Source organism: Hoplias malabaricus, chromosome 12 (genome assembly GCF_029633855.1).
Source record: "Hoplias malabaricus isolate fHopMal1 chromosome 12, fHopMal1.hap1, whole genome shotgun sequence".
Lineage (NCBI taxonomy): Eukaryota > Metazoa > Chordata > Actinopteri > Characiformes > Erythrinidae > Hoplias > Hoplias malabaricus.
This window is the reverse complement of record NC_089811.1, coordinates 27348766-27478514: the sequence shown is the minus strand read 5'-3', so window position 1 is coordinate 27478514 and position 129749 is coordinate 27348766. Positions and strand designations below refer to the sequence as shown.

The window sequence follows — 129749 nt, the reverse complement described above, 5'->3', positions numbered from 1 at the left end:
TAAACATAGGCCTACATTTGTAATATATGGCATGGCTGTTAACCACTGTTAACCGTGCAGTTTTTGAGAGGCAGGGGTAAATCAACTCTGAATTAGATCTGAAATCACTACAAGTGTATCTGTCTATTCTTTCATTAAGAGGAGATAATTTAGTACTGGGTCTGCAAGAATGTGTAGTGGTCAAAAGTGTTTTTTACATATAAACCCCATTCCCTAAAAAGCCCATGTTGTAAAATATAACACCATACTGATCATTAACAGTGTTTCGAATACAGACATCCATCTCTGATGTTTAAAAATGACTTCTGAGGTTTGATGTTTTGTGCCCATCTCAATCACTAATATATATTGTGCAGCCTTTAATTGGTTGCATTTTCTAGGAAAGGGCAAGCTAAGACTTTACTATGTATGTCTAAGTCATTCTTAATAAAGAGAACACTAACAATTTTGCTTTCCTTTTGGAACATATGCAGTATACACCAGTATTTAAAAAATGAACTGCCCAGTCATGTTACATTGGCAGCAGTTCAAAAAAGATGCAGTGACTGGCTTTACTGTCTCAGTGCTAGCATTCACCATACCAGGTTCATGTCACATGATTTGTGGACTCCTAGCTAAAAGATGGAAATTGCACTGACTACATTGCGGAGAAAACAGTAAATATTAAGCACAAAATAAGTAGCTACAAAATATAATGAATTCTTAACAAAAGTGAATACAGGATATATCAGCACACAGTCACTGACATGTTTTCTTTCTGTATAACCCCAGAACCAGAAAAGGTGTGGTCTGTTTATACCTGACTAGCTAAACACAATGCAACTTTTACATCATTTGCATAGTTGGAGTTGAACTCTGCTGAACCTTTTTTTATGGCACCACAGTCTATACCATACAGTGTGTGGAACCTCCCTATTCAAATAAATAAGATGCAGTCAGAAAATGTTTAAGTGGATGTGTACTGTAACAATATAAAACAGACTTGCATAGAATTCACCAGTCCAAGTAGAATATTTAAAGGTAACCTAACCCCTGTTAACACAGGGGTAACACAGTTTCCTGTGGTCTTAATGAAATGTCTGTGATGTACTTTGCTCAAATCTTTTATCCTGTTCAGGGTCCTGCTGAGTCTGGAGCCTAGCAAGGCACACACTCTGCCAGTTACACCTATGTCCTCATGGACCCACTGGTATAACTAGGTCTCAGTGGATTATGAATTGCTGAATTTAAGCCTCTTGTTTGTTACACAAACACTACAATGGGGTTTTAGGGCCACGACATTGAAAAAATAAATAATAAAGAATAAAGTCAGAATTCTGAAAAAAATCTCAGATTATTTTCAGAATTATGAATTTATTCTCAGAATCTTTTTTTTTCCCAATGCCCTGGCCCTAAAACTCCGTACAAACACACACACACACACACACACACACACACACAGTGAGAGAGAAATTGTGACTGATAGAGAGTGTTTTCAACTAAAGGTTTGTGGTCACTGGCTTGTATAAAGTAGAGCTGAGTTGCCTGGCAACATGCTGACTGTATGATGAGAAATCTCAGCTGCTCTACAGCGTTCTTTCTGTCCAGGACACAGTGGTCATAAAACCTGTAAATATCTGAATTACACTTAATCACACAATGCAGCTATAAAACTGTTATGAGCAAAGAAATGCAGTTGCACATAAACCTGTGTGGATTACATTTCTTAAGACATGTATATTCTGATACACTATATGTCCAAATGTTAATAGACACCCTTTACATTTAAAGTGAATTTGGTTACTTTGTGTCCACACTGTAAGCAGAGGCAATTAATTGAAAAGAAATTAACCAGCTGTACATACGCCTAAGATTACAATGACCAATACAAAATAAAGCTCAATAGTCAAACATGTGACCAATCACAAAGAAGAACAGCAAAAAAACTAAAAGTGATTAAACACAAAGTAAACTAATAACTAAATGTTAATGGCTAAATTGAAAATATCAATTACTTACTTGCAATTGATTAGAAGTTAAAATCATAATTTAAATATCATCTTATTTTAGCTATACAACCTTTATTAAATCAGACATTAGTCCACAAAGCAGTATGTGAAAGTTGACCCCTGGTCAAATAAAGTGAAAATAACTACACACTCTGTACAGAAAACAAACTTCAGGAAAGGCTGTAGACAGCCAATGGACCAGTGCTTCTTATGTATTTAAAGATATCAGTTTCTTCTACACTGGTAGTTATTCAATGGTGCTTGATGAGATCTAAACAGAACTATGTGTATGCTTAAATAGTTCTTTCCATGGTAAAACAGTTTTTCTGATTTATGGACATTGTGTTGTATTAAGAGTGTAGGAGCTGATTACATTCTGTGAATTATAGACTACGGAGGTCAGGCACTGATTTTGGATGACTAGTTCTAAATCACATATATCTCATCCCAGCAGAGGATGATCCATCATTAAAGGATTAAATCCCTAATTTAAGGGCCCAAGAGTCCAAAGTGTAGACAAAACAAAAGATTTTCATCATCATTCTCATCATCATCATCATCATCATCATCATCATCATCATCATCTTTTCCACTTGTCTGTTTCAAGGTCACGGTGGCACCAGGGCAAGCAAAGAAGCCTAGACGTCTCTGTCCCTCGCAACATCCACCAATTGCTCCTAGGGGATCCCCAGGGGTTCCCAGGCCAGCCAGGAGATATAATCCCTCCAGTGTGTCCTGGGTCTACCCTGGGGCCTCCTTCCAGTTAGACGTGCCTGGTATACCTCCAGTGGGAGGTGTCCAGGAGGCATCCTGATCAGATGCCCAAACCACCTCAACTGGCTTCTCTCAATGCGAAGGAGCAGTGACTCTACTCCGAGCTCCTCCCTAGCCACTGAGCTCCTCACCCAATCATGGAGAATACGCCCAGCAACCCGTCAGAGAAAGCTCATTTCAGCCGCTTGTATCCGCGTATATTCTGTGTAGTGAAAGTAGTGCTATGATTCTAGCAATTTCAAAGTCTCCCAAAAATGCTTTTATTAATATTGTAACAAAGTTGTTCAGCTATGACTTGATGTTCACATTTCTCATTAAGAGCCCATGCATCTCTCTCTCTCTCTCATACACACACACACACACACACACACACACACACACACACACAAACATACACACACACATCTAGTGTAGATCTTTCCCAGAAAATTAGAGGTTGTACCTGCAGCAATATCTGCTACCCATCAGCTCTAGAATGAAAGCCTCATATTGCGGTTTTAATATAAGGAAAGGATTTACAGTATATGAAGTGTTATATGAAAGGCTACACACCAGCCCTGACTCATATGATGCCCTGCCCCTCAAACACTGAACTCCATCTGAACTTATTGGGGAAAGACATTTCATCATACACTGTATTGCCAGAAGTTTGGGGGCACATCTCATCCAGCATTTCTCTTGAAATGAAAAGTATTAAAAGGTGGACCTCCCATATCCTTCACCTTTAGCTGCAGTTAATGTTCTGTATGGCTCTTCTATTGTAACAAGCTTGACACTGTAACAAAAAATAAGTTTTTTGGTGCCATATAGAACCCTTTTCTGAAAAATGTTTTAAAGAACCATCTATAGCATATACTCCATCAATCTGAAGAACCCCTTCACAATGCACAGAACCCTTTAATCAGGCAAAAGGTTCTTCAAATGTTGAAGTCCTTCACACTGTAAAAAAAAAAGACCTTTATGTCATGTTTTTGGCAATCATATATTGAACATTTAAGAGCTGTTTTGTTTACAGTACTTTTCTGTAAAAAAAAAAAAAAATATATATATATATATATATATAAATTTTTTTTTTTTTATAAATATATATATATATATCGTAAAAAAGCCATAGTATTTACATAAAAATAAGAAAGAAACATGGTTTAGCCAAGGGCAGCACGGTGGTGCAGCAGGTAGCGTCGCAGTCACACAGCTCCAGGGACCTGGAGGTTGTGGGTTTGATTCCCGCTCCTGACTGTCTGTGAGGAGTTGGTGTGTTCTCCCTGTGTCTGCGTAGGTTTCCTCCGGGTGCTCCAGTTTCCTCCCACAGTCCAAAAACACACGTTGGTAGGTGGATTGGCGACTCAAAATTGTCCATAGGTGTGAGTGTGTCTTGCCCTGTGAAGGACTGGCACCCCCTCCAGGGTGTATTCCTGCCTTGCTGGTTACAGATAATGAATGAATGAACGGTTTTGCCATAAGATTAACATGTAAATTGTGTGACAAATAAGAGAACGGAGACTGAGATATAGTCATATTTAGATGCAGCCAAACCACATCCTAAATTCAGCTCTAGAAAGGAGATATTGCCGAAAGGACCCAAGAAATGTGCGGTATCTGGGTGCCATACTCCAGCACTCGGAACACAGGCTGATGGTGAACTTTCCTGAGCAACATACATCTCGTCATAACATGCACAGAAACACACACAAAAAATACACAAAATAATTACCCCAATGCAACCCAAAATCAAAAAGACAAAAACAAAGAAACTCTGAAAATCATAGAAAATATGAAGAAGCAAGGCATGCTGGGAGCTACCTAATAAGTCTCAGCTCCTCCCAGAACTTGGACACTTGTACCGCCCCTAATGGTTTGTGTGTTTAACAGTGAAATAATGTATTTTTTACAGTAAAGAGATGTAAAAATTTGTGTTTTGGCTGATAAATGTATTTACAGTATTTCACTGTTACAGAAACTGTTTTCAACCTTTTTAGAGTTTACAGTCATTTACTGTCATGGTTTTGCAGTTTTCCACCGTAAAATTCATAGATATGTTTTACAGTGCACCGGACCCTGTGAATAAAGGTACAAGGGCCAGGTTAATATTCCCTTCCTATTCACCCACAAACTCCAAATATACTGTGGAATCAACAGCAAAGCTGCCCATGTATAATCTACTTTCATTCTAATCAATGTCGCAAAAAAAAAACACACATTTACACATTTTTTTTCTTAGCCAATAGCATTCTAAAGAAGATAAATTACAAGGTTTTTGTTACACACAGTAAAAACAGCCTGTTTATCTCAAAGGATAAAAAGTGGAGAATGTGATCTCTTTAATAAATCAGTGCAAGTGATCTTATTGTTGATAAAGAATATAATATTTTTATATTGTGATATTCCTGTTTACCAATATCACCAATGCAGATTAAAGGAGGGAAAATTATATATTGTGGCAAATTAAAATTAAACCAGGGAAGACAAATTCAAAAGTTCAACCTCACTTTATTAGCAGGATGTGTAACCAGCTTTTATGAAATTGCACACAGACGCTTTAATGTTTGAGGCAAAAGCAGTGAATACACACGTTTATTAAGAAGACGCATATTAAACAGAACACTGTATACAACATGGGACACTGGAATAAAAGAATATGAACATTGTTCCATCACTTAATATATGATATTACCAATAAAAAAAAAATAGTACTTTAAAAGTACTTTAATGTTCTTCTCCTTAACAAATTGATTGTGTTTGGTAATGGTGTTTGGTCTAGTTGTGGTGTTTGGTAGTGAGTATATTTTTGGAAGTGTAAGACTATAAGCATGCTCCATTTTTATAGTGCTTAGAAGGACCATCCATCACTGTTTCCGCTGACTCTGCCAAAGTCACTCCACCCCTCACAGCCAAGATCCTGGGACCCTCACAGGCAAATTTACAAAAGACTGGCACCAAATTTAATCAAGGGCAAGACACATTTAAAGCAGTCCAGCTTCCACCATGGGTGAGAGAGGTTAATTTTTTATGACAGCTCATGCATCACACAGAGACACTGGATCTGACCTCTCTTTTCTTTGGCCTTTAATGTGAGTCATCTTTTTTGAAAGAAATCCATTCAGAAATATTTTTACAATGCTCCAATGTTCAGTCTTAAATGTTGGTTGCATTTTCTGTTTCTCAAGACCCAAGTAATCCCCAACATATGCAGGGATGTCTGGGCTGAAAGCCAGTCCATTTGTTGAATCTACAAGTTTTCTTGGATTTTGTCTCAATAATTGTGGTCTTTGGGGTGATGTTGCAGCATTAATAGCTTTGGGGTGAGCTACAGTGGCATTTGTGATCCAGAATTAATCATCCAGGTATATGAATCAGTACCTCATTTTAGTATCACACTAATACCCTGTGGCTGACTGCAACTAAATACTAATATAAACATTACAGCATTGGATCTAAAGTTGTCTCTGAACATTTACTGCAGCAAAGAGGGACAAACTACAAGTAAAATGATTTATAAGCTCCCTGTACTCTGTAGAATGAATGTGCACGATGAAGACCTCAGTTGGCTGCCATGAAAAGGACCATTTCTGTATTCAATATTTTTTTCCTTTTCTCAATGAATGTATGAGAGGGTGTAAGTGGAAATTGGACTGTCTTTTCCAAACATTTAAAAGATTATCGTGTTCTAGCCATGTATTCTTGGATACATGATTTATCACAATGATATGACGCTCAACATGGTTTTTTATTTTTTTGTGCTGTTGTCGCAAACAGATATATTTCTTTGAAGGACATTTCATACATAGTTTTGGACATAGTCTTACATGAGCTCTTAAATGAGGGAGTCGACATAGCATAGACACCTCCTGAAACTTTATTTCAAAACACATACAATATATTGTTGCTGATGTGGTATTAGTGTGTGTTTGGTTGGTATGAGTTGATACAAGTTTTTAAAACACTAAACTTAATCATTGCCTACTGTACTGTACTGTACTAGTCTCAAGCCAGCTTTTACACTAAGCTGTTTAAAAACCCATGCAGCACTGCTGTGTCTCATCCACAACACACACCACCAACAACACCACTATAGTGTCAATGCAGTGCTGAGAACATGGTGGTCATGATTATTGGAAAAACAGATTGAAATGAGGCTGAAAATTTTTGCAGAGCAACAGATGGACCACAGCCTGTAATTGTAGAACTACAACATGCATATCTATGGTCAGTGGAGCAGGTCAAATGGACAACGAAGGAGGTCATGTGAGTCATTTGAACAAATCTGCAGTTTTTTACATTGTGTGAAAATTTCATGACGAATGGACCAATAGAAACGCTCCAAAATGACCTGAACCATTATATTTTTAGTAATATCTATTTAAATTAAAATGATAAATGTTTTTGCCTTCTCCTGAAAAAGTAGCTGAAGTGACTACAGTGTCTTTATTTCCTAAAACTGTACCAACAGAAATGGTTAAAACTCCTGAAGAACACATTGCTCCATTAACTTACATTCAAATTTAGAATGATTTATGGAAAGATAATATTTTGAAAACATGATTCTAGACATCTAGAATTCATCAAACAAGACCAAAGCTAAGTTTTCTTAGTGGGCAGTCTTGTCAGCGAACATAATGGATTTGGTTCAGAGTCCGGACATTACTATACACAATGACATCAGTAAAACATTATATAAATATGTAACAGACTATAAAAAGCAATCCATCTGTTGTGAACCAGTTGTTGGTGTTGTCTAATGTTCTTAGTCTATTCAGAGACAGGTTCATCCTGCCTCTCCTCTGTAAATCAAAATAACGTGAAATAAGCAGAACAAATATGTAGTGATGAGATTGTTTTTCATTCTTTAAATCAGAAATGCTCAATCCTAGTCATAAAGATCTAGCACCATGTGATCTTTGCAATTCATGTCACTTACGACAACACATGAACTCTAAAGGGGCTATCGGCTCATTTAAAGTTCAGAGAATGCGTCCCTAGAGAGTGACAATTGGTGACCCCTGGGGGACAGGTCATGGCATTGTGAGCAGAAAACCAAGCATAATCTGAAGAATACAAGTACAAAAAGCAACACAGCTGAAATTGTTAAAAAAAAACTTTTTTTTTTACACCAGGAATATTCCACTCAGAAATGAAACAATTTAACTACAATATTTTCATACAGACGCTCCAGCTATTTCTTGTCTCTCTTCCAGAGCTTCCATGCCATGATAAATGTAGTATATTTTAACCATGTGTGGATCAGTATAACAACAAATCTTATTCCCCATTGTGCTTTTTTGCAACTGTTTTAACTCAATATCATAAATATGCAGATAGCCATCAGCGCAACTATAAAAGGCTGGCTATCACAGATTCAATTGGAAGTGATCTGATCGCCCAAAGCACTCCCAGCTTAGACCTAGACTTCTAATATAGCATATATAGTGGTCATTTTAGGTCATACATCATTATTAGTGTGACAGATTAACTCAATCACCAATTTCAAAGCCCTGGAGTACCAGAGAAACACACGGCACCTCTGTGATTGAATCACACACAAATGTTTTTGACATCTGAGTGCCATGATCTGTGTCTTAGTCCTGTATTTTGTAGTGTGTCTCATGGTGCTTCTGTCACATGCTGCTTTGTTTGTTTATGTTCTTGTGCTTCGGTTCCCCCATGCACGCTCTGTCACCTTCTCTCACCTGTGAGCTAGTAGTTGGTCATGTGACAGAGCTCAGAGATGTTCCCTGTTGTCCCTGTGTGTAAAAGCTTGGTGCCATTGTCTTCAGGTTGGAGTTCTTTTTGAGTTTTTTCCTTAGATGTGTTCATGTCATGTCTAGTTACCACATGTATCTTGGTCCTTTTATGTATTTTACAATGTATTGTCTTTACTGGATTATATATTATAAACTTACACTTAGGCACATTTATCTTTCTCAGCTCTTTGCAGCTCCTATACACAGCTCCAGATTAACATAATGAATGCCCCATGCACGGATGCAGTGAGTTGGAGTAGCTGGCTCCAGTAAATCCCTGCTGGAGTGGCCAGACAAATTTGTATCACGTGACATCAGACTTGCCAAGCTGCCAGGGAAATTGCTTCACCCTCTGTCAGGTCCCACAACACAAGAGAGTTGCGGTCTAACAATGACATGGAAAATAATCGATCTTCTCACCACAGACACCAGCAAAATCCCTTTGGCGAGGTTTCCAATCGTACTGTGTGTTTTTCTACCATATATATATATATTAAACAACTTTTTAAGGATCTCATTAAATCATTCGGATTTAAAGGGTCCAGTGACATTTAAGCATCAAATTTAGAACCAGAATTGCTAAAGTAATCTGTTTAACTGTAATAAAGGTGTAGGAATATCAGCTGTTACAAATACATCGCAGGTGGTTACTACTTTACAAAATAATTATAATAATAATTATAATCCTAAAATACACAATTAAGGATTAATCCGAAAACAAAAAACATCATTTGTTAATTTGAGAAAATGAGCATCCTCTGATAACAGCATTGGATTCCACCTTACAAACTGCTCATGTGCGGAGAAAAAATAATCAATATCCTGTTTGTTTAATTATCTTAGATAATCAATAAGAATACAGCTCTTTGCTGCTTTGTGTAGATCAATATGTGTACACCAAACATGCAATAACTTTCAGACATCAATTATCCAGATTAGCCTGTGCCTAAAACACACATAAGGGTTAATGAGCAATGTAAGGACTGATATTTGATTGTGGTCACAGTTTTAAAGATGGATGTGTTTAGATTATGTGCCACCACACATTGTCAGTCACCAGTGAAGAAGCTCACCCTGTTGGTGTATTAAGATGAAGTGGTATTGATAGTTCTGGGACTGGGCTTTTGAGTCCAATACAGGGGGCAGAGGGTTTACGTTTACATTTACACTACTATGCAGACGCTCTTATTTGGAGTGACTGAGAATTTTATTCATATTAGTGATCTTACTGTAGGACTATTATTGGTGTATTGTTGTGTTCCTTCCTAAGGAATGAAACCCATCTAAAACCTCTGCTTTGCGGAAAGCACTGATGTTACCCAACACTACGCACTACACTATACCAACCACAATGAATTATAAATAATGTATTTAAAACAAAAAAAAGTGGGTTATCTGCTTTTAAAAGCATGTTCATTTATGAAGTATTTGCTAGAGCTTTGCTGGCACACACACACACATAGACACTTTTGAGTCACCAATCCACCTACCATTATAAGTTTTTGGACTGTGGGAGGAAACTGGAGCACCCGGAGGAAACCCACGTGGACACAGGGAGAACACACCAACTCCTCACATACAGTCACCTGGAGCGGGAATCAAACCCACAACTTCCAGGTCCCTATAGTACTGTATATTATGAAATTAAAGAATGTAAAGTGGTGCAGCAATCCAGGGACCTGGATGTAGTGGGTTCAAGTCCCGCTCCGGGTGACTGTCTGTGAGGGGTGTGGTGTGTTCTCCCTGTGTCTGCGTGGGTTTTCTTCGGGTGCTCCGGTTTCCTTCCACGGTTCAAAAACACAAGTTGGTAGGTGGATTGGTGACTCAAAACTGTCCATAGGTATAAATATGTGTGTGTGTGTGTTGCCCTTTGAAAGTCTGGCACTGAGATAACCTTCCAGAAGGGCAGCCAATTGAATCTCTCCATCAGTCAGACCTTAAATGCTACAATGGCTGGAGGGATGTCGTGTTCTTACTCAAGAGTAAGAACACGACATCCTGCCAAACGGTACATGAACACTCTGATTTTATCACATGAATAAGAAGTGTGTCTTGATCATTTGATCGATCTGAAAGTCACTACACAGTCACTCTTTTAATGAAGGTATCAAAAAGATTGGAGTAATACCATGACAGTGGGCGTCTGAGACTGTGTAAGGGCTTGTACACTGAAACACACTGAAACAAATAATTTTGGAAACAGATGTTCAGCTGTACACTTTATATAATCCTTAGGAAACACAATGGGATACTCCGGAGCAGCTGCACATGAGCATGACATCTGTGCCAAGATTGGGCCTGAAGAGGGAGTGAAATGTGAGCTGTGAACCAGTAGAGCTGTCTTCTCTATAGTGATGGAACTATATAAATTAACTCCACTACGATGAGTTGGAGTGCTGTGTGGGATCATGAAATAAGCATCCAATATTTGTACCAGACCTCAATGACGTTTTCATGGCAGAAGGCCATCAGATCCTTGCACAGATGTTTAATGACTTAACCAAACCAGAAGATGGGGAGTATGAGGAGGACAATCTCCCTATTAAGGCCTATGTTTGCAGAAGAAACATTGGATAATAGGCGGCATTGTGACGACTGAAGTTATTGTTGCAGCCAAACAGCTTCAAGGATCCTGGCTTTGCCTCAGATCACTGTCTGTGAGGGATGTTCTCCCTGTATCTGTGTGGGTTTTCTCCCACATTACAAAAACACATGATGGTAAGTTGATGGGTAGGTGAAACTGTCCAATGGTGTGGTGCAACTGAGTGTACCTCAGACCTACAGCGATCCTAATCAGATAACAGATGGGTCAATTGGTGAATACATGAAGGAATGAAAAAGCAAACAAAGGTTTCGATGAATGAATGAATGAATGAATAAATTAGCTGTTGTCTGCAGATTTCGGCAGCTGAGCAGGTGTTCAATGTTATGCACACATGAGTAAAATAAATTCAAGGCACATATGTGACGATCATTCAAATCATGGACATACAATGCGCTCGCGCTCGTCCTCCTCTGTGTCTCTCGACGTCATCAGGGGCTTTATATTCATTCCACTCCGTTTCTTCAGAGCGCAGATGAGCGCACGGCTGCTGCAGACCAGCGCACGTTTACTCTGTCCAGTTTCAGAGAAGAGCGCGCGCCAGAACCGCCAGAGACGCACAGGCACGCGACGAGTGGACCAATGGATCAATGGCCAAAGGGTCTGTAAACAACAAGGACGCTCTGTGTTTGACGGACTAATTTTTGCTTTCATAAAGCCTACTGTATTCAGATTCAGTAACAATATCCGATGCGCGGGACTGGTTTTCCGTCAGCGCGCGCCAAAGTTTATTGCGCTAGACCAGTGTTTACATGTGGTTCTAATCGTTCGGTATCAGTCACTCATTCACTCAGCAGCGACCGCCACTTCTTCATTTCTGTTGTTGAGGTTTTGCTGATCGCCAGGGATGTAGACAGCAGCAAAGGACTCGTCGCGCGCCTTCAACGAGCCTCACAGGCGCGCGACGCATGTAAACACTGGAATGAGTTCCAGTGACGGGCACGCGGTGAGCTAACAGTAGACCCCCAGCGGCACGATGTTCTCGCAGCTGCCCGACATGAACATGAGCGGGAACGCGACCCTGGATGAGGACTGGAGCGACGCCGCGGCGGAGAAGTTGTCGCGCGCGGGATTCACCGTGCTCTCCGTCTTCCTGGGGCTCATAATGACGTTCGGTTTCCTCAACAACCTGCTGGTGCTCGTGCTGTTCTGTAAGTTCAAGACACTGCGCACGCCCGTCAACATGCTGCTGCTCAACATCAGCGTCAGCGACTTGCTCGTGTGCGTGTGCGGCACCACGCTCAGCTTCGCCTCCAGCGTGCGCGGGCGCTGGCTGCTCGGGAGACAGGGCTGCATGTGGTACGGATTCATCAACTCCTGCTTCGGTGAGTCGCGAGCTCTGGGGCCCTCGAGGACTTCTTTTTTTCTTTCTTTCTTTTTCGAATGGCACTTATTTAGACGACATGAAATGATACAAAAAATACACAAACAAACACAAAATAGGCAAAATTTAAAGTTAAAGGACAATGAAACAAGTTTAACATATGACAATACCTAGATAGATAGATAAATAGATAACAATGGGGCAGTAACAACAAGCAAAAGTCAGGACTGTTAAATTTATATAATTTGTAATTCAAATTCTAGTTTGAAAGGAAGTGCTTTCACTTTTAATCAATTAATTAAACATTAATTAATTATATATTTATGTAATCTTTATTTAGTGTAATGTATTAATGGCATTTAGTTTGGCAATTGTTGTACACATTGGAAAATATAAATAAATATTATAAATTAATAATATAAAAAGATTAGGTGCCATAAGTGTTGCACAGACAAGATGCAAATAGACTCAGGTCAAATCTGGTGCCTAGAAATAAGGGAAAAACAAGACATAAGTGCCATACAAGACATTCCTTCAGTTCATACAAGTTCTTCAAGACCAGTGTTAAGACCCATCACATGAGCTGGGTCTTCGGTAAGAATTTTACAACAGTGATGGAGTCCATTCCACCACATAGCACTGTAAAAAAAAAAAAAAAAAAAAAAAAAAAAACATGTATTTTGACCCTTTAATAAAGTGGATTATATTTCAGCGTCATATTCTGAAGTTGGGCAGTTGTTGGCTCTGGTAGGATTTAATGCTCAGTGTGTGTTCACAGAAAGTCTGTGGACACTGACTCACTAGATTTCAGTTGTTCCCCCATTCTAGAACAGCCTCTGCTGTGTAGACTGTACACTAATGTGGGAACATTGCTGTGCTGCACTATTTGACGGAATTTAGCCTCAAGGCAATAGTAAAGTCCGATAGTTGGTTCTCAATTCCTGAATCTGAAGTTCTTGGTCCAAAAGCCAACCGAACACATCCCATAATGTTTGATTGTACTCTATCCCTCGGAGAGCATGTGCAACTGGAGACAACAAATTCTTATCTCATGGCTAAAAAAGTGTCCCTGGCTGTTTTTTTTTGTTTGTTTGTTTTTCTTTTGGTAAAGATTACACTTGGTGTGCACAAATATAACAGAGGAACACATGCATGTTAATGAAAGGGAATGAATGTATTTGAAGTTGTCAACAAACAAGAACTTGCAACAAAGAACCATGCATTGGAACACCTCTTCAGCCAATGGCATAGTTTGATACCCTCTATTTAAAATAAAGCAGTCACTAAAGCATATCTTCTGTTTATTAGGGTGTGTTTTATTTAAATGTATGTATGCGGATAAAAACTCTTTATCTCCACTCCTAGGACCCTAGTTATTTTGGATTTGGTAAATTCAGGTTTTTTTTTTTTGTTTTTTTTTTTCAGTTGAAATTAAACAGTAATTATGTGACATAGACATATTCAGTATGTTGTTTTCTTTTCTAACAACCCTTGGCTACTCAAATATGTGATTATGTGAGGCATGATTTCTAACTACAATTTGATATTTTCTTGAAATTTGACCAAAATTTTAACAAGTGCCTGTTTTTATTCTAACTTCGGATATCTTTGCAGAAATAGTTATTCTGGGATGTCTATTTTTGATGATAGTTTATAACTCGGCATATTACTGTGACAAAATTACTGAGTAGTATCAGACGCACCTATTTTTCTTGATGTTCTCAGCTCTAGGATCTATGACCGATACAACTCTGACAGTCACAGCAGGCCCAGCTTTAGAGCATTTTGTTCAGGGCCAATCTGGACAATATCCCAACTAATAAAAATCATTTTGGTACATTGGCGATTTGCTCAGCTGCTTATGATAGTAACAATTATTATTATTATAATAATATTTAAAAAGTATGTTGAAATAATGCTTGTTAATTTAGAATAAATACAATGAAAAAATTATTTAAGAGATTTAGTTTATATTCGGTGATATATTCCAATGTTATTTGATATGAAACCTTTTGAACTCTATAAATAAATAATAGTAGTAGAAATTTAAAAAATGGCATGTTTTTGCTGAATGTCTTTTTTATCATAAATAAATAAATAAACACAAATTATAAAGCAGAATAAAAAATGCATTTTGAAGGAGCGGCTATTTTTTTAGGTGCTTTTTCACACTGGATTACAACCCACAGGCTTCACCACAGCGCACTATTTTTAGAAAATGTAGGACCTGTGGTTTCTAATGATATGCGGAGCACACCGATGCCTTCAGGCATTCATGAGTTATAAAGCTGAGGAAACAAGGTGTGCATTTATCCCGCAAAATGCAGTATTCAAAAAGTGCTACTAAAAAGAAACTGATGACCAGTGTTTCTTCATATCGAAGGCTCAAATGACTGGACTTACAGAATATCTTTTAATGCTCTTATGCACTTCTTAAAGGTGTTTTATCACCTGGTGTGAGACATTTTTAGGCTCATTTATAGATGAGGCCAGTATGTGTCTCACTACTCATGGAATGTTAGAAATGTGTTTTACAATGTGCCACACACAGGTGAAATAACTCCACTGTTATTATTCCTTAAAGGGCACAAAAAGGTGATTAAGAACCTTCCAGTGATGGGTACATTGTCGTTAAATTAGTAGTTACATTCATTCTCCACCACACCCACTCATCAGCAGCATCAGCAGTGTTTAAGGAGGAAAGAAAACCCACCTTAACCCTTAGCTCAGGTGTGAAATGGTGGTTTGGAACATGGATGCCGAGTTTTGGATCTGATTTTTGTATGAAACATGTATGATTGTATGGTAATGAGGCATTTATTAATTTCAAATTATTCCACATTGGAACATCTCTATGAGTCATTTCACCTTGCAATTTGGGCACAGTGTGAATGGCTGTGCTTACATGAGGCAGGTGCTGTTCATCAAGATTACTAAGTATCTGGGGACAGCTGTGGATTAGTCTGTCTATTAATTAGGGTGGTTATTACAGAGTCTGTTGGTATTAAGTGTGGGATTACAATGAGGGAAAAGCTGACAAATTTTCTGAGCTGAAGGTTCTTTGAGGCTGAGCATAACTGTGCAAAAATATCCGTAGGGGTGAATGTGTGATGCCCTGTGATGGATTGGCACCATATCAATGGTGTGTTCATGCTTTGCGTCCAGGTAGGGATTTATCAATCATGACCCTGAATAAGATGAAGCAGTTACAGATGAATGAAGGCAAGAGTGAATTTAAGACAAAATTTGTTATTTACACTGTTTTCAAATGTTACAGCAGACCAATAAAAGCCCAAGATTAAAATTGCAAATATTTATCCTAAGAATTATATATAATATATAAAAATATAACTCTCTGTTACTACTACAAACCGTTTTCGGAGTGTGCTACCACCTGATAAACCTACCACATACACATATTTTTGCTGTTTGTTTGGTGTGTTTTAGTTAGTCATATAAAAATGTCAATTCAGTGTTCAGCAGTGTTAGCTTAGATACAGAAAACTTCATATTGTATCTCCCTATTTATTCATTCATTTTTTGTAACGGCTTGTAGTTCAGGGTCATGGTGGGTCTGGGGCCTACCCGGAATCACTGGGGGCAAGGTGGGAACGCCCCTGGACAGGACACCATTCAGAAATCATTTATTCATAATATGGTCATGACACAACTATAGAATGTCAACAATATGGGGAAGGATTTTGAGAATAACATATATTGTATGATTCCAGCTGAACAAGGAAATGTTCTTCAGTCACTGAATTGATGTCAGTGAAGGTCAGGTGTAGAAATAGCTGCAGCTGGTGAATGTTCCGACAGTTGGCTCTGATAAACAGAAAGATCTTGATGACAGAGGGCCACGCTGTAAAGAGCACCAGATGCTTCCTGTATAAAGTACTGTCTTTCTCTTACTATAATGAACCCATGTGTGTTATGACTGTCACATTTGACTGTTCCATGGATCTATTCTCTGGGTGTGATTATTCTTCTGTATTACTGAGGGGTGAATGTGACTGGACTAATTTAAGTGGTAATTGTTACAGTGCACTGTTTGGTTGCAAATTTGATCAATTTGTAAACACAACATTAGTTTTTTTTTTTTTTTTTGATAATCAGCTTGACTAAAATATGTCAAAATTTAACCTCACCATAACACAAATCATCTCTTTCTCTTGTAAAATCTCTTTGAGTTTGTTGATAATTTCTCACATGTGGCCTATGCTATGTGCACTGATGCAAAGAGTAGGGAATCCTTATCAAGACTTTAGATCAATGAGCTGACTTATTGGCAGGTTCCCCTAAACCTGCTGAGCGACATTTGTGTTTTATCAAAAGCTGCAGCTGTAGACTCTGATTCAGGCAGAGTACTGTACACACACATAAAGCAGTACATTTGTGAACATTTTCATATGTTTTAAATCAGATACTGATTCAGTTCACTTGGTTATATTGGCAAATAATAGCATTTCAAGTCATTTTAATGGGGCAATTTAATTTGACATACGAGCTAAAGGAGTTACAAGCTTGGTCAGAGAACAAATTAAACGTGTAAGTTAGGTATTACTGTGTGTATATAGGGCGGCACGGTGGCGCAGCAGGTAGTGTCGCAGTCACACGGCTCCAGGGACCTGGAGGTTGTGGGTTAGATTCCTGCTCCGGGTGACTGTCTGTGAGGAGTTGGTGTGTTCTCCCCGTGTCCGCGTGGGTGTGCTCCGGTTTCCTCTCACAGTCCAAAAACACACGTTGGTAAGTGGATTGGCGACTCAAAAGAGTGTGTGTGTGTGTGTGTGTTGCCCTGTGAAGGACTGGCGCCCCCTCCAGGGTGTATTCCCACCTTGCGCCCAATGATTCCAGGTAGGCTCTGGACCCACCGCGACCCCGAATTGGATAAGCGGTTACAGATAATGAATGAATGAATGTGTGTATATACAGGGTGGGCCATATATATGGATATGCCTTAATAAAATGGGAATGGTTGGTGATATTAATTTCCTGTTAGCGGCACAATAGTATGTGGGAGGTGGGGGGGGGGACTTTTCAAGATGGGTGGTGACCATGGTGGCCATTTTGAAGTCAGCCATTTTGGATCCCTGTTTTTTTTTTTTTTTTATGGGAAGAGGGTCATGTGACACATCAAATTTATTGGGAATTTCACAAGAAAAACAATGGTTTTAACATAATTTTATCCTTTCATGAGTTATTTACAAGTTTCTGACCACTTATAAAATGTGTTCAAAGTGCTGCCCATGGTGTTGGATTGTCAATGCAACCCTCTTCTCCCACTCTTAGAACTCCAGTACTTTCCCGTACTATAGTGGAGCAGAATGTGTTTATTAATGAATGCTCCACCTTTAATCAGTCGTAGAGGAGGTGTGATGAATGTTGCAGAATGTGTGTAATTTTGTACCCCCTTCTACCAGGATACCTCTAAGCTGCCAGCCTTCCTCTTGAGTTTGCACTGCTATTGCACCTCTCTTCTAATGCTGCCACCCCAGCTTACAGCTGTAAATTAGAGAGCACCTGCAACAAGAGACCAGTGTGTTTTTGAACGACTCCTTCCTGATGTCCATAACAGTTTCTTTAGTCTTGACCATGTTGAGGAGCAGATGTTTCCTCTTCCATCGTGCAACAAAGGTCCCTTGCTGATCAGGTCCCTTCAGTCTTTTTCCTGATTATTCAGAGTAGGTGAAGGTGAAAATGGCATCAATCCGACCTGTTTTGGGAATGTGTCTTGTACAGGGTGAACAGGAAGGTGGGGAAACACAGTTCCCTGGGGTGCTCTGGAGCTGCTCAGCTGGTGCTCTGAGAAGCAGGTTACCAGCAGCACAAACTTAGCCCTCTTCCACCAAAAGAACTCTGCGTCCTTGAACTGATTCCAACTGGATTCTTAAAACCTTGGTGTTCTCCTGCAAACAACATGCATTTCCACCATTTTTGATGGGAACCAAAGATACATCATCAGCAGGGGGCATTGTGGGGTTGCTCACTTTCAGAGTTGCTGTGGCTGAATTAACTGCAGTGGCACGGATAAGCGGACAGAGTCAGGTTCATAGTTTTTCCATTGCTTACTGCAGGTTCAGATCATATTCATACAGCGAATGAAATGAGCCAAAGTGCCTTGTATCACACTGAACACAGCCCCATGCAGAGAGAGAGAGCATTTTTCTGTTTTAATTTCTTTTAATTAACATAACATTTTGAAATTGACAGCATCCAGCTCCACTGTACAATAACACTTTATTTGAGGCGCTGTGCTCTTTCTTGAGCTTCTTTACCTTGACACACCCACAGGCATGGCCATAGTCCTTTGGTTCCAGCTGGGAGCCAACTTTTCTGGTCTGGGAATCAATTTACATGGGTGGAAATTCACTAAATGCTTCTAAGGTAGGTAAGTGAATGTTCCACTTTGGTGGGAAAGGGCTAGGAGTTTGCCATGTATTCTGTGGCACAGGAGGTCATGGACATATCCACATGTAATCTAACCATCTCCTCCCTCAACAGCAGAGGTTGGATTGTACTGAACTGATTCAATAAATGTATATTGTACTACTTCATAAATCTGACAACAAAACTTTGGCTTTGGCTTAGCTGAAGAGTGAAGGAAACTAATGAAAAAAAAAATGGCAAGTATTTCCAACTGAGTAAAAACAAGAACAAACTTTTATGGGTTTAAACAAAAGATTTGCAGAATTCAGAAGATGTATCTTAAAGCATTGATAAACCAGTCTAGAGGATCTGAAGTCCAATGTATCTGAAGACGTGAGTAGTGTTTATTTATTTACATGCTTCAAAGTAAAGCTGCATTCCGTGACAAGAATGCCCAGTCCATGCTCATCCATGAAATCAAGACTTCAAACACTGCAGAATGGGAGTGGTGTAGATACACACACACACACACACACACACAGTGTCCTGCTTCGAATGTTATTCAGTTATATTGGAGCAACATGAAAGCAACAGGATATCTAACTCAGTCAGCCACTCAAGAGAGCCTTGTTAGTGAGTTTCATGTTAATACTCCTCCTCTTTGCTCTCCCATTCCTTCATCTCAGCTCAGGTTTCCCATCACTCCAGCCACCTCCTGAGCCCCTCAGCATGATTGTGATTGATTTGAAGCCTGAGCAGAATTCTGGTGCCCATAAAGTAAGGGACCATTATCTTGAACCTCATTTCCAACAGGAAGGTATTTTTGCCACTGGGGTCTTTGGGTCTCCTTTGGTCTGACTTTGATTACACACATATATTACTCTTTACTCATGAACTAAATAGTGCCTAATTTCCCTAATGGCCAACTTTACTGAATCTATGTCATAGTAACCAGACACCAAGTTCTACATTGTCCTTTTGAAGACCCCTCAAGCGTGCACATCTATACGTCTGAAAGATGCCTGGTTTCAAGCTGACATTTAGATTAAAATATTTATGAGCAACATGACAGCACTTTGACTTCAGACATATTTAAGGACACCCTCCAGGGGGTATCAACTCCAACACGCATAATAATGAGAGCAACCAAGCATCTCCAGCTTCCTCTCTCTCTCTGTGATTGGGCACAGCTGGAGTTCATTTTTCCTTGCTGTGTTTATGCAATAGACTCTTCAGAACCACTTTTCTGCCCATGACCCAATCAATTAGAAATGTTCTTGAAGCACTAATTATTATTCTTAATTTCAATCAGGAACTCCCAGTGGTTCCTATATATTTATTTTTTGAGCTTGGATTATGCTATGCTTTTCTCTTAAATATTTGTATTACCCATCTCTAATTAGAATTACACTGATAATATTAGTAGTAATTGACAATTAGGAGCAGCCATGGTGAGTCTGGAAATGCAAGTTTCTATCCCAAGTGCCAGCAGGAAGAACAGTACATCCTGCTCCCTAGAATCATGGGTTTAAGTGCCCTTGAGCAAGGCACTTAGCCCCCAGCTGCTCCCTCTGAGGAAACGTTGGTTGCCTACCACTCCAGGTGTCTGAAAACAGATTACAACACCATTCTTTTAGTGCTTGTGTGAAGGCAGGCAAAAATCCATCAGCTTGCTCAGGGCAGTACGAGCACTTCAGTGGCATCGCTGAAGCCAAGGCAATGTAAACAATCCCAGAACAGTTTTCTTTTGCTTTTAAAGCATTTCTATCTTTATTGTTTATCGGAAAGCAGAAGCAGAATCTGTGTGAAATGATGAATTAGGGAGGTGTGATATCAAAGCAAAGGCTTTTTTGAGTGTTAAATATGAATATTTATGAGTTGTCATTGGGCTGGCATATTAATTTTAAAATGTATGTGTTTGGTTTTTTCCCTGCCCAAACATGTCTAACACAACTCATTGAATAACTGCTAGTTTAATTTTGTATACTAGAGCTACTGTGCTTTTAATTAATTTTTTAATTAATTTTTTTTTTTTGTGCAAAATTGTTATAGAAAAATAATAAAACACTAGTTGTGTGCAGTCATAGATAACATCACAGCTGTGATCAACTTTGGTGAGGGAATCACTCTCCTGCTTAAATATACATCCACTGGAATAATTATTCATCTGTCAACGGAACCACATGTTTACCTCTAATCACTACAAACACAGGGAGGACAGGAAAGGGACAAGAACAGATTGTTCAATATGGACCAATAACGGAATGAATTACTATCTCTCGTGCTTTTCTGAATGTCAGTGTATTGACACAGAAACAGATGAAAATACCTTGATGTCTCCCTGAAGACTAAAAGATGTATGAGCCCACGGTCTAGTGTACACATTTTCTTCACCCAACGCTTTGCCTATTCATTAATCACAGGCTTTGTCTGTTATAACTTCTACTGGGAAGGCATGGTGCATGAAGTACTTCTTGGAAAAGCTCCTAATACTAAGACCCTAATACAATTTTACAGCTTCCCAAAGACATACACCATGGTCCCAATTTTTCTCCTACACCTCATCTTACCTGACTTCTTTTCTCAAGAATAGGCCTGAAACATTTCTGCCAGGTGTTATTCTAATTACATGTCATAATAAAAGTCGGTTAATACTTGTATTATTTTATAGGTTCTAGATGAATACAAATCCAATCAAAAACACATATCTCACCACTGCATAAAAACATGTATTTTCAGTGTTCTATTTTATCATTTTTTAATGTTTCCTTTTTCTTAAAGCAGCTCCATGAAAAGATTAATTTCCATTCAGTCCCATAAGGTTGAGTTGTCTTTCATGGTGGAAGGGTGGACAGAAACACCTGGATTTGTTCAAGTCTAAAGAAATTCTCAAAAAGAGGACATTGTCAAAAAATTTAAACGTCATTCATCACTTTTTCATTTGACCTTCCCCTTCATGAAACAATTGGAATATTTTATCTAAATGCCTATGAAATATTTCAGTTGCTCCGTGTCCATTGCTGAGAGAGAGAGAGAGAGAGAGAGAGAGACTGAATAAGTTTTAGATGAAGCCCCACCTGAGAATGTCATACTAAAAAGGCTCTGGACTCACCACGACCCTGAATTGGATAAGCGGTTTCAGACAATGAATGAAGGCAGACTATAGACATTATCCTACTCACTAGAAGGGTGACCAGACGTCCTCTTTTCGCCGGACATGTCCTCTTTTCGGGACCTAAAAAATGCATTCGGCCGGGATTCCAAAACTGCCGGGGATTTTGCCGCCCACAGTCTTCCACCGTCCCAATTCGTACAACAACCCTAATCCCCTTCTTAAAGTGTGCACTTCAATGACGTATAATGACGTTGTTTTATGTGAGCAAAAGGCGCGCGCCGGGATCAAGTGTTCAAGGGGTCGGAGCTCAGAGCAGAAATGGGACACACTTCGCCGCGCGCACCTTCTTGTGTTTACCTCAATTTTAGCCGAGCTCCACATCACAAGTGTTTTACTGGAACCTCGAACAGAAATGTGCTGAATGTTGTTAAGGTAATTTATCAGAGTCTCTTCTTTGTATTTGGAAGCGTTTCTGTGTCACACGAGCCTTTCACTTTCTGCTCTATATTAAAAGAAAAAATGACAGTCGTCACTTCTGTCCCTATAACGACACAAATACACGGACACACCTGACTGTTACACCTGCTCAGTTTTCCTGTTTAACATTAACTTTAGAAGAAAACAGGCCAACTCATTAAATCCGGAACTGGGGACTGAATTAGAGCTATCACATACAACACGTTTTTCAGCCAGACCTTATAAAATATAAGTATTTTTACATAAATGTCTGGATCCTAGCGAAGCTCTGATCATTTATCAAGTCTAAATTACTTCTGGTTGATAAAATGTGGTGCTTGCTCACATTTTGTTCTGGTGTAAAGAAGTCGCTTTAATACAGGGCTTCAGTTTAGAAGCTTGGTGTGAACAGAAATAACAGGTTTCAATGATAATAAACTAAAGAAATGACAAAAATATTGTTTTATTATTTTTGCTTAGGGCCAAATGTTGAATGGAAAGGAATCTGTCCACACAGGCATTTGTTTTTTATCTTGTTAACGAGTATCTGTTTATGTATTACATTTCAGCAGCATAGTTGCATGGTCATGGAAACATTTGTGCTGCCAACCTGCTCCATGTGTCCTTTTTTTAGAAAACTCAAATATCCTCACCCTACTCACTAGGAATTAGCAACAAAGCTCAGCCGTGCAAGAAAATAGCACCTTTATTTTCCTGTCCCTTTAATTAAAGGAATACAGGTATGATTTACATTACTTTATAACATTTTAACAGTGTAAAATAATAAAAAACATTTTCCTTCTATGACCTGTGTTATACACTGATGGACTGGTCTGTGTACTAATGACAATAGGTGATAGCAGTGTTGTAAAATGATTTCTAACTTGTGAAAATACAAACTGGTAGGAAGTGACTGCGGGAAGTCAGGATAAAATGAACATATTTACCTCAGCACGAGTTCCATTTCTGAAATATAAAGAGCCTAGTCTGGTGTAAATTATCTCTCTGTGATGTGAGTGTTTTAGTGGCCAATCTGACACTTGTTTACATTGATTCTCTGCTGGAATCATACAGCTTTAATTGTCTATTGTTTGAGAAACAAAAACATAGATTTTTTGGCTTAGCCTTTTATTTTATCCATAAAATAAAAACATGTTTTGTTGTTCTCCTCACTGTTAGTTGTGCTGAATACTTAAAATTCTATTAATTCTCAAGCGCTTTGGACTTTTTTGTATTTGTAATTTGTATTTTTGGCATACTCAACCATTTACACATGACATACTATATACACAAAGTCTTAAACTAAAGGAACCTATATTTCTATCATCTATAGCATGGTTTTGAAGCACCAGCCTCGGGTATTGGAAGGCAGAGGCTATTGTAAGAATTGTGTTATTTCATGTATAAGAGTAAAGAGCATAGTTCTTCCTAACAGGTTCATTCATTCATTATCTGTAACTGCTTATTCAATTCAGGGTCGCGGTGGGTCCAGAGCCTACCTGGAATCATTGGGCGCAAGGCGGGAATACACCCTGGAGGGGGCGACAGTCCTTCACAGGGCAACACAGACACACACACACATTCACTCATACACACCTACGGACACTTTTGAGTCGCCAATCCACCTACCAACGTGTGTTGTTGTACTATGGGAGGAAACCGGAGCACCCGGTGGAACCCCACGCGGACACGGGGAGAACACACCAACTCCTCACAAACAGTCACCCGGAGCGGGAATCGAACCCACAACCTCCAGGCCCCTGGAGCTGTGTTTCCTGACAGGTTGTGTTTATCAAAATGATATAACAATGTAACTGTGATACCTTTGAATCCTTAGTGCATTTTACATTTTATATTATGTAGAAAAATAAACAGGGAATTTATAGATTTACCCAAATTGTCAGGGTGCCATGTGTATAATCAGAAAGCTGGATGCATGTGCAGAGTTGGCAAGAAATTCCTAGCGATTCCTTTGGCTAGGAATACTCAAACAAACACAAACACCACAAAGAGTATGTATAATAACTGACAAAATTACTGTAGGATTTGAAAACCTAAATACACAAGGGTAACAGGGAACTCCTGTGGAGAAATGAAGGAGGATCAAGATGGGTTGTGACAACACAAGGACGAATGGATGCACACAGCTGCTGAAAACAAAAACAAAGAAGCACATGGGGTACAAAAGGAACAGGAACAGACCACAGCAGAGATGGTGCAGAAGACAGGAAGGGAAGGTATGCAGATAATGACACAAATACATCAGTGGATATGTATGTTCATAAACAGGGATAATATTTACTGAAAGACATTAAAATCTTCAATAAAACTGATAATAAACGTTCATAACTAGGTAATTGTTATTACATGGAAATAATGCTTCCTAAATATTAGAAAACAAATGTCTGTCAATTTAGATTAAGGCTCTTTATGCCAGTACAATGTTAAGGATCAATACGCCACGACCCTGATCAGGATGTAGCAGTTACAGAAGATGTAGGAATTTTATATAAATATAACTGATTTCCAGTCTACTCAATTTTTGTGAATGTAGGTAGCCTTTAAAATAAAGTGTTATGGCAAAATATTGCCCTATTGGAAATGGTGATGTATTCTTAACAGTGGTGTTTCAGTGATTTCTCTTTTGCTTTTATCTGTTTCTTGCTGGGGATTACAGGTCTGTCCGCGATAACGCTTGTCCTCTATTGATTATTAGATGTGGAAAAGTTCAAATTAAACTACAGAGCATTTGATTCTTACCTCCTTCAGTTCCTTTATATTACAAAAAAGACAGTGACCTCCAATAACTATGTTCAATAGACAGTCTGTATCTGAGTGCTCTGCATCCACAGATTCACTAAACTCATATTGAAAGCCTCCGTATGAAAAAAAAAAATCCATATGAATGATGTTCAGGCTTTCTCTGTTGTAACCTTCTAACATTTTAAAGACTCTCCGTCTCTCCCCAGCATTTAATGTTTAAGCATTTTTCACCTCATGTCTTGTACATTTGCTATCATTTTTTCTGTACAATTTACTACTACTTTCATAGAATTTACACTGTATCAGACGTTGTGGTGCTTGGGTCAATTACATATTTTATAAAACACAAGCAAAATTGCATGATGCTAGCTCCAACACAGACAACACATCTCACCCTCCTCTCCATTTTAGCAGAGCAGAGGGGGAGCATGTTCATCACGCATGACCCACACATTGTGTTCAGATAAACAGTATGCATTCATTCATTATCTGTAACCGCTTATCCAATTCAGGGACGCGGTGGGTCCAGAGCCTACCTGGAATCATTGGGCGCAAGGCATGAATACACCATTGGGCGCCAGTCCTTCACAGGGCAACACAGACACACACATTCACGGACAATTTTGAGTCGCCAATCCACCTACCAACGTGTGTTTTTGGACTGTGGGAGGAAACCCACGCGGAGATGGGGAGAACACACCAACTCCTCACAGATAGTCACCCGGAGCGGGAAACGAACCCACAACCTCCAGGCCCCTGGAGCTGTGTGACTGCAACACTACCTGCTGCACCACCGTGCCGCCCCTAAACAGTGTGCAGATTTGTTTTAAATATTTGTGATTTGTGGTGCTCCGTTTGTGTTTTAAAAATCAGCTACAGTTTACTTCATACAGTGATTTAAATTAATGTTGTTTGAAGCATTACTGTCTGATGTCAGCGTTTCAGTTGAGCTTGCATTTAGTTTGTCATGAGGGTTAATTCTGTAGTCAATGTGACAAAAAATAGGAACTCAGAGCCAGTGAACTAACAGCTGAACTCAAACCCAAGCTATGAGCTAGAACAGACTACACAACTTGCAGCCAGGTAATACCAGGATAGCTTTACAAGCCAAAGCTCAACTTGAGCAATGCAAGCGGCAAACATTAAAAAAACACTTTTTTTTATCCCTTTAGTATAATTCTTTTTTTTTTTTTAGCAAATTTGGGGGTGTTTGTGGTTTCCCACCCTCCTTCAAAAGTTACACAGTGCAGTTTCTGCAGTGCTGAGTCCAGAGCTTGCAACAACAGAGATTCTGTTCTCCCTGTTACAAGTCAGTAAACATCATAGCAATTTTGAACCAGTAATTTAAAGGGAAAAAATTATAATCTACACTTCTAAAAATGATGGTTCTACACGGGTCCTTTAGTAAAGAATATTATTTAATATAGAACAATGAACACTTGAAGAACCCTTTGCAAGATTAAAGGGTTCTTTGCATCATGAAGAAGTTCTTCAGATTGATGAAGAATGTGGTATAGCTGGTTCTATACAGCAGCTTTTAGAAAAGTGTTCTACATGGCACCAAAAATGGTTCTTCTTTTTTGTACCAAGCTTGACATCACTGTAGTTAGGACTGAAAACACTGAGAATATTTAAGGCCTTACACAGATTAACGATTATGCTCCCGAATACTGAGATTTCTTCGTGGTGCCAAATACATGGACAGGGCAAAGCTCATTTCATTTGTTTAATATCAGTTTGTGGCTTAGAAAGATGATTTCTTAATAGACTATCATTTGGCTTTGTAGGAGGAAGATAACTTCCTCTAAGACCCTTCAGAGTCTCTAAAAGATACAGCATACCTAGCAACAGATTTTTAATTGGGACACACTGGTTAGCTAAGCATTCTGCTAAGCACTGGTTGCTAAGTAGCAGTTCATTTTATGCTGCTGCTATTTTTATTTATTTATTTATTTTTTTTGCTACTGCTTTTAACACTTCACTTTTCACACATACAGGAACTAAAAAGGCCAACTAGATAACTTTTATAAGACAATATTTCACCTGCAGCTAATTTGGTGACCATTTTTCAAATCTGGTTTGATATATATATTTTTTTCAGAGATAGAATGAAAAAGTGACAAAAATAGATTTCTGGTTTGCCAGCATTTTATCTGAAATTATATGTTTCACCCTAAACCCTATGGTGTTTTCCAACCTTAATGGTACAGCAGTTACATTCTGGCTCCTTCAGTCTATTGTAAATGTTGCAGCTGTTACATCCTGGTGTCTATCACTTCCTTTCATTTTCTAAATATTAAATAAAAAATATAGTCCTGTGTGACAGTTCTCATAGTTCAGAGTGTATTGATGGCAGTAATGAAACTGTATTCTTTAGAAATGGAAATGGTGACCAAGCTACTTGACAGTCCTTCACTTCCAAAGGGTTTAATTGTGCTCATTTCAAATCCTCAGAATTTAAGGCTTTTTAAAAACGGAATATTAGAGTGCCCTGTGAAGGACTGGCGTCCCCTCCAGGGTGTATTCCCGCCTTGCGCCCGATGATTCCAGGTAGGCTCTGGACCCCCCGCGACCCTAAATTGGATAAGCGGTTACAGATAATGGATGGATGGATGGATGGAATATTAGAGTATTAGCTGCCCTTTTTGCTGAATAGCTGCTCTGAGTGGGATTTTCTCAGCAGGTAATACGTTGTGGGTTCTTATATGGACTTGCAGTGTTTTGAGACACACAGCATGGTGTGTGTGCTGGGAAGAGTGTGTGGGTGTTGAGCGATGCATGCCTTTGCTGCTCTTATACAGCAACATTTAAGCTTGTGTTTGTAAGAGGTCTGCCTGGGGCTGGGGTGAGGCTGCCTGCTAAGCCACCCCCAGTCACTAGAGGGAGACAGAGACACTCTTAATTTGGGGCAATTGGTTCCGCCTGGGCTACTCCTACTTAAGGGAAGCCAACACACACACTTCAGTGCTCAGTCTTGGGTTTTTCTTTTCAGAGCACTGTGCAAGTCTGGCTGGTAATTTGGTGAAGGCTTTTGAGTTTTCTCCTGGGTCTCTATCTTCTTTTTCTCCACCAGAGCTTTCCCTCTGAGTTTATCTGAGGGTTTCTCTGGTTTTCTCTTGGGATTCAGTATTTTCTTTTCTTTACCATTTTTTGGTATAAATAATTAGAAATAAAATAATTTGTGTTCTATCTTTAATTTCTTTTGTCTTGTCTTGTCCTTCCATTTTGTTTTGGGAAACTCTCTTGCTTTTGTTGTCTTTTGCTCAATTTTGAGCTGATCAGTTTTCCCCTGATATCTTAAGTAGTCCTCTCTTGTGTTTCATGTTGTCTTGGTATTCTTAACATCCAGAGGGGATGTTTGTGTCTCTGCACTTGATGCCTATTTCTCTAGTGCTCTGTTGGTGGCTTGCCCTGTTCCAATCCACCCCTGTGTGAGCTGCCACATTAGTGTTAGTGTGTGTTTCTTTTACCTTGTCCTTTAGTCTCATCTATTGATATCTTTCTATTGAGGAGAGCAAAAGCCAACATCTGCCAAGGTCTGGAGGGGCAGCAGTGAACACAGCACGGGTGACATGCATGTGTGTTAAGGTACGAGTAATGTGGAGGCCAGTCATTAAAAATTGCAATTAATAAAGGTAAAGAAACACTGTGGTAAACTGCCTGTGTAACATCTTTTTTTCAAGCTTCAGTTTCTAATTTTGTTTACACTTCCAAATACAGTCAGTTTAGTCATCCCACATCTTTCTTCTTCCTTTGTCAGTGAAACAACGTCTCAAGGATTCACAAATAACATTTATTTTTTTTATTGCATTGCACACTTGTGCAGTCTAATTGCTTTTCTAAAGGACTAGAGGGTGTTATTGCAACAAAGGGATATTACAATGCTCTTTCAGAAGACACATCAGGTAAGTAGATGTCCGTAAATTTGGCCATGTAGTGAAGATTCAAACATTATTATTGTTAGAGAATAATTGACAAAGATAAGATATCAATCTTCCCCTCATTGATCTCCAGTAACTGACCTTAGAGGGGTTTTCTGAAACATTATAACACAAAACATCATAGTATGGTACTGTGAGTTTTATATTTACTTTCTCTTTCACTCATATGGCATTTTCCTTGTAATATTTCAGAAATCTAGGATCCATCTTAAAGGTATCCTGGGAATGTGAGGCCTTCATTTACAATGCCATATCCTACTGTGGGCAATGGAACATGGAACTTTCCTTGACCCTTTTGAGATTCTGAGAGTCCATTTAAAAGGTAAAAGACAAGCCAGACTTGTGGACTTTCAGTGGCCTTTTGAAGATATTGTGAGGCCATGTAATATAAGGGACCCAAGAGGTTTATGACAAAGCAAAAGCGCTAAAAGAGGTTACAGGAAGTGCATGGTCTGACAGACGGTGTATATTTTAGAGTATGCCCTTTCCATTTTTTTTAAAGAAATACCACTGCATTAAAAAAAACCCTTTGAAAATATGTAGTAATCTGTAGTACAAATTTTTAAGTTTTAGCATGTAACATTTTAGGGTTTCAACCCCTGGTTCCAAGTTCTGTTGGTGAGGGATCTGGGTGTTATTTCAATAACCACTTGTCTCCACGCCACTTCAAATCTAGTGGCCATACCCTCTCCTCAATAGTGGATCTCAGGGGGCAGAGAACACCCTCCCCTAAACTCCCCATGCCCAGTGGATGAAGTGTGTACTGTGGAAGTGTATTATCTATCTCAGAGCATCAAATCCTAACACTTGGGTGACTGTAACAGCTTGAACCATAAAAACAGTGATAATTTTGGATTCCAGGTTGGACCACATGATAGACAAACAAACCAGACTACTGCAAATCAATACAGAAGCATAAACACAATGATTACAATCGACCAGGCACTAGGAAACAAAGGAAAACTAGGCACATGAAAAGAAACTAACCTCTAAGCAAAGGCAATGTTCCACAAAGAGCTGAACTAAATGTCTCAGATTTAAGCCAAAGTGAAGCAAGGAACACCCGAGGATCAGAACAAAGGGGGAATGCTACTGAAGAGAAACAGGCAGAGTAAATAGCAAATAAGGAATTAGGGTAGAAACAAGAAAAAAAGAACTAGGCAAGCCTAGTTTTGCCAGACTGCTGTTAGCCATACAGCCATTGTCACAGAGGTGATTCTGGCATTTCAAAAACAAAAATACCAAGGCCAAAATACATACCCTTATCATTGGAAGGTCTGGAGAAGCTTTGTTGCTTCATATCAATGTCTTTGTTTATATGTGGTATTTATTTTGTGATTGTATTGTACAGAAAACATGGAGGGCAGGACATTTGTCCGACAAGCATTTGAGCTCAGAGGGAATTTGGACCCTAACCTATTGGTACTAGCTAGGATTCACATTCTGTCTGAATGCTTAGCACTTTTGTGAGTCACTCTGGATAAGAGCATCTGCTAAATACTGTAAATGTAATAAATGCAGAAATTAATAAAGGAGCACAGCATTTTGTGCATAATATATAACACCAGAATCAGTGTTTTTTCTTTATTTTATTTAAAAATACTGTATCTACCACAAGAACAAAGACAAATATTTTGTTGATTTTAAGAATTACAATTATTTATTTATTCAATGTAAAAAGTTAAAGCATGACGTTTAAGAAGGCTGTGTACAGTTTTATAAACACACTGCCACAATGTCTCCCCACCACTTTACAATATTTCAGGCAAAGACACACACATGAAATAAGACAAATTCAGCAGTCCTCTCTCTGTGAGGTATAATTCCTGTGTAAATGTTGCAGAGTTCCAAGTCGTCCTGCTGAGCTTGTGAACAGCGGAGTAACGTAACTAATGCAGAACCAAACACATCCCCAGAAACACACACAAACTGAATGTTCCTGTTTTATTTTCTATTTATTTATATGAAGCTTTGTACATGACCCCGTCCAGCTCCACGGGATGATTACGCTGTTTTTTAGACTCTGAGCTGTTTCATGAGGTACTTAACTACAACCAGTGGCGGATGCTGGTCTTTCAAGGAGGGGAAGCTCAATTTCGGCCTACATCATAAAATGTGTCGGTTTATTTATACGTAAATTCTACCCTCCGTTCCTTTCAAGAAAATGATCTGTGACCCTGTCGTACCAACAAGGCGTCTTTTCCAGGGACTTGACTAGTGTCCTCTCAATGGCCAGCAGAGCTAGGCTGCTTAAACGGCTTTGGCCCATGTGAAGTGTGTCCGCCTGTTAGTGCTTTGTGACGGTGGAGGGGCTCAGCAGCACCCGCTGGACAGAAACTGTGATAGAAGTCAGTCTCCAAACACAAGCAGCTACAAAAAACTCCACCAGAAATAGAAGCTCGATTTGTCGCTAGAAAATGCTGCTAAGAGGATTAAGAAAGTCTCCCGTTCAACTCAGAACAGAATAAAAATGTAATGCTCCCATGGATCTCTACACCAAAGGATCGCTGATTCGCTCATTTCCCTGTCAATCAAAAAGGGATTCAGCCTCAGATTCAGGGATGATCATCCAATCATCATGCAGAAGCTGAACGTCCGGGCCAGCCGAGGCCAGCCCACTGCCCCATAGACCCCCAGAGACGCCGAGCGCCCGATGGGCGGGACAAAGCACAGCATTTATCCAATGTCTCGTTTCGCTGCTTCGCTATTGAACTCTGTGGACGCTGTTTAAAGCACTGTGAACCCGCGGGAATGATTGAGAGGAAAGCCGCGTCTTTACCAGTGATAAGAAGCTGATTCTGAACAAAAGTTGAGTGCGATGTAGTGCATATTTATTCAATGACATGTACATACAAGAGTATATATTTGATCACTTATTTTTTGATTTTAGGGGAAGCTGAGCTTCCCTTGCAGTCTTAGAGCAATCGCCTCTGCCTTCAACACCCCCATCCGGTGGTCTGGCAAAAAAAAGGACATATTTTATCCAGTTTGAAAACTTAAACAAGTTGAAACCTTCTGCTTAACATCAAATAAAGACCTCTGTGCTTTGCTGCTGTAGGTACTCAGCCAACCAGAAATTATGGACTTTGACCAATGACAGTGTTACTGCCACTGTTTTCTTTATTGTCCATGGTTGAAAGGGGAAAAAAATTTAAATACAAATAACATGGTGAACACATATCTAGGAACTAAAACCAAGGCTAAGACAAAAACATGGACAGAAAAGACCGTTTTCAGGGACCATTTTCATTCTTTTGTTAAACCCAGAGACACATTTGAGTTGCCCGTCCACCTACCATGTTTTTGGACCGTGGAAAGAAACCAGAGCACCCGGAGGAAACCCATGCCAACACAGGGAGAACACACTGAATTCTTCACAGACAGTCACCCAGAGCGGGAGCTCGAACAATAGACAAAGATCCCACAACTCCAGGACCCTGGAGCTGTGTGACAGCGACACTACCTGTTGCACCCCACTTCGCTCACTGTTCCAAAATTACTTGAATACATTTTTTTTATATTGACAGACATCGAAGATTTAGAAGGTATTTTCCTTGTCCTGTAAATTACTGTTTTAGGAGACACACGTCTTTCATTGGTTGGAGAATATGTACAGATTTTATTGCAACAATTAAGTGTTTTAAAGATATCATTTTTAACATATTTTTAAAGTTCTGCTGCTATTTCCTTATGTGCTAGTTAGCATTTTTTTAATTTTTGCATCCTGGTACCCAATGACTCTCAGTTGCAGTCCTGGTTCTTAGCTCTGGTCTTGGGAAACTCTGCTGTAGTGGAGTAGCTAAGAAATTAATTTCATACACTAATGCAAAAAAATGTATAAATCATAACTTATGCCATTTCTTTCCCGTAATTGATGCATTGTTAATGTATTCTTCATTAGAAAAACAATAAACCCTATCAGCTCACCAGAGGTTTTTAATTTTTCAAAATGTTTTACTGGTCTGTAGTTGTTTCTTCAGATTTGAAACTTTACTGATTACTAATACTGACTCTCTCTTTCTTTCTCAGGTATCGTGTCTCTGATATCTCTGGTGATTCTGTCGTATGATCGTTACAGTACACTGACAATGTATAATAAACAGGGTCTCGACTACCGTAAACCTCTGCTGGCAGTGGGGGGTTCTTGGCTCTACTCTGTGATCTGGACAGTGCCCCCTCTGCTGGGCTGGAGTAGTTATGGTCTAGAGGGTGCAGGTACCAGCTGTTCTGTGTCCTGGACTGAACGCTCGCCCCAGTCCCATGCCTACATTATCTGTCTCTTCATATTCTGCCTGGGCCTCCCCGTGATTGTCATGGTCTACAGCTACGGACGGCTACTCTATGCCATCAAACAGGTAAGAGGTTATTACCCTTTTTCCCTTTAAACCAGCAAAGCAAGTCTCACTGAGTGGGAGCAGTCAAATGCAAGTACATTCCTAACGTCAAGGCCTATACTGAGAGCTTTGGAAAGATAATAAATGAGAGACAGTTGGAGTCTGTATAATGTTCAAGCAGCTGCCATGGAGCACACTCCATATATTGAGATGCTTATGATACCCTGTAACTCAGTGGACAATATGCAGAGAAGATGAAAAGCGGAGCAGGGACTCAAACCCACCTGCTGCGCCAATGTGCCACCCACGTAGTTATTCAAACGTACTTCATTTTTTAAAATGAACATTTCCTTTGTGGAACATAAAGTCAGCTGCTAACTCACCACTGGAAAAGTCAGAACACTTGGAGGAGAATATTAACTGCCAATTCAATTCCAACAGCTAACAGATTGGGAGGGGAAGTGCCATTGCTTTCAGTTAGAAACATGAGAAAGGCAAGTTGTGCTCACTTGACAATGATTCTACCTCTTGGAAGCACAAAGCAGATGCTTGTGATGGGTATTTAAACTTAAATTTGATATTTGAATTTATAATAATTATTTACAAAAGTAATACTTTTGTATTAGAATTAAACCCAGAGCCATATCTTTCTTTGGATTAAGAACATATGTTTTGTGCAAGGTGTAAAATACAGGCTCTGTACAGAAGCATATAGTTCATATATTGCAAGATTCTTAAATGATTTATGGCTTTGTGAATATTCAAATATGATGTCTATTCCCATGCACATTTTATTTCAGGATTAAAATACGATGAAGGCTGTCACACATCAACAGAACAAATATACGCTTTCAGACTATGCCCTGTCTCTCTGAACCTAGAAGCTCACTGAAGATGAATGAATGAATAAATATATATTTATCTCTAAATCCCTATATACTGCATCGTATACACACCCCACAACACAAGACAACCTGGGCAGCGTCAGAAACCAGAACAGCTATTGTGGGTGTGTGGAGAACAAACTGGCCTTGGAATTGTCCTGATTATCCCAGTGTGTGGGCTAGGCATAAGCCAGCAAGCTATTTGCAATCTACACAGTAAGGGGAACAGGAGAATATTTTAGACAGTAATGAGCTGTGTTTTTCACAGCAGTTAATGATGTTAAATGACAGGACAAGAACAGTCATACACAACACTCATCGTTATTGTTGAGCCGATTTTACTCATTCAGGATTCATAGTTGATCTGTTATAATTACCCTGTCACAATCCACACTGGGAAGATAATTATGATATTAATACGATGTATAGACTACTTTAAGAATGTTTAAGATCAGATCCTTTATGTTTTGTGTTGACATTAATTGCTTTCCCTAAGAGCACACAGCAGTGGAACACGGTTTAAAATGACAACATGACAACAAAGTTAAATATTTATTTCAGTGCTGATTTTTTTTTCTTATTGAACGGCAGCTTGATTTTTAAGGTCTGGGTTATAGAGGAAAGGGACTATTTTTATCTCTTAAAGAAGGCTGTTAAGTTGCATTTAATGGAATAGTTAATCAAAAGGACTCTTTGACTCTGATGCACTGGAAAGTAAAAGCAAGTCTCTTTTCATGTCTGAGCACAAAGTCTGCCTATTTTTAATGAGTCATGATAATATCACCCCATATCTTTTTTTGGATGGTTTCTGTCCACCAGCTCTGACCATACTGCCCATATCTGTCATTGCTGAAGGAACCAAACCTTATATCTCCAAACAAAATCAGGGTCCATATATGTATTTCAATATTTTTTGAGTATTTCAGACTCATGGGTAATGTTCTGTATTACAACAAATGGCATGAAATGTCACGTCTGTTATGCTTTTTGTCACACAGCTCCAGGGACCTGGAGGTTGTGAGTTCGAACCTCGCTCTGGGTGACTGACTGTACACAAGGGGTTTGGTTTGTTCTTCCCCTGTCGGCGTAGGTTTCCTCCCACTGTTCAAAAACACAAATTGATAGGTGGATTGGCTACTCGAAAGTGTCTATAAGTGTGAGGGTGTGAATGAGGGTATCAGGGTGTCCTGATTATCCCATAGCGAGGGCTGGCATGTTATCTAATCCACAAAGTAAGGAACATGGAGAAGCCTTTCTAATGAGCTGTAATTTTTTTCACAGCTGTTAATGTTGTTTAATGCCACGATAAAAAAGATATACTCCCATGATCATTAATATCGTCCCCCCTCGTTCACATCCCCAAGTTCCTCAACTGCTATTTCTGCTATTGCTTTTTCCTGGGGGGGACTTCTTTGACCAATTTCTTTACCTATTTATTATGACATTTTAGCACAGTGTGAGTGGCAGCCTGTATTTTCAAATTCTCTCAACAACTTAAACGTCAACAACTAAGACACAAGGTGTTGTTCTGACAGCACAAAGTTATTTTGACATACAAGACATTCCTTGTGCAAGACCGAATATGCAGTGTTTTATGGAACAGTAATTTGAGCATGGCTGCCCACATATAGGGAACTGGCTCTATGGAAAATAAAAGGAATATTATAATAATAATAAAAATCATTCCAGTGTTTTTCTCTTCTCCTGATGTCTCTGAACCATTGAAGACAATGATTGATGGCTCTGCTAGAGGTTAGCGCTCCTGCACTGGGAAGCTGCCAGTGAATAGATAGAACAGATCTTGTATCTGTGTAATGTTTGACAGTGATCGGTTTCACAGCATGAACGTGAATACACACCTGTCAGTTAGATATGACCAGGGCAATGCTCATTTCATCTCCAGACTGTGTTCAACACTGCATAGTTTATCATCCCTCTGTACAGAGAATGAGAATGGCTCGTCTTTAAAATGACAAAGTCAACAAGGTTTTACACATCACACAACCATGTAGAGAAGCCTGACTTGCAATAAACCTTTCACACTTAAAAAAAATAAAAATAAAATAAAGGTCTATATTAAAAATTATTTTAACAAACGCATAACACGTTTTGTGTTTTCAAAGAAATATACATATGTTGTTCCATAACAATCAACTTTAGTCTTAGAATTTGACCACATTTTCCACTTGCCATAATCCAAGTAATTCATGGACGTTGAGACCTGAACTCTGTGTGATTCACTCTTTTGAAAACGTCAGCAACTTGAGTGATTACGATTTTCTTTTTTGTATATAAATATAAACCTCTCAGGTGTCAGAAATGTACATCCATCAATAAGCAAATATGCTTTCTTCCTCTATTTTCCAGGTGGGGAAGATCCGGAAGTCAGCTGCACGGAGGAGAGAGTATCATGTGTTGTTTATGGTGATCACTACGGTGGTGTGTTACCTGCTGTGCTGGACGCCGTACAGTGTGGTGGCTATAATGGCCACGTTTGGTCAGCCAGGAATCATCACTCCTGTGGCCAGTGTGGTGCCCTCTCTACTGGCCAAGAGCAGCACAGTCATCAACCCGGTTATTTACATCCTCATGAACAAACATGTAAGTGCTTTCATTCGCAAAGAAACGCATGGTAACGTTTTCTTAAAATGGGTCACATTAGATTAACACGATCAAACCATGAGAGTAATGAGTGCCGTAACGTGTCAAACATCATGGCGTCTTTCACAGGTATCACAGGTAGTAACATGACCCCAACTGATTACTGAACAAAACCTTTCATTACAATTCACGACAACATTGGACACTTTCATAAACCTGTTTGTGTAGGGCCCAAAAATAGCTATTAATCAAATCTACTGTACATTAAAACACAAATCATTCCTCACAATGACTAATTCCACAAAATTAATGTGTGTTGTTGGAATGTGGATGACTCCTCAACTATTCCAAGTGTCAATATTCAAGTATTAATATCACAATTTGTTTATTCTGGTGCATTTCATCAGAACATTTTGTTGTACTTTATCTCAGTCTGAACATGCTGCTAAAGACATTGTGGGAGTTGTAAACATGTAAATATCATTACTGTGGTATGTGTTGGACGATTTAGGGTCAGCTTCACCTTTAGATCCAACAGGAAGTGTTATTTTTGGTGACCCCTAACTTTATTTTGAGACACTGAATTGATAAATAACTCACAAACAGCATGTACATTCATTTGTGTATTTTTATTTACATGTTAGAAAACCATTAACATAAAACACAATTTAAACCAGATTCAAGTCTAATCATGAAATTGGCATTAACAAAATTAAAGAAATGCCATCAAAAGCATCCCATGGCTTTTGAAAGCAAACTGGCTTTAAATCACTTCTGTCTACAGTCATTGTATCAGGCTTCAAATATTTTACACCAGGTCTAATGTTAAAAGGCTGTGTGGCAGGGAAGGAGTGTGAGAGAGTGAGGGCAAGAGAGAATGAGAGAGAGAGAAAGAAAGAGACCTGATTTCTTCATATTATTTAGAGGATAGTGAATTACAACTGACAGAAGAAACTGACCATGTTGTGCCGTTATGGCTCTGAACTCCAACACTGGATCTGAAAGCATAAGTGAGGTTGCAGGTCAAAGAAGGTCAACCGACACATCTGACTATAAAGAGAAAAGTAGAGTGTTCGTACCGCACATGAATTAACCACTTGGTCCAATTTGTAATGGTTTTTAAACAAAACCTCATTTGTTAAACCCAGTGGCATTTGGGCATCAGTGGCACTTATCACTACTCTGATCAGATAAAAGGCCTCAAAACATAGTGAACCTTCATGGCCTTCATGGCCAAGACACTGAATGCTCCTGAACAAGTAAGTTGTGTACCCAGTGAACTCTGTAGAGAATACGTTACCTTCAAATACAGCAGAAACTGAAAACTGCATTGTTATAAGTGCGGCTGAGAATCAGCAAAAAAAATCTGAGACCAAGTGTTCATGTGACTTTTTATAAGATGAATAACCTGTTCAATCATTGGAGACCCTTTGAAAACACGGCACACAGTGTCATTGATGTAAAAACAATTTGACTGCTAATGGCACCCCCTTGTGGAGAAGCTTTCTCCTGTTAAACGTGTGTACGGTCTTAATTTGGAAAAGTTCAGATCAGTGAGATGTACTGAATCTAAACAGGGCAGTGTTTTTTTGCAGTAGTTCATGTCCAACAGACGTACCCTGAAACTCACATAATACGTAAATCTGAACCTCAGTCATTTGTTTTCAAATCCAAATATAAAAATGTGAACAAAGCCAAAACAACAGAAATGGTGAAATTAAGTACTTGATATAGAGAGAGAGAGAGAGAGAGAGAGAGAAGGGGGGGGGGGGGGGCAGAGAGAAAGAATCAGCACAGATGCACAGCACCACAGTTCCAGCACCGTACGCTCACAGGCCTTGACCGTCCAACCACAAAACACCCAATGAATACCTTTTGGCTCAGAACTTCATGCCTTATGTTCTGCATCACAAACTCGTCCAATACTCATTACTAAAGAATCGTTATCTAAAATGATAACTTCAACACATTAAAAGAAGGAAGTTAATCACCTCCTTTGTTTACCAACTTAGTTGTTAACCTAGACTTAGAGACAACTAAGTATGTTTACCACAAAGAGCTTAGAAACCCTGCTACTAGCATGCGTTATCCACTTTGCATTGTACTAATTACACAGTTAGTTCTTCATTCAGAACTTAAGTAAAAGTAGTCATACAATCACTGGCACAACAGCTTGGGATTAAAACAATAAACAAAAAGACACCATTAAATTCCTAAAAGGACTCGGCTTTTCAGCAAACTGTCGCTATCCAAAAATGTATGTCCATTTCTTTTTTATCACTTGAAGAAAGGTTTTTTTTTTTTTTTGCATTGTGTGGAACGTTAACGATGAATGAACCAGTAGAAATGTTCCTAAAGGAGCTGGAATACTTTTTTTTTTTTTTTTTTTTTTTTTTTTGACAGCAATATTTTAAATACTTTGTCTATTGTAAAAGATTTTAGGAAGCATATTCCAGATCCATTTTACAAAACAAAAATAATTAATAAATAAATAAATAAAGAAGAGTAAGAGGCTTTTGTCTCTTGTAGATGATGGTGCCAGTCTTCTAGAGGTTAAAGGCTTACGAGTATAAGACATTCAGTGAGGAGTTAGTAAAAGATCAACAGAGCGTAAAGTACTGCCTTATCAAACACCCTGCAGAAACACTGAGAAAATCTTGCTTACTCACTGACCAGCAGCTTTGCCTCTTCTTCCATCACCTAACACCCCCCTCTAATGGAGAAGCAAACATATTTACTCAGTGTAGACTTGCTGAGAGCTGTTGAGTTTGATGGGCACAGAGTCAGTTAGTGTGGTGGCACGATTACAGAGATATTACTAAATAATTGTTTGCTTGTCTGACTGATCTCTACCAATCAGCCCTGATGTTTCTATTGAAATTCAAATAAAGTAATAATTACAGTGGTAAGACAATTAGTGGCAGGGAAAAATCCCAATATGCAGATGCTCGTTTGTTGTTTTTACTCAAGTGAAAACTGAAACGTAAGTTCAAAATGCCGTTCTTTTCATGTCCCATCCGCTCAATTCACTCCAACACGTGAAAGTTATCAACCACAGTAACAAACTAATCACACAGTTATAAACCCAAGTCTATAAGATGCAGTGTCATTTAAACTCTGCAGAGAGGCCTTGTTTCCTAGTCTAATGTACACCTGAGAGGAAACATCGACAGTTTTGCTATCTCACAACAGCTGTACAGATTTTAGTTCGCCTCCTCCTTAAATTCATACAAATATTAGCTTGTCTTTCCCACTCAAAAATAAACGTACCCAAATCGTAAGACAAAAATCTTATATTCCATCATCGTTACACAAACAAAAATCCCTATTTACATATTAAGATTAAACAATATGAAGGTGAAAATCCCCTGTTCAAAAAAAAAAAAAAACCCTTTAAAATTGAATGCATACAATGCATGGAAAACTTTTTTCATTCGCTTTTTGAATGCGACTCCATGGGGAGCGCATGAGGACCGCAGGACAAGTACAACAACCAGGCTACACTGGATTACACATTACACTGCACTGATTATATTGCCAAAGGCTTGAATCTGATAATGTTTGGGCAGTGATGTTGTGAATGCAGGGTGTGGGGGAGGCCAGCAAGCCCTTGTCCAGCCTTCCGCTGGAACGCCGCTGGCAATGAATGCCCTCCTAAAGTGCAGAATGGAGTGAAAAGGTGGTTTTCTCAACTGCTTGACAAAAAAACTAATAATGGAGACAGTCACTTTGAACTGTACTTTGATCATGCTATAAACACAACAGTGAAGAAAGTTCTGTAACTTGAGTAACCCAGAGATTATGTGGGACTCTTAAGAGAAAATACAGCACAGCTCAGACGGCAGAGCACAATGATCATTCTCAAAGATGTTGAAACAACATGAGCAGCCGAGAAAACTGCACTACAGCAGTAAATAAAACTCAGATTTCCATCCAGTAAAACCTGAAGTCAACTAGTGACAAGTATCAGGTAAAAACAGTGTTTTGAAAATGTGCATTCACTAAAAAAAGATGATTAAAAGCCTTCACACTTGTGAGAAGGTAAATCCACTGTTGCGTGTACATATTTAGACTTGGTGCAGAATGGACTGGTAACATTCAGTGTTGTTGACTGCTTTAAAGTGTTCCTCAGAAAATTTCCTCAAAGCTCCATCGCAGGCAGGACTTAAGACAAATACAAACACCCCACCCCATTTCCCCCTTCTGACTAGACCATCACAGACACACAAACACCTTCAAATGCCGTCACGTGATGGCCAGCAAAAGCTAAATCACCAAGAATCTAAAAAGACCTCTCCTAAGAGATATCCTATTGCTACCCATTGACCTCTAAAATCACACAAGGCTCAGAAAATGCAACTTTTACAAACTGTTCCTCAAGAGAACATTTTGGTCTCTGTGGACCATCATGGCCAGTTTTCTCAGTTTTCTCGGTGAAGGTTCTCTGCCAAACCCAGCACCCAGCTAAGGTCTTTTCCTCTGCTGAACGAGGACGATTATTGCACCCTTCTCCGAGTGGTCAAGCGTTCAGTGGTCACAGTGGATGGTGCTGAAGCCGGGGAGAGTGACCTTGCCTTTCCTCTTGAGGTCATTCTCAGAGCCGGAGTTGATGCGCTGGACCAGCATCTTCTCATAAAGCAGTGGGTGGTAAGCCCCCAGAGTGCAAGCGGCGTCATAGTAGCGCTCATGATAATGACACAAGTCTGTCTGTCTGAAAGAAGGAATGTACTCATAAACATGGACCTCTTCACACAGAGACATCATCAGCAGGATGCCTGAAACACACAAGAGTTAGCAAATCAAATGCTGGCACTTAGAGAAACAAACATGTGTACATAAGAAATAGTCTGGTGGGGGGCTCCTGAGTTTTTACCGAGTTTCAGAGTTCTCAGGTTGATTTACAGAAATAGATACACATCCTCACAGTGCACCAGGTAATATTCTAACTCATACCTTACAAACAGAGCTTTTATAACCATGCAGCAAAGCCTAGTATGTTCCTGATTTGTGGGAAGGGGAAAGGAAATTTTAATTGGGGGGTTGTGTTGTAAAGCAACACAGCTTTGGTTGGTGTCATTAGTGGTGGGGTTTGCCTGTGTTAAGAGAATTTTCCTGCACATCACAGAACTTTCAACTAAGCCAAAAGACCCACAGTGCTTCAGTCTCTCCTATCAAGCCCTCACAGAGTGTCAGGCTTTGGAATTAATGCCCTCATAGGCTCTAAGTTCTAATTCCCTGTCTCATTATTCTCTGACCTCCTAATTGCCTTTTACCCCTGTCTCCCTCTCTCTAGTTCTACAGATGTTTCCTTATCCTGTTCCACTGCAATGTGACATCTGTGGAGAATGGAAACTCATCCATGCCATCCAAGACCACAGTCATCCAGCTGAACCGCATCGTGCACAGCAATACTGTTGCTTGTACAGCTCAGATTTCCACTGGTCTGAAGGAGGAAGACTACAGTACCCCAAGAGAAGAGATAAGCACACCTCCTGAGGTTACATCTTAATGAGGAGGTCACTCTTTTGCATACACATTTGTGAATGTCTTCCCTGATGCGTGTGAGTGGATATTCTGACTTAGTGAAGTGATTCTCCTTTCAACCGAGCCCTGGATGTTCTTTGTACCACAGAGAATTGACTGTGTTTCAGAGGTGTACACCACCCCTAAGCAACCGTGTTGTTGTCCCACATCTTATTTTTGTCCAAACATCCATGACTTTGGCTTAAAAGCTCTATTCTAGCTTGAATACTTTTACTTTGGGAGGAAATACTATTAAAAGAAAGCCTAGAGCACCTAGACAGGCTTTGAAATATATATATCTGGTGTAGGTGTCTATGTGCTCTAGGATGTGCCCTAGTAGTACGACCAAAAGTATTTATATATCAATTTTCTTTACATTACTGTAATGTGTACATTTTTGTCCCAAAATGACACCCACCACCCCCCACAAAAAGGACAAAAACAAAAAAAAGAAACAAAACAAAAACCCCAAATGCATCAAAAATAAAATAAAAACATCTGCATATAAATCGGACAAATATCACTGAAGGCTAAAGAAAAGACAATTCAAAGGTAATGTTTTTTTGTATTGTCTGCTAACCATGGAAGCTCTGATGTGTCTGATGAAAATGAAAGTTTAAAATCATGTTCCACATTATTTTCTTTATTTTTGTATGTATGCCGTTATGTACACCAAAAAAAGTAGAATAAATAAATAAAATTATAATTCTAGCATCAATACAATTTCAGATTTTATATATATATATATATATATATATATATATATATATAAATAAATATTAAAACAGCTAACATGTATCTGGTATACACTAGTAAACTGGTATATGTTATTTGTTTTCAGTTACCCTCCCAAGCTTCACTTAAAATTATCATGCTGTTTCAGCTTTGACCAAAAGGGAGCAGCCCAACTCAACAGTCTACCCATGCTAGAAACACATTCAAACTGGCCATTATACTTCTACAGTATAGACGTTATTATACACACACACACATCATAAATAATTAAGAGCTATTTGTCTCTCCTGTGGCTTCATGGTGATTGCTTGTGCTGGCAGTCTATTGAGTTGAACTGCTCCTTTGCAGTCAAAGCTGGTACAGAACCTGAGAAATCCCTATAACCCCCCATTTTTCCCTCCATTCCAATGAAGACCTGAGGGCTAAATGAGGAAAGAAGGAAAAAAAATGTTTTTGATGGCTAAAAATGAGTGATTGTACAAGAGATTCTAGAATTTTAACAGTTGTTGGTGTGTATATTAAGCAGAAAAAAATAAATGTGGAACATTCTCAGGAACATGATTATATTATTTAATTTTGTATTTTTTATTTATTTATTTTTTTGCATTTAGTCACTGACATCTTTAACAAACAAAAGAAATTTCATCACTGATGCGTAATTTGTTTTGATGTATGTGGAGAAGAGCATTTCAAATCTGCTTGTGACCTGTTAATATAAGTTCTATATATAATTTTCCTCTGCAAATATCACAACTTGTACAGCTAAGGCACGAACAAAGTGAAATGACCATGAACATGACTTTTATTCCAAAGACAATTACCTGTATTAATGAGCAATGAATTAAACTGACTTTTCACACAAGGGAGCACAGGACATTCTCCTGCATTTGAAAGATATGAATGTAAATTTGAATGATGCAGTTATGTGTTTAATAGGGACTGGAAGAGTGAATGCTGACAATGCCATCCTAATATGAACCTGTATTTTCAAATGTCCTAAACCAAAATGTGTTTATACTTGTTTGTGTATAAAGTGTGTGAAGTCATCTAGCTATGAATAAATCCAATGCCTCACAACTGTGACCAGCAAAACAAACAACTCTGTGTATTTGTGTCCTTTAGGTTTGTCTGAGATGAGTAATGTGCAGTGCATGGACCAATATATTGTAGCAATCATAGAAAAGTCTTAGCTCTAGGAAATAGTAAGTTAACAAGAGGAAGAAAAATTATTTTACTGTTTGATTTAAAATAATAATAATAATAATAATAATAATAAATGATTCCATGTAATATTTCATCATTATTTTTGGACATTTGTCGCATAATGTTCATAGCATGCAATATATTGAAGGCTGCTGATCTTTTTTTTTTTTTTAAAATAACTAATTAAATCAAAATTTGCTGTGGTTTGTGATTAATTGTATATTTGCTCTCAACCCCAGAGGTATAACTTTGCATATAGTTTTACATTTTTATTTTGAATTAAAATGAAACTACAAATAGCTACTATTGTTGGCATAAAGCTATCCAGTGCCTGCTGAGAACCTTATGGTTTTTTTCTCATTATGTGCAGGGTTTCTATTTAATTAGAAGGCTTGGGTTCAGTTCCATGTGCAAGTACACAATACTATAACTTGGACTACATATGCTACATTCGCTTTCATGCATAACATGATTAAACCTGTGTGCTGTTCTTGATAGAAGTGCCTGTCACATATATAAAAAAAAAAAAAAACAAAAAAAAAAAAAAGCAACATCAGGCCTGGAACCAGCTAACTTTATATACTCACAACATGTAAAAGGATCCGCACACACAGCAAATAATCCTGACAGTGCCTGTACCGTACGGGTTTTACCATTGCATCTAAATCAATATGGAAAGTGGAAGGTTTCGTGTATGAGAGAGTGTGATAAGCTTCAGCTCTGATGCACAGAGGCTACAGAGCTCACCTCCAGAGGTACAGACAGTAGCAGGATAAATTTTTTCAGCAGGTTATGCTTCTCAGGAAATAAGAGCGGAACAAATTTGGCTGCTGGTTCATCACAGAACCTGTTCATGGCACAACACACTGGCACATTCTCAATTACTGCCTGCACAGCATGAAGCCCTGTTATAGATCTAAAAAAAATATGATTACAAATAAAGATCTGATCTGTGTGTCTTAACTCCATTCTGTGAGTGTGCAGTGGCATGTCTGTTTTTGTTCGTCCTGTCGATGTAGGATATGTATAAGCCTTTTCTTTGGATGTGGTCCTGCACACCTTTCGTGCTTCGCTAAAAGCTTCCAAATGCCATGTGTTGCTACCACTGTAGAATGGAAGCTGTCTTAGAAGTGCCCAGACACACAAATCATACAATCTCATTCCACTGGGATCAGGGGGACAACTCAATCTGCTCCCACTGTACATCAGTGCATAAAATAGTTTGTGTTCATTGGTTTTCATCTGGCTCCACATTAGGAAGTTATATTGTGTCACTAGAGCCTGAAATTCATGATGCTGCAAACAAACGTAGATGTAATTAATCTTTTTATAAAGAGGAGGATGAATAAATTACTTACAACTAGAAATGTTCCACTTTTACATCTGCCATTTTCCCTTGTGCTCCTACATCAGTTATAAAAGACAACCCTCCAAATGACCTCATGATTGGCCGGGTGGGAGTTCAATTACATCTATGCTTGTTTACTCTTCCTCAGCACACCATATGTTTCCAGATCTTAATTTTTATGACCTGATTTTTTCCCCTGTATTTTTGTACCTGAAATCACCCGCAGCTTCTTAAACAACATATTCAATTAAATATCAAATCACACATTTTTTTTCAGGAATCATGATTTCAGGTTCTAGTGACAGTGATTTAACTCCATACAGTTCTCTTTTTTCAGAAATTTCTTGCATTTCTGAAAACATAAAAATGGTACAAAATTAATGCCTAAGTTTTACAGCCTACAGGAAAATCATACTATTTTCTTAAAATCTGCAAAAAATCGGAAAAGACAACTTAATTTACCAATTATTTAAACATCTGAGTTGAAGCTATGCAACAGTTTTGGTGAACTTTGTAAAACCCATGTCTGTAGCAGGTTACGAATAAACCAGATGAGTGGTTTTTACAAGACACCTCAACTGGGTGCACGTTAAAAAACAGGAATGATTCCTAGAATAAAGCAATCCAGGACAAATTCTTAAAATATTTTCGTGTGTTAACCACAGAGGAATTAATCATAGGAATGCAAGTCTGGGAAGAGATAAAGAGTAAATAAACCTTACTTTAGGCTACATAAAACAATGCATTGTCTTCACACTGGCCTTGTGAAACATTGTTGCTTCCCCCAGTTCATTTATGCCAGATGTAAGAAAATAAATCTAGGGAGGAAGGTTGAAAATTGTAGATTTAAAAAAATAAAAAATAAAAAAATACATAGAAACATGATCAGACAACATGTGGGTGATGGGTCTTACCAATGAAGCCTGAAGAAGGTGGGTTGGGCTGAATATTCTCCATGGTGTTGCCCTGGATCAAGTCCCATAGCTGCCAGATAAATTTGGGGTGCAGAATGTAGAAAGGCTGAGTAGGAAACTGTTTCCTGTGCTCCATGTAGGGTGTAAACAGGTTGTAGTCTGGGCTTGTATACCACTTTAAAAAAATAAAAATAAATAAAAAGCAGGAACACTTTAGCAAACATCCTTCAGGAGACAATTTGTACTTTGCAAATGAACATCCATTCTTGCAAAAAGTCAGACATGACAAAAGAATCTTTTAATTTACCCTTCTCAAGGACCACACAGGGAGGTCTTTTTGCAAAGCCATTAAAAAGCCGAGATTCTACAGAATCCTTGTAAAATCCACCTTGAAAAGTAAATAACCACTAACAGAATAACCACTATCAGAACTTTCACAAGAATCTGAAATCTTCAAAATGGCATGTAAAATACAAACCTCAAAATATTTATATAATTCATTTAATTAAAAGGAATAAATGGTGTTTTCTTCTGTGTATAAAGAAATCTGGAATCAAATATCAAAAGTCTTACATAAGCTTAAAAAGGCAAGGTTTTTAACAAGCAATATTTCAATATTATCAGTAAAGATTTGATTTTTCAAATAGGAATCTCTCTGAAACAAGTAACACAGCTTCCCATTTTGCTAAAATATTTCTCTTCAATAAGACACTGTAGTCTCTTCTATTAAAACACTTGCTTATACTATTCTGATTAAATTTTAAAGTACTGATGTAATGTACAATATGAACAGGCCTCATACCAACAAGTGGACTCCTGCAGTGTAATAATAATAATAACAACAACCACCTTTGTTTACAGTTTTGGGGGTAACGTTACAAAAGAATGTGTTACAGTAAAATGATTACTTTTTTCTGTAATGTAACAAATCACTTTTAAATACGTTGTAATGACATTAGTTACTAACTTAATAAAGATCCTGATTCCAGTTTACAGTAAAATACTACAGTCTCTTGTTAGTTCTGCCTCTATCATCATCCTAGTAGTAACATGGCGCAGGTTTTGCCCAGAGTGGATTTAAAACCTCAGTCCAGGCAATGTAATGCTTTCACCTTTTTTTTTTAACACTAATGATGCCCAAATAAAAGTCTAGATTCCAACATCTTCTCATTATGTAAAAATATTACACCTCCATTACAACACACAAACAAAAAAACCCTCTAAAGCTGAATGAAATGTTGTCAAATACAAGAGGATTATTGCTATTAGAGGTGTCATTTTGTATGTAAATTCAATCATCTTTAAGCAAGACCAGTTCAATTCTAACGGACTGTGGGATGCCACAACTCTGAATTTACCCAGGAAACCAAATATGGTTTAAATAAGTTCATTAGTAAAGCTTTTTCAACAACCTTAGATGCAGTTGGTACAGTCTTACAGCTTTATTGCAAAACATTGCCTTAAGGCCCTGCATGGCAGCCTGAGATTGGCTTCTGATTTTAATTATTTTTTCCATGTTAAATGGAAACGCCTTGCCTAACTGCTACACCATTTATGGTGGGATTAATTACTACTCATAGGCGTGCTGTGTTGTGTTATTGCAGTTGCTGTTGATACATCATGTAAAGCTCGTATAGAACTGGCGGAACTGAGCATGAATTAACGGAGCCAGTGGGGCTTGGTACTGTCTTATTTACAAGAGATGCTAAAGTGAAATTATGGTTAAGAGGATTGCAAAGCTCGCTTGGAGGGAGGGTGGGTCTGGGACACCAGACTTCACTGTGGAGCCTTCTGGTGGTGTCATGGGCTTAATTCAGTGCAGCACAGACGCATGTGAAGACCCCTGTGAAGAGCTAGCAATGCTGAAGCTGAGTTGGGTACACAGACTGGGTCCAATGATTAACTTTCGGTGTTAGGTGTAGCTGGTTACTGATCAGATCATAGAACAGCCACAGATGGTCTGGTGTAGGAACAGAGTGGAATGGGCCCTATATGAAACTCTACTGGATATTGTACACCTTATCCTCTGCATTGTTAAGCTTTGCTTGTTTGTTAAATTCCAGTTTATTTCATGAAAAAATAAAATGAAATTGCCATGTTGGGCTTGGCCAATACATTTTAAATTGGGAATTTGTCAGTCATTATAAAAAACAAGCTTTACGTGGTTCCTTAAGCGTTGCTGTGTTTAGAGACATTATTGTTATTTGAAATTAATGATGTGGAATGTAATTATGAATTACATACTTTGTCAGAGTTGACAGTCAGGAAATAAACAGAATACTTGGAGTAGTCTTAAAGACCAAGCTTGATTTTTTGGGTCTCAAGTCTTTCATTATTTGTCGGAAATGATCACCATGTATAGAACAAAGAAGCATCAGTACTTACTTTGCGCAGATTTACGGCGTATGGGGCCGGGTCCCAAGCCACCAATGTCACATTCTTATACAGTGAGCTGGTGTTGAAATGGTAACTTGGGTTTGCCAAGATCTAGACAGGACAGAATAGCAGCACAGCATAGGTGTCATCACCCATGATGTTGCAAATCTCAAGACAAGCATCTGGTATAATCCATGGAATCAGGGAATTTCTGAATTTGAAAATGGCACATACTCATATAATCCAGGCACATTTAAACATGATCTGACCTGGGAGTTTATGATGCGTATGGTCGTTTTATTCCCAACGTCTCTTTCATAACCTTCAGTGGGAGCAGAGTTAAACCTCAATACAGCATCATGGGAATCTAGAAAAAGAGAATCAAATACATCAAGGCTGCTGTTAAAGACTTCAAACTACATGAATATTAAGCGGACAAAGGTATGCAAACAATCATAATTATTGTTTGTTGTATCCTTTTATTAACAGATGTGACGTCAAACCCTGTTTGGATGAGACATGTCACTTTCTGTATGGCACAGTCACATTGCACAGAGCTCAATAGTTTTATTGAGGAAAATATATAATTTAGAAGCTTGTAGCCATAGATAGACTTGATTGTTTGGTTAATCTAAAACATTTTGTCCAAACCGATTTTTGTTTCCTTTATTGAAAATTGATTGTTAGACCACCAATCTTTATTCATATTGCAATATTAAACACTGTTCCTTTAAATGGTATCTTGAGACAGGCTCTTCCAGCTTTACCTTTAAACAAATCCAGAATCCAAAGAGACAGAAAAAAGGCAAAAGAAGGATGATAAATGGGTGAGTTAGAGGGAGATGAGCATCATTTTGCCCTTCAAGAGATTGTCTAAACATTTTGTGATGAATGTGGCTCCAGCACACTAAGCACTGAGAGGCAGCTCAATCAAGCACCTAATGATGCAGACATATGGGAGACAGATCGAGTGGCTCAAACACAAAGTAAATACGTGTTGTTCCAGACAAAAATAACAGCAAAATCCAGATCTACAAACTGTTATCAATGTTTTAAACCAGTCTTCTGCATAACTGCCATCTGTACACTCTCTGTCCTGGTACTGCTTCTTTAGAAATGCTTTAGCAGAGTACTGACTGGAAGAATGAGAGGATCAAGCAGTTTGTCCTAATGTGAGCTCAATATACAATAGCGCCCTCTAGTGACCATAAATTGCAATTATTTGTGACTGCAAACACACTTAGTAATACACACACTTCAGTGTTCATTTACCCAAGTAAAATGTACTATGAGAATACAAACTGTGGTATACAGATAATAAAACACGTTCATTAGATATAACGTTTTAGTGTCAAAATAAGTACACACATCTCAATAATAGTAACTTCATAGAAAGATGAAAGCACTCAATATTTTATGTATGTTTATGTATAAAAGATAAAGGCACTATATTTTTAGACCATAATTTGTCTTAATATGTTCTTATAATACAAAAAATATATACTGTAGTCAGTTAATAAATAAGGTATTTTAAAAATAAAAACATTTCTTTGGCCTGCAGCAAAATGAAACCATATTTCAAATGAAAGAATGGGGAAAAGGTGAGTAAGAGGATGTATGTGTGGGGGGAGAGGGGGAGAGACTAAGAAAGTCAATCGAATACAAAACAGCCCTCATGTTTCCAGAGGGTTACCTTTGACTTCATTACTCAAAAAGTGGCCTACTTTAATTAGGAGGCACATAACTAGACACCCTACTCCCTGGAGACGGATATTTCTCTAATGGAGTACTAAATGTTGTTTTATTTTTGACCACTAGGCGGCAGAAGACGACTGAAGACCAACGGCTGCTGAGGTCTGAGGAAAGACTGAGACGAAACCTTAAAAATCGCGACACGAGTAATGCTCATGGTCATAAGAGGAATATGTGAATGTAATATGAAGCAGACGACAAGCATTGTCAGTGGCATACTCTTCAATGGTGATCAATTTATCAGCTTTTTGTATCTCTCTTTAATTCTGTCTTTCCCTAACTCTCTAATCATTGGGAGTATTCCCATGTCCACTTCTGGCTCTACCTTGTTTTCTGGCTCTCCTGCTTGTCCTTGAGTGCTTTTACATTCACGATGGGCCACCGAGTTGGCACCGGGCATGGGAAATGCTTGGAGAGAACGGATTCTGTGGGCAGGAATAATGGGCTTTGGGAAGGATGCGATCCAATTAGCACATCTGAATGTGAATATGGGGAATGGCTAATACCATCTGAGTATGTACTATAAATACACTGTGGTTAGAAAACACTAAGCAGCTGTAACTCCTTTGATACACAGACATTGCTGAAAGCAGCTGCACGTGTTGGGTGTTTTTTTTTCTGTCTTCTTTCTGTTGACATTATGACATTAATTCCACACTTGTCACATTTCTACAAGGCAGCCATGACTCATTACATTACAATATGTAAATTAGTAAATAGTGTACTAATTATAAAACACATGGAATAGTATTGTATATTAATGGATACAGAGCCCAAGGGACTCCTAAGAGAACCTCTGTAGGATCCTAATGGTGTTTGGTTTTCAGGATCCTACGATGTTAGAAATGACTATTTGGATGTTTGACAACAAAATGGCCCCCTCCTCCTCCCCATAGTATTGGAGATACATTAGACTCTCTCACTGTATAGGTCAGGTATTTAGGTCAATGTATCTTCATGAAATACATAACGTGTAGCCAATCCACATAACATGTATGGTTCACCAAAATGTAGATTGTTCAAATTTACCCTTAAAATGTAAATTATTTTAAAGCTTGGTGAATGGTATCAATACAAACATAGTGTGTGTGTTCAAAGGAAACTGTAAAACCCGTGACAGTTTTTCCATTTTTTTCTTGTGAATATATCACATCCTGCACCGACATTCACAGTCAACTGAGGAAGTGTTACTCCCTTTTCCATACATATAACAATAATGTATTGAAGGTTGCTGAATGTGTGATTTCAACCACAATTTAGGGTACTGTTTACAGATATCCTTCCCTTAGATCTAAATACAGATGTCCCATTAGACTGGTTTGTGTTTATACTGAAACACAAACGCTGAATTGTTTTTGTAACTGAAGTTCCGGCTTCAGTAAATGAAGGTCAGCAGTGCATGTTCAGTATTTTACATATCTCAGAGAGAAAGGCAGGATACAACATGTATGGAATCTGCATTGTGACATAATCCGTAAACATGCAGGTATCAACAATGTTTTAGGTAGTTTTGTCACTTTCAGAATTTTAGAACGTTTAATGATACTTTAATATATTGCTGAAATAGTTCATGTCAGCACGCATAATGATGCAGGGCTTAATGGAGATAGTAATTTTTAGGTCTTGTGACTATGCTACAATAATAATTATTTTTAATAGCGCTTCTATGGGAACATCAGTGCAAAGTTAGTTGTGGTGTATCAACATTCAAGTTAGTCGTAGATCTGTGTTAAACACAATGGCTCTAGATATTCTTCTCTCAACAAAATGCTATGATAAGAAAGACTGTACATTCTCCTGTTTGGCTTGGAATATGGAAAATGATACATCGAAATCTAAAGGATGCACTTCACTCCAAATCATAAAAAGGTGTGGCTGGTTAACCGATATTCTTAATGAATAGGAGATGAGCAAAGCACTTCAAAATGATTTTTCAATGAACTCCGCTCATTCGTCTTTCATATAATCTGCTCTTTAAAAATGAAGATGGCCTAATGTCAGCAAAGGATGATTCCTGAAACTGCATACTTGCTATTGTATGGAGGAACAAAAAGAGCTGGGACATCACCATGGAAACGCCTTCACTTCCACTGCCTATTGAAATGCCACTCTGCCAGAGTGGTTGCCAAAGCTGGCCAGATTTGGGCACGGTGTACCCAGAGACCCTGACAGTTACATAATAGCAAAGGGCATGAGGATCCCACACTCAGGCAGAGCAATGGGCATCACTATGGCAACCAAAGAGCCTACGGCAAGAGGATCTAGAAGAACAGCGCCAAAAACAAACCAGAACAAATGCAGGTAACACAGCTCCAGTGTTGGGTTTTCTCGCTGCTACTTGCCAGACAGAGGGAAAGGGAGATGTAAAATGTAGTGACAGCTGTTGGGGGAAGTGATGATCTATATGTTGCCAGCTGATGGGAGCAACTACAACTCTGACTATGACAGAAGATCTTTTCTCTCTGGCTTAGTAGAAGAGTAAACAAGCTCATTCCTCATTCTGCAATAGCTGGTATTCCACATATTTGTGAAGCATATGGGCATTTTATGCATTCATATGATTTCAGATCCTCTTAGCAAGAAGTTATTAGTCTTATGTAACTCTAAAATCAAGTATGCTGTCAGATCATTTCAGTCTGAAATAATCCCATATGTTAAAGGTCACAGTTATATGATTTGTGATGGGGGAGTCAAGCACTCCAACGGCTGGAGAAAATGCGGCTTTTGTTTCACTTCATGACAAGATTAAATAGAAAAAAAATCAAAATAATAAATAAATAAATCTTGTTTTCTTCACTCTGTAAACATGCAACCGCTTATACAGTTCAGGGTCATGGTGGGTCCAGAGCCTATCCGGAATCATTGGGCACAAGGCAGGAACACACACTGGAGGGCGTGTTAGTTCTTCACAGGGCGACACACATTCACTCACACCTATGGACACATTTGACTTGCCAATCTGCCTATGTGTGTTTTTGGACAATGGGAGGAAACAGGAGTATGTGGAGGAATCCCATGCAGACACAGGGAGAAGACACCACCTCCACTCCTCACTGATAGTCACCCAGAGTGGGACTCATACCCACAACCTCCAGGTCCCTGGAGCTGTGAGAGTGCGGCACTACCTACCTACCATCCCCACCCTAACATGCAACATGCAATAAGTAATTCCTATTAAATCCAAGAAGAACCTTAACATGGCTCGTTGACATAAGTGAAGGCTGCTTGTTCTGTGGAATTTTAATCAACATTGATAAAGTTTTGGGAGCTCAGTGTAGGCCAGTATGATCAACCAAATGTTATAGAGATCTGGTCTATGATCTAAATGCTACACTTGGGTAAATAAATTAATGAATAGATAAATAAACAAACCTTGATTCTTGTACTAGTCAAATTAATAAAAATCTTGCATGGATCAGGACATACTAGGAAGGTAATTCTGAGCACTCATACCATTGTAATAAATAAACACAAAAATAATACTGAAGTCCTTTTACATCTATAAATTGATTAAATAATCCTAGTTTTTCCTGAAAAAATATATGTTTTATAGTGATTTTTGTAATGCCCCGTTTATTGGGCTTCTTAAAACAACTATGTCCTCCAAACTCTTACTAAAAGAGCAGCACGAATCCTAACAAAAGAGCTTCTGTCACTGCCATTTTGAAAGGCCTGCACAGGCTGCTTGTATAGTTTAGGACAGATTAAGTACTCATACTTGTTTTTAAAACTCTAATTTGTCAAGCTCCTGTGAATCTCTCAAAACATTGAAAAATGTGCCATTTTTCGCTTAATGAGGAACATTGTTGTTAACACAACTCTGTCCTCCACGTACCTCATTTATTCTGTCACACAATCATGTTCATATGTTCAAGATTTTAAATTCAGAAAAAAAATAGAATGCTTTAAAATATTCCAAACTGTGTAGAGAACATTATCTTCACTTGGATCATCAATAAAATATCACTGACAAGGGAAAAGCGCCCACAGTTGTAGCAGTCAAATCAGTCTCAGTCCATTGCCTTTTCCTGTAGCAGAGGTGGGCAATCTTATCCGCAAAGGGTTGGTGTGGCTGCTAGTTTTTGTTCCAACCAACCAGGAGGTCACATGATCAGTTGTTTTACTGAGACCAGCTAATTAAAGGAGTGAAATCAGGTGTGATCTGGCCTGAATGTCCTAAAATCCAGCAACCACACTGGCCCTTTGTAGATAAGACTGCCCACCCCTGTTCTAATTTCATAAGAAAAGAACAATAATAGCTATGTCTGTTTTTGGAACATCAGACAACCCTTATTCCACCACTTTTTTCCAGTTAGTCCGTACTCACCAATTTCTTTGCCCAGTCCAGAGTGGAGGATGGCACCAGCTGAGGTGACCACAGCGCAGGAGTGGAAGCTTGAGCCGTAGAGCTGCTCTAGGGTGGATGAGGGGACAATCTTCCTCCAGCCCATTGACGAGAAAGGTAGCTCATCTCCGTCCAGCGTCCTGATCTTCCCTCTCTTTTTCATCTCACACAGAACCTGCTTGCTGCTCTGCTGGGGTCTCCTACGGCCCCTGTAGGCCACTCCGTGCTTGTTGGCACTCAGGTAGTCTTTCATAGCCCTCTGCAGACGAGGACTGAGCATGCCCACGGATACACTGCCCTTCCACAGCCGGTGAACAACAGACTTGGACTTGGAGAAATAATACTCCTCCAGGTCAGAGTCCTCCCACTGTCCCACCACTCTTTTAGACACAGTATTCCTCTCCTCATCGTTATCATCATCATCCTCTCCACCTCCCACCAAGCCTGAAAATAGAGAGAGGTGAGTGATAGCTGGGTGAAAAGGCCGAATAAAAATAATGTACAAAATTAAATGAAACATACTTAATTGCAACATTATACATTGAACCCTCAAATATTTAATAAACTAATTTAATACGCAACTATAGCAAATACAAACGACAAATATGGCAGGTTTGCTTGCTCTGGGTTTATACTCTGTTAACCCACTAAAAAAAAGTATAATGTCCCCAGTGTGTCCCCCATCACAACCATTTCATAAAGATATTGACATAACTTTATATTAAGATTACGTTTTTTTTTTTTTTTGATCAAATAAACACAAAGTTCCTCAAGAAATATCTGCGACTGGGGGAGGATATTCACAACACTGTCTTTGAGGTATTTTTCCTACCTCTCGCCAACCCTTCCTCCTCTTCTTCCTCATCAACCTGGGGTAAGACTCGTTGGTCCTCCTGCCTTTCCCGACTCCTGGTGACGGTACCCACATCCTGTGTGCCAAATGCTGACCATGCAGCCAGGTTCTGGGGGTCAGGGTAAGGGTCAGGATCGGTCTCCTGGCTCAGCGGACCTGCTTGGGGCTGGCTGCTGGGTCTCTGCTCCAAGCTGTTGTCTGGCTGGCTGCTGGAGGCAATTGGACCTAAGCCAGTTGGTGGGTCTAGGTGGGAGGCCATAATGGCGCGAGGGTTGCCCCTCACAGACCTGAAGTGGCGGATTTCAGCATGAGAGAGCGCCACACCTGAGCGAGACTCATCCACACGAGACTCCATGAAGTATGAGAAAAGGGCCAGAAACAGTAGGACCCAGGTCAGCATGAGACCCAGGGCCAGCTTCCGCCAACGCTTCAGACTAGTCTTCATCCCTGCGTCCCCTCTGTGGACCCCCGCACCGCACTCCACAGTCTACAGCAGAGATCAGCAGGAGGCCTGACAGAGAAAAATTCAAATTTCAAGGGGATGTTAGAATGCTGTGGAGAGTTTCAATTTACACTCTTCAAAATAAAAAACTAAGATTTCTTATCCTGTATCAACAGGATATTAAAAAAAAAAAAACTTCCATTGGATTCCAAATGTATTTTACAACATTTTACACTGAATCCAGAGTGTGTCTCAAAGCACTGTAACCTTAGGATAAGTCATGTACATGTTATTAGATGCTAAATCCATCATATGCTCCACTTACTGCTTTGTCACACACTTGAAAAGAGATAGCTGAGGTGAGAGAGACAGAAAAAGAACGAGAGAAGGTGTAAGGGATAGAGATGAGATTGTTTTGCTGAGGGATTTTATAGATTTATGGATTCAAGAACCAGGACATGTAAAATTAATTTGTATTCAATAGAAGCAGCACTGCTTATTTTGCCTTATTAGCACTTGTAAAAGCAAGATTAAAATATCTATTAAATTGAGATGCATTTGTCATGAACATAAGATATGTTTATCATTAAGCTTACGAAAAGGGAACAAGAACTCTGAGCACCCAAGGTGCACACACACAGGCATATTCCATAGAAGTTGAGAAGCTGAGCAAAATGTTAAAAATAATAATAATAAAATGTAACATTTGAATTTGATGGCAGCAATGCTACAAAAGACGAAAAAAAAGTAAAGACAGGAGCTGTGTTTACCTCTTCTAATTGTTTGGAAACTGAGGAGACCAGTTGCTGCAGTTTTGAAAGTGAAATATTTTTATTGTAATAGGATTTGAGATGCACAACAGCTCAGGGCCCCTATCACAGTGAATTTTGATTCACAATGCACATGTTTTTCAGTCAGGTCTGAACTAGTTTAGCTCCCTGACTAACTATGGAGCCATGTTGTTGTAGTCCCTACACAATATAGACTGTTCTTGTCTTACTGAAATAAGCAATTCTTTCTGAGAAAAAGGCATTGTCTGTATGGCAACATATTAGTGCTGGGCAATAAAACAATCTTGATTTTTTTTTTTGTGATTTTTTTGTAACTTTTGCTTGATAACTATAAGAAGATTTGGGTAGTAGAGCTCAATAAACCTTCATTTCTATTCCCAGTTAGCACAGCCAGCTGCACGCCATCAAGTGCGTATACTCATGCTATTATGGTAAATGGACAGGCGACTGCATGAACATGAGAAATAATATAATAAGCATATAATAGGTTTAATTCAAGTGCTTGCGTCTGTGTGTATGTGTGTGTGTTTATATATAATGGACAACTAATGAAAATCCCAAATTTAGTATCTCAGAAAATTAGAATATTGTAAAAAGGTTCAGTATTGAAGACACCTGGTGCCACACTCTAATCAGCTAATTAACTCAAAACACTTGCAAAGGCCTTTAAATTGTGTCTCAGTCAAGTTCTGTAGGCTACAATCATGGGTAGGACTGCTGACTTGACAGTTGTCCAAAAGACGACAAATGAAACCTTACACAAAAGGTCATTGCAAAGAGGCTGGTTGTTCACAGAGCTCTGTGTCCAAGCACATAAATAGAGAGATGAAGGGAAGGAAACGATGTGGTGGAAAAAAGTGTCCACGCAATAGGGATAACCACACCCTGGAGAGGATTGTGAAACAAAAACCATTCAAAATGTGGGGGAGATTCACAAAGACTGGATTGTAGCTGAAGTGAGTGCTTCAAGAACCACCACGCACAGACGTATGCAAGACATGGGTTTCAGCTGTCGCATTCCTTGTGTCAAGCCACTCTTGAACAAGAGTCAGCATCAGAAGCGTCTAGCTTCCAAAAAGGACTGGACTGCTGCTGAGTGGTCCAAAGTTATGTTTCTCTGATGTAAATTTTGCATTTTCTTTGGAAATCAAGGTCCCGGAGTCTGGAGGAAGAGAGGAGAGGCACAGAGTCCATGTTGCTTGAGGTCCAGTGTAAAGTTTCCACAGTCAGTGATGGTTTGGGGTGCCATGCCTGCTGCTGACCAACTTTATAGAGATACAGATTTCATTTTCCAGCAGGACATGGCACCTGCACACAGTTCAAAAGCTACCAGTGCCTGGTTTAAGGACCATCCCTGTTCTTAATTGGCCAGCAAACTCGCCTCACCTTAACGCTATAGAAAATCTATGGGGTATTGTGAAGAGCAACTATCAGAGCAACCTGGGCTCTCATAACACCTGAATGATTGACTTCATGCCACGCCACATTGCTACAGTAATTCAGGCAAAAGGAGCCCCAACTAAGTATTGCATGCTGTACACGTTCATACTTTTCAGTTGGCCAGCATTTCTAAAAATCTTTTTTTTTGTATAGGTCTTAAGTAATATTCTAATTTTCTGAGATACTGAATTTGGGGTTTTCATTAGTTTCATTAGTTCTAATCATCAAATTAAAAGAAATAAACACTTAAAATATATCAGTCTATTACTGAAATAAATCAACTTTTTAATGATATACTAATTTTATAAATATATATATATATATATATATATATATATATATATATATATATATATATATATATATATATATATATATATAAATAAAATAAAGTACAATACAGTCTCCTTTCCACTTCGTGTTTTGGGGTGTATTTTGTCTGGTACGGTGCCGCCCTGTCAGAACAGAAACTTTTCCTTGTGTGCAGGGAGAACACAAGAGCAGCGAGTTTTGTGCACTGAGTATTTTGAGTGTCCATGCACAAGGTGGAATTTTCTTCACTCAAAGTGTATTTTCCTCCCAGGCAATGTTGTCCCGTTTGCAAGAGCACTGTTCTTTGTCTGACATGGTTTTTCCTCAAACAAAATTATAATCTCTGTTTGAAAATTTTTAACTGAATCTAGTGCCATAGACCAGGCTGCTTCTCTTAAATAAATATGGCCAAAGAATAAATCCTCCCAAGTACAGAACTGAAAATGCTCTTGGTTTCCCACTGTTACGAGCCTTCTAGTGGGTTAAGTCCAATATGTTTACAATTCAGCACTTGAGAGTGTTTATTTATTTGATACAGTTGGGCTCACCTCGACACACAGTATGGGCTCTGGAACCAATCTCCTTGAGAGGGGCTGGATGCTCATTCACTCTGGAGTTGCCCAGGGTGAGAGGTATACATCGGGAGTGGGCTTACTCATAGTCCGCTCACAGCTGAGCTGTCAACTGATCACCACCTAGAGGTGAGTTGGATCAGATGACAGGGAATGATGATGGACAGACCTGGCAGGCCCAAATGTGTGTTGAGGGTTTGCTGGGAACGTTTGGCAGAGGAACCTGTCAGAAAGCTTTTCAATTCTCACTGGGAGACTGGTGACATTGAGTCCAAATAGGCCATGTTCCGGACCTCCATTGTTGAAGCGGCTAGTCAGAGCTGTGGCTGCAAAGTTGTCGGTGCCTGTCGTGGTGGCAATCCCTGCACTCTGTGGTAGACACCCCAGGTGAGGTTGGCTGTCAAGCTGAAGAAAGAGTCCTATTAAGCTTGCTTTGCTCAAGGGACTCCGGAGGCAGCTGACGGGTACCGAAGGGCAAAGCGGATTGTGGCTTCGGCTGTCGCTAAGGCCAAAACTCAGGTGTAGGAGGAGTTTGGTGAAGACATGAAAAACAACTTTCAGTCGGCTCAGAAGATTCTGGCAAACCATCAGGTGACTCAGGAGGGGAAAGCAGTTTTCCACCAACACTATACGTTGGGAGTGGAGAGCTGCTGACCTCGACTGGAGACGTCATTAGGCAGTGGAAGGAATCTTCTCAATCCCACCATCCCACCAGCATGTCTTCCACAGAGGAAGTAATGTTTGGGAATCCTGGGGAGGGCTCGTCTATCACTGAGGCTGAGGTAGCAGGAAAACCCCTTGGCGGTAGGGCCCCGGGGGTGGATGAGGTCTGCCCCGAGTTCCTCAAGGCTCTGGATGTTGTGGGGCTCTCCTGCCTGATATGTCTTTGCAAGATCAGGGGTAGTGGTTCCCCTGTTTAAGAATGGGGATCCGGGGGTGTGTTCCAACTATAGGGGGAATCACACTCCTCAGCCTCCCCGGTAAGGTCTATGCAGGGGCACTGGAGAAGAGAGTCCGACTGATAGTTGAACCTCTGATCCAGGAGGAACAATGTGGATTCCGTCCCGGTCGTGGAACACAGGACCAGCTCTTTACCCTCGCTAGGATCCTGAATGGTGCGTGGGAGTTTGCTCAACCAGTCTTCATGTGTTTTGTGGATCTGGAGAAGGCATTCGATTGTATCCCTCGGGTTATTCTGTGGGGGGTGCTCTGGGAGTATAGGGTACTGGGCTCTTTGCTACGAGCTATCCAGTCCCTATATAAACAGAGCAGGAGTTTGGTTCATGTGGCTTGCAGTAAGTCAGACTGGTTTCCAGTTGGAGTTGGATTCCGTCAGGGCTGCCCGTTGTCACTGGTTCTGTTCATAATTTATATGGACAGAATTTCTCGGTGTGGCCAAGTGGCGGAAGGTTTCCACTTTTGGGTAGTTTCCCGCAGGGCATTGGGACACTCCCTTAGAGATGGAGAGACTTGGAGTGGAGCCACTGCTCCTCCATGTTAAGAGGAGCCAGTTGAGCTGTTCTGGACATCTGGTCCAGATGCCTCCCGGACGCCTACCTGGTGAGGTGTTCCTGGTGAGGCATGTCCAATGGGGAGGAGGCCCCAAAACTCGCTGGGGAGAGGGAGGTCTGGTTTTTTTTACTCAGACAGCTTCCCCCGCAACCCGGATAAAGTGGTGGATAATGGATGGATGAATAGATGTTTATTTATTATTGTAAAAACTCTTCCTAATCTTTTTACTTTTTCTGCTTCTTTAAACGCTTGAGATGGTAAAGCTCTAAGAATGTTTTCATGACACAAGACATAGATATCACTACTTTGTGGTAAATAAACTTTATTGTTTCAATAAAATCTTTTTGTGAATTTGAGTTATTTGCATATTATTTATAGACTTCATCCTAGTCCATCTTAAATGAACTCAGGCCCACAGAAAGCTGCAGCATTTCTGGATCCTGTTTATTTATGGTTTCTTCTTTAAATGTGAAATTATTTACCTGTGATTGTGTATGCAGTGTTCAGACTGATTGTGTAACAGACTGTTCACAGACACACAGGTTTTGATTTTTAATCTGAGGGCCTGAAGACCACAGCCAGCTGTGCAAATGAACCTAATTAATTTATTTAAGCATTACACATCTTTAGCACTCTTTGGTTCCCCATTCCAACTTTTATGGTGCGTGTTGCTGAATCAAATTTTATAATCTACAGTCATTCTTTAATAATGTACAATAATGTCTAAAGGTGCTGAATGTGTTTGCTGATGGGCAAAACAGGGATGTCTAATATTTCTGGGGTTTTAAATCTATGCATGCCTAATATTAAAACGTGTGATTCTATGCAGCTCCAGTCACACACTAGAAACATAATTTAGGATAAAATTAATTCCAAAAAGCAAGGTTTCTCAGTTTAGGCAGAAAACGTAATAGAAAATGTCCTGAGTAAAGTTACTATTGGACAGTTATTTTTACTATGTGTGAATGTTAAGGAAAGAACAAGGAGAGCCATAGGTGTTTGCACACTACACATTATACCTTATTTTTATTTATTTCGATTTTTCAAAACTTGAAACGTGAAGTCGTCATTAAAGTTTGTGACAAAAAATGAGATAAGCACAGGAACTTGGATGCTCCAGTTTCCCTTTATGTTACCTGTAGTAGTCTGAGAAATGGAGACCTATTTCCAAGTATCGTACAGATTCAACTTGACGGAGTGTATACTCTGGAGACATGCTGCTGTATCCACACTCCATACACACTCACAGTGGTCCCTGAAAGGTTTTTATTCTGCTAAAACCAGGGAAACTTTGCTACATATCTTGCTTCACCATACTGCTGGTACACTTATACTGAGAAAAGGATTTCCCAAGACAGCAGGTCCTTTTCCAACTCAGTCAGTCCTCATCTCTGTGTCAGTATTATATACGCATTCTAAAGGTTGTGTTTATAGCTGTATAACATTATTTATATTAAAAAAAAAAAAAGCATCCACACTCTATATTCCTGGCTTATGTTTATAATACAGGTATGCCACACCATTTAAAAAACATAAGGAAATTGTCAGGGGAGCAGGGGGTAAGGAGAAAAGGATTTGTCTTACCTCAGCTGATTTCCTATTTGCTTAACTCCATTCTTACAGAATACCGTCAGGATCTGATAAACAAAACAGGGGCAGTTTAAAGGTAGGAAATATCAATACTCCACAAGAAAACATAGACTGTATTTTTATTACTTGTATTAAACAATGTTAATTCAGAAATTAGTGTGTGGGCAATCAGTAACACTTGTTTCATGCTTCTTTGCCACTTTTCCAAGTTCAAACACTGACAGTAGAGTAAAAGCTTTAGGTTGCAAAGAAACTAACTATTGCTGCCCCATGGCGTAAGAATGTACACTTAGTAAATTCTTATATAAAGCAAAGACAAAGGCAAAAACTTCAAAGTCTCAAATAAAAGTCTGGATTAATATCTTGGTTGGTTCTGCTTTAACGGTCTTTGTAAAAGCCTGGGAGAGTGAGCACACATTATCTGCACAGTGGGGGGGGGGAGGATGGAATGTGTTCTCAGACATCACATCTCTCATTATAACTATGACCCTGAGGGCCATATGTAGCGGCTGGAAGGAAGACTTCCTTAAGGGTTAGCACTCTAATCTTGGGTGGCCAGACCCATCCAGACCTCATGTCCAGCCACATATGGAGAGAGGGAGGGAGGGAGAGAAGGGGGGGGGGGAACTACATGTCTAAACATGTAACATGCTGAGAGACCCTATATGTTTCTCTCTCACACATACAATTGTACAAATAGATATACATACAAACACACATTTTATTACTTCTCTCTATCAATTTATTTCACTAACAGCCTTGTGAAAAGAATTCCTCACAATATTGAATATACTCGCAAGACAGTAAATGTCCAATAACTTCCAAAAACATTGCATCCTTCACCCTATCTATAGAACATTTAGCTTTAAGACCTTGAAATAGAAATTAGAAAGACAGATCATTTTAGAAATGTCATTCAATAAGCTTATTTTTGTGTGTGTGTGTGTGTGTGGCGTAAATGTAAACTAGCTTGTGTTGGTAATCACTTACTAAAACAAAAAATAAAAACATGAAATTACACAATAACTGGAGCTTTCATGTGGTCTGGGTTAGGGGTGGGCAATTATTCGAAAATTAATCGAAACCTACATTCAGAACTTCTAATCGACATAACAGAATAAATATAATCAATATAGACAAGGTTATGTCCCCACTGTACGCTCATGTACCGTCCCTTTAAAACCACGCTACCAAGCGACTTGAGCAGCTAGTATGAAAGAAAACACAGTGTCTGTGGATTGGAAAAACAACAGAGGAACAAGCTCCCAGGAACATTAGAAAAATATCCCATATTGTATAGGTATATTTACAGTACAAGCCTCGTTGTTGAACTATGAGGGTCAAAAATACATTCAATTAATACAAAAATCTTTCAATTAATCATAATCATTGTAAAATGTACAATTGATTTGCACTCATATCGCCCAGCACTAGGTCTGGGTGTGAATGACTCACATATTTAGCCACAATATCAGAGAATTCCATTAGAGGCTCAAGTGCCAAACATTTTACATTGGATCTCATTGAAAAGACCCTAATATGGATTAGACTCCATTCTTTACCACACTAATATAAGGTGAGATGTGCTCCTGTGCTTTTAAACTTGAGACCCTCTTCATAGCAGGGAGAGGAGATTTGTGTGACATAAATATATCAATTTTCACTTCTGTTTGTGTTAATAGTGAAACCACTCAGACAGAAAAGGGGTAGGGCGCTCCCCTGGTAAAGGGACAAGGGGAGGGCATATCACTTAAATAAAGGCGGGGATTCAGACGGACAGCCACGTCTCCAGCCTGTACTGTGCATGCTCTGGCTCCAATTTTCTCTACTGTGCAAGTGCAAACAAGATGTCAGCTTCCATTTCAGCCATATATTGGCTTGAAAACATCAAAATGGGAGTAATCAGGGAGGAACCATCCACTCTTCTCTACAGTCTATGGTTTTGAGTGGGTGTAGGATTTACACTTCACTGATGAGTAAAAAAAAAAAAAAAAAAAAACCCACACCTTCAGAAAATAATAAAAAAAACACCACCACACATTTAATTTGTAAAAAGTGTAAAAACAATTTAATCTATATAACGGCTAAATAAAGGCTTATTATATATACATTGTAAGAGTTGCATGTTAGCGTTTTATGCCAGTGAGGGGTTTTTGTTTATTTTAGATGTTTTTTATAGTACAAAGTGTTAATGCCTTCTATGCTTACATAACTTTTCTGACAAAATGAAACAAGTCTGTAAAACACTGCAATATCTGTAGTGAAAGGCAAACATAGTGACAAGTTTTCTGATGATAGATTCCAGTAGCTATAGTGATATTTTTAATTGTAGCTGTCCCAAAACAAATTTGACTCAAGAGCGACTTACAGTTTTATTCATGATATAGAGGTAGGTCACTCTCATGCTAGGATTTTTGCCCAAAAATTAATTGATTTAGCACAGTAATTATACAGCAGTTGAACCCCAGTCTGCTGTGTGGGAGCTAACAGTGTTATACACTATGCTTTGCCAACTACTGAAGCAGACTGGCAAAAGAAGGGAACTAGCCACAATTATTGTGGTGAAAACAGTGCATTGTGTCTTTGTCTTGACAAAACTTGAATATAACAAAAATCCACAGGAAAAAATAGTGTTCCATTATGGCACAATGGAATATACTTCTCATTCCATTAACTCCCATTCAAAATTAAAACATTTTTACCCTTCTCCTGTAAGGTTAAGAGTTGTGAGAGGTTTTGTCCTGACTGGAAACTCACCCACTCCCAACAGAAAAAACAAAATCTCGCTCGGATAATGGCTATGACCAAGTGTGCCAAGTTCTATCAGTGGTCACTTCCTCTCATAAAACTAACAGACCTTTTTAAATACACCCAATTTACACTCCCAAGTTCACACAAATGGGACTTAATATGATCTTTTAACACTGTTTCCTAGCCACTTTGATCATTGATCCTTGACTTCTCATGTTTAGACCCACATTTATTCTCTGCACTACGTCTAGTAACCAAAGGTAACCACAGATAAACCCCTGAGTACAGATAAGTCATTCAAGTAGAAAGGAAAGTGGAAAAACTGAGGAATATTGAACTGTGAGGCTGCAGTGAAAACAGAAGAGGAAAGGGAATGTGAGAGAGTCTTGCGCTGGCTACTTACAGCACATTCACTCCATTATTCATTAGATGAGTGAGAGCCATCACACAGCAGGGGGACTTTCTGCTGAGCTGTTTTAGATCGTTATGCAAGTCGTTCACACACTTCCTACAAACACACACACATCACATAGCCCAGCCCTGATACACATACATTTCTCATGACAGACATGAAAACACTGTATGCATACTATATTTTAAAGTGCACTGGAAATAATGATGCACCAATAAGAGATAAATGGACTTTAATGGCACTGATACTAAACTAATTAAAACAGGCTGTATCTTGGTGAAATGGGTCTGATCCACATTCAATGCACAACCACAAACATGTAATATTAGAAACCTTCTGGAACATAAAATTAAATAACCTTCACTATGGCACAACCAAATGTGCATTAAGAGAAGACCAGCTATTTTATCTGTACTCAGTAGAAAGCACAATTTTAATATATAGAACAATTCTATCAATTGCTAAGAAATATTACAAAAAAAGAATGAAAATTTCACCCACTGAAAACTGTCAAAATTGGCTTTTGATTTTGGTCAAAAGAGGGGGAAAAAGGGACGAGAAAAAAAAAAAAAAAAACTAAGACCATGCAAATCACATAAGAGCACCCTCTTGTGGTGAAGTACCAAAATGTGAATGAGTGTGTAATTGATGGAGTAAGTAGACAAGCTGTGAGACGACAATTAGGTGCATTAAATCTGACGACACTGTATTAAAGGTTTAGTTCACGATTGTAATGAAAAAAAAACACTTTTTATAAAATTCATAAAAACGTTTTTTCACTATTTGCTAGCTCTCCAGTCTGTTTGCGTGCAAACCCTTTAGATGCTAGCTTGGATTCGGATGCCACTACAGCAGACAACAGCTGCCAGAATGTCAGAAATGTAGTCTATAATATATGGAACACTTGCACACTATTCCTATGTGACGTGGTAACAAAAATTTGCTTTCTATGTAGCCAAAGTTCAACAAATGCTGAAGAGAATTTTCAAAATCTGCATAAAGGTCCTCCAGTGGTGAGCAGCAGGAAAACCCATGCTCCCCTTCTAGAGGCAAACATATAGATAAGACAGGGATGCATGGCGTTTCACAAAATACACTCATCAGGTAACAATATATTTATTCTTTTCTTAACTGGAACAGAAGGAATGCTGAATAAAGATTTCACTGTTCAGTGCAATTGAGGTTTACTGCACAAACGACAGGAAAACTCTTTAAACTTTAATACAGCTTGCCTCATGCCTCTTGAATTATTATATTTTTTTAAAACTGTGCTAAATTATAACACTTCCAGCAGTGCAAAACATTACAAAGCCATTCCAACACTGAGCAGACTTGACCTCTAATTACATTTCCAGCTTGAACTCACTGAACGGCTTTTACCTAAGTAAAAAGACATCCTACGCTCAAAGCTTGATAAACCATCCACTTTTTGTTAAGGAAGTTTTCCTGCATTTTATTTTTACACTCGTTGCTATTACTGGGGCACAGAAGGCCATTTGGCCAAAAGGCAAGCTGCTCTCATTGCCCATGAAGCTGTCCTTTCAGCTGGCAGCCAGTAAGGGGGAGGGGAGCAAAAAAGAAAAAGGGGGGCCCTTAAGAGATAAAAGACTCTCTTATCAGACAACCTTGAGACTGGCCACGGTCCAGTCCTTCTCATTGGCCCCATTTTCACATCCATACTCAGTTCCATTATGAATGACCGCCTAATGTCCTCTATTCCATTTCCCAGGATGAGGGGGTTGTGAGTATGTAGCGAAATAGTGTGATGGTTACAGTAATAGAGGTAGAAACGGGCATGATGTGCTATGATACTATGGTCACACAAACACAGCATCTCCTGAACCGATTACCTCTTTTAATAGCACTCAGTACACTGAGTAATGGAGCCAAGTGTGCAGAAAGGCTTAGAATTTCCATATGCTCCTTTCCACAGGCGCCTCAGTATCATTCTATCCATTCCTTAAATGGCTGTGTGTCAATGTTATACACAAAAATCTATGTGCTCAATACCAGGACAATGATCCATCCCGTCTTTGCTCAATAGTTGAATGTGTAATGAATGAAAGACTTTTTTATTCCATTTTACATGTTCGTAGATGACCAAGTCTGCTACAGTGACACTCAGTTCAATGAATAGCCTAGAGCTACTTTGATTCACAGTTTTTTTTATATAATTAATTAATATATAGGGCGGCACGGTGGAGCAGCAGGTAGTGTCGCAGTCACACAGCTCCAGGGACCTGGAGGTTGTGGGTTCGATTCCCGCTCTGGGTGACTGTGTGTGAGGAGTTGGTGTGTTCTCCCCGTGTCCGCGTGGGTTTCCTCCGGGTGCTCCGGTTTCCTCCCACAGTCCAAAAAACACACGTTGGTAGGTGGATTGGCGACTCGAAAGTGTCCGTAGGTGTGAGTGTGTGAGTGAATGTGTGTGTCTGTGTTGCCCTGTGAAGGACTGGCGCCCCCTCTAGGGTGTAATCCTGCCTTGCTCCCAATGATTCCAGGTAGGCTCTGGACCCACCGCGACCCTGAATTGGATAAGCGGTTACAGATAATGAATGAATTAATATATAAATGACTTATAAATGTCTACATTAACTGTAACTTGGTAAATAACAGTATGTATCATTAAAGCACCCCTATAGCTGAGATAGCCATTCAACTGGGTGCACAGTTCCTATCTTTGGGCTAGAGGGGTATATCAAGACTAAATGTTCTTAATTTCGTTAATTATTTTCCCTTCATTTAATAATTTAATCTGTTTCCCAGAATACCTTGAATTCTCTTAACATAGTGAATGGAATTTTGTCTTTTCCAGGCATCAGCATAGATTGTGGGTAGATCTGAACAGCCACAGATCATCTCTATAAAAAAAATATATTTTTTTATTAATTTATTTAAAAATATACATGTATTTTGTTTTTCTCTTGGCTTCTTTCTGCCCCCCCCAATAACAGAATGCTTCCTTCCTCCGATTTCTCAGGAAATTCTTTCTTTTGGGAGAAGAGAGGAACACCTCTTTGAGAAACATTTCCAATCATGCACCACTTAGCACTTAGTCCACTTAGCACATGGCACCAGAACAGACACGCCCCCATAGTACAAAACACACTCCCTCCATCCAACTGGAAAAATGTCTTAAATAAACCAACACAGATTTCTGCAGTGACCAGAAATAAAACCACCATCTGTACTGGCTGCTAGAGAGACTGAGAAGAAGAGAGAGGAGCAAAGACAAGAGTGAGGAAGCGGAAGAACAAAAAGTGTCATGCAGTGGTCCCATTTAATGTTGCTTATCGAGATGATGTCCTGGTGGCAATCAGCAGTGCTTTGGAAGACAGAAAATAAATGGACTGCGAAAGAAAGCAAAATCAAAGAAAAAAAATTAAATTGTTGGGATGGAGTGAATGTGGCTGTTTGGAGGGTGGGAAAGGAGCAGCTTGTGAAAGTTATCAGCTCCATGGCTGAATTCACACCTCCCTTAGCAACAAGCCCCATTTCAAGCACATCCATTATTCATCCCGCTCGGTCTGCCTTCTCTCCCAACGTTAAAAGGAATAATATATGGTAAACAGTGGCAGAATCCAAAACCCAGGCCCAAAGGGACAGGGGTGGGGGGGGGGAATCAAATCCCTCATCTTTGTTGATGGACTTTTCGCATGCGCTAAGTATCTTTGATTTAAGCCTCAAGAAATGGTAAGTAAGAGGTTGAACAATTTCAATTCGCCTGAGCCCAAGAGGCCGGTCGACTGCTTTGGAGGACATAAGCGGATATTAGTTTTCATCCATTTTGTCACAGGAGAAAAGGAGTGTGAAGCATCCATTTAAAAAGCTAATCTGTGAGCTCGCCGCTGTACAGCTTACTAAGCAGCTCAGAGATGGAATCTGCTCTGCAGATGGAGACCACTGCCAGCCACAGGCGTAAACATCCTATTAGCTTTTAAAAGGTAATTAGACAGCCCCCCCCCATGCAACTGCATGACAGCTACAACTGGTTAAGTCAGATTTCAAAAGAATAGTATGATATAGATCTAAATGCAATAGATCCCAATATTAAACACCACTGCACTGAAACAAATGAACTCCCCCAAAGGACAAGCTATTGTTTTCACAGCAATGACAATGGGAGTCCCAGAAACCAGCCTCCATTATTCTATTCCTCACTGATCTATACAGATGTATTTCTAATATATACAGTACTGTGAAAACATCCATCTAATCCCATCTCCAGTCAAATTAACCATTCAGTACAACATATTCATTAAAGTCATTGGGCATAAAAAAAAAAATAAAAAAAAATTATATAAGAGAAAATAATATTAGAGAAAAAATTATGAAAGACAGATATTTAGTTTGCCTACTTTTAATTCTACAAACACTTCCTTTATTTTAGGACATTCTAAATAAACAAACACATTCTTTCAGACCCATGATGTTGAGTTGTCTTCTTTTTCGTTTTTTTTGCCCCTAAATCTGAAGAAAGACTTGAGTTTGATTTTCCCTTGTCTCTCAAAGATGAAAACCACTGACACATTTTGGTACAGAGTTGTTAGGAGTCCCATTTCTCCCATTTCTCAGTGTTGCCAGGGTATAATTCTGCTTGGGTGGTATAGCAAACTGGGGGTCAAGGACAGAAAGCTATGAAGCCATGCTTATTAGAATATTAGGCAACTCTGAGTGACAAAAGAGAAAGGCTTACCTGATTGGGGATTCTGGGAGAATACAATGAGCTCTCTTATAAAACTCCTCCACTGAAGAGACCAGGAAGCGTTCATATTAAATCTTGTGGGTTATTTCTGTTTTTTATTGCAGGCACCATTCTGGTGCAGATCCAGCTGAGTGATGTCATCCAGCTGACCCTGGAACAGAGACAGGTCTATAATTACAAGGTGGTATACAAGGGAATTCATATAACAGCATATAAATACTTCATTTAGCTACAAAATGCAGGCAGTACTCAGAATACAGAAACGTCTCAAAAACAGACTCCTTATTAGTAAGATTATAACTGCACAGATATTGATCTTTTTAAAAATAAATATGAGATTACCATTTAGAATTCAAATAATTCTGAACTAGAACTAATATAATTTATTTTTTCCAAAATCAAAATCAACAGGTCTTTCCCAAGAATATTTAAGTGATTGTTGTATCCATTTGCTGTTTGACTATGGCCAGTCTGGCAGCAGTATAAAGCCTTTCAGGAGAGCAGAACTGCCTGGGGCAGTAGGGGGCTACGCTTTTTGCTCAAGGGCACAACCAAGATTATCCATTCACACCTGGGACTCGAACCCTGCCTTGTGGGTTGTTAGCTTACTTCACCTACAACTTCACTACTGGCCATATAAACCCGACCTTGCTCCCCAAGTCCAAATGAATCCTACACCATACGGTTCCAACTCCACCCAGCCAGGAATATCTTCACAATCCCTAGCCAATTCTTGAGCAATAAGCAATGTTACGGTGAAATTAAAATTTAGATATATTTATGCTTCTACTTGGAGAAAATATAAAAGAATGAAACAATGAAAACAATGTTTTATTAGCATTAGTAATATTGTATTAGTCTTAATAGCATACCTTAACTAATGAAAGTCTCTTTCCACCTTTTCCTATTCTTAGGAATAGGAACTCAGTAACTTAACTCAAAACATATATGCATAATATTATACAATTAAAGCATTATAGTAATATAATTACAGTAATTTCCTCCTGTAATAAAGTGGTGCGGCACATTATAGTAAAAATCACTGTGATCACATTACAGCTCTTAAATAAGGAGGGTTGTTGTTTTATTCATGTCTTGAATTAAAAATGAATATATGCAATGCATTTCAATTGTATATTTTCTGCAGTGATCATCTCTGTTTGAGCTTGTACATACAGTGTGTGTGTGTACATGTGTGAGAGAGAGCTACAAAAGCTGAATGTGTGACTTTGACTATGAATGTGAACAGCATAAGGCAAGGAAGCAGTGTAAAACCTCTGAACATTACTGCCAAAGCTTGTAACCATGCGAATACAAAAATGATAGATACACACTCTGTGCAGAAGAAGAGTGTCAACCTTACCCCAACAACTGAGACTCAATTTATACTCAGTAAGTAAGTTTCTTTTTTTCAGTAAGAAAGTTTTATAAAAAAAGAAAAAAAAACATTGAAGGTAGCTGTTTTTGCTCAAAAGCATGGAGAGTGACAGGCATTTTAAATTATATTTACCATGACTGGCACGTTTGTAATTGAAATAAAATGTCTACTGGATTTTCCTTTGTACAGCTGGTAGAGGCATGTTTGGATTTTTAGTAATAAGTAACATGATTATCTTTTCCAGACGACATCTGTAAAGTCAGACTACTCCAACAATGATTAACGATTAAAACATACTCAAATATGAAAAACAGAACGCCAGAATGAACCTTTCCATTTTTACAGTGAACAATGTTATAGTAAATGATAAACTAGTCTCAGGAAATCTCATTCTTCCTGTGTCAGAATTTAAGACTACACTGAAATACCACTGCTGCCTAAACACTAAACTACAAAAAAATTAAACAAAGACAAACCACCCACTTCAGACAAGCTGGTGATAAATGTACATAATCCAGTGTTTTTCAAAAGGAAGAGTTTGGCAGTTCTGTTGTTTAAATCACTACTGCTGCAATGCCAAAATGCAGACAGCACTAGTGTTGGGTATTACAATGGCAAAGAGTTAGGCTATATCTCGCTATTGGAAGACGTTGCTGGTATTTGAGAATGACAGCAATGTAACAAACTTATGTTCCATGTCTTTAGCAAAATAAAATTAAGGGCACAGCAAGAAAACAAAAACACTTCAACAAAATACCATCATTTTGGCTCACTGTAAGATAGGAAAGTTGCAAGACATAAGATCCAGTTTCACTGCATGCTGATGTTACGCCCAGATATGAAGTGTAGACAAAACAAAATTGTTTGCTAATGACTGCTATGTGACAGAATCTCACTCTGTCCCTTCCGCAAGATTAAACTACATACTACTGTAATTTTTGGAAAAGGTACAGTGGCACAATAAACATGATAATGCCCAACCTTCCCCAGCACTGTCGTATCTTTCCTGATCAGTATTTAACAGAAAAATGTATGACAGCAAATCCAACTCAAAAACAACACGACCAGTACTAATTGCAGTGTGGTACATCATATTAAATTTAAGCCTCAATCCAGAAAATGGACATGACATTAGTAGGTGTATATATTGTCCAGCTCCATTTGGTAAAGTGTTTTCATGCTCACACACTTTCCAAAAATTATCCACATAACACCACAAGCTAACCTGTTTGTACCACATGAAAAACTGAGTTTTTTTTTTTTTCATCATCATGAAATGCTGTGCGTTAACCCTTCCTAGGAACAAGCTGGAGGAAGAAATAGAGGAGATCTGGACCACTGGAGATTTGGAGCAGTGACAGGAGCTGGCAGACACCGATATGAATCACACCCTCGTAGCTGTGGGAGAGCTCAGACACACTTGAATTCACACCAGAATTTAGGGAAATTGGGCAAGTGAAGCGTGCATGTGTGAGACCAGGATGAAAGTCATTGGAAAAAGCTGGGAAGACAGAGCCCAAATTGTGAAGGCTACACAGATGGCAGCCTTTGGGTTTGATGCAAATTTTGACATATTCCAAAATGGAAACTGAAATAAAGTTCAGACAAAAATCCAATAAAGTTAATTTGTTATATTATTCAGTGTTGTGAAGAGAGGAGCTTATCAAACTGTCTTTTTGAGCAGACTATTGTTAAATGAGCGTCACTCAGTACTAGTGTCTAATCTCTAATGTGCAGTGCTTTCATTAGTGTGCTGTAATTCATAAGGCTTATCGACCCCACTGCAATTTACCATAAAGGAAACAGGAGCTGTTCCAAATTAGGAAGTTCAAATGAACAATTTCACAAAGCTGAACACACGATAAACCTCCTAGGTATATGTGAGAGAGAGAGAGAGAGAGAGAGAGAGAGAGAGAGAGAGATCTCAACAGCATGTAATACCAACCTTAGCTCTACAGAGGAAGAGTGAGACAAATAAAATAAAGACATTGTGTTGCAGAAAAATGCCTCATTGTGATAACTGTGCTCACATAGGCCTTATCAAAAACATCATAAACAAAAAGTCCCACTCATAATTACATAAACTTTCATTCAAGCAACCTCAAATTGGGAATGAATCATAGCCATGCAGCAATTCAAAACACTGCCAAAAAGAATGACAGATTGTATGGAAAAAACCTTTATTATGAAATAATGCATATCAACATATAAGCCAGAACACTGCTGTGAGGATTTGATGGCATTCACTCACACAATCCTCAGGGATGTCAGGTCCAACTGTTGTTGAATTAGTTCTTCACCATAAACTTGATATCACTCCAACTCTGCTCAAACTCCAGAGTTCAATGCAGAAAAGATTTATACCCCTGTAGCAGAATGGAAGCTCACTTGCAGTTTCAGCCAGAGTGAACCATTTTATGCTTTTATGGAGATCATGCAAACAATGCACGCACATCTGAAACACTGTGTCCACAATGAGTTCGCCTTAAAGTAGCTGAATTCAAAATAAGTATGGGCCTCTACAAGTTTTGCATAAAACAAACCCACAACTGTTTACAATAATTACCTGAAGGAGAAACTCAATTTTTAAGTGTTGAAGGGCACTGTTTGTCCTTTTCATGTGCCAACAGCTCAAGTGTACAAAGTTTACTTTTTTGAGTTCGGGAACACATTGATCTTTCTGTCATGTAGTTCTCAGTGATGATGTATACTGACGAGCACAGTCAGAAAAGGGCAAAGTGAGGATTTAGAAGTCAAGCTGCAGGGGGTTCTAGCTCTGGCATGCAGGCCTGGCTCTAGAGTGAAACGTAGGCATGGGTGTTTGCGAGCAAGTATTAAGGTCTTTTGGGGGACCTGAAATCAAACACGAAACTAAAAACTATGTTATCAGTGAATTGTCAAATCCAAAAAAACTTTCTAAAATTTAACAGAAATGAAAGTGAGTAAAACTGTTACAGATTTACATAATGTGTTTATCATAGAAAGAGTCTAGTAGCAATGTTTCTCTGTCTATATGATAACTGGGGGTCTGGCTTGGCAGTAAAGACTGTGGGAGAGTAGTTGATTCTAGTTATGGGCATTACAGCTGTCCTTAGAATCTGATCATAGTTTTTCTCACCAAGTACAGCCAAACCTAGTGCACAGCTAAGGTAAATATACACAGACAGTACTCTCAGTGGATTTTCAGCCCTCAGCTGAAGTGGTCAGCATCATCTGATACCAATACTTTAGGAATGCATTAATAAGGTAAATGTAGTTGGATGACTTGTGTATGTGTATAATATTAAATCCTCCTGCCTAATACTGTGTATATACATGCAAACAACATGTACAATTTTACTAATAATTTTAATACTAATGGAAATGAGAAACTGTGAGAGTTTAACGTGTAAACATTGAAGCAGCAGTAGATCAATGGCAGTTCACAGTTTGTTAGATGAACTATGCACAGTTCAGAGTGTCATGCCCATTACTTTATAACACATATCTTCCAAGAATCTTAGACCACAAATATAGAAGATGTAGAAAAGAATGTGTGAAATGATGACTAAAAACAGCACAGTTCATGTGAAAGTGCAAAATACAACTATAAGCTACTATCTTTTAAACAACTGCAACTCTGAAGTGGGCCAAGAAAAAAATATATAGATGAAAAAAATCTACGAACTACCGTATTTTCCGCACTATAAGGCGCACCTAAAAACTCAAATTATCTCAAAAGCCGACAGTGCGCCTTATAATCCGGTGCGCCTTATATATGGACCAATATTGAGCCAGGTCTCGCAACTACGGTAAGCAGCCGCCTACTTCATTTTCTTCCGCGCGCGGTGCATGCTGGATATATACCGGTATATATATTTCATTTCCATTGTTTTTTATGTAAAGACCCCAAAATGGCTCCTATTAAGAGACACGCATATGACGCAGAGTTTAAACTCAAGGCGATCAGTCACGCAGAAGAACACGGGAATAGAGGAATAACTTAGTAAAGTGAGCTTTACGTGTTTATTTTGTGTGTTGTGTGATTTTAACGTTTGAGCAACGTTGAGTTATTGATATATTGTTATCGCTTTGCACTATTTCGAGTGTTACTATATTGTGATTATTATTATTATTGAATCGAGGAGAAGTTCCCCCCCCACACACTATGTGGGGTATATTAACATTGCACTACATGTTTTACCTTAAACTACGCTGGGTTGTAATCTATTAATAAAGTTGAACTGACCTATCTGACTGTTTTGTTGACATTCCCTTTAGCGCAGCTCCATCTAATTGATGCATAACGTAACCCCCAGCCTCTACTGTAGCGTCTATTGTATGCGCCTTATAATCCGGTGCGCCTTATATATGGACAAAGTTTTAAAATAGGTCATTCAATGAAGGTGCGCCTTATAATCCGGTGCGCCTTATAGTGCGGAAAATACGGTAATCTGGAAAAGTAAAAGCATTAAATATTCCTTTTGTATTTACTGCATTTAAAACAATAAGTAGGGATTAGAAATACCCAACAAAATAGTACATGTGCATGTGTATTCACACATGGGTTGTCTTCATTTTTCTACACCTGCTGTATAATTTTTAACTTCTAGTAAAAAGTTGTTTCACTAACTATCAACTACTCAATATCACAAACAAGAACTGACAAAGACAAGACAAGAACTGGCTAAAAGTTCTTAACAAATAAGTAAGCATCAACTCACACAGAGCTCTGTAAAACATGTATGTCTGAGTGTATGCTTGGCAAGGTCATTTCATGATTGCTGGTGTCTGACAAAAGATTGTGCTAAACTCTACACAAAATTCCAGCACTCCTCAGTCACAGTAGGCCTGTGTTTTTCCACAGCACAAAAAAGGACAGTTTCTGGAGATGTTATTTGCAAAATGAGCTTAGTGGGTATTGACCACTCTCCCAAACAGCATATAGTCTTTGTCTATTTGCTACTGTCAATTTTTTAATAGGAAAGCACCAATATAGAATTTTTGGGGCTGATATAATAACCAACAATTAGCACCATGATGTAGCTGAAACTATATTAATAACCAATAATTTTATCTTTTCAGGTTCTGTTTTTTTTGTTAAATCAAAACAAATTTTCATCATGAGTTGTCATAGGACAATACTTTTCTTGAGTATTTGTATATTTCTTTACTTTTTAAAGTTTATTAGATTTAGTTCATTTATAATTTACCAAATATTTCTTAATGGTTCAGCATGAATGATTTCTAGATGTTTCTAATTAGTGCAGCACTGGTTTTTATGCACAAGCATAAAAAGGCACCAAGTTATCAGTTGTATTATTGGCTAAAAGTTCAATATCAGACCAATAAGAGTAACTGGATAGATGGAGATATATATATATATATATATATATATATATATATATATATATATATATATATATATATATATAGGTTGAGGATATATCGTGCATCACAAAATTACTTGGAATAAAAACTTTTAACATTCACTTAAAAAATAAATAAATAAATAAATAAAATGAAAAAAAAGAATAAATATATATTTTTTCTTCTTCTTGTAAAGTTTTTTTGGAAGATCCGGGTTTTAAATGAACAGCGACAATATACAAACATATAGGGGCATATCTCCTATTCATTGAATGCACATGCACATGTCTATACACTCAAGTGTCCAACCATACTGTCTAAATACTGTTCAAATATTTGTGAAAGAATGTGTTATTCTAAAGAGCTCACCAAATTCAAGTGTGGTACTGTAAACCTCTGTTGCAACAAGTTAGTTTTAGGAACCACAGCAACTCAGCCATGAAGTGTCAGAAACTCCAATGCCAAGAGTCAAATGGAGTGTGGTAAAGCACACTACCAATGGACTCTCTGAAGTAGTGGAAACGTTCTGTGAAATGACAAATTATACTTCTCTGCCTACCAGTCTGATGGGTCTGGGTTTGAAAAATGGCAAGAGAATGCTATCTGCTGGTTGCTTTGTGCCAACTGTAAAGTTTCGCTTAAGAAGGATAATGCTATGGGGTTGATTTTCAGGGTTTGGCCTAGGCCTCTTAGTTCCAGTAAAGGAAAAGCTTAATTCTTCCACAGATCAAGACATTTTGGACAACTGAGTTCTTGCACTTTTATGCCAACAAGTCACTTTTCTTTTCCAGCAGTCCTGTGCTATGGACAAAGCAAGGCCCATAAAAGCATGGTTGGGTGAGTTTGGTATGTGTGGTCCTACACAGGGCCCTGTCATAAACCACATTAAACACCTATGGGATGAGCTCAAATGGAGACTGTGAACCAGAACAACATTGTCCCTCACACATGCTCATCTGGATGAATCAGCATAAGTTCCCACAGACACACTCCAAAATGTCATCGAAAGTCTTCCCAGAGGAGAAGAAACTGTTACAGCTACAAATGGGAACCAGCTCCATATTAATCTCCATGGATTTAGAACTGAATCTCCTGCAGGTATCCCAGTTCTTTTGTCCATATAGTGCAACAGGGTCACTAGACCCGTGTCACTGTTGTGAAGCCTATAGGCCATGCCTGAACACTTTTCAGAATACACTTTAAATTTTTGGAATTAACCCATATACCTACATGGCAGGAAGTGTTTCTCAGGATGTGCACTCGCCTTCGTCAGCAGTTGCAAACACTAGTCATTGTCCATGTGATGAGATACTGCTAGAGTAGAAATGCTGACTCAGAGGAAATGAGCTGTAAATCTGAGGATTATGCCATCAGTGTGTGAGATACAAGCTACGCACATACTACAGTGCAAATAATTCCATATTTACCAGAGTGAGAAAAATACCTGTTACTGCTTGCAGAAATTGTTGACAAGTACACACATAGCTTAAATGTATATTTACTTAGGACGGTATGACTGAGTGAATATACAGTACTGAACTATGCACTAATTCAGACTCTCAATGTATGCTTGCTAAGGTTTTATAGCACATTTGAATGAATGAAGAATGTCAATTCCATAAAAATGTAACAGGAAAACAAAACTTTAAAAGAAAACTTATCATTTTTAAAAGTAATACTTAAAGGCATAGCTCAGTTGTAATTAAAAAACACTTTATAAAACGTAGATATTTCCTTAGCATTCACTAGCTTATGTATCTGTGTGTGCTCAAGACAGGTCTAATGTATTTACAAAGTCCCTGTGCTAGATTTTCCTCACTCTCTGGAGCTGTTGAAAATCATGAACTGAAATGAGATTTGCTCTATTCCTGCTCCATAGGTGGGTAATATTGACTTATTTCTACTGTTTTGGATCACTTAAGGTGGAAATGTATTTAAATTCAGGAGACGGCTAGCTGCATTACTTAAAGTGCTGCAAAACTAAACAAGTGACATTACAAGTGAGTTTCTGTAGAAATATTTTCAGGCAAGTTCAATTTCAGCCAGGTACAAACAGTTGTTATTTTCCCCTCAAACAAACCATTCCAACGTAAAAGACATTGAACTTAGAACTGTGATTCTACACAACTGCAAACATTTCCTTTAAGTAAAGTTAAACAAGACCGTTTGTTATTTAAATCTATTTTGTTTTGGTGGTTGCCTTTAGTATTAGAAACCACTGGATTTACCACAATAATGACTGAATGGTGTGCCAGAGAATGCAGATCCAAAGCCAAATGCTGGGGGCTTTATAAACCCCTCTAGCCTTTTCTTGGCATTGAGAACTCTTCATGTGACACAGCTGCAATTCAACTTGCAATGCTTTTTCTATGAACACTGTACAAATTCCTCCCAGACAACTGGAATGCAGGTGGCAGTGGAAAGCTTACATTATAATACATTTGGGTAAACATCTGAAGAATAAATGAAATGTGCTGCAGCATATGAAATAAGCCTGGACCACATCCTTAAAGGAAATCATCTACTCAACAGTAAACCAGGTGATGGCTTTAGGCAGATTGCACCACTCAAACATTTCCAGATCCCAAGACCAGTAAAATCCCAAATATGACTCCCATACAATTGTGCATGCAGTGTGTTTATAGTAAATTTTACTAGTGAATATACATGACACACATGATCCTGTCCTCTCTGAAGAAGGGCTCAGGTCACTCTGTCTTAAGCTGCACAGAGCACAGGACTTGTCGCAAGCCTGACTCAATCATGAAGGCTTTTTCTTTCCCCGTTTCTCTAGGGAGACTACCCAAGTGTTACTTTAGTCTGTTGTTATTTTAAAGCTTATATATTGCCACTCACTCCTAGCTGATCTTCCTATTCTGGCCATCAGGCCCTCGCAACTGATCAACAATGTGGCAGCCTGATTTGGTCATAATTCAGACAATTCAAAGTCCATGCTTGAAATGCTAACCTTGAAACTGCACAGAAGGCGAGCATCAAGACTTCTCTATTTTGGCATCCAGATGGTGGAACAATCTTCAAATGTCTGTCTGATTAGTGTTTCTTGCCATTTATTATACAAGGACTCAAAACCCATCCATTGGTGCAGCATTTACATAAATATGAATCCAGCATTTACTGCCTCTGCTCTGGTATTTTCTTCTTCTAGTAATGTGTTTCTCTCTTTCTCCATTTCTCTGTATCAGCACTGACTTGTTTCTAGATGATGTCAGTTCAAGGATATTTTAGACTAATTTAAAGTAGCTGCAATGCATTCGCTTCATAGACAACAAAGGACATTTCTATGTCTGCTGAAGAGAGTAAATATGAATGCTAATGATTGACTCTTCTTGGAAATGTAAGCTTGGTACAAGCCATTATTTCAATGAGGGAACTGTCTCTCTTTCCTCCTCTGCTGTCTGTGGTAAAAGCAAACAGGGAGCAAGAACCTTTAACTTTACTGTTCTAAGGTGAATAAAAACACACTGTACCTTCCGCCCACACCTGCTCTCATGTCAACGTCCATCTGTTTCACAGGAAACACAAGTAAACCCTGACCCTAGACTGGACACTGACATTTCCGCTGTGTACCTGCGCACAGGATGATGTCTAGTGTCCGGTGAAGAGGAGGCTGTGTCCCAACTGCTCCTATAAACAGAAGCCAGATTCATGCACTGCCCGAAACAGGCCCTGTCGTATAAACACAGACAGAGCCTCAAACAGCCACTGCCTTTCAAACGACATACACAACCCCTGTCACCCTGTCATACAATATACACACACGTGCGCACACACAAACACGCAACGAGTGAAAGTGTAGGCTTATTATAGAAGCCACCTGGCTGCAGGAGACCCAGCTGAGCACTGCCTTCAAGCTCTGCTGCCCACCACTGAAACACACACAGAAACATGCCTATAATTACTATGAACATAGACAGGCTGCATTTATATCCCTCCCAGCCAGAACCCAGAGCTGCATCCTACCCCAGATTGAGCTTTTCTTACCCAGCCCACTAATACCACCACTCCCTCTATTCTGGAGCAATGAGCCAAGTCTGTGACTCACAGAAACACACACAAACAAATTACCCACTGCTACATATCAGCACCATAGTTCAACAGTGCAGGTTAAAGCAGAGGACACTGTGTTAAAACCAGGATGTAATGGCAGATTTAACCTAGACTGGTTAAGAAAACTGTGCACAAGGCATTTGAAATTTGTCAGACAAAGAAAGAGAAAGACAGAACAAAAGAAAAACTGACAGTAGGAATGAGTCAAATCAAGAGAGAAGGAAAGAGAGATAACAAAAACAATAGAAACAAATACAGAAAGAGACACTTCAGAAACAAAGATAGAACAGACAGAAAAAGACAGCAAGACAAAAAAAGCAAATGTGCAAAAGAAAGAAACAACTGACATTGTGAATGAAGGAGACAAAGACCACAGAACACAGGCTGACAGAAAGAAAAAAAGAAATTAAAATTAAAAGAGAAAGTAAAACTGAAAGATGCAACTAGAGATGGGGAAAAAGAAAGGAAAGACAGAAAGGGTAAGAAAGAAATATAGAAAGGTAGACAAAAAGCCAGGAATCAGATACAAGGGGACAAAATGATATGCTTCCTCTGACATTCAATTGACAAGCAGTTGGTAACTGCGTACACACCACGGCGACTGGAAGTCATTCATTTTCAACGAGAGTCAGTGACATTGGCCGACGTTGAGAGTCAGCCATCTTGGGCATCGCAAACTGGGCAAATTCAGCGACACAAAATGGCAGAATTCAGCGATGCAATATATTTCAGCTACGCCCAACTCTATGCAAATAGGCATTGACACAGCAGCATGCCTTTATGCTCCTTCGGAATTGCTGCTCTCACTTTGGTTCCTCCTGAAGATTTGTTCCTTTCTCAAAACGAAAGATAACCATATATACTGTAATGTACTCAAATTGTAAATATTATTTGCTTTGATTGTTTAAGTAGACGGCGGCACGGTGGCGCAGTGTCGCAGTCACACAGCTCCAGGGACCTGGACCGGGTGACTGTCTGTGAGGAGTTGATGTGTTCTCATGTCCGCCTGGGATTTCCGGGTGCTCTGGTTTCTGGTTTCTCCCACAGTCAAAAAAACATTGGTAGGTGAATTGGTGACTCAAAAGTGTCCATAGAGGGGTGTGTGTGTGTTGCCCTGTGAAGGACTGGCGCCCCCTCCAGGGTGTGTTCCCGCCTTGCGCCTAATGATTCCAGGTAGGCTCTGGACCCACCGCGACCCTGAACTGGATAAGCGGTTAAAGATAATGAATGAATGAATGTTTAAGTAGAGCTACATTTTTTGATAAATTGCATTATGCCCAAATTACAGTTGACATTTGAGGTGGCCAAAAATAATGTTCAGTGATTTTTACATAAACAATATAGCTGTAGGTTTGCAATTTCAGTTTTTTGTTTATTATTTTAAAAAAAGGTTCTGACAAAAGATATTTATAAAACGTCATGTCAGGGTCGTGATCCTTTTGTTAATAAATAAAGCCTGCTCTTACACTGGTTGCTGTTCTTTTTATAAAGTGGTTTGCTTGGGGATGCAGCCCAGTCCAGCTGAGTTGACCTTAGGGGGAATCCCTGACACAATGTTGAGTTATCCTATTAATTAAGCATCCGAAATGGGGCACTTCAGACCCATGATTGGTTAAAGAGTGTTTCCAATATTTATTAAATAAAAATAAATTAATTAACAATATTTAAGTGAATAAAAATAAGAGCAAAGGAACTTGGCAAGCCTAGTTTTGCCAGACCGCCATTAGCCATTGTCACAGAGGTGTTTCTGGCATTTCAAAAACAGGAAAGCTCAAAATACATACCCTTGTCATTGGAAAGTTTGGAGAAGCTTTGGTGCTTCATATCAATCTTTCAATTCAAATCAATCAAAAAAGTCTGTTTACATGTGGTTTTTATTGTAATAAAAAATGCTAAAAATGCAGAATTGAAAAAAGGAGCACAAAGTTTTGTGCATAATATATAACACAGGCATCAGTGTTTCTTGTTTATTTTATTTAAAGATAAATACTAGATCATCTACCACCAAAGAACACCAAGAACATTTTGTTGATTTTAAGAATTACAATTATTTACTTATTTATTCAAATGTAACACGTTAGAGTAAAGCATGTGAAGTTTAAGGAGGCTGTGCACAGCTCAGTTTTATAAACATGCCAATGCCACAAAATGTCTCCCCACCACTTTCCTTTACAATATTTCAAAGACACACACTGATGTGAAATAAGACAATTGCAGCAGTCCTCTTCTCTCAGTGAGATATGATACGTGTGTAAACGTTGAAGAGTTCTGAGCCACGCTGCTGAGCTTGTGAACTAACCAAGGGTGAGCAGAGGCTTTGGCTAGCGTGCATGGTGTTGCACCAAACACAGCCCCAGGAATACTCACAAACAGAGTGTGTTCCTCTCTTATTTCCTATTATTCACAGTTCCTAGGTTCCAGCTGGGAAAAAAAATTCTGGTTGGAGAACCAGTTTATGTCAGGGGAAATCTGACGAATGGTTCCAAATTCAATTCACAATATGGAATATGAAATATGTCTGAACTAACAACAGATGGTGTAGTGGAGCCACCTCTGTGTGTAAGTTCTCTCTGTGAAATAAGTCACACATGCACGTTTCAACATTAGGAGTCAGTCAATCAGTAAGCAAAAAGGCCTCTTCTAGTCCAGCCCAGTAGGCAGTCCAGCAATAATAAATGTTTTCACTCCCTTTGTGCATTTATGCTCTGAAGTGTTCAAGTTTAATATTAAAACTGGGAGTGAGCGGGGACTGTTCTGACTCCATGATTCTGATATCCTTTCCTCAGCAAATAACCTTGAAGTTTTGCTTCTTTATCTGGGAACGCAGACAGAAACAATTTGTGCTTGTTGAGTCAACAATGAGAACCCAAAACCTCACACAGAATAATCATGTGGGCAACTCACAGTAAATACAAGATACCAATGCAGCAAAATCAGGATGTGAACAGAATCTTCCAGCATTGTTGATCCAGTGTAGTAATCTCAAATATAGTGATTAATATATTACTGTATTAGAACGAGTACCAATAAAGAATGGGTGTTATTCCACATTTATCATAGCATCATCCCATCTGAAAACATTAACACAGTTCACAGTTTTACCAGGAGAGGGTGGTTATGGGGGGTACACCCTCAGGCTGCGCAGGGGCTCATGCCTATGAGCACAAGGTACAGTGAAGGATCTTCTGCAAAGAGGAATTTTTATGCTCTTGTGAAAGCAAAGAACGCATCACATGTGCTAGCAAGCTAACCCACCATGATGGCCGAGAAGCTACGAAAGCTAGCATCGTTACTGAAATAAAGGCTGTGCGTACTGACGTGAGAAAAGAAGTCAGAGAAGCCACAGGACAAATAAATAAAACTTTCAGACTGCAGAGAGGAGATTAATCAGATGCTCAATGTTATTAACGCTGACTTAAAAGAAACAGGTAACAAGATTGAGAAGGGAGAACAGCGTGTGTCAGAAATGGAGAAATTCAGTGCCGATGTGAAAGAAGTGCTCTCTCATACACTTGAACTACAGAAGCACATCCAAACACAACTTACAGACTTGGAGGCACGCTAACAAAGGAACAGATTCAGATATACTTTATTGATCCTAGAGAGAAATTGCTGTTATTACAGTTGCAACCATTTATGTAAAGAATAAACACTCTTAATAATAATAATTTTTAAAAAATTAAAAAATTCCAAACAAAAGAAATTTGCAATATTTACACACATACATTCTTAAAAATACAGTAAAGTGGCATTGGCTGTGATAAATATAAAATGTTGTATAGATTATTGCACCTCTGAATTGCACACATTAAGAAAAAACATTATTTTTGTACATATGAACAGTATAATGTGGTATTGAGTATTGCACGGATGAACCATGGTGTCACACATTGTGGGAGGAGTTATAGAGTTTGATGGACAAAGGTAGGAAAGACCGCCTGTGTCGCTCTGTAGTGTATTTCGGTGGAATGTGTCTTGCACTGAATGTGCTCCTGTGTTTCATCACTGTGTTTGTAGAGTGGGTGGAAGCCATTGTCCGTAATGGCCTGTAGCTTAGATAGCATCCTCCTCTCCAACACTGCCAGCAGCGAGTCCAGCTCCACACCCACAACATCACCGGCCTTACCCATCAGTTTGTTAAGTCTGTTGGCGTCTGTTGCCCCAGTATGCTATGGCATATAGGATAGCACTCGCCACCACAGACTCATAGAAGAGCTTGAGCATAGTCCAACAGATGTTGAAGGACCTCAGGCGCCTCCAAAAATAAAAGACGACTTTGGCCCTTCCTGTAGAGGGCATCAGTGTTCTTAGCCCAGTCCAGTTTATTGTCAATATGCACTCCCAAGTATTTGTAGTCCTCCACAGTGTCCACACTAACACCCCCTGATGGACAGAGGGGACACTGGTGCCTTGTCCCTCCTCAGGTCCACCACCAGTTCCTTTGTCTTTGTTGCACGGTGCAAGCTGAACCATCTGCAGCTCAATGTGATAAAGTCTTTCACCATTGTCCTGTACTCATCCTCATCACCCCTGCATATACATCCAACTATTGCAGAGTCATCAGAAAACTTCTGAAGGTGGCAGGTCTCTGTGGAGTAGCTAAGAATATTTGCATTCACAGTATATTGGAGGGAGCAGAAAGGAATAACATCAGGGACTTCACTGAAAGATTTATAAAAACAGAATGGGCTCCCCTGACACTCTCCTGGGTATTCACCAGCGCCACCACTCACTTGGTCCCAAGCCTCCACAAGTCTCCAAACCTAGATCGGTAGTAATGTGTTTTCTTGAATTCAAGACAAAAAAAATCCGCCTGGAACAAAAAGGACATCAAGTACAAAGGGAGACGCGTCTTTTTTTGACCATGATTACACAAGCGACACACTGGCAAAGAGAAAAGCTTATGCTCCTGTTAGAAGAGTGCCATAAGAAAAAGACATTTGTTTCCAGACACTTCACCCAGTGTGGCTCTGTTGCCACCTTAGCACCGGCCCAGTAACCTACAAAGATGCACAGGAGGCTGCGGCAGACCCAGACAGAACACGCCCTAGTTCTCACAGATCAGTTTTCCTTGTTGCACGTTTAGCTTTAACTGAAGATTTTCATTGGTCATTGTCTCAAGAAGAGTTTAAACCTCTTAAAACACCTTGCGGTAAACAAGCTGCCATGGCGAATCAGATAAAAATAAATCTGAAAGCTGCTGTAACTTCAAAGATTTTCCAAGCACTGAATTCACTAGTGATTGACAGTTCTCTTTGACCAATCAGTGCTCTGTAGGGTTTACACGTCACAATTTACCTACTTCACTCTGTTGGAACCATAAGCAAGCAGGGACTGAAAATGTACCTAGTTCCAGTGCCATTTGTCAGACGCAGAACAGAAATTTGACACACCACGTCATAATTTTGAAATACCACTCTCATGTCCACATTTTTTTAATACACCATGGTGTAGAGTATTACCATTATACCGCCCAACCATAGTACAAAAAGAAAGTCTCATTATATAGAATCACTGCTACAGATATGGATCTCGATTCCTTTCACTCACACACACACACACACACACACATATACACAATTTAAAGATCTCCTGTTACAGAACACTCATTACTGCACCTGTATACATAGCCAGAATGAACTTGGCCTCAACAATGATGCATCAGTGGATGCATTTGTTTACTGTCAGAATACAACATTATCTCTCCCTCCCGCCAAATGCATTGATCTATAGGCATTTGCTGTCCAATAAACATGCTAATATTTTTGCACTTGCTTGTCTCCATGTATACCGACCCTGTAACAAACAAATTTCACAAGCTGATAGAATATGCTTAATTTTTCCAACTTCTGTACATAATCTTCAGCTAGGTCTTCGCCTATCAATGGTCCAAGATTTTGGGTTGGAAGGATGTCGCAAGTTGCTCTGAAAAACTTAATACGACTTGACACCATTCCCCACAAGAGATCCTCGGCTTCTCTAGATTCTCCAAAGGACATCACTGGCCTTGTTTTGTCTTTGATGCTGCTGTTGCATACCATGCATCCTCTTCCTGCTCATGAATAAAACTTCATCATTTGCCTTCTTCTGGCGATTTGTCCTTACCAAATGCTTTCCATGATTCACTTGACCAAAAGCTTGCTATTCCGTATTGCACTAGGCCCGTCACATTCCTTAGATCTAACAAGATCCTATCTACCTGCAATGCCACTCGAAGATTTCACTTCCTGACAAAATCTTGCTACTCACCTTGGTACGTTTAAAACTCGTGGTCCCAGTACCCCTCTACCACACCATGCCACACTATTAAAACCTTATAGCCTTGATCACGACTCTTTCCATCCTCTGTTTCTGTAATTGGAAAATCATATACTGTCAGCGGCCAGATTTTGTGAGGTAGTAAGCTAAACTGCACACACCACTGATTCAGCTTTTCTGGCAAACATGATCCAACAATGCTATTATTAGCCCTCATATTGCACAACTTGCTCTGTATCATTTGGTGCTACACTGTACCATCTAACTAAACTCTTCACTGGTCTCTTCAGTACAGCAGGGATCAGCTCTACTTCCATCACACAATTTTCCAGCAAAAGTTTTCCTTTAAATATTGATACATGTCTAGACTTGCTCAAATTAACTTTCAGCCGAGTAAACCTAAAGTTTTCATTTAACTTCCCCAGCAACCACCATGTGCAAGACACAGTAGCCGTCAAGGTTATCATGTCATCCATGCATGCCTTCACTGGGGGAGCCGAGAACTTATGGAGTCAAAAAGATTTTGAGCTTGCAAAACAATACTCACAGATGTAATGGAATTTGTATCTGCGTTTCAAAATCCACATACAAATTCAAATCCACAAATGTATTGGAATGCTCAAATTTTAAATAAAACAACAACAACAATAATTAAAATTCACAAAAGTGGGAAAAATATTTGTAATGTATAGAATTTTTTTTTAAATGTGTAGAAAAGATTTGCATTTGTAAATCAAATGTTGTGAATGTGTGAATCAGTACCTCTCAAATGGTTTAAAAATTTTAAGCCAGAGCAAACATTTGAGGTTCAAAATGTGACCGTGGGAGTTTTTCAACGTGGTGGAAAAAAAAAATTCAGCTTCTCTGCTGCTTGTGTGAATCTCTTTTTGCAGTTGCAGATTTTTGACCCAGTTTTGACAAATAATTGATGGACCAATAGGGAAGCTTTAGCTGGACCAATCAAATATCTAGGAATCAGAAAACTGATTTGTTGCTGTCCCTCAACTTTTGCATGCTGTTGGTAAATGCTTCCAATATGTCATGGTACTTCCAGCCAGAGATACAATGGAGAGTCTAAGACAATGATAGTTCATATTTCTTTTTTTACCATCTCTGATAGTGCTTTTCCACCAACAAGGAACCAGAACGGTTCCAGGTCGCGATCTAAATGTGGACCTGTTCAGCACGTGTCCACCGACCTAAACTGGTTTGTGAACCAGAAAAGCTTGTTCCCAGCTGGAACCAAAGAAGCGTTGGTTTTTCAGAGTGAACTGTGTCTTCCGTGGGCATGTCAAGGTTCAGTAAATCAAAAAAGAGCTCAGAGCTTCAAATACAGTATTATTACCCAGTGGAGCATGACGGAGTCATTTACAATTTTTCATATAAATAAATAAATGATAGGAAAGAAAACAGGAACACGCCCCGTTTTTGTGTTTCTGGTGCTGTTAGGCTTAATGCCATGCGCATTGTTCAGAGCTATAGCTCTTGGATACATTCCTCCGCTGCTCACAAGCTTAGCAGGACGGCTCTAAACTCAGCAACATTTATTGTATATATAGTATTGTATCTCACTATGTTCTGACTCCACTGTAAACAAAGAATAAATAATGACCCTTTCATGACTCTAACAGTTTATCTTTGGCGCCAACTCTGTATTCAGCGACAGCAACGCCCCACACCCACCCCCTGCTGATGACGTATTCCTGGTTCCCCTCTAAACATGTAGAAACAAAGTTCAAAGAATCAGAAACATAACCGGTTCATGAGCCAGTTAAAGAGGCTGAAAGACACTTTTTTGGTTTTGTTGTTAAATAACAATAATCATGGTGTTGTCAACTTCTATCTACTATCCCTATACACAAGAATAAATGGTGTAAACACTGCCATAACATAGCCTTAGCAGAATAACAGCAAAAGTATTGCACCTCTCTTTCCTCATACAAAGTTTTCATAGACAGAGACACCCACAAAAGCACTGACCTAATTAAGCAAAGCTTATGCTGAACCAAGCGGCTAACGGTGCAAACAGATTGCATCAGATAGCTTAACATGGAATAAGAAAGACAGACTGTGTACAAGTCTGTACTTTCCTTCTGGCATAAGATGAGGGAAAAATAAAGTGAAGTCCCTTTAGCTTAGATCACTGGCATTATTTAGTTCCCAGATCAGATGTTTTCAACATTTTCAAAACCTGCTGCAATTTCTCATCATTCCTCCCAGAACTCTCTTCCCATCCCAATGCAGCAAATCCATTTACAGGACATCCAGAGGGCATATTTTGTAAGCATCATATGACTGACACTTAAGTGATGCACTAATATGAATATATCCTGAAATTCAGAACGCGTAGGGGATGAATTCCAAAATAAGAAACTGATGACACAAAAAAAGCTTAAAAATATTACCCAATTGACAAATGTGTTAATTTAATCCAGTGTCCTTAACATCTGAAATTTTGGTCATCCAAGAAAACTAATTTCATTATTTATTTTGTGCACTGCCATTTTTCATTTTCTGTAAAACTCTAGTAAGATTTTCATTTACCTTCTCCACATAAGCACCTGAGGGTAGAGATATTTCTGGGAGAAAACCGGAGCACCCGGAGGAAACCCACGCGGACACATGGAGAACACACCAAACTCCTCACAGACAGTCACCCGGAGCGGGGCTTGAACCCACAATCTCCAGGTCCCTAGAGCTGTGTGACTATGACACTACCTGTTGCACCACCGTGTCAAACCTCAGTCAAACCTTTTTTTTTTTTGTTTGTTTTTTACTTTTTTCAGAACCTTTCAGGTTTCCATGTCCATAGAATGAATAGAATAGCACTGTAAGAGTGCCTACATTTAAACTCAGAAATGCGTTTTGTTTTGAGCAAATGGGAAAGAAAGAAAAAAAAGTGAAATATTCTTTGGAGTAAGAAAAACAAAAACAAACACCCAAGAGTCACTTTAAACCCAAGTATGAACCTTATTCTGTTGAAAAGTTAAATCCCTCACCTCAGAACCAAATGTCATAGATTCAGGTTTAATATAAGTATCACAAACACAAAAAGCTTAGTTATGCTTTTAACTTGACATGGATAAAAACTGTTAATCCATGTATGGTATTTTAATTAAATTTTAGTAGAATTGCTACTATTTTTTTTATACAGTGTACAAAAAAGACCCTAAGAGACCATCAGTTGATAGCATTCAAGAGACCACCCAGCCACATCTGTAGCCCTCCGCTGTGAACAAAATATAAAGCTAGTAAAAGCAATGATATGACCACACCAACATCTTAGTTTCTCTTTTCCCTCTACACTGGCCAGTTTCTATGACTAGACCTTTGTTTCCAGACAAAAGCTCTTAACTGAAGTAGCCTTTCATCTAAGCCTTAAAGACTGTGATTTGGTTCCCTATAACAAGAGGGATGTTCCACAAATGGAGGCCATAAGAAGAAATATTTCAGACCTGCTACAATTATTTATAATTGTAGGTATGGATAAAGACCCAGCACATAGTAATCAAAGCAGGTGTGGCAGAAAGTAATAAATGAGGGCTTTGCTGTATGGTAATCCATTTTATAATTTTATGAATCAAAGGCTTCTGCAAAGTTTCAATGTCACATTGAAAAATTGAAACAATATCCAAGAGAGCTGAGTGCAGGCTCTGAACAATGTATTCATCACACCATTTCTGGATGAGGACTGCTCATTTAAAACCTGGTCATAGGGACAAACATCCATTCATTCATTTTCTGTAAGTGCTTCATCCTGTTAAGGGTCATACTAGAGCCTACCGGGAATCATTGCGCACAAAGCAGAACACACCATGGACAAGACATTAGTCCAGTGTTTAACACACTCTCACTCACACTTTTTAGAATCAGCAAGTGTTCTTGGACTGAGGGAGAAAACTGGAGCACCCAAAGAAACACACCATCCTCCTCACAGACCATAACCCAAGGCGAGGAATGAAAACCCAACCCGAGGGGCTGTACAACACCACTGTGCCACCTTGATTTATTATGTTCTATGTTCTTATGTTCTATGTCTTTTGCACATTAATGTGTGTGCACTGTTTTATTGCACTAGCTGCACTTTAATGTTGTGTATTGTCTTATGTAGCACCTTGGTCCTGGAGGAACGCTATTTCGTTTCACTGTGTACTGTAAACACTGTATACTGCTGAAATGACAAACTTCTTGAACTTGAGCCTTGATTTGAGGAAGAATGATATTCACGGCCGCTTCTCAATGGCTTCTCAGGGGCTGCATCCTTTGAAAGATTACGACAGCGGCGCGAGTAGACTGTCTAATTTTGGAGGCTGCTTCATATGCGGCTGACAAAAGTGTCCTTTTCCTGAGAAACAAACAATGCAACAGGACTATCCTTAATCAGCCGGGGTCTCCCCCCCCGTCTTGTGCACCATTTTAAAAAAATAACTAAAAATTTTTAAATGCAACAATTCTACAAAAATATACTTCAAATACTAAACACGGATTAACAGTTTTTATTAACATCAAGCTAGAAGCATAACTATGCACAATTCATAACTGATTTTTATACAAACACGATTGTTATAGCGTTTGCTTTCTGTGTTTGTGATACTTATATTGAACCTGAAAATACGACGATTAGTTCTGAGGTGAGGGATTTAACTTTTCAACAGGATTAGGTTCATTGCATGCCAGGGGATTTCAGAACATTGCAACATCAGCAGAGGAGCGACAAGGGTTTTAAACGTACTGTACTCAACATCACATCATTAATGATACAAATATTAAGAAGGAAAATATACTTGAAGGTTTCCTTTGTTTAAGGAGCAATAAGAAGTTTAATAAACTTTAGGAAACTTTAGTGTTTATCTAAAAAAAGAACCCTTTCATCTCTCATTTATCTCCCGCGGTGTTAAATGACACTGGTGTGAGGGAAATACACAGCGAATGAAGCTGAAGCAGAACAAAGTGATTATTGCATACACTTCACTGTTGATCAATTTATCAGATTTTTGTATCTCTCTCTAATTCTGTCTTTCTCCAACTCTCTAATCATTGGGAGTATTCCCATGTCCACTGCAAAGTACTGTTTATAGGTGTGCTATTGATGTCTGTGCACTTCAGAAAGCCAATATAGCCTTTCCATTTTCCACAATCACTGACATGAATGATTGCTGCTTATTTTAAAGATTACAGCTGTGTTTTGTGTGTTACAATTACTGTGAGGAGAGCATGCTGGAGAAAAGAGAAAGACGAGGAGCAAAGAGAGAATTTTTGTTTGTTTAATTAACGAAGTTCAATAAATGACTAATATCTACTGTAGTCATTGGATTTTCATGGAAAAATTAAATGAAAGGGTGAACTGATTATTATCACAAATTACCAAATACAAGCATACAGAGCCACAAATGTGTTAAAACAAACACAGTAGGAGAACTGTACATGTTCCAATTATAATATCTTTTCTGTAAAATACACTGACGAAACACTTATCTCCAGGTGTAATAAATTGAAAAAACAATTAAGTGAACTTTTCTGGATTCGTCTTTAAGCGCAGGAGCCCTCAGCAGCAGTGTTTAGTGACTGTAAAAGCAGTCAAACGGGAAATCTGCCGTAGATTCTTAAATTTTGGTTTAGCCTTCGAAGAACACTCAACAGCCTTCGAAGGACAGACCTCCATAGACCACGTCCTTCAAAGGATGCAGCCCCTGAATTTTTAGAGAAAAATAGCTGCACAAGTTCACTTTCTGGAGGCATTTTCCACCTCTTTCACAAGGGATCTATCCTCTTATGATAAAAGGAGGTAGGCACCACCACCTGACCAAAGTAAATTAAGCCTTGTTGAGTGAGTTGTTAGCTGAGACTACAGGTTGCTAAGCTTACCACTCTGGGAAGACAGCTTACTGAGTCAAAATGTAAAAAAGGTGGTTTAAATTACAAGGAGCAGCAAGAGATTATATATGAAATATGAACAGCCTTTCCCTGACATAAGGGGTGGCCTACTGAAAAATATCCATAAAGGAAAACTGCAATAATTCGTGAAAAGGGTTTAACAGGTGGATCCCTGTGTTTTCCACGATTCACAGAACACAAAAAGGATTGTGGAACTGAAACATCAAAGCAAATTAGGTATACACAAAGACATGAGGTCAAACTCAAAAATTTAAAAGAAAAATTTCAAAGACATTTCTCTGTATGCTGTATTTTTGTAACTGTTACACTTTGTCTTACAAAACTTGTCTTAAAAAATAAAATGATATAAATATTTGCAAATGGGAGTAAAAGTTTATTAGATCTCAGAGGGTCCTATGTGTGTACATTAACAGTGGAAACTCATCAAGCTTTGCCCAATATTGCCTGTGTATGCGTTTTTTGTTGGCCTTGCAGTTTGGAATGGTCTTGATTTGAGTTGTGACTTACTTCTACAGAGTAAACATGTCTCAATGATCCAATACAGATAAGCATGTTATCTACAATACAAATCAATGTTTTAACTTTTAAAAGGACATATATCAAGTATTTTATATGTAAATTAGACAAATGACTAGAGGGATTTGTGGGTGCTCTAGACTCAATATTTTAAGTTGAAATCTTTTCTGTTTGTGATGCAAGAAGTAAAGAAAACTGAAAATGTGCTTCCAAGTGTTTGCTGGGGAAAGATTTGATATGTATCAGTACATTCTACTCACACCTAGAGCAAAGGTTTACAAGCTTGTAGTTAGACTCCATTACCCTTCCTTTGTATCCCTTTAATTGAGGTTCATTCAGTGTCAGAAACGTCTGAAACCTTTAGCTTTCAACGGCCAGGTATTAGTTTACGCTCGTGCCCATGGGCTCACGGCTCTGGCTCTGATGTGTAGCCATCATCTCAAATAACACTCTCCCTTTCTCCAGAGCCTGGTCTGCCCAGTGCTATAAACTGGCCCTTCTGGACACCTGACAGACTACTAGACAGCAACACAGAAAGCAGCACAGAGCAGAGTTTGATGGGACACCCGAGGCTGTATATGAAGTGTCCATCCTTCAGCAGTAATGACAGAGGTATTTGGAGCTCCGCATTCCACAAAACACAGGAAGAAGAGGGCCTTTAACATACCTGTTCTCTGCAAACCTATGAAGTAGCATGGGATTTTTATTATCTCCGGATTACTGATATGACGGTACCATGGGCTGAAAATGTATCAGTTTAATACTCAAATTACAAATAGCAATACACAAGAGCATTTTGTTTTTACATTTTCTGTATGTTTTCATTCATTATCTGTAACCACTTATCCAATCAAGGGTCAAGGTGGGTCCGGAGCCTACCCGGAGCCAGTCCTTCACAGGGCGACACACTCACACCTACAAACACTTTTGAGTCACCAATCCACCTACCAACGTGTGTTTTTGGACTGTGGAAGGAAACCGGAGCACCCGAAGAAAACCCACGCGGACACAGGAAGAACACACCAAACTCTCCACAGTCACCTGGAGCAGGAATTGAACCCACAATCTTAAGGTCCCTGGAGCTGTGTGACTGTGACACTACCTGCTTCTAGAGTACCTGAAGCAATCAGAAGCAACACAACAAAACATTTAATAACAGCGAACTGGAAGGCTGTTACAACATGAAGAATAGATTAGAATTAATCTAACAAAATTCAATATCAATATTGTTTAGTTATAACTGCACACTACATACTTTTGAAATTTTATCAATACTGAAACTTGAAACTACTTCCAATATTGATTCAATATTTCCTATTTAAGGAGCTTAAATCACTAAAAGCTAAATTTAACTTCACACTTCATACAGCCCACAAATGGAGAACAGCAGCACAAACTGCTATTACGCTACACAATAACTGCAGCTTTCTGCATTGCTTTTCACCTTGAATTGCATGATTTGAAAGATAGGGGTCAGAACTCACTCACTCAAGCAAAAAAATAAAAATAAAAAATGGCTTTTACAAACAACCATTTCAAAGCCTTTTAGGTTTTCACTTCCATAGAGAATTTTGCAAAACCCTTTTGATTTCCTTACACAATTTGAGTTCAGCTACTTGAAAATAAGTTTTGTATTGATGAATAGCACTAAGAGTCACAACCTACATTTAAATTTTACTTAACTCATACAGAAGTGGGTTTTGTTTTGTCCCCCCCACCCACCCCCTCTCAAGATGGCGGCAGATTAACAGGCAGTGGTCACATCAGGACAACACATTGCACACACTGCCTACTACAGCAGCTCTTTTCTGCTTCCTATTTTTTCTTTATATACATGGGAGTGGATCCTGCTACGGTTGAGGAATAGCTAAAAACAAGCTCTGAGGTTCTGCAGAAGCCTCTGGACACTCTGGAGCTGACTGTGTGCAGGCCTGCTGGAGCTTCTTATAAATATTTCGCCCACTTTCTGGGGATACACATTATCCCCTCAGAGGAAGGAAGACCAGATGACTGGTGTTCGGCATTGGTGGAGCGATATGTTTCACCCAGTGCAGGAGCCACTGCAGAAGCTACTGGGACCGCAGCACCTTCTGACTGTTTTCCTCATCTGGCTCGCTCGCCATGATGGCCAAGCATACAATCCTGCTTATATCTGCTAATAATGGAGAAACACTGAGGGTCAAGTGTCTGAACTGTACAATGTTTAGTATCCTCTACTGCATGTGCCTTGCAGTTATTAGAACTTTGGACATTTAGCCTTAAATATATCTTCTTGCTGTCCTTTTACTGCTGTAACACTGCACTATGGTCCTGTGCACTTGGATGGTTGAAATAAAAAATGGTCCAAATATTTTCTAGTTTGGTTTGGTAAATTGGAATCTAGCTAGAAAGTATTCTGTTGAATTTATTAAAGAAAATAAACGACTTGTGTCATCTCTCTTGCTGTACAGATTTTAAGAAAATGATTTGCCAACATTTTGCTAGCCCCTTTAATTCACCTACATTGTGCTGTAGGTTAAATTAATTACCTGAAACTTTGACTCCTAAACTGAGCTAACTTCCAAAAACCAGACTAGTACTTAAAGGAGACCTTCACAATTGTAATAAAAAAAACACTAATTTTTTAAAATTCAGAATATGTTTCTCCACCATTTGCTAGCTCTTCAGTTTATTTCTGTGCTCAAAACTGGTCTAATGTGTTTTTGCGAAGACCCAGTGTCTGTAAGTGGGTTAAAAAAAATAAATAAAAACTTGCCTTGTCCGGTATGCTAGGCTTTCTCTCTGGCTCTGTTAACAGCAGAGCAAAGGCATTTGGGATTTATAGACAGTGGAGAGAACTTCAAATGTTGAAAATGACAAACCGAGGTGTGGATGTTGCTCTATTCCCGCTCCATAAGTGGATGATTTTTACTTATTTTTGCTCTTTCGTATTACTTAAGGTGGAATGTCTCCAAATTTGGTAGAACACTAACTGCATCACTGAAAGTGCTACAAAACTGAAGACTCGTTTTTCCCCTCAAACATACCATTCCACCTTAAAAGATGCAGAGCTTCTGAATGTAATCAAACCAAAGAGAGAACAGAATTTCCCCACAAATATAGACATCCCCTTTAAACCCAAAGCTTGCACTGGCCATAAAAACAGCACACCATGAGGCTCACAGCAGTACCTTCCAATTACTGGCTGTGAGCGGGGGAAGAGAAAAAAAAAAAGAAAAAAAAGAAAAAAAAAAAAAAAAAAAAAGGAAGAACCATATGATGAAGGAATTTTATTTAATTTTATTGGCTGTCAATGAGCCACACTTTGTGTAAAAAGCTATTAACATAATTTTGTATTTACTGCTGCAAGGCTGGACATGTTTTACAGCACACAGGCCAAAAAAGGTAGTTCAAATCCTACATTACCTGTGCACTAGTAATCCTGTTAGATTTATCTTGCATTTGCTTGAAAGACCATTGCCTAAGAGCAAGCAGTTGTTTTTGTGATATAGTTCTTTGCATGCTTTACAGCTACAACATGCATTTCTGAATGAATAGTTCACAAATATCACAGAAATCTTAGTAACAAAGTCTTAGGATTTAAAATTTATACCTCTACTTGCATACAAACCTCTTAAAAAGATATTAGAAAATTAATGACTTACTGAAGCTATTCTGAAACAAACTAAGCTTTGGAACGATCTGTTCATCGTCCCATATACTGATTAAAATAATAATAAAAAAAATCTCTCTTAAAAATTCTGAAATTCTGGGCACTTCTATCTAACCATCTGATACGAAACTCAGGCAGGCATAGGCCCCATTTGGCCATTCTGAATACAGACAGACAATGCTTCCCTCAGCTCACAGCACAAATACACTTCTGGCAGTAATTAGACCCAAGTACACAAGGGCAGAATAAAACAAATAGCCCACCATTTGCCCTCAGACTGTTCCTTTCCTGTCCCTCCCTCGATAGAACGTTCTCTAGAGAAAGATCTAGACATCAAAGGCGAGTATGGAGGAACTTTTCACTTTGTGAGAAAAGCTGTGTGCCTCAGCAGCAGGGTTCACCTTGTAAACTTGTTTGAACTTGTCCCCAATAGTGAATATGCTGTGATGCAGCATGAAGAGTGAGACATTTAGTGCATGTGTAGCCTTTTGTTTCTACATGAACAGAGCTTTAGCATTTTGATGAGACAGAATTAGGCCATGCCAACGTTCCATATGGAATATAATGTTGGCAAAATTTAAGTGAGTGTAGAACAAGGAATCTCACACAGACCAGCAGAGATAAGTCAGATATAACCGTGAATGAATATCAGCATGACAAATTGTTCTGTGATAATGTAAAGACTGTTACTGTATGACCTGCCAGCTACTGATAAATAGTATATTTCTGGTGTGTAATGCTTAGCTTGCATCATCTTTCTAAAGCATGACACACTGCCTCCCTGAATGATTATCTTTTTAGACATATTTTAAAGAGCCTATTTGGTACATTTAAGTCATATTTTCCATAAAAAGGACAGACTACACTGATGAAGCCTATTTGCCAAAACCCATTCGCATTATTATGTGAGATAAACAATCAGAAATATGAGTGCTGTCTGTATTTATTAGTTATTTATTTGGATTCAGCATGTTTTATATAGTTTGTTTACACCACAAAGGAAGCAGTAGTCTTTTCATTAAAATGTAGTGCACTGAATGTTCCCCCACAGTCCACTTATGCCATTTGCAGGGTTTTATGTACTGAAAACAGGAATCATTGCTTTACATATGCCCACGTATTAGTCTCTGGTACGGTTCATAATTTAATGACATTTGTTCAGATTGGGCCACTTTATAGATGCATTATCCAAAAACACTCCAAGTTAAAAATACTGTTAAAACACCAGCATGAATGTGTGGGGGTTATATTGCTACCAGCTACTAAATTTACAAAAATGAAAAATACAAACAAATAAATAATCCGTAATACAACTTGGGTTAACATATTTACGCGTTTTGTTAAAAGTGAGGAAATTCTGCAGATGCGTGAGAGGCCTTTTCATCAGAAAACCATTTCAAAAACACGTTAAAGCCCATGAGTACTTCAGAGGTAAACGGATTTGAGTCGTTTAATGAAGTGTACAACAATTTAGAATAGCTTTTTTGCTCTAATAAAAGACACACAAGTAATTATCTAAACAAATACCAGACAACTTCTACACACTAAACAATGAGGAGGCGGCTCAGAAGCTTGTCCCAAACAGTAGAAAACTGCAGCACGCCATGTGGAGTGACTCGCTGTCTCCAAGAATGAGTTCCAGAGGAACAACTTGAAGTGGTCTGCATCAGCTTACTATCCCAATCAGTCGTGCACATAAACCAGGCTTCAGGAGTGTAACGGAGCGGAGCTAACGTATCTGAATCCTGCTGTTCGTTTTATAAATGTAGTACAAAGCCAGGTCATTCTTTTGAAGTCCAATGCCATGAGCTATGGCTCCTGTGTTCGGAAGCGACAGGCTGCATTGTTTAAAGCCAATCCAAACCGAATCAATGCAGGGCTGTGATTATGGGAAAACGCGAAACAATGCTCGTTGCCAAATGCGCTGCCATTGAAAATTCAACACAGAAAGAAGACAGACACCTTATTTCCCTACATTCAGAAAAGCTACCGACTTGCATTTACAAGGCGTCTGTAGTTCACAATCACACAGCAGTCGCTCGGCCAACCTACAACATTAATTCTCAACGAAAACAGAAATGGAAGCCGACGGTTTTTTACCTGAGAAAGGAGCCGGCGTTCACCGCTCGCAAAGCCACACGAGCCTCCTCGCTATTGTTTACCGCTTACTGCAAGCATGCCGCTTGAAGCTCCGAGATGATGCTTCTTCTAAAGGTAGCGGTCCTGTGCTCTCTCTCCGCCTTTCACTCTTTCGTCGCCGTTTCCGAGCTCTGGGCTCTGTGTAGGAAAGACGCTACCGGCCAGCAGCGGGCGCTGAGAAGTCAGCCGTTATCCGTTTATCGCCTCTTCAGGCTTAGGCTAAAGGAAATAGCATTACAGTCCGCTCAGTACAACTCACGTGACGGTGTTTCTGGGATCCACTTATAAACTCTGAATATTCATTCAAGAAAGTTATAAATGTTATTAATTTTGTACCTAAATACATTCCTCGATGAAAATCAAGCGATTTACCTGGTTAAATGTGTTTATAAGAAGGCCTAATTGCAAAACAGATCTGAGCATAGAATTGAGGCTAGGTTTAGAAGTACATATACGCCACTTTATGGCGTTAAAGGTGACATTTATGATTATAATAAAAGAACTGGTTTAATTGGTTTACAACGCCACTTCCGGTATTCTGGGCGTTCTCTCCTTTTCTGTCCTCATAGCAGTTCGTGGTTTTCAACATTTGGAGTTCTCTCAGTTGTCTAAAAACCTCCAAATCTGTATCAATGTGGGTTATTATTATTATTATTATTTTTAGACAACTAAAAGGTGTCTAGACGGCTAATTGTATAACCAAAAGTGCTACAAAACCAACAGCTCAAATTACAATTGAGTTTCTATGGTAATTCAAACAGTGAACAGTGAAAATAAACAACAGTCTGTATTGGAATTCCATCAAACATACTGTTCCACATTAAAAGACATAGTGCTGCAACCAAGACTGCATACTAGCATACTACACAATCTGTCAAAATCTGTAAATTACAATGAGTCTCAAATGGCATAATGCATAACACCGGATATAATTAATGTTATGCATACTTTGTAAACCAGCCTCAGCCACTTTCAAAGCAATGGTACATAAAAGTGATTTGGATGGCTGCTCTTGTATTTTTATCTTCAAAGTCTCTGTCCTCCTGCTTTATTACTTAGTACACTCACTTCCTTTTACTGTGTTCAGTGTAGTGTCATTCACAATGTGATATGTTGACATTTTCATGTGATATACAATAAAAGATTCTGAACAATAGCATAATCACCACAAACTTAAAGTAGATAACCCCCTGAATTAATTTAGTGCCATCTGAAGTAGTGCGTAATGGAAAGCAATATAGCAGGTCATTTTTAAAGCTCAATTCATTTCAGAATTACTGTCATTCCTCTTCAATTCATGCCATTTACTTCTGTATCTAATTATTCACATTAAACATCGCAACTAATTAATTTTCCAATTAATTTATGTAAGGTTAAGCTTTTACGCACCTTTTTTTGCTAGTCTTCAATCAAAGTCATCATTCCACCTGATAACTAGCTAGGACTCCCCTAAGCACAAGCAATGTCAATAACGTGTATATTCTTTGACTACAGCACCACATGAGAGCCCAGTGTAAGTAACTCTAAGTAAGTAAGTCTGCTGCACAGTTATCTTAAGTTTTCAGAAACCACATGGGCAAGTCAACAGGAAATGCCTTCATTCTAAAGCAACAGTATGGGTGAATAGAAGCCTAGAGCATGATTGTTATCATGGATGACAAATGTACAGGTACATTCCACTTATCGTTTCTTTGCAGAATAGTCTCCTCATATCATTCTCTAATCAACTGTGAGATATCATCATGTGCATACCTTCACTGTAAAAAAACATTACCATTCTTCCAGCCTATTGCTAAACTTCAATCAAAGGAAGGCAAACACAGTTTTCTGTAAATACATTTTTGCTCTTAGATAGAGTTAGTAGTTTTGCATGCTATCTGCTTTAAAAACATGGCTCGTTCTACCACTCTGATATACAATGCTACCATTCATTGTCTGAAACCACATACCAGTTCAGGGTCACGGTGGGTACGGAGCCTACCTGGAATTACTGAGCACAAGGCGGGAACACACCCTGGAGATGGCGCCAGTCTCTCGCAGGGTACACACCCACACGTTCACTTTTTTGTGATTTTGGACTGTGAGAGGAAACCCACGCGTACACGGGAAGAACACACCAAACTAAAATTCTACCAATGCTCTATTAAAAATACAGTGAACCCTTGACTTACGAGTGAATCAACTTACGAATTTTCAGAGATACGAGCTTTTGCTCGGTTGATTTTTTTGCTTCATGATGCGAGCCGATATCTGAGAAACGAGCAAGCGAGCGTTCAGTTCACTTAGTTATCTTGTTGCATGGACATCATTAGAGTGAGGAGGGAGTGAGGAGCAGATTCTGCACAGCCCCTAAACAGAGAACACGATTTTCATTGGTAGTCACATTTATTTAGCCAATCAGCAGCCAGAGTTATCTGTCCATCATTCAGTGTGCAGCCAATGGTGTCAAACTCCCACCTACAGCAGTTTGTTTTGCGGCGGTGCTGAGAGCAGCAGGTCAGAGTTGAAACACGGAGAACTACAGCTCTCTGTTTTCTTAGATCCTTGTGGATTTGCTTAATCTGAACTTCATCAAAGAAATTTGCTGCTGAGGCAATTACCCAAGACACCCCTGTTTAAAGCTTATAGCTCACTTATCAAAAATCTCAGTTGTATTGCTGTTTTTTTATAGCATTGTAGCATTAACAATGTAGCGAGTAAACTAAGCGATAGAGCATGAAAGGAAAGACTCCTCCAACCTCCTCCGCCACTCTCCTCCACCTCTGCCATCATCTTTGTTTGATCTTCAAGGTAAATACACTTAATAAAACCAGTTTATTTATTTACATTCTCTTAATTATGTATTATTATTTTGTATGAATTTTTTGTTATTTATATATATACATTATACATTTTCTTATTTAAAAACAGGTAAAAAAATTGGTGTGGTTTTGGGGGGGCTGGAACGGATTAATAGCATTTTAATGCGGAATTTAAATTTGATATATGAGCAAATTGAATTACGAGCTCAGTCACAGAATGAATTAAACTCGTAAAGCAAGGTATTACAGTAAACAATTGTTCTCATTATTCACTGGACACAAACATTATTTACAAAATGGAAACATTATCTTCTAAAGTAAACTGTAAAATACTGCTCACGTGTTTGAAAGGTTAAACAAAGGAATATTGAAAACAAGCAACAATATTTTTTCGTGTCTTTGTATTGATGAACAAACCTCTAAAACCTCCATCCAGCCAATCTCCTGTCGGCTTATCAGGGGCATCTACATTTTCGGTCCAGTCCCTGCTTCTGCAGGCCATGAGCAGAATGAATGTAAAAATTTCAGACTGCTAATCCTTTTTGCACAACTGCTTCTTCAAAGGCATCCTTCTCTCTTTCATGCCCCTCCCCTCCTGTAATGAACTGCTCCTTCATTAGTCATAACTTTCCTGTTCCCTCAAAGGGCTCAGGACGGAGGCAGCCAGCTTCAGTTCAGCAGTAGAACAAAGTTAGGGCTTCTCCTGCTGTATTTTCCACCTCATTACCTTCTAAATCTATTGAGATGCTGCATCTGGTATCTCTGAGTTATTACTGCCCCGGCCATTTTCTCAGCCAACGCTCACATCAAAGCCTTTTTGGAGTTTCAGCACTTTCAGCCTGTACATACATAAAGCATTTTTTTACAGGCAATGTTCAGTCTATATATCAGCTCTACCATCTCATTCTCACATAAAATGAGGTTTTCTCTATAGAGAGAACCTGCTTTATACTGTTGCTGATAGCCTTTCTCAGCCCTCATCAATATTGCTATGGTGTACAGAGCTCTACTTAGACACCAGTCTGGGATTCATTATGTTACCAAACAGTACAGGCAGACTTCTGTCTGTTTCATTGGCATATGCTCAGTCTGACTTATCATCAGTCTTTTCATTATCTTCATATTTTATTCTCCTTGCCCACTCTCTCTCTCTCTCTCTCTCTCTCTCTCCAACACATTACATACAACTCACCCAACTCAGATATTAATAACAATTTATTACATTACCCCTTTGCAAACTCCACAGGCTTCTGAAGTTATGTCATCAATCTATACATCATACATCACCATACATCCCACACAAACCATTCTAATATATTGTGAGTCTTTTCTAAAGGGAATCTATGAAACCTTTGCCTGTGTGTTTAAGAGATATTGGCAGTTTTAGACTGCACTTTGAGTTGCTGGTTGGTGTATAACAGTGTTGTGTATGGGGGAACAATTCAGGATCTAGTTTTAAGCTGCTAATACATACAAATGAAGATGTTTACTTATCAGTGGGCAAGATATCAGCAGTATTCAATTACTGAATTCACTTTCCACATAGAGACCTGGAGATCCTAATGGAGAACTCCATCGACATGACAATGAACACTGAATGATGCATAATATTCATTCATTCATTATCTGTAACCATTCATCCAGTTCAGGGTCGCGGTGGGTTCAGAGTCTACCTGGAATCATTGGGTGCAAGGTGAAAATACACCCTAGAGGGGGCACCAGTCCTTCACAGGGTCACACACATACACTTTTTGAGTCGCCAATCCACCTACCAACGTGTGTTTTTGGACTGTGGGAGGAAACCGGAGCACCCTGCGGAAACCCATGCGGACACAGGGAGAACACACCCGGAGCGGGACTCGAACCCACAACCTCCACGCCCCTGGAGCTGTGTGACTGTGACACTACCTGCTGCACCACTGTGCTGCCCTGATCCATAACATCAGTTCTATATCATGAGCCTTTTCATATCTTCTGCAATGACAGCACATTTCATCCATCCATCCATCCATTATCTGTAACCGCTTATCCAATTTAGGGTCGCGGGGGGTCCAGAGCCTACCTGGAATCATCGGGCGCAAGGCGGGAATACACCCTGGAGGGGGCGCCAGTCCTTCACAGGGCAACACAGACACACACACTTTCACTCACACCTACGGACACTTTCGAGTCGCCAATCCACCTACCAACGTGTGTTTTTGGACTGTGGGAGGAAACCGGAGCACCCTGCGGAAACCCATGCGGACACAGGGAGAACACACCCGGAGCGGGACTCGAACCCACAACCTCCACGCCCCTGGAGCTGTGTGACTGTGACACTACCTGCTGCACCACTGTGCTGCCCTGATCCATAACATCAGTTCTATATCATGAGCCTTTTCATATCTTCTGCAATGACAGCACATTTCAGTTAGCAACAAAACATGATGCATGTTTAAGACCACTGATAATGTTCCATCATCATCTTCATTATCATCAACCTCCTAATGATGTGCAAGCCCAAGTGCATCTGCCAGTTCTTCCTTAAGTCTCCATAGTGAGAAGAGTGGCAGAGGAAATTCACTGCAGCAGAAACACTCCCCTAACATCTGCCCACTGCTCTGATTTATTCTTGTTTGTTGTTACTCAAGTATAATAATTAGGGCAGTTAAAGCACCAAATCAGCATGACAGTAACCATAGGGACAGAGCAATTCTATCACTCCGAAAGGTTTAGAATGGATGTAGAGAGAAACAGCGAAGAGAGATTTCAGTCTTTCACACTCTGATTAGTGTCCCCTGATTGAATTTCACATGCACCAGATCTTTTCAAAACACTGTTTTCAAACAAACTGTAACCTCTTTTTAACCCCTTACATGCACCCTGCTGAATGATGGACATGTGTACTATTACCCCTGGCAGGAGTTTTGAAGCATACACAGTTTTTTGGACAGTGATGATAAACTTTTTGGTTGAGTACAAAATACACTCTCCTAAATGTACTCATTAAGAAATTCAGTGTAGTTCTTCAGCTGTTCCTACAATGTCCTGCAATAACAATACTTCAGTAAAATATTTTTTTAAATACAGTATATACCACAAACAGAATGTTGCAGATTAGTCCATACAATACTAGTAGCTCTAAGATTTACCATTAATCACATGTTGTTCCATTAGTCATGTCAAAGACATGGCAGACATGCATCTGTTAACAAAGAGTCCAGCACAGCAACAATGTCCTGATTGTACAACAACAATCGCCAGTTTGCCCCATACCACATATCACTGTAGAGTTCATTCATTCCTCAGAAGAGCACAGTATCTGGGTCATTTTTCCTATGTAGTCAGAAAAGATGTCCTAAACATTTCACAGGCTAAATATAAGAATAAAGCACAGAATTGTATGGCAGTGTATTCCTTGTAGTATTTTCAGTAATCCAAATTATATATTTATTATATGTACATTTTTTGTTTAGCAAAAACTTTATTTTCATGTAAAAAGTCAATGCTTGCTTTCAGGTTAAATTATAAATATACAATAATAATCTAATAAATAATAAACCAGGCCTCAAGATAAAATAACCAGAAATTAAATTCTGAAACTTAATTCATTAATTGCCTGTAACCGCTTCTCCAGTTCAGGGTTGTGGTGGGTCCAGAGCCTACCCAGAATCATTGGGCGCAAGGCGGGAATACACCCTGGAGGGCACCAGCCCTTTGCAGGGCAACACACACTCACACACTCCCTCGTATGGACACTTTTGAGTCGACAATCCACCTACCAACATGTGTTTTTGGACTGTGGGAGGAGCATGCGGAGGACACACACACAGACATGGGGAGAACACACCAAACTCCTCACAGACAGTTGAACCCACAACCTTCAGGTCCCTGAAACTGTGCGACTGTGGCATTACCAGCTGCACCACTGTGCCGCCCAAATGAGAGTACTAGTTTATGGTATTCAAGATGGATTCTCCTGAAAATATGTAAAGTACCTGAATTTTATCTGTAGTGAAATCACAGCCGTCTGTGGCCAGAAATCCAAGAGAATATAATTATCCTCACTCTCTCTGGGTTGTTAGAATGGCTCTCTCATCCATTACTTATATAAAACAGGATTGGCTGTTAGTGTCTCCTCCAAGCTTGCAAACCTCTCCAGTGAATTTACCAGCATTTTGGAAAAATGTAAGTGACAAGGGATCCCAGGGGTGGCAGGATGAGGCAGCAATGCTCTCAGTTATTTGTCTCTTCAAAGCATGCTGCACTGTCCAGTAACACTATATTAGCATCAATTTCAATAGACAAAAATATGCCTGGTCTCACATTCCATGTTAGTGTGAAGTTTGATGCCTCATGTATCTGTGTGCTGTGCACTGGAGCTTCTAAAACTGACACAAAAGCAACCAAATGGAAGTTGTGTTGATGTGCATTGTGCTTCCACAGTTCTCATACAGTTATAGGGAACTCCAGCTGAGCTCATCCAGCCTCCTTAATCTCCTGCTGCGCTGCAAGCCATCTCCACCTGCAGTTTGGAAATGAAGTTATGGGATGCAGTCGACGTGATCTCCCTCCCTCTGTATGCAGGACACTCAGAAGAGCTTTGGAAGGACAAACACAAGTTATGTTACAATTCTGTTGCAATATATAATAGTGCATTTCAATTTTTACCTTCAAAAGAAAATAAAATGCTGCATTTAAAATGATAAAATAAGAGACAAGGATTCAAGGTCAACATGCTCTCTTCTCCAGTTATCACTGTTAAAAATAACACTTGTATTGCATTTGATTTTTGTATTTAACAGAGACGTCGAATGCTTGGAATTTGACTATATTCAACCCAATAGGTCTTATCCAGTAAGAGCTCTTATCATGGACAATGTTCTTTCTTCTTTCAAGCATTTGATGCAGAATATAAACACTTTCAAGTTTTAAAATGTACTATTAACAATGTGGTCCATTATCAAAATTTACTTTTATTTATTTATTTTTTTAATTATTATTATTATTTTTTGTTATGTCATAAAAAATCTATACATTTACATATATACACCTGTTCCATCTTCAGCTGTTTAGCCCAGCCCCAATTAAAAGAAAAGTTTTTGCCCAGGTTTACATCTAAGCAAGCCAAAATATAGGGCAACTAGTAATAACAGGACAAATTTACATGTATTATTTTCAAAGGAATTATAACAAGCAGCAACATTTGTAATGCTAAAGAATAGAGAGAAGTTGGAAAAGGGTAATGTAAAAAAGACATGACAGAACTAATATAAATGTATTATTATCATCAAAGGAATTATAACAAAGAACATCATGCATAATTCTAAAGAATAAACAGTAGGGTCATGTAAAAAAGATTTATGACTAGGAATAGTACAAAGTTCATAAAGGGACCTGGGGAAAACTAATACTAAATTCTGATAATAAGGTGCCTAGAATGGCGGTAGTGGTGTTACTAAAACACATGCTTCATTTTTGTTAATACATGAGGACATTTAGGACAAAGCATAGCAGACTCAGGGTAAAATTTTTCTGCATGTAAATTCAATACTACAGTACATTTATCTAAAGTGAAAAATTAATAAAATTAATACAATCTATGCAGCTTAAAAAATATTAAAACAGAAATGTATAAAGTAAGGATAACTGTAGTAAATGAGAGGGCTTTTGTCAACACTTATTTTGAAACACAGTCTTAACAGTGTCTGCACTTGCCCCATCACAGAGGATTAGTGGGAGATTACCACTGCGCTGCTCAGACACAGTCTTCCATGTTTTGCTGGCAGGTAGTAGGTTTTTCCACTACCACATAACCTCCTCCACACTGTTCTTATGTAGCATCATCACTTTTGTTGTGTAACCTAATTACGGTGCTATTAGCAGCAGGCATGTTGGTGTGGTTTCTTTGTATTCCACAAAAAAAAAAGAAAAAGAAAAAAAAAAAGAAACTACCCCTAGTTGATTTTATTTCCACACTCATTAAATAGCAGCTATTACTTTTTCAGAAGATATAATTAAGGAAATTATATTTAAAATTTAAAACCTACTTGTAAAAAGAAGGTGAACATCAAAGACAACAAATGAATAAACAACTGAAAAAAAATCCACTGCTCTTTCTTTTCATCCTTCCATGAGAAGACAATTCAGTGTAGTGGGTCTGAAAGAATGAGTGGCTGTCAAGAAACTGCCAATGCCTCTGTTACTGAGAGAATGAAAAGTATATGCTTGAACATTGAAATTCTGAGATGTGGAGTAATGCTTCATAGTAGGGTTGGGCAGTATTAACGATAATACTGTAAACCGCGGTATCTCAAAATGAGGGAGGTATTTATGGCATGTGTCTAATTTCTGTTCTGCGTCTTTAAAAACTAAAAATGTTCATGTGCATTTAAGAGAGTCACAGGGAAAGGCTGTGGGAGCTCATTGACTGCTGTTGTAATGGTCTAAAAATGGGTGGAGAAAAACACAAACCCCGTAGACCACTGCAGTTGTAAATTTAGCGCTGAGTTTGGGTTAAAAGATAAGAAGAAAGTCAAAATTCTCAAAAAATTCTTCACTTGACTTTGTGCTCATAGGTATATGGCTTTATTCTTGAAATATGTGTGTTTTGGGCCTCAGTTTGCTGAAAAATCTGCTGTGGTGTGCTAAAGCACAAGTGCTTATTAGCACCACCTGTGCTTCTAAACAGTCTAGAACCTTCTTATTTCGCTTATTTTCGAACTTTTCTGTTCCTTCAGCACCAGTCACTGAAAATCACTCTCTCTCAGAAACGGTGTTTTATTGTCAACACGTGTGTCGGTGTGTCAACACGTGTGTCGGTGTGTCGACACACGTGTTTAGCTAAATTCACTCGACTTTGTGCTCACAGACAATGAAGTCTGACAGAGCACCACCTCCCCACGGTAATACCATATACCATGATAATATTTTGAGACAGTATGAAGGTACCGTGCAGCAACATTAGAGCTTCTGTACTTTAACATTTAAATTTAGGGCATCATGCTTTACGCAATAATATATTAATACCAACTCTTAAGTCATCGTGATATGAACCTGAATTCAGCTGCTTATTCTGCACCTTTTAGTAGGTCATTTAGCATTTACTCATTAATATACTCATGCTACACATGTTAACACTCCTGCACATGGACAACATATTGCATGGTGTGTGATTTAATTTCACTATTATATATAAATACTAGTTATTCAAACTGTTGGCTACATATGCTAAATCATATTAAACATCACATATGATAAATTTTGCTGATCTGTTTGTGGTATTTCAGTGCATAGCAATGTTATCTTGCAGATAGCAATATTCATATATTGGCCTCTTAATGACCCCATAAATCAAAGATACTTCAGTGGTGCTCTGCTGCTGGTCTGCAGCAATATTAGAGCTTCTAAACATTAACATAGTTATATTTAGGGCATCATGTTTTCAAAAGCTTTCCACAATCATATATTAATACCCACTACTAACTCATAGATTTAAAGGAGGAAAATACAGGCATTTGTGTCTTTATTTGGCTGCTTGCACAGCCATCTTGTTTGAAGTGTGCCCCTGAAAAATCTCAGCTTCAAGGGTTATATAGCCCTCCCTCTCAGCCCTATCCCTTTTTCATTCATTCATTATCTTTAACCACTTATCCAGTTCAGGGTTGCAGTGGGTCCAGAGCCTACCTGGAATCACTGGGCGCAAGGCAGGAATACACCCTGGAGGGGGCGCCAGTCCTTCATAGGGCAACACACACACACACACACACACTCACATATTCACTCACTTACACACTCACAGATGTGTTTTTGGACTGTGGGAGGAAACCGGAGCACCCGGAGGAAACCCACGCTGACACGGGGAGAACACACCAACTCCTCACAGACAGTCACCCGGAGCGGGAATCGAACCAACAACCTCCAGACATCCCTACCTTTAGCCTAAATGGAGTCAAATGGGAGTCACGCTCAATCGGTCACTGAGATATCTGGATTGTGAAAACCTGAAAATGACCTCTAACATTGAACATCTTTGAAAAAATTAAACCTTTGGAAAAAGTAGAAAGTATTCCCTTCTTTCTTGCTCTTGGTAGCCAGCAGAGCGGCGCACCAGCACTCATAATGTGCATTAAAAGACTTGATAAAACATTCAGACAGAGCCATTGAACAGTAAGTGGAGATACAGTATATGATGCAGTTTGATCTGAATGTCTTGGAGTAAATGTCTTATCATATTAGGTCAACATAATCATGATGATGCTCAGTTCCCTCATGATCGTGCACTGCCCGCTGATGTCCAATATGCCAGATTGGCCCTCATTTACTGATCAGTGTAATTCAGGTTAATGTGGTCATTATCATATCAGTCCTGCCAAATCAAGTGGAGCTAATTAATGTGCTCAGAACAAGAGTGTTTGTGCCTAATGTCATTCTGCCAATGCTGTCTTCCTTCATTAAGAATCTCTTTTAAGCAAAGTTTTTCAGTGTAGTTCAGTGGAAGGCATATTCCCAGTCTCTTGGTTCTGCTTTGGAGCACATAAATCACTGAGCTACTATATGTCAGTTCCTAGGAGCTTTGTATGCACTGTAGCCAGTGTAGTTAAGGGAAATCATTTGTTTATGGACAGCTTTCAAATCTATGTACTTGAGTGGCTTAGCTGTATCGTTTTAAATAACAAGGAGGCCAGAATTATTTTTATGAACTCCCCTCAGCTCCTCTGTGCTTTGACTTGGTTTAGTCCTTCGTGGTTTAGAAGAAGCAGCCCTTAACCACTAGGAAATAGGTTGTTTCCATGGTGACGGAGGCTGTGACGGACACCAGTGTGTGTGTGTGTGTGTGCGTGCGTGCGTGCGTGTGTGTGCGTGTGTGTGTGTGTGTGTAGTACGCTGGTCCAACATGAGAGGTGCCTAGACTAGAATCCCAATGAGCCATCCCTGTGGAGAGGTAATCACTGAGAAGCACAGGCATACATTCCTCTGTCCTGTTTGTGTGTGTGGGTTTGTGTGCGCACAAGAGCGTAAAAGTGCTGTCAGGTGTGACAAATAATTTCTATGTACATCTATACCATGTCCTGTACCACAGAAGCCGTTTGCACTTTCATTGTTTTGTCACAGTGCACAAGTCTTTGGGATTTAAAATACCACAATGGTAATGTTGGTCAAAGTGCTGAGTTTAGCTAAACCACATGATGATTATACAAATGCCATTTCAAACATCAGTTGTTTTAAATCTTCTAGCATACTTGGCACAGTAGTCACAAAAAGCTATGAAGCTGCAGAAAACAAAACATCACAGGCCTCACTTCATCCACAGCGCAGGTCCACAACATTGGCACTGTGCCAAACCCATACTGTGTCTGCTCTAAAACACATCCATTTCAATCATTATAGTAAAGTGATCATTGTTAATTAAATGTATATGTCGTTCTGTAGTCTGAATCGTGCCTATAACTGGAAATCCCAAGCTAAGCAGATTCACTATGAGGAAAAAAAGAATGGCAACAATGATCTTAACCCAGTACAGTTTGCCCTATGTGCGTATTCCCCACACCTCACTGGATCGTCTGAATTAGTAGGTCATTTAGCAGACAAATAATGCTAATATACTCATGCTACTTTACTGAGTACTTGATGAGTACTTTAATGTGTACTCTACTGTCCCTTTGCTGCTGTAACATTGTGCATTTCCCCACTGAGGAACATTAATTATCTTATTTTATGCTAACACTCCTGCACATGGACCGCATATTGCATGGTGTGTGTGGCTACATCTGCTGAACCATTTTAAACATCACACATGATAAAGCTTGATGATATTTTTGTGGTATTTCAATGCATAGAAATGTTAGTTGCAGATAGCAATATTCATATTTTGGCCTCTAAATGACCCCATAAAGACATTCAGACACAATTTTCATATATTACACAGCATGCTAGCAGTGATTTTCAAAATCAATAATTTCTCTCAGAGAAAAGAGAGAATGAGCTGATTAGATGAATCAGAAGTTGGACACAAGTCTCACTTAATAACTGATAAATAAGAAATATTTGACATGATTGATAATTACACATATTGTAATAGATGCCAGATTTAATGGCTCCCCTTTTCTGTAATTTGTGGTTATTTTTAGGGTTTGTAGGCAGAGGCGTTCTGGTGTTTGTGTGTGTGGCTACTGATGTCAGCAGAACAGAATCTATCATTTGTACATGGCTCTGCAAGAGACTAATTCTTTCTTCAATTCTTTATTCTTCTACAGCCCACTCTCCCCTCCTTCACAGCACATCTGCTGTAAGTGATTAGTGTGTAGTAATTGCTACATGGAGTAGGCTGTGATGGTAGTACATACAAATGTTTGCCTGAATTTATCCCTTTTCTCCCACACCTCTGCATTTCTTGTCTTCATTGCTGCAAATAAAACATGTTACATTTTCATAAATATAGTTACTAATATTTTCTGAGTTTGTTATAATGTTTCTTTAATTGGTATGTATTCACTCTGAGACTGTAATATTAGCCCTGTCAATTAGTGTGGTTTCATTTTAGGGATAAAATTGCAAGCTGGGACAACATGTGCAGTTGCTGCCACACAGCTCCAGGGTCTTGAGGTTGAGGGTCACTGCCTTTGAGGAGTTTGTTGTGTTCTCCATGTGTCCGCATGGGTTTCCTCCAGATTTTTTTCCCCCTCACAATCCAAAATTACATGTTGGTAAGTGCTGTTTCATAGTGTGTATATTATTAGCAACATTCAAGTGTGTCTTATATTGTGTGAGTGACTGAGTGAGTGTGATGGAATGGTGCCCCATGTGTTCCTGCCTTGTGCTTCAAGATACCAGATGGGCTCTAGAACTACAACCACCCTGAACTGAATGAAATGTTTCCAGAAAATTAATAAATGAATAAACTTACTTTGTGTTTGACAGTGAAGAGAAATTATACTTTACTAAACTCACACTCCAGTTCCAGGGTCACAGCTCAACCATGAAACAAAACCATTTTCTTTTTTGACATCAGCCATTTTCACACTTAGGACATTTTGTATTTTAATGTATTTAAATTTTAGTGCTTTTATCAGTGCAAACATGTAGTGTAAACTGCAGAAAAAAAAGATTTAGAATCCCCAAATCCTAAATAATAAGAATAATAATCATAATAATATGTATTAATTTAAAAATATATTTCCTAATCAGGATGCTTTTAGTATATATTTTTGTTTCCAGGCATTGTGTAAAGATAACTAAGCTTATAGTTAGTTATAGTTTAGTATAGTATAGTTAGCTAGTTATAGTTTCTGTACCACAGCATGAAATAAAATAAAATAAAATAAAATAATACAAGTAAAACTAATGAAAATATAATGAATGAAACTGGGCAGCATATGATGTACCAACTTGCTACTACTAGGCCCATTGCTACTTCTCTTGCTAGTATAAATGTCAGACAGTATGTTAGATTTTAAGGTACCAATGCCGCAGTAGAAAACTTTGAGCCCCTCAAGCGCACACTTTTCATCTTTGTAAAAAATAACTTGACCACAAGAACCACCACTGTTTGAATAGTATGATTTAAATGACCACTCTGTAATTTCTGTTTTTGCTTTGGCCATTTAAATAGCTTAGGTGCCTTTTGCCTGAAACCACTCAACCTGCTGTCTGGTCATAATGAGTAAGACACTGTGGTGTAGTGAGACTAAAATAGCAGACTGACATCACAACAATCAAAGAAGCACACACAATTAAAGAGAGTAAAAAGAACTAGTAGCTTATACATGGAATCACATATAAAGATGTTCCATACTGTAGACTCTTAGAAACCTGTCACTGGGGTGGTACTCCAAGGTTATGTCTTTGATGCCTTTTTTAAGAAACCTACTTGGACCACATTCTGTTGCAGTTATTGAATGTTACAAGCACGGACTGTTTACATTTTGACCTCACTCCATGTTTTATTTTTATAATTTTACATTTACAAGTACAATATTATTATATCTTGTCCAGAGTATCTTGCACTTCTAATCATATTAAAGATATAGGAAAGAAAACTTACCTGAGCAGAGAACTGAATTCTAGTCTTCTATGTAGAAGACAACCGTACACATTACTATGGCTACTTTCCTACACCAATCACCTGTGTACCTTTCTCCTTAAAAGTGATTGTAATATACCTATACCTATATATTTATTTACTTAACACAGTATACCTGTAGAATATCTGTTTGTTCTGACAGTACACCGGGTTTATTTTCCCACTAGGTAAGCTCTTTACAGATATGCAAAGCTGAACCTGTTTTGGTCTGAGTCTGTATCTGTCTTCCGACTCGTGTGTGAATTCATCAACACTTATAATGAATGCTAAGTATGAAAGAAAGTATGGCTCAGCTCTGCCTCTGAGCAAGATTTCCATGGCCATGAAACACGCAGGCACTAACCATTAATCCCACCATTCTCTGGTGTTTGCAGCTAGTGGGTGAGCTAAACCCAAATGTTCTTTCTGCTCTCCATTCACTAATCACAAACACACACACACACACACACACACACATACATAAAGACAAAATCAAAGACAAGTCACCTATCACTGCATGAATTAATCCTATGTATAACATCACAGCCCAGATTATTACAAGGAGTAAAATGCTTTAATCCCAATGTTCATTTCATACTATTAAATAAAAAGGTAAAATTTAGACAAATACAGTAGACTACATCTATAAAGAACCATCTACTTAAAGATGATTCAGAAATCAAGTGTTTCTTCTATGCCACTACTACAAACAACCCTTTTAGCACCAATATTTAAGAATCATAAGTTCCACCACGAAGATTCCAAATTCATTTTTATTTTTCTTAGGATTATGTTCAACATTAACATGGACACAGTGGGAGCAGTTATATGCAGATGAATAATATGATCATCATCAGATTATTCAGTTATATCATTATTTAAGTGATCATTGAAAGCATAGTCCCATTTCTTAGAATGGATTAGAGCCATTATTGGATTTCAAGAAACTAGATTTTAGCTCATTAATCTGTTATTTCAGCTTTAATTTGATTCTGATTTCTTTCATTTTATACATTAGCACATGCGCAGACACAACCATACAATTCTGAAAAAATGACCCAATTTAGTGCACTTTGGTTTCATGTAATGTCAGGATCGTGGAGGGCGGACTGACTGAGGCGGACGCACACGCTTATATTTATTTAAACAAAAGGCAACACACAGGGAGCTAACAGAGACAGACAAAGGGAGCTAAAATACAAAGAGCTAGACAGACCCAAACATGGAGAACTAAAACAAATGGGACAGACAGACAGACTAAAGACCTAAACAACATGACATGGGAAATGAAACAACAAGAGAGCACACTGAAGCGAGGGACAAACAAACTAAGGAGTGAAACAACAATGAAAAACTGCAGACACAGACAGACTAGACTGAGTAACTTGACAAAGGAAACGAATAATAGCAAAGACGGACTAGACTTGGAAACATGACGCGGGAAACAATGACCAGCAAACCAGGAAGTGACACATGAGGACATAAATACCTGACACAGACACCGGACACCTGGAACAGATAACGAAGGGGCAGGATAACAAATAACACTGACGAGGAGGAGGAACAAAGGCGGGACAAGGCCGGAGACATGGACAACAACAAACAGAGCCATGTGCTAAATGAGCACATGGCGGGGAAAACAGACATGACAGGACAAGGGCATGACACTTAAAGTCTGAAATAAATCTTTACCAGTAAATGTACTCTGTACTATACCAATAAGAACACTAAGAATTTAGATTTTATTGACATGCATTAAGCTGTAATATAATTATTGAATGTTGAGCAACGGTAAAGCTACATATGGCATATTTTGTAACACATACAGCTTATGGGGAGACTCATGGTTCTCTCATGATCAGATTACTGAAGTACTTGTAAATGTATTGAGTGGTTTACTATATTATCTTGAGCATGTACACACTCACAAAACCTCTGTGGTTTCTGTGGTGGTATAAATTATAGACTGCATATACTGCACTTTTAATTAGGAAATGGTACCATATTCTATAATAATTGTAGATTTTAAAGTTGTGCTGATTTCACCTCCAGGACATGTATTATGTTATTTTATTTAACTCAGTTCTATAATGGAAACTTGGAAAGCGGTGGCTTGTTCGCCTGCTGGCCACATTTGTGGATCAGGCTGCATTTGTATTTGGATCAGGTGAAATGCGAGAGGAAAGTCTCAAAATCCAGAGGAAATGAACAAATGCACATCACGGAAAACACGTGTGACTTGATCCACAAACGCAGATTCAACAATTTACAAATACATTTTACATTCAAGACTTTTGACTTTACAAATATTTTCAATGTGAATTTAAACAAATGTATATGATATATCTATGAAAAACAAAAACACGTGTTTATGAATGTAACTGTATTTGTATAAATTGCAGACCGTGAGACACAGATTGGGATGTATTCATTTGTGAACAGTGAAACATGTTTGTAACTTGTGTTTAATTTGTGGATTAACATTTACGCATTTGTAAAATATTTTGAGACTAATCTCTCTCCATATAGCAAGCTCTGTATAAAACACTAATGAGACAGTGTTCTAGTTCAAGTCACGTTTTAATCACTGGCTGATACTTACACCTAAAACTGTACATTTTCTTATGAATAATGTATGACCTAATTTGAATAAATTTTGTATTTATTAGTTGTAGAACTGTTTAATTTAAATCATTATGTGCATTTTGCTATAAATGTTTGGTAACTCCATAAGCAAAAGCTGCTGGAGTCTGCAGCTTCTGTAAGTTGGCAGACAATCTGGGTAATCCTTCTACAGCTTAGATGAATGAGATCATTAGACAGTCCTGCAGCCCTGTGGACATCTTCCATAACATGCATGTTAAGTCTGTGTCTGCACAGTTTAAAAGCACAAGGGATTTGCAAATCTCCCCTGTTTGTTTACAAGTGGTGTTAGCAAGAGCTTTTTAAACATTTGTAACAGCCCTTGCCTCTACACAAACAAGGACGTGGGATATTTATCTGAAACACACCCAGCACAGGTCTCACAAAGAAATTGTAGGCTGTACTCTTTCTTCACTTCTAGAGACTCATTCAAAACACATGTAAATGTGTAGTGTATACAGTTATAAATCTCACTGCTAATTTATGATCACATTACTCTAAACTTAATTTAAAGCAATGTGCGAACAGGACCAACAGCTTTTATTATACATGAGTTTTCTGTTCTAGGCACAGATAACAAAGGCTACACATTATTCTTATGGTCCAGTATAGATTATTTACAGACATTTGTATTCTGTTGTTTAGTGATGTTTAGCTGATCACCATTAAAGATAAGTTTTAGGCTTAAGAATAGGTTCTGTATATATATATATATACATTAAGTTTAGAGTTAGCTTTAGAAATTCTTTCACACTTTAGGCTGCATTTAGGACATATTTATTCATTCATTCACTATCTGTAACCGCTTATCCAGTTCAGGGTCACGGTGGGTCTGCAGCCTACCCAGAAACGTTGGGTGCAAGCCAGGAACACACCCTGGAGGGGGTACCAAGTCTTCACAGGGCAACACACACACACACACATCTATGGAGACTTTTGAGTAGCTAATCCTCCTACCAACGTGTTTTTGGACTGTGGGAGGAAACAGAAGCACCTGGAGGAAACCCACGCAGACACAGGGAGAACACACCAAACTCCTCACAGTCACCCAGAGTGGGATTTGAACCCACAACCTTCAGGTCCCTGGTGACTGCGAAGCTACCTGCTGCGCCACCGTGCCACACGGTACATATTTAGGTAAATTTTATTTAGAAACAATTAAACACATATACAATATCTACAATGGACTATTAAAATAGTGTTCTCAATAAAGACGTGTTCTAAAAGCATCCATTGTTCTAAAAGTTTTTGAAATTGAACCGTTTTGAGTTTGCTGTCTGATCATGTCCAGCCTGGGTGCAGCATGGTTGGGTGATTTCTGGTACTGATTACTGGTACTGCACTGTTGCTACTGTTCACTTCTTTGCATAAGAGTGGCTTGTCTATGCATCACTACAAAGCCATTGACATTAAAAAGAAATGTGCATTGTCATCCCTTAGATAAGAAACTTCTGTGTCTAAGAAAATGTTCTTGTTCCTCATAAACATTCCTCTGAAACATATTTGCCATTTCACTATGAAACGGCATGTAGACAATTACGTTTCTTAGACTGCAAAATATGAACTTTGAAACACTGAAAGTCTTGGACTATAATATAAATATGTGGCACACTGTGCACAATATAACATAGAAGAATCCAGTAAATCTGAAAAGAAACTGAGCATCAGTATTTATCTCTAAACACTTGATTTGCATTGGATTATATTTGAACTGAAATGAACTGAGGTTCAGATTCAGACATCTATTAGAAGTCAAGTCTGATAATCCCTTTGTGACATGTCACATCGTTGTCTGCGTGTGTCTGCCTCTGCGCATTTGTCCTGGTTAGGACCCATAACTACCTGAAAATTTGCATTTAACAATCAGCATTTGAGTGTACAATTTCAACATATAATCATTTGACCATGAGAGGAGTTAATTATAGCAAATAAGTTCAGACACACATATATATAAACACATGCTCAGTAGTATGACAGTCGCAATAAAGCATTATCCTCGGGGAAACTTTAGAGACAAAGGAATATGTGGCTTTTCTCTGCACTCTCTTACAAAGTAAAACAAAACACGAGTGAAATAAGTCGATTACTGACGCTTGTATATGATCTGTATGAATAACTCACTCAGATTCAGAAAGAAGAGCAGAGTTTTGATGGTTTTTGTCCTCATTATACTACACAGTGTGATCCTTTACCCGCTGACCCTGAGAGTAGGTTGGGTTAACTGCTTGTTGGTGTTGTAAAACCCACAGATCCATTTTTCCCATTGGTTTACATTAGTGCTGTATTCTAAAACCAGAAAATCAGCCTAAATATGGCTTCCATACGCCAAGTGTTTAAGGGGTCGGACCATTAAGAACAGAAAGGGACACGCTTTTCAGGTGTTTACATCACTATAGGTTAAATGCAAAATGCAGTGGGTAAATGCCACATAAAAATGTTTAAAACGGTTGAGACAAATTATTATAATATCGTATGGATAATTGGAAGCTATAACTCACAAGCTTTTACCTTTCTGCTCTTCTACTAAACAAAATCATCACATCTGTTCCTAATCCTCACTAATAAACTGGACATTTTGAAAATTTACACGTAATATCCAGATTATTACATCCAAAATACCAGAGAGGCTTGGTTGCTCAGTATGTTTATTAAACAAGTCTCTTAACTAAAACTCTAAATATTTCATCCAATAATTTCTTTCAGACAGAAGAAATTATTGAATGGCTTAACTGACATTCTACTTCCCTGCCCAAAATCCATGCCCTCACACCGAACCTGCAGGAGTATTAGTTTAAGCATGCGTGGCTACACACACACACACACACACACACACACACACACACACACACACATTCATTCATTCTATTCATTCATTCATTCACTCATTATCTTTAACTGCTTATCCAGTTCAGGGTTGCGATCATATATATGTAAAAGTAAGTGGCAGAGATGTTATTCAATAAAAAGTAATAAAGCCAGAGGACGAACCAGAGTAAATATTACCACTTTCCAACGGTGGAGGACTCTAAAGAAAAAGCATGGCAAGTGATGTAGGTAGCTGTTTTTCTACTAGACAGGTAATTATATCATTTATCATCAATTTATCATTTAGTGTATGTGGGATTTGTGTGTGTGTGTGTGTGTGTGTGTAAATGATAATTGTTGCGGTTATGTAGCCAGAATAGCTGCTTCTTTATAATACTTTCAGCTAACTATCTGGCTGTGTTTACCTTATTTGTATTCTGCACTGTATACACACGCACACTTTAAACAGGACATGAATTGAGGTGGTGTAGCTCACTGGCTTATTTATGTTTATTTATAGGCAGAGCCGGTCCAGAGTTTCCTGGGGCCTTAAGCAAAAATTTTAAGGGGCCCTCCTACCTGGCCTCTGTGAGCCATTCTGTGATAGCTGCAGCACTTCAGGTGGAATAGAAAAGAAGAAGCAAACATAGCTGTTTATTCTCCAGCTTGCAGCTTTGTGTCACCGTAAATTATTCAGTAGTTAAATTATGCCAGTGTTAGTGTGATAGTGTGAATATCGCGGCAGCGTTTAAAGTGGAACTGAAACTTTGAAGAACTCATTTTTAACGTGGAATGGAATAATAAAGTGCACTTGTGAGTTTGGGGACATTTAAATGAGTCATAGACAGTATAGAAACTGTTAATAGCTATGACAAAGATTATTCTCTCTGCAATGCTCTCTCTGTGTTTAGTAATATCTGTGTATACATTCATGTGTAAATTGGGGGAGTAGCTTTGGAAGGAGGGCTGAAAGAATGGGGTGGGACCTTTTAGTAGGACTTATTTCCAACCCCACCCACACTGACAGGTTTCTACAAAATCACTTACCCTAGCTTTAAATTCAGCATTTTTTTAAAACATGGCCAAACCCACACATGTGTTAATAAAGATTGTAGTTACACGTAAAGAATGAATGTCTTGGTTTCTGCAAGGAAGATCACAGGCCAGCAGTAAAAGAAGTAATTCCCTTCTTGAAAATGTCCTCTGCCATATACTTACAGGAGGTGGGTAATAGTGGGTGCTCATGAGCACCTTTGTTGAGGTAAATAAAAGAATTGGGACACTCCAATGCCTTGAACACTCAGGGTATAGATATACTTGATGTTTGGTCATGCATTCACACAAACAGCCTTCTGCAACATGAAAGTAAGTGTTCACATACTTGCCTATGTGCTACACTTGTAACTGGATGCTTTCAATAAAAGAGGTAGACCAGAGACGAATGTAGGTAATTGCAGACTTGGCTCTGACACAGCGTTCTTCAAACTTTTCTGCCATTGTTTTTTTTTTTTTTTGCCTTCATTGCACCCTACTGTTTACACATGTACTGCACCTTGCGTATGTGTAGCATTTATTTTCTTAGGACATGCATAACCAACGCAAAAAAAACAGACGCAGGATATACAAGGCAGCCATGATGCATATGCGAACACATAGTTAACAACAAGCTCTACCCTTAGGAAGGTACACACAATGGGGTGCATGTGGACATAGGTGCAAGTACTGGGAGGGAGCTGAGACAGACATTGCACATGACAGAGGCTTTCTGCTTGTTGGACCAATAAGTAATAACTTCTTTGCACTTTCTTGATTTTGGTAATAAGTCCTTTTCTGTAGTTTCTATGTGGCTGGAATGACCAGAGTTACATTTGTGTCAGTGAAACCCAAGCTTTGTTGATGACAGTGTTATAATCAGGTTTTTGAGAGTTACTGATGAATGAGGGACAGTGGTAGTACCTGCTAACTTTAGCTGGATTAGCACACTTTTTGGGTTGGACAACGGCAATAAGTGCTTTACATTTGTATTGTTGAAATGACCAATTTACCATTAAAGTTACACTTTATGCTTTTATTTACACAGTCCAGTGCATATTATTTGATTGCACACATTCCCCGGGCTTAACATTAAGGGAGTGTGTGACTGTGTTTATCACAAGCAACCTCAAGTGTGTTTATCACTAGAAGCCCAGAGAGCCGGTCATTTCCTTTGGCTCAGAAACTGTTTGTTTTGTGTGTGAAAGTGAGAGTAAGAGGGGTTTGAGCGTGTTTGTCCGTGAAAGAGAGAGAGCATTTTTACCAGCAGAGAGTTGGTGTGTTCTCCCCGTGTCTGCGTGGGTTTCCTCCGGGTGCTCCGGTTTCCTCCCACAGTCCCGAAACACACGTTGCAGGTGGATTGGGGACTCAAAAGTGTCCGTAGGTGTGAGTGAATGTGTGTGTGTGTCTGTGTTGCCCTGTGAAGGACTGGTGCCCCCTCCAGGGTGTATTCCTGCCTTGCGTCCAGTGATTCCAAGTAGGCTCTGGACCCACCGCGACCCTGAATTGGATAAGAGGTTACAGATAATGAATGAATGAATGAATGTTGAGTTTTGACTATCAGCAGTTGAGTTAAAGAAGTAAGAAACTGACCTTAACATTGCTGTATAATCTTATGCTAATAACAACAATAGTGCTTCTCTCCCGTCACACATTTAAAAATCAAAACCCTATGTTTGATCAAATCCAACATTAAAACAATTTTTTTTCTTTTGCATATCTGCCTCTGTCCAGAAAGTTATTTCCTGCTGTTTTTAAAGATCCATTTGTGGGATTTTTGCTGTAAATTGTTACACAAATGTGATTCAGAAGTTGCTTAGTCCAATAAACCAGCAGTGGACCCAGCGTAGCAACCACAGAGGCTCTATTCGCCCTGTTACTGCTCTGTGGAACATCACTAACATTTAGAAGCTGTAGTTTTAATGTAGATAGACTACATAGTGTTCCTTTAATATACATGTACATTTGATAGATTTGATTGATATTACTTGTTCAGTCTAAATATATTCTGTGATTTTGGTCCTTGAAAAACACAACACAAGTGGAATGTTTAGAGATAAGTGTGACTAGTTTTGCAACACATCCATTATAGTTCTCTAATATACACAGAAGACAATCTCTATAATGCCAATACAACATCTAAGAACAGAAATAGATACAAGTCTGTTTTGTTAAATAATATACCAAACACTGATCTGACCTGATACTATTTTGTTACCAAACACCTTTCCATTATCATTCATTGCTTTTTCCATCAAACAAAAAGGCTAAAGTATCAGCAATGCTCAGAAAACAATTTCATGGATTGCAGTTTTAATTACTAAAAGGAATGATTCATGGTTTTTGAACATAATATTGGGATCAGATTGGATTTTATAGAGAGAGACCGAAAAAATGTGGGATGGGAAAATGAAGGAATTTCTGTTTCTCCCTTGCTCTCTCTTCAGTAATTAATACAGGGTTTTCGGCAAATGAGTGAATCCTAATCTAACATGTTTTAGCTTGTCTGCTAATCATCCTTTCTGGTTTGTTCTTTTATCACTACATATCATCTAATTCTAATTGTAATTTGCTTTCAGAAGGGTGTGGGTGCCAGGGGATTTTGCAAGAAGATGTATGAATGAAGGCAATCTGCAGGAATAGTAAGAATAAGCCTGGGAATCAGAGGATGCATAAATGATCATTCAGCAACCCACGCTAGTGGGTGAGTAAATGGGGGCAATGTGAGCACTGCCCTCCATGTCCCTCGATACAGCAGCTCTTATTTATCTATCATCCACTTGACTGACTTCTAGCAAAGGATTTCCCCATGGGCAACATCACAAAAGTGTGTGTGTGTGTAGGGGGGAGTGAGTGTTCTTCCGTGTGTGTGTGTGTGTGTGTGTATGGGGGGGGGTTGGGGCGGGTTCTGGCCTCTGCGTCATCGACTGTTCCAAGGAAGGTGCATAGCCATAAAAGACTGGCAGTCCTTGAGATAACATTTACCCATGCCTAATGGCTTTATTGAGCAGAGCACAGAAGAGACTGCCTGAGAAGAAGCCCACCAGAGTGCACACTCAGAGGGGATTTAGAGAGATATGGAGAAGGAGATATGAGAAACATAGTAACTTCCATTAAATTACTGTCTTTACAACTTTGGATGTGTGGATGTGTTGGAGGGGCATTTGTAATCAAATCCAACCATTCAATGTTGGTAGACTGAATGCAAAAACAAAAATTAAATCCCGGAACAGAAATGTTCCAGGGCAAATATTGCTAGAAGTGTAGAGGGAGTTACTGCAGCAAATGAGGAACGAGTACCCTATTAATGACTGAGCTACAGGCTTTGGCTGATGTGGTTTACAAGAGAACTAAAACAACATCCAATAATGAATTGCCATTATATGCATCAATGTTAGTCAAGTAGTTAAGACTATAATGGTAACAAGAACATAGATCCTAAATTATTAAGTAAAAATCTTTTATTCTACAAAACAAAAAGGAAGATTGCCAAAGTAAACAAACAAACGATATGCGCAGACATATGCAGGTATTTGCCAAAGTAAACAAACTAAATGCAGGTTTTAAAATCATTACAGAATGAGTATACACTTCATGCTGTGTACAGTGTATGCTACACATTTCATAGTCTGACTATAATGGGAACTTAATTGACATTTAAAATATGTAGCTAGGATTAATTTTCATTGTCATGTCAAAAAACTGTTATGATATTTCTAACCATTTATTTGGAATTTGGAGTAAACCTACCTAGAAGAGGCTGTTACTGCAACAGAATGACTCCTATAAATAACCTTCATTTCAGAAGAAACACTGAGCAGCATTTGCTCATAAATTGAGCAATATATAATTGAGCAAAATAAAATAAACCATTATGCATTTATCTGACTTCTTTCAGAAGCCATTGAGGTTTTTTGATTCATTTAACTTTCCAATGTCATTTCAGTTGATGCTGTTGGAAATGTATGTAGAATTACTTCATAAGGACAATTTTTTATGGCAGGAAGAAGAAAACTGGTCTTGCTCTGAGATGATGAAATCATCTTAAAATATGTACATACCTTTTTTTCTTGCCATCAGGAGAATAGCAGAAGGGATGGAATCAGGAAAGGCTCTGGCCTTTTTGTATATACGCAGTACCTTTTGAAAATCTCGGGGACATATAATAGAAAGGCAAATATATCTCGTTTTATTTAATAATAGACTTTTAACATGGAAAAAGGTGATGTGTTTACAAAGCCCTGTGTGAGTAAATGAAAAAAGTCAGAGTAGGCTTTCTCTCTCTGCTTTGCTTATTGAGCAATGGTCGAGAAACTGCAGAAGGTGTTTAGACAGCAGAGAGAGTTGATGATGTTGCTCTATTCCTGCTCAATAGGTGGGTAGTACTGACCTATTTTTGTTGTTTCACATTACTTAAGGTGGAACTAACTCCAAATTCAACAGACAGCTAACTGAATGAAAGTAAACACTGACAGAAAGTGGCACAAAACTTAACAACTTGAGTTACACATTAACTTTAGCCACATTCAAACAATGTTATTTCCCCCTTAAACATACTGTTCCACATTAAAAGAGGCAGAGCTTCTGAACATAAACAAAATAGAGAACAGCAGTTCCCCATAATCGTCAATGTTGCCTTTAAGTCCACACTCTCTATATATGGAATCTAAGTTATGCATGCTGTGCATCTCCCACCTGTTCATGCTGAAGATATGAGACAGGGCAAATGAACCGCAGTACTCGTGACCTGTGTGCTCTGCACATTTTTTGTGTTTTCTCTGTCCTACACACCTTACCCAGGCCACAAGAAGCTTGTCTTTTAGTAAATGCATTAAAATATTGGGGCATTTAAGGGCCCTTTATTATTCACCCTCATCCACAGTCTCACAAACCTCCCTAATGATGGATACCGCTCTGTCAATTACCATACACCAATCACAAATACATATACAATACAAGGAACAATAAACAAAAGCCCTTCCTACATAAAGTGCCTAAACACAGGATTAACTGCCAAATAAAACAGCAAAACCATTCAAGGGGAACTGCTAAGCATGTGGGGAGCTCCCTCAGTGAGCCTCATGCCCTTCACCACTGTGTGATTTGTTCTCTCTGCATATTGTGGAGTCACAAATACTGGGATTGGGAACTTGTGTGACTCTTGTTTTGGCCTAATATTACTGACCTAATATACACTCTGTGACCAAGCATTTGTGCTCATTTCCACATCCAACATTTTAAAAGGCATTAAGGCTCTTTCTAAAGGTGTTGTCCCCACTTTTGTAGGTGTCACAGCCACTACTCATCTGAGAAGGCTGTACATTAGATATGGGAACATTGTTATGAAGATTTGATACCATTTAAACTTTACTGAGGTCAGATACTGAAGATGGATACCTGGTTCTGCATTACAAATGACACATCAGCTCATCATAAAGGCACTGCATGGTGCTCCATCACTCCTCTAATGCCTGGGGCCTCTTGCCAGCACTTGACTTTGAGCACAATGACCTTAAGTTCAGTGTCTCATTTCATTTTAAGCTTGCCTACGATGATTATCCAAACTGTGTGTGGAATTGGACATCTGTGTCCACTTTGTCTGCACCTTAAGTTAGTAAATTCATGAATTAAAAGGGGTTTCTACAAATATATAGGGATTTATAACAAAGATGGTTCAGATGATTCTGAATCTGCATGGTCAATAGAATATAGCTTAGCACAATTTGTCATCCTTCAGTCTCACACTTCATGTACATTAAAACAGCTTAGGGCATTTAAAGTGAACTAAAATAAAAATAAAAATGTAAAAAGGAAGTCAGCAAAACCACGTGTTTGTGAATTTGTGTACAGACATCACTAGAAGCTTTTTCATAGTAAGCTGCAAAGGAAATTGATCTATGAATATCCAATGTTGTGAAGTGCAAACACTCCTTACTTGTGAAAACATAAAACATTTGCTCTTCATACGTATTAACTAAATACCCACATAGTGAAATGAAAACTGTTGTTGTCGTCTTCCATCTATACTTAGTTCTCCCCTCATGGGTCCTCTCCTTGTTTCCCACAGCTGACAAAAGGAACTCCAAACAACACACAGCTCAGTCAACAATTTTTAGTTTAGTCCATCCACCCCCTCCCTGGTTCTTATGCTACATTTACACAAAACAAACACACACACACACACATATATATATATATATATATATATATATATTATTATTATTATTATTATTTTATATTTATTTATTTATTAATATTAATAAATATTATTATTTATATATAATAATATATTATAAATATATTATTTATATTTATTATTTTATATGTTATTTTCAAATTAGTGGACCTAAAGGTTTTAGGTAGATAATCTGTTTCAAGTACATACACCCACACAGAGGCTAACCCTAACCCTATATGTAAACTACTAGTCAAACAAGAAAAATCAACAACTAGTCCTTAGATATGTTTTTTTAAGGGGACATACAGTATTATGAAAATATTTCTTTTTTATTGCAATTAAACATGAATAAATCCACAACCCACCAATTTCCTACATATTAAGTTCTACATTATTTGTGTTTGTTTTTTAAATTTGGGTCAATTTATGGACTGATATCCATCATCGTTTATTTTTTCATAGCTACTGATTCAACATCTCTTCTAACAGTACATTAATTAAGAAAGCTGTTGTTTCCATTGTTTCCTCCTCTTTAAAACATACTTAGTTTATGTCTCCTTTAAAATATTTTCAGCAATACATTTAATATAAGAATTATCCAAGGCCATTTCCCTGCATTGTGCTTATCAAGTCACACTGCACCTGGCTCTGCTTCTCCAAGATGAAGTCAATCAGCTATTTCATTTTGTACTTCTAAGGTGCAAATTTTCAAAGTCTACTGTCATTGAGAGCTGTGGCAGAAAATGTGTTATATAAGATTTTTTTTACTCTCTTAGCCCTTTCTGTTAATTAATTTATGAATTCCTTCACTTTCCCTGTGGTGGTAAATAATTTAGGTTTCACATTTACATGCTGTATCTTAAGGGCAAAGCAGAGCAAAAAACTGTCAGAGCACATATTAGAATCTAGAATTTTGAAAAAAGAGATGTAAAATGATATATAAAGAAATTAACTGCAAATATGGATATTGTATGTAAAATATAGGAATTTAGAAATAAAATATTGCTAGAGATTCATTCACTTCAGCTTCTCTAACCTGGACTCTCTACATCCATCAGAGACACAGCAGAGAAAAAACAAACTGTCACATGACCCCTGTGGTCATTCAATCTATGGGAAAATCATGTTGACCTATGTTGTCTCAGCTGGATGAGACTGAGGGGGGCAGAGGGACATAGAGGCAGAGCGAGAGGGAGGGAGAGAAAGAGCACAGATGACATTGCTAGAGGCAAAGGAATAAATATTTATCCATCATTTATGCTCTGTCTCTAATGCATAACACACTGTAGGCAAGTGAACATGTTAAATGTGATGTTCACAATATAATTAAATATTAAGCCTGTATACTGTGGTATGAAAAAGTTTGGGCACCCTTGATAATTTTCAGGATTTTACTTTGTAAATCATTGATTGTTCAGATCAGCAATTTCACTTAAATCTATCATCACAGTGATATTTGAGAAGAGAAATTAAGTTTATAGGATTTACAGAAAGTGTGCAATAATTATTTAAACCACCTATTTTCAATAATATTCAGGACTGGGGACTGAGATGGCTATTCTGTGTTCTCCCCGTGTTCGCATGGGTTTCCTCCAGGTGCTCCGGTTTCCTCCCATGGTTCAAAAACAAACGTTGGCAGGTGGACTGGCAATTCAAAAGTGGCCATGGGTGTGAGTGAATGTGTAAGTGTGTGTCACAAGACACAATAAATATTTAGTGAGGAGAAGTATAGTAGTGTTATTGAGATGAATGGAGAAAATTGATTTGTCTCACTATAAACAAACACTCAAAGCTCTGAAATTCTTTTCCCAAACCTCTTAACCAGTGACACTGATCATTTTATAGCCGTTTAAAAACACAAGAAAATTTAGCAAACTGACTTCTCACCTTCAGAAAAATTATATCACTGTTTAGGGGCCGTCTACTCTCCCTAGTGCCAAACCCATGCTCATAACTCGAAAAGTGTATTGTGAAATGATTTAAACTTACAGGTCTTAGAGAGAGGATGTATTTCTCTACAACTTAAAGTTTAAGAGGTGTTTCTAAGTGAAAGTACAAGGATTTTAGAAGAAAATGTTATGCCAAAAAAGAGGAATCAGCCAGTTTTGGTTACCAGTTAGAGTGGATTATGACATCACCAACTCTAGTTCTAGTTTTCTATTCTACTGAATGGTGGAAAATTGAATTATTGGTAAAACGTGATGGATGAGTGTGATCAGGCTGAAATTTGACATGACGGTCCCAGGGTACCCAGTAATCGCTTACAGTATGAAAACTATTACCCGTATCCAAAAGGTGTCTACAAGCCCATGTTTCATCTATAAGATGGATCAAAGTTGAAATTACGTTGATATCAATGTGATGCAGTGGAAGCTATTTTCTTTTTGAATAAACGACTTTAGGTGCTCTCAGTGTATCATGCCTGAAGCTCAGGGAAATGTTTATACAGGCAGCAGGAAAGGAGACAGAGGCAAGATTCATGAAGACTGATAAAAAGACTGATAGTATCTGTCTGTTCAAAATGAAAGCCATA

At 38.7% G+C, this 129749-nt stretch overlaps 2 protein-coding genes across 2 annotated transcripts; one reads left to right on the top strand and one right to left on the bottom strand.

Moving 5' to 3' along the window:
• The first annotated feature begins 12081 nt into the window (after window positions 1-12081).
• On the top strand, window positions 12082-42948 carry tmtops2b (teleost multiple tissue opsin 2b). Its single transcript, XM_066686146.1, has 4 exons — window positions 12082-12430; window positions 33100-33425; window positions 36656-36889; window positions 42183-42948. Exons 1-4 carry the CDS (start codon window positions 12082-12084, stop codon window positions 42396-42398), a joined length of 1125 nt encoding a protein of 374 aa, XP_066542243.1. The 3' UTR covers window positions 42399-42948.
• st6gal2a (ST6 beta-galactosamide alpha-2,6-sialyltranferase 2a) lies at window positions 37519-100171 on the bottom strand. The gene is made up of 10 exons (XM_066686145.1): window positions 100090-100171; window positions 99679-99936; window positions 70454-70613; window positions 62592-62644; window positions 55918-56449; window positions 55068-55529; window positions 49258-49355; window positions 48998-49099; window positions 46613-46787; window positions 37519-41664 (listed from the first exon to the last, which is right to left on the bottom strand). Exons 5-10 carry the CDS (start codon window positions 56381-56383, stop codon window positions 41417-41419), a joined length of 1551 nt encoding a protein of 516 aa, XP_066542242.1. The 5' UTR covers window positions 56384-56449; window positions 62592-62644; window positions 70454-70613; window positions 99679-99936; window positions 100090-100171; the 3' UTR covers window positions 37519-41416.
• Window positions 100172-129749: the final 29578 nt, after the last annotated feature.

What these genes read in the sequence shown, in the direction of transcription:
- st6gal2a (XM_066686145.1), bottom strand. Translation starts at nt 56,383, where the DNA reads ATGAAGACTAGTCTGAAGCGTTGGCGGAAGCTGGCCCTGGGTCTCATG. An exon ending in TACGCATCATAAACTCCCAG is followed by an intron (nt 49,100 to 49,257) that starts GTCAGATCATGT and finishes TGTCCTGTCTAG; the next exon opens with ATCTTGGCAAACCCAAGTTA. An exon ending in ACGCCGTAAATCTGCGCAAA is followed by an intron (nt 46,788 to 48,997) that starts GTAAGTACTGAT and finishes ATTTTTTTAAAG; the next exon opens with TGGTATACAAGCCCAGACTA.
- tmtops2b (XM_066686146.1), top strand. Translation starts at nt 12,082, where the DNA reads ATGTTCTCGCAGCTGCCCGACATGAACATGAGCGGGAACGCGACCCTG. An exon ending in ATTCATCAACTCCTGCTTCG is followed by an intron (nt 12,431 to 33,099) that starts GTGAGTCGCGAG and finishes TTTCTTTCTCAG; the next exon opens with GTATCGTGTCTCTGATATCT. An exon ending in TACTCTATGCCATCAAACAG is followed by an intron (nt 33,426 to 36,655) that starts GTAAGAGGTTAT and finishes TCTATTTTCCAG; the next exon opens with GTGGGGAAGATCCGGAAGTC.